Genomic DNA, 115,788 nt, shown 5'->3' on the forward strand with positions numbered 1-115,788 from the left:
CAGTTCTCAGTCTCAAGGTTGTTTATTGTTTCTTATCTATAAAAATTTTTCTCCTGTCCAGCCGAGGTCCATCCAGCAGGACAGTTCCAGGCACTCTGCCTGCCCCCAGGGCAGTGTTATGTCTTTATACTAAAAACTACATGTACAATGTTTACAATCACTTCCCAATACCTATCACCTGTATTAGACAGTGAGCTTCTACTCTAAACCAATCTAAGAGTGCCAACATCACAGCAGAAGATGGAGGCCAAGAAGAAGAAGGAGAAAGACTGGACATGCTCAGTTCCCTCCATCTTGCCCCCTGAACCCCCATACCAGAAACCCCAAAATCTATTTTTCCACTCCATGATAACTTCACTATTATTCTACCTAAACTGTAGTGGCTTGCTGATCTTCATATAAGGTTGGTAATTTGCTCCATGGGTCATAATCAAACCCACAGGTGTTTTGGGCTCTGTGCCAGGGTCTCTGAGCCCCCTGGCAGGGGTCCTGGCAATCCAGGAAAAAGGGAAATAAGGAAAAAAGGAAATAAACAGTGTGGGTGAGAGGGATGTTCTGGGTTCCCACACCAGGGCTGCCAGGTCAGGCTCCCACCTGGGCTGTCCTGCTCTCTCAGGGCACTGCTGATTCCGTGGTGGGAGAGGTTAAACAGGGAGAGGTGCAGAGGAGCCCCCAGTGCCCCCAGGGGCAGCTGCCCCTCCTGTGCCACCTCCCCTGCCCCCAGCCAGCTGCAGATTTACCTCCTGGAAGGGGATGGCAGCTCTTCTGCTCCAAGACAGAAGCCTGGAATAAACCTCCTTCCCAAAGACTGGGAGAATGTAATTGTCCCAAATGTAATTTTGGAAAACATGCTGCTGCACATCCCTCTGCAAAAACTCCAGCCAGAGCTCACAGGGACAGACCAAGGGACATGATGCAGCCATTCCATCAGATCTGCTGGAGCTGTATTCACTGAGGTGTTTCTCCAGGCTAGAAGAGACACAGAGTGGTGCATCCCACCTCCAAGGGTGGGTTAGAGACACTTTAGGATGCACAAGAGGGTTGAAGACTGACCAGAAGCCCTGTCAGACCTTGCTGTCAATGATGCAAGAAGTCCCCACCTCTTTCTCTCTCTCAGGGGGTGCTTTTGCCCATAAGCCTGGGCACACATGAGCCCCATCTCTCCAGTCCACAGCCCAACACAGATGGCTTGAAATGGATTTTGCACTAATATGGCCAAACAATCAACTGGAATAACAGCTCCAGGTTTGTCTCATGTCAGAAACTGCTCCTGTCTTCACCTGCTGTGAGCTGCTGGCCCTGGAAGGGTGAACTGCATCTCCAGAGCTCTTCCAAAGCTACTCCTGCCCCAAATCAGATTCACCCTGGTGCCCTTGGCTTGCCAGGGCCACTCCTTTCTCCAGAACGGGGCCCGTCCTGCCCCTGCCTCCACAGAGTCTGCAGCTCCCAGGGCTCAGAGCACAGCAATGCTGTGACCAGAGGAGCCCCTGACTGCCAGGAGGTGACCAGGGGAGGATGCAGCCACTCCCTGTGGCTGGAGAGGTGTGTGACAGCACTGCTGGGCACTGCAGCACAGCCACACTCCTGCCCTGAATGCCCAGGAACCTCCTCCTGCCCCCAGATATTCCCATCTGCTGCTGGGAACCATTCACCAGCACCCTGATGTCTGCCAGGGGCTGCCCACAGAGCTCCAGAACAGGATCACAGGATCATTTAGGTTGGAAAAGGATCATTTAGGCTGGAAAAGACCCAAAAATCAAGTCCAGCTGTCAACCCAGCTGTTACAGACATCTTTTATGGAAAATCCTTTCCTTAGGATTTTTCCTCCTGAGAAGCTGAGAGGCCTCAGGAACAAAATGTAACCAATGGTTATCTGCTGCTGTGGAATGCAACAGGTGCATCTGGGATTGGTCTCATGTGGTTGTTTCTAATTGATGGCAAATCACAGCCCAGCTGGCTCGGACAGAGAGCCAGAGCCACAAGCCTTTGTTATCATTCTTTGCTATTCTATTCTTGGCCAGCCTTCTGATGAAACCTTTTCTTCTATTCTTTTAGTATAGTTTTAATGTAATATATATCATAAAATAATAAATCAGCCTTGTGAAACATGGAGTCAGATCCTCATCTCTTCCCTCACCCAAGAACCCCTGTGAACTCCATCACACCCAGCACTGCCAAGGCCACCACTAAGCCCTGTCCCCAAGTGCCACATCTCTATCTTTTAAATCCCTTCAAGGATGGTGACTCCACCACTTCCCTGCTCAGCCTGATAACCCTTGTGGGGAAGAATTTTTTTCCCAAATATCCAACTGAACCTCCTTTGGCACAACTTGGAGCCACTTCCTCTTTGCTTTTGTTACCTGGGAGAAGAGACCAAGCCCCAGCTCCTGTCAGGGAGCTGCAGGGAGCCATAAGGTCTCATCTGAGAGATGATCTGGCAGTCAGCACACAAGCATCTGCATTGCCTTCTCAACTTTTCCCCCACAGCCAGGGGCACAGGAGGTGAGGGAGCTGGGGGTTATAACCCAATCCTCCTCTATCAGATCAGCTCTTACACCTGCAAGAGGCACTATGCAGATTTTCGTGTGGACATTATGATTTTTTAGGGCAGAGAAGAGTCTGAGTGAGGCTACATGAGGGACTTGCAGGGAAATGTCACTTGGTTGGGTTGTGGGTCAAGGAAAGCTCTCCTGAAAGCTTCTCAGAAATTCATGCAGTGCTTTTGCTCTTACAGGTCAGGGTGTTTAACCTCTACTGATGGCTGAAGCACTGGTGTTTTGAGCAGCTTGTGGGGGTTTTTTAACTCCTTCCTTTGCTTTCCCCAGGCAGGAGGCCCCTGCTGTGTTATCTCATCTGCAGGGCTTGGCCCTTCCCTCTTCCTCCCAGAGCTCCAACCCAGCAGCAGGCTGGAAATACCTTTGGAAGGTGTCACTTTGCAAACACATCCTTGGCAGGGCCTGTTCCCCCATGCACAATGTCACCCTTGTCCACAGGCAGGTGGGGTGGCCCAGGCTGAGGCAGATGTTGGGCCATTCTGGTGCCAGACCCTGAGCTTGCAGTTCTGCTCTCTTCCTCCCAGCAGCCTCTGATTAACCCAGAGTGGACCTGTGACAATGCTCTCAGTGTCCTGGGCTTGCCCTGGGACACTGCCAACAGCCTCATCTGCCACCTGCAAGCACGAAAAAACCCCAAACCACAAGGTCTGTGAGCTCTGGGAATACCAGGGCCAGGATTAGGGCCAGGACACGAGAGCAGCAAGTTGAGCACAGCTGGACAGGGACATCTCAGCTCATGTTTCAGTTCTGAATCAGGCCAGGCTGTTTTCCACCACTGCTGAGTTAAACTGCTTGGAAATAATGTTTTCTGCTCTATAACCCCATGGCATGACCAGAATTAGCAGGAAGCAAAAGTGCCTACAGCTCAGCCCTAAATGAGCCCACGTTTTATGACGAAGATCTTTTATTTCCCTTTGGCATTGACTGTTCTAAACTGCTTTGCACATATTTCTGCAGAGTTGGGCTCCTTAAAAGCTCACCAGGATAATTTAGTGCTTTTTCACTGTGGCACTAATGGAGAGGAGGAGAGGGCAGGCAGCTCAGGCATCACCTGTGTGGGAGCCTGAAGTGCATTAGCAAAGCTCTGGGTATAGCAATGAAAACTCCATCCCAGAGCTCAAATCTGTGTAGCCACAGCCATGGAAGGGACTTGATTTACATCAGCACAAAGAATTCACCCAGATACACAACTATTAATGAAATCCTTGGTTCTGGGGATAACAAGTCCATGTGGCAAAAAGGGAATGGGAAAAGACCATGATTTGGTGCTGATCCTCCAAGATTCCAGGTGTTTTCACCCCACCTTCCAATGGCTCCCAGCAGATCTGCTGGAGTGTGACCCTCACTGCTGGGACAGCATTGGGTGGACTCCAAGGATAAAAGCAGACCTTGATGCAGGTCCCCATCCTCTGTTCTCCCAAATGTAATTTTGGAAAACATGCTGCTGTACATCCCTCTGCAAAACTCCAGCCAGAGCTCACAGGGACAGACCAAGGGACAGGATACAGCCATTCCACCAGATCTGCTGGAGTGTGACCCTCACTGCTGGGACAGCATTGGGTGGACTCCAAAGATAAAAGCAGACCCTGCTTCAGGTCCCCATCCTCTGTGGACTGGAGGAAACACAAAGCATTGTTCCTCTGTCCCCTGCAACAGATGAACGCTCTCAGCATGGTGGAATGAAAAGAATGACATGAAAACAATGAAAAATGAAAGGTGAAGGCTGTTACAGGTTTATGAGCTATAGCCTGCAGACATAAAGGGAGAAATCACTTGCTAGGAGGTGGTTTTGCATCTTAAACCGTGAAACTGAGACCTCTGCAGTGATCCTCTCAGAAATGGGCACACCCAGGCTGAATAAGCAGGTCCAGCCACACCCTGGTTTGCAGCTCTCTGTGGTCAGTGGCACACCAGGCTGCAGGCAGTGTCATTGGTATTTTGGGCACTCCTCCCAATACAGCTCCCTGAGGTCTAACAATGGCCAGTGGATGGGACCTGTGGGAACTGTGGTTTAAACCTCTTCAGCCACCTGGTTTAGCTGGTGAGCTGATTCATATTTATTTTCAGATTGTGGGGGCTAATCTAGAAAATTCAGGAAGTGACAAGGGAAAAATGTATCTGAAGGGAAGGCCTTGGACAGCTGCCAGTCCTGAGAGGTTGTGTGTAGTTTCCATGCTCAGAGATGTGCAGAGCACAGCTGGACACAGCCCTGGGTCCCCCAAAATCTCCATCCTCAGAGATGTGCAGAGCACAGCTGGACACAGCCCTGGGTCCCCCAAAGGTCTCCATCCTCAGAGATGTGCAGAGCACAGCTGGACACAGCCCTGGATCCCCCAAAATCTCCATCCTCAGAGATGTGCAGAGCACAGCTGGACACAGCCCTGGGTCCCCCCAAGGTCTCCATCCTCAGAGATGTGCAGAGCACAGCTGGACACAGCCCTGGATACCCAAAATCAGTGCTGGTGGCTGCTGACAAGGTACCACATGGTTCCTTCTCCAGACAGGGATGTTCCTCTATCAGTAGCACCAAGCACATGGCAGGCAGGAGCAGCTGGGAATGCCAGGAGATGATTTTTCCTCAGGTCATCCCCAGCCAGTGAATCAGCCAGCCTTCAGTGGCTGTGATTTTACATCCACCCTTCACAGGTAATTTTTTTTTCAGCAATGAGCTGTAAGTGTCCTCACACAGAGCTTTGTGCTGCTGAAGGTGGCTCAGCAAACCCTGCTGGGGCTGCCTGGTTTATCATTACTGCTCTCCCGGGAGGGCAGCCCAGTTAAACACTCCAGTGCTCTGTTACATCCCTAAACCTGGGGGCAATCCTCACCCGGGGCTCCTTGGGGGCACAGGGACTCCCAGCTCGGCCCTGCAGGGAGAAGAAGAGCAAGGATCTTCCCCGAGCACTTTTGGAACAGCTTTGCTAAAATTCGGGACGGAATTCTGGGGGCAGTCAGAGCCAGCGAGTGGAGCTGGAATTCCTTGTCCCCAAGGGTTAACGCTGAGCAGCACCGCACCTTGCTTTGTCCCGCAGAGACCGAGAAAAGGGGGGGAAAAATCCCTCCTGTGCCCTCCTAACCTGGACAGAACAGGTTTTTAATGAAAGCAGCACTTAATCACCATTCAGGGAATTCAGAGCGGGGGACACTGGATGCAAACAGAGTTGGCTGAAACTCTCCCGGACCGGCTCCCTCTTTGTCCCTCTCAGAGCCTGGGAATGGGTGTGATCTCCGGGTAGGAGTGTCTCTGCGGTTAAGTAGAGGATTGAATTTCCGAACAGGGCTGTTCCCCGGCTGACAAGGTAGCAGAACAGGGAACAAAAGTGCCTTGAAGCTCGGCGGGGAGGAGAAGGAGGCGCTGGGCTCGGTGCAGAAGGAAGGGGACACCTGCGAGGACAGCGCGCACTGTGCAGCAAGGTAAGCGAGGTCCTGCACCCCGCCGGCTTTAATAAGGCCAGAACTGTTTGATTACTTTTTAATGTGAGATGGTAACAACGACAACAACAAAAAAAGTTAATATGCTTCATACTTAAAAAAAAAAAAAAATGAAAGATCCTGCCCTGTTACAAAGCAGGATGTGTCTGCTGGAAGGAGCCCACCCTGATTTACATCGTTTGGGGCTGGAACGAGCAGCTCCGAGCTTGCCAAGAACCCGTCCGGGCTCCCTGTCAGCTCCGAGGACACAACTTTTCCTTCAGCTCTCTGCACAGCCTGGCTTTGATTTCGTGCGTAACCTTTGTCTGGGCCTGGATTGTTTTGCGTTTTGCTGCCGTGGGGATTTCCAAAAGCTCTCCCGCCTTTGGGGCGCAGTTATGGGTCCAGGCAGCCACGGAAAGTCTTTGGAAGTTCCCATCCATGGGTTTTATTGTCATCCGATCGACAGATTGCTAATGGCCAGGCTGCTGTGCTCTGCAAATAGAATGTTTTCTCATCCTGCTCGTTCCAGATGCGAGCTGCGCTGAGATAAAATTGAGTTGTAATGGAGTTAAGCTGCAGGCTCGCCTGCCAGTATTTTTCTTAGGCGTGCCTATTAGGAACATAAATATTTAACACAAAGGAGAGCTGATATGAATTAGCATCTGTGGGAGGTTCACGCTTATTCAAGGCTGCCCTAACGCAGATGTAAACAAGTGTTAGAGCAGCTGAAGCAAACTGGCCCCGCCAGAGCAGCGCTTGGTGCTGAATCATCCAGGTGCGTTTTACTCACCGCAGCGAAAGGGGCTGATAAGAGCCTGCAAAGTGCAGATTAGACAATCAGAGGGGTTTCACCGCTCTCCCGGGATGCCAGGTGGAAGGCAATGCAAGGACAGGCAGATCAGAAAAAAGCCATAACCATCCTGCCTCACCTTCCTCCTGGCACAGCCAGGTGAGCCTCCCCTCCTCCTCCTCCTCCCTGCACAAACAGGATGCCTTTATCCTCCTCCAGCTCCCTTCTCACCAGCAGACACAGAGGTCTCATGATGGTTTTTTCCCAGGCACGACTTTGAGGCAGCGCTTGCCGAAGGCTCCCAGCTGGGAGCAAAGGTTTTGTGCCGTGGCTGTGAGCAGTGCCACCCTGATCTCCTGCCTCCTCTTGATCTTCTGCTTAGGCTGGCTCAATAAATCCCTGCTCTTGCATGGCCAGGGATGCTGAAGATGTTCACAGTGTCTTCCTGGCCTTTTCCACAGAGCTGTGCAAGTTTTTCCGCACTTTCAGCATGGAAATTGTTCTCTTTTCTGTTATGGAGCCCCCATCCTAATTATTGCTGGTGATCCATCCCCAGCTGAGAGGAGGCTGGCTTGGACACCTGCCCCATGCTTGGGGCTCAGCTGTGTGCTGGGCACATCCTGCTGGACCAAAAGCCTTCCCTCACTTTCCACAGAGTTGAATATGTGGTGACCTTCACTGAGCTCAGGGCACAGCCAAAACTTTGGTGTTACCTGCCCCAGCTGTGCTTTTGTCACCCCTGGGGAACACATGTGCCACCACTGACCCTGCTCAAGGTTCCTCCTTCAGGACATTTTTGTGTCAGCCTTGTGAGATTGTCACTGGGCTGACACAAGGCACAGGTTGGGCTTTCCATGGGTGAAATGTCCATCTGCCCAAGGAAGGACCCCAGGGTAGCCACACTACACCCAAAATATCTCTTTGTTTCTTCACATATATTCTTCATCCTCTGCTGTCCCCTCAGAGGAGCAGATCCTTCAGTCACAAAGGGAGACACTCTCCCACAACTCAGTAAAACCTCTCCTCTCTCTCTTGAGCTCTCTCTCCATACAAGACAGCCCTGGAAAGGGGCCTAATTATGGTTTATCCTGAATGACTAAACATTTCTACTGTATTTCCACCCATTCTGGGTGCGAAAGGGATGCAGAAAAGGGAGAATATTATCATTTAAGGGGAGAATATTATCATTTAAAGTCTTTGGCATCTTTCACCCTGAAAAGTCCAGGCATCAGGGGATGTGCATCCAATTCAGTTGCCTTGATTTCCAAGGATCTCTGCTTGTAACAGAAACCCTCTCATTTGTTATCTGCCTTTATCTGAGCCTCCTCAGGCTTATCTGAGGCAGAGCTGGGTACAGTGACAGTGGAACTTGTTATTACCTTATATCCACGTCAGGGATGTGACACTGACCTTAAATTGCATGGTTGGGCTCCATCCTGGGCAGCTCCTGTGGAAGGAGCTATTCACAGCACTTGACCTCTTCTACCTAAAAATGCCCTGTTGCCATGCCCTGGGATGAAAGGAGAGGTTTGTGCCTGCCCTTTATTTAAAACTGCTCTTACAGAAACAGCTGCACAGGGTAGGAAACAGGCAGGGCTGGAATCTGTGTTCTTTTTTGGGGTTGGAGAGAGTGTCTGGGTACCCATCTTTCCTTTGGGAGTGTGCAGAGCCTGAATTACTGTCCTTTGTTGCCATCCCACCCATCCCAGTCTGTCAGATGCCTGCTTCCCTTGCTGGTGCTCACACCAAACTGCCCTTGGCAGCTCCAGGTGAGAAAGATTGTCCAGGCTGAGTGACTCTGCCTGAAGCTGTTTCTGCAGCATTTTCAGGGCTGTTTTACTCACCTGCTGCTCTCTCTGCTTTCATCTCTGCCCAGAGGAGCTGAGTGGCCCCTCCAGGGTCCCAGGAGAGCCAGGAGCAGCCTCAGAGCCCCGCTGGGGCTGGAAGGGCTGGGTGACACAATGACAAACACACCTCAGGGGCAGGGTGAGCACCAGCCTGGAGGTGACACTGCTGCCACAAAGGTGTGTGGAGCTGGTGTTGCACTGAGGGCAGATCCTGGGAGGGCTGGCTCTGCTTCTGAGGCCTTAAAGCTCAGCAAGGGCAGCTCACAGCCAGGCTCAGCAGCCGTCCCAGTGCAATTTTGGGCTGGGTCAGTTGGTCCTCTTTTGTTCTGACACAGATCAGCTGTCTCTAGTTAGAGTTGTGTCTGCCAACACTCACAAGGGATGAGCTTCCCTTTGCTGCTTGAGAAACAAAACTTCCCCCTGAATAAACCTTTTATACCTCACTGGGCCAGAGATGGAAGTGCAGAGTCACCCACAGAGCACCTGCTGAGGTCCAGGGCTTTTCACTTGCAATCCAAAATGGAAACCTGCTTGGGGTTTTTTCAGGGTTGTTTTTTTTGTTTGTTTGTGGGTTTTTTTTTGTTTTTTTGGGGTTTTTTTGTGGTTTGGTTTGGGTTTTTTGGGGGTTTTTTTGGTTTTTTGGGGCGGGGGGCTTTTCTGTTTTTGTTTTTTTTTTTTCTTTTGTTTTGCTTTGTTTTGTTTTTTGGGGTTTTCTGTTTGTTTGGTTTTTTTAATGGAAGTCCTGGGTTTCTCTTCCCAAGCTTGATGTCATGCTTGCAGGTCTAAACTGGGACAACACTGAAACAGTCCCTGCTTTTTGGCAGTTAATATTAATGTTGCCTCTTCCCATTGGGAAGCCAATGCTCTGGAACCAGTTCTCCAGCTGGTCTGAGTGGAGGCAGAGCATCTCCCCTGCTGCATCACCACCAAAAGCAGGTCCTGTGGGCCAGGGCTTATCCCACTGCACTCATTAAACTGTGCACCAGGGAAAAGCTGCTCTTTGTCTTGCTCCCATAGACGTGTGAATTCTTACAGTAATTACAAAACTGTTATGTGCAGCAACAAAAATCCTGACTCTCAGCCTTGTTTTTTGAGAAGGAGGGGCCTGTTGGGCACTGGCAGCTGGGTTTAAAGGAGGTTTTATTTATGGCATTTGTCTCAGTTCATGCTGGCAGAATGTTGGGGCACAGTGGATGGGACAGAGTCCCAAACTCTGGAGGAGCAGGAGGGCAGTGTGGCAATCTGGGCTCTCCACCCAGGGGTTTTCCTCTTAGGCCAAGGGAACAGCAAGTCCCTCCTGTCCAGGATTCACTGGATCTGCCCCAGAACAAACACCAGGATGAGGGGAAGCACCCAGGGGAAGCCCTGCTCAGGCTTGTGCAGCTGACACCCAGGAGAAGGTGGATAAATCCCAGTCTCCAACCCCCTCTCCTCCCCTTCCCCCAGGCTCTGCATGGAAGCTGTGGCCTTTTCCTCAGTTTCAGCTGGGAAAATGTAAATTTTTTTGAGGTTTTCTTCTTCCTGTGAGCTTTTGAAGAGCAGGTGCTCCTCTGTGAGCAAACGCACTTTCTCTCCTCCCTGATGTCTCAGCTCTGGTTTTGTTTAACCTGCAGCCGTGGGGTTAAATAATGCTCTGTTAAAATGCTGATGTGGGAGAGGGTGGTAACTGTTTTTGTGGAGGTGGTGAGTAATTAGGAGTTAGTTGGAACCTGAACCCCTTCCCTGGAAACCAGGAAGAGGAGTTAAAATGGCTTTGCTTTCCATCTGTGTGCATCTCCTGCATGAAGCCCTGCCTTTGGATGCAGGGCTGGTCCTGAGCCAGCAATCTCTCCCTTTCAGGAGGAGAAAGAGCTAAAAGAAAGGGGAGATTTGTTCTGATGAATTGGCAAGCTGCCTGCTCACCTTTCCCTTGGGATGGCTCCGTGCTGCTGCTGACTCACAAACCCCAGGGAGAGGGGAATGCTGGAGGTGCAATGGATACCTCTGAAGGAGGTGTGCACCAAGCTGAAATTTATTATTTGGCAAAAATGCACCTGGCACCACACCAGCACAATGCAGGAAGTTTTTAACAGCTTCTTGTGCCTGTTGTGGATTTTTTTGGTTGTTTTTTTTTTTTTTTTCTCATGGATCTTCAGAGAGGTGGGTTTGCACAGCAGTGACTTTGTTATCAGTCACAGGGGTGGTCTCAGGGAGAGCTTCCTGCAGCTCAGCCTCTGCTGCTGCTGCCTGGGGAAGCTTTGAGTCTTTTAGGGCTGCCCTCAGCCTGCAGAGATCCTGCCTGCCTGCCTGGAGGAGCCTCCTGCTTTCCAGGGCATCCTGGGGAAGAAGGATTGGCTGGGAAAGAACTGAGCCAGGAGCTGCGTGGGTGCTCTGACCTTCTGTAGGACACCAAGGGGACCCTGCCAGCCCCACCTTGGCCAGAGCTGAGCTCTGGGCTCCACATCCAGCCTGATGAATGTGGAAACTCAGACCACATGACTTGGGAGCTGGGGCTGAAGGCAAAGGTCTGGTTTAATTGTCAGTGCATTGTTCCCTCATTGTGAGAAGTTTGCTGGGACAATGCAGCTCCCTCGTTCCCAGGACAAGCACTCAGCTGGTAAAATTTTAGAGGGAAGACTCAGAAATAGCAGCAAAAAAACAATCTGCTCTTACCAATCAGTTTCTCCAGACCATCTGCTTAAAGATCAGGCTGCTGGAACTGCACCAGCAACGAGATAAACAGAGGGGGACAAGGGGGATCATGAAGAGAAGTGTGGAGAGATGAGCAACATTCCCTGGATGGAGTAAGGTGTTGAGCTAGAATTTATGGCAGGTGCAAATACAGCTGCAGTCAAAGTCAGAGGAGATAAATCATGAGATGCCTTCCCTTCTAAATCAGCAGGAGTTTGAAGAGGGAGATGAGATACAAATTGAGGGCTAGTGCAGCTGGGAAGGTGCCTATTTCCCAGCAGCCTGGGATTTCCTTGTGCTCTTTGCTTTTATGTTAGGAACAATGGAGGGACTGGAGGATTAGTGCAAAGTCCATCCTCAGAGGAGCTGAAAGGTGAAGCTCACAGCCTCAGTGGTTTTCTGGGAATGACCAAGGGTCAGCTGCTAAGTCTGAGATGCCAGAAGTGGCCAGGAGGTGAAGGCACAGGTTGTAAGAAGTCACATTAAACCAGAGGTTTGTTTCTTGTAGGGCCTGGGTTGGAGATGGGGTAAATTCCCAGGGTTCAAGGGCCAGAGCAGCTGGGTCCCAGAAACGCTGGTCAGCTTTATTTCAGACAGGCCAAAATGGTTATTGCTCCTTCAGAGCCTGAGGGATTCCTGGGCTAGATGAATCCAGGTTTCTGCATCCTTTGAATTCACTGAATAGGGAATTGAAACCTCTCCTGGGCTGTAGAGCACTTACAGCTTGAGAGGCCATCATTAACATGAAACCATCTCTTCATCCCATGCTCTTATATCCTCACTCACATTCACCTCAGCATCCCAGCCCACGAGCAGGGAACAGAAAACACCACTCTGCTGTGCTGTGGGGATCCCTGGCAGCCATTCATGGAAAAAGGGGAAATCCTGCCCCACATCTCCAGCCCTGAGGAGAGGAGCCCAATCTCAGCTCACCCCATCCAATGCCCCATCTCAGGTTTTGATCCAGCACTACTGAAGTCTAAAATAAACCCTTCAAACCATTTCAGGATCCATCCTGACGATCCTGTAGCATGGACAGGGGATCTCTTCTGACCAGTGGAGGTGGCTGAAGCACAAGGGCCAGTCCAAGTGTTTGTTTTATTGCCAAAGCCATGGGAAGGAGCAGCTTTCTGGAAATGCAGCACCTGAGCAGCAGCTCCTGGCCACAGCCACTCACCCATCTCATTTCAAAGACATTAAGTAGAGCCCAGCCTGCCAGCTTCCCTAATAAGCTGTTCCAATGTTTAATTGCCCACCATGATCAGAAATAGCATCTTATTTCAAGGCCTGCTTTACGTAATTTTAGCTGCCAGGCAACAGCTCTTTCCAAGAAGGCTGAAGTGCTTTCTGTGGTCACCCAGGCGTGTCTGGGCAGAGCCCTGGCCTTGGCTTGGGGGCCACACTGAGCTCCTGAGCCTGGACCTCACAGCACTTGGAGCAGGAGGAGGAGCTGAGCTGTGCTTTTTCCTCTTTTCCCATCCCCACCATGCATATCCCGTTCCTTGCCCTCCCCACCAGGCTCCAGCACTTCCAGTATGGCTTGGAGGAAGGTCTTAGAGCTCTAAGTGTGACAACATGAGAGAGCAGACAAGCCCCATAGCTGGCCCTCCCTAGCCATGATTTTCCTGGGGTACAAAAGCTGCCTTTTCTCCTTTTGGAACAGAGAAGTAAAAGACAGCTTACCCAGGCTGAGTGTGAGCCTCTGGACAGTCAGTGTTCCTCAGCTGCAGCTGATGAGCCTCAGGAGGGAACTCCAGTGTTGAGTTTCACTCCTCTGGGCAAAACAGGAGTTCAGCACTGTCCTCTCTGCAAACAAAAAATGGCACCTACTGGGCCCAGATGCCCAACTCTAGTGGAGACAATGAGGGCAATTCAACAGCCCCTGCTTTACCTCATCTAATGCCAGTCCAAGTATTCCCAGTAATTAGGCCTTTCAGCCTGGAAAGGCTGGAGCCACAGCTGCTTCCTATTTTCCCAAAGCTGTACAGAGCATTAGTCATTTCACTGGGGCTGTTTTATTGCTGTGACTACAGCCAGAGCCCAGGCCAGCCAAAGCAGCCTGAATTCACAATGTGCTTCAGGAGCTGGAAATGCTCCCCTGTCCCCTTGCTGAGTCCTGCTCTTTCCTCCCCACCCAAACAGCCCAAGGCTGCCTGGAGCAATGTCCTGCAGGGTCTGGGTTCTATCATGGACTGAGCTGACCCAGGGCTGGCTGGCACTGCCACCCCAGCCATTAATCATTAACCAGCCCTGGCAGTGACCTTGACACTCAATTAGTCATGTAGTCCTTCCTGAAGGTGAAGCTTTTCCTCGTGCTGTGCTGGTTGGAGAGGGGATGAGGGGTGGATTTAGCAAGCAGGAGTGCTGCTGTGGCTTTGTGTCTCCCTGATTTCTTAAGATTTTCTGAGCCTTCTGATGTTTCCATTCTTGTAGCAAACTTTCTCACACACTTTATATAAATAACTTACTGTTTTACATTCTTTTATAGAGGAAGAAAAGTTTGAGGGACTGTTGGTTTGTCCAGTGTCATTGGAGAGGTGGCACTGTCACCCTCCAATCCTCTGTCACTTTTGGAAAACTATAAATGTTGGAGTAAAACAATAAACTTCCCATTTTCTTCACCTTGAGAGCAGCGGTGTGTGCACTTGTGTAGTAACAATTTTGGCAGTGCACAAAGGGCAGTGGGTGTGAGGGGGACCCATCTGCCTTCACCCACCAGCTTTGCTGCCTGGGTTGTGCCAGGAAAAGCTTTGATTTTAGCTCTGGAGGCTCCAGGTGCCCCTGGCTGTAACATCCAGTCAAGGGCCAGGCACTGATGTTCAGTTTCCAGGTTCTCTGCCCTCATTCAAGAGCGGCATTTGATCTTTGCAATTTCATTTATAGCACCTTAACAAGTGGGGATGACCCAGAGAGCAGCTCCAAGCCAGAAGCTGCCTTGGCTGTTCAGTGGCCACCTCCCAGCCCACATTCAAGGGATGAACTTTTCTCCTCTTCCCTTGCAGAGAGGAAGATCTCCCTGGAAATGGTGGCAATGGGAGAGGCTGGCCCTGGAGGTGGAAATTGAGTGGTTCTATGTTATTAATGTGGGGGCAGAGAAATGAGCTACAGCTGCTTCTCCTCTCCTCCCCTCACAGGTAAAGCTGGGTCTGCCCAAGGAGGCAAATCCACCCCCTAACCAGTGACTTTCCCTGGTGAATTCCTGCCCCTGAGGTGGTTGACTCACACTTCTTGCCAATTTGCATTTCACCTAATGCTGAGCAAAACTGGTTTGACTGAGATAAGGGCTGCCCCAGACACTGCTGTTGAAACCCCACAGTGAATGCCCCAAGACTCTTAACATTCCTTTTTTTCCTTTTTAAATTCTAAAAGTTTCTGCCCTTCATAGTTTCAGCACAGATGGGAAGATTTCACTCCATAAATACCAGATTTCATGTCTGGACAGGAGTTGAATTATGGGATCATCTGATTAAAACCTCACATTTAATCATTAATGAAATGAGCTGCTTCATTATGTAAGTCATATTCCTATTATTTCTAACTTGGCCACTGGCTGAAAGAAGCTGGAAAGTCCAAAGAAACAGCCAGCCTTGTCTGTGATTCACACTCCCCCAGCTAAAGCACTGAGGAGGAAGGGAGGGGCACCATTTCTCAGAGCAGTGGGGAGCCAGCACTGATTGTGAGCTTTAGATGGAGAAAGGATCCCCAGGAGTGAAGGAGATCCAAGCTCCTCATTTCCAGTCAGACAGGTTTGGTTGGGGATCTGTGGGGCACTGCTGGCTCTCAGAGGAACCTCAGCATCCTTTGGGTTAATTTTTCCAGGAGAGGTTGGGATGCTAAGAGGAGCAGGGATCCAGCTGTGTCTCACAGCTGGCCAGCTGCTGGTTTCCTGAGCTGTGAGCAGGAGAGCAAGGTGCCTGCTGCCTTCCACAGGGAGAAGGGTCAGCAGTGCTAAAAAACTCCACTGCCCTCAAATATAAGTGTCTTTACTGGCTTTCTTTTCAGGTTCTTCCTGTTTTGATGCTGGAAGGAAAAACCCCTAAATAAATTAAAAAGATAGCTGAGGGAAGGAGGCTTCACTTGGGTTTTTCTTTGATAGGGAACTTTTAAATGTGATATTAAAAGAAAGGAGAGGTCTTTGGCTAAAGATCTGAGCTAAGACCATGTTTTTTATTTAGTTCCTGATAGCCCTCCCCTCCAGGGCTGTAGGTGAGTCAGGACACCATTTAGAACAGTGTCTGCCTCCTCTGTGGACACTGAAATATCCTCCTGGATCTGGCTTTTAACCTGCGTGGGTGTCAATCACCTTTCTGGGAATTGAAGTGAAAAATGTCTTGTTTTGTGCTTGCTGTTTGTTTTCCTGCCTGGAAGCTCTCTGGAGGACCAGAGAGGGAGCTGAAAGTTGCTGAATGTGTTCCTGAGGCCTCATGGGCTCAGTCTCCAGCAGTCCTTCTGTGTTCAGGAAGGAGTGAGCCCTTCTGACTCCTCCTGCTGAGCCCTGCCCGGCTGTGCCTGCTCAGGGAGCAGAGAGGTGCTGGGGCTGTGCTCAAAACACCCCAGGAAACACCTGAGCAAGGAGCCAGGATCTGGGAGGTCTGGATGGACCAATGTTGGCAGCATTTTTTGTGCTCTTACTTGGTGTTCACCTCTTCAGGGTGACCGGCACTTGCTGCTCGTAACGCGAGCAATAAAAACCTTCAGGCAGGGATCACAGCTCTGCTCTCCCCCTCCCTCAGAAGAACACTGAGCTGTGTTTTCTCTGAGCCTGGATTTGTGAGCAGGACTGGCTCACAGGAAGGCTGGTGTGGGTTGTGCCCCTGCACAAGCACAGCCTGTCCCGTGGCTGCTGCAGTGGAGCCAGCTCCAATAGGATCCAACTCCACGTTTTTATGGACATTGCTTTGGGATTCCATTTGTTTCTGGGAGTTGCCCTGTAAACAAGCTGGGTTCTGAAGTTGTTTCTTGGGCAAAAACCTCAGCAGTAGGAGCAGGGAGCATAGGTAAGAATTTTTCCCCCACAACTGGTGGGTATGGTAGAGGATGGATGGGAGACCTCCACCCATCAGAGGGGCAGCTGAAGACACAAAAACCACCTCAGATATTCTCAGACACCTTTGTGTGGGCAACCTGAAACCTGCTTCTTCCCCAAGGAGGCTGCAGAGCTTGGAGAGATGCTGGGATTTGTGTAAAATCGACATTCTGGGTATTGATTGGCTCCCTCTGTGTGCTGCTGTGCCTGCATGGAGCTGGGAGCCTGCTGCCCTGCCCTGAGATACCCGGTTGAATTTACACCTGAATGTTGGCCTGAAGTAGAAGAGCTTCATTCCTTGGGCTCCCCCAAGGCCAGGAGACCTGACCTGACCTGCAGTGACTGGCCCAGGGGGGCACAGGACTCCTGGAGGCCCTCTTGTGTCTCCTCCACCCCTCGTGCCATGGTGGGAACAAACCAGTACTGGTGTCAGGTCCAACAGCCCAGTGAGGATCCTTCCCACCTCTTCAAATCCAGGGCAAATAATCCCCAATGGATCCTTTCCACCTCTTCAAATCCAGGGCAAATAATCCCCAATGGATCCTTCCCACCTCTTCAAATCCAGGGCAAATAATCCCCAATGGATCCTTCCCACCTCTTCAAATCCAGGGAAAATGATCCCCAATGGATCCTTTCCATGTGTTCAAATCCAGGGAAAATGATCCCCAATGGATCCTTTCCACCTCTTCAAATCCAGGGAAACTGATCCCCCACCCAAACAGCAGTGTCCTATCCAGTGTTTGCTGGGCTGGGATCCTGCACTTTGCTTGGCCCTTCTTGAGCATGGATGGCCTGGGAATGGGGGTTCATCCCACCTAACTGTTAACAGCAGAGACAGAGACTCTTCAAAATGTGGATTTTCTGTGTTAAACCTGCTCTGATGGCAAGAGGAACCCAGCTGACCAGCACACTCACTGTTACATCTAATTATATCATTATTTTGAGTTTTGCTCTTCCTTTGCCTTCTAGCTCAGCCTGCAGGATGACAGAAGGTGACACAAACCTCCCAAGCATCGAGAGGAAGCTGGGACTGCAGATATGGGGCATAGAGGTAGGACAAGAGGGATGGCACATGTCCTCTGTCACAGTCATGGCACGTATCCCCTGCACATCTGTGTGTTTGTGTTTCAGGGAAGATTAATTCTTGCAGCAGTCTGTGTGGGAAAAGAGGGTCCTAAAGATAAGATAGAGTGGGAAACAGACTGAGTATTTCCCCATGAAATGTTCAACATGTTATTGTTTTGGTTTCCTGCTCTGTAAAATGGAGATGATAATGTTTACAAAGGAAACAGGAACGTGGTGGGACTGAAGTAATTCCTCCAGCACTGGAGGCTTTTCTCACTCCTTTTTGGAATCAATGCAAGGCTGCTTTAACACACCAGAAATCCCCTGTTTCACCAAGATGGGTTATTCATAGGTAGTCTTAGTCTACACCAGCAGCTGGCATGGGGAAAACACCAATTTTTGCAGCAAAGGCATTCCATGGAGTCTATTTGTACTTCTTCCTTGCCTTTCCTACTCTGTGTCACTGCAAGGAGAGATCCTGCAGCTTGTGTGGTTGCCTTTTTGCTGCTGGTGGTATCTGGTTTTGGATTGCACCCGAGCTGTGCTCAACTCTGCTTTTTCTGCCCCAATTCACCAAGAACATTCCCCTGCAATGAGAGTGGGTTTAGACTGAGGTGCAGAATCCCCTCAGGGCAGCAGAGGGAAGAGGCTCCAACATCTCCAGGTGATATTCAGCAGGTCACAACCATGTTCCAGATATCCCAGGGCCTTCCCCTTTCTATTTCTCTGCAAAGCACTGAGCGGAGCTGCTTCCAGAGGATCTGTAATTAGAGCTGTGTGGGTTCACAGGGGTCAGGCTGGTATGCTGGGAGACAAGTCAGGCCAGCAGAAGAATGCAAGGCTCTAATTTCAGGGAACCTCAGAGCCAGCTCCAGCCCAGGAGCTGCATGGGGACTGGTGGGTGGCACAGCCAGGCACCTGTGCTGGGCAGGCATGGCTAATTATGCATGGTTAATTATGCACTTGTGCCAGAGGAAATCTGCAATTAGGGTCTGGAGGGGTGAGGGACCATCAGTGTCCTCAGCTCTGTTTTTTCTCAGCTGCTTGCCCTGAGCCCCTAGCAGAGGGGTTATCCTCACAAAGTGCTGAAAATTATCCTCGAACTCATGGGTACAAAGAACTGTGCCCAAAACTAAACCTAGGATGAGATGTCCTCACTCTCCTGAGATAATTTATTTTAATTTCCCTACAAATAAAAAATTTGTAGGGAAATTAAAATAAATAAAATTTGTAAATTAAAAAAAAAAAATTTGTAGGGAAATTCCCTACAAATGCAACTCTGGAGCACTTCAGCCTGGGCCCCAGGTGTAGATCTACAGGATTGCACAAGGGCAAGGACACTAAAACATACTTGTCAGTCTGGCCAAGCAAAATCTTCATTTTCCATGCTCTCTTCTTAGTACTTTGAATATTTCCTCCAGAAGTGGCTTTTCCCAGCTCACAAACTCAGCCCTGATTCTTCCTTCTCCAACCCCTGATTGTCACCTCAGTGCTTTGTGCAGCCCAGCCTGTCCTGTTTCATACACACCAACTCCTGGCTCTTCACTTTTAGCAATGACCCCGACTCTGATTTCCTTTCAGAACATGAAGATGGTTCCTGTACCTGAAAAAGCTTATGGGACTTTTTTTGAAGGAGACTGTTACATCATTTTGCACGTAAGTAAGACAGCAAACACTGCTCTCTGTTGGGCAACTGGTTCAACCCTTTCTATTTAGATTTGCCTTGGCTCCTAGCTACCTGTCCTGTGGAAAAAGCACTGCTGCAGTGGTTTTGCATGTGTGCTCACCATCTAATCATGGATCTGAATTTCACGTGGCTGTTGTGACAACACTGCCTGTTTAGTAAATCAGAAGTTCAGAGGAGCCATTAACTTAGTAATTCATTAAAAGTGTTTATCTTCCAATCAGCAAAGATTCTATCTTTCTTTCCTCCTGCAAACATCTCTGAGTCATGCCCAGGCATGGCAAAATGACCAGTACATTTCTGGAAAACTCAATCAAGGACCACATTTAAATGAATAATGGGAGTCCGTGGGGGATGTGGGATGTGACCAGCTGGAGGGTCTCATTTTTGGCAGGTGATGTGTGCCATGAAGATGCTCCATGTCGTGTGTCACGTAAGCAGCAGAGGCCCTGCAGCCCATCCCATGTCCCTATAAGGACACTTCAGCCCCACCCAAATTTGGTCCAGACCTACCTGAGCTGGCTGTGAAGGGCTGCTGAGAGCCAGCTCTGCTCTGTGCAAACTGCCTCGTGGTCTCAGACTTTGGCAGGAGGATGATGTGTTACACTCACCTCCTAAAATCCCTTCCAGATCTCTTCATCTGCATAGAGCAGCCCAGGTCCCATTGAACCCAAACCCATCACAGGGTGGAGACCAGAAGCATTTCCCACTTCCTGGGTCTGAGTGTGCCTCCTGCACACATCTCTGTCAGTGGAGAGGCAGCAACACCTCCAGTGCCCCACAATACCCAACTGCACATCATCCCCCCGGTGCCAGGATGGGAAGGCAGGCTGGGACAGCAGCACAGGATGTGTCTCCTGCTCAAATGCCCCACACAGATGCCTCTAGGGTACTTTCTGAGTGCTGGAAGCCTGAGTTACAGGCCCACAAACACATGCTTAGAGCAGAATGCTGGAGTCCTTGCAGGGAGCTGGCAGTGTAAATATGGATTTTGATGCTCACAGGCTCAGCTTCTGTTGCAACAACTTCCCCAGGCAGAAGAGCCCTTCATCAGCCCACTATTCTCCTTTTCCCTGGAAGACAGGAGGGTAAAAACACTCATCTCTGCATTCTGCTTCTTTACTGGAGCCTTTCCAAATAATGATTGTCCGTGGGACAATGGGACTTTGATCATCTTCAATAGCAATGTATTAAATTGAGTGATTTTTCCACAAATTAATTATCTGTGCCTCAGGAGCAGAGCTGGATTTTATTCAACTCCTTCTGCTGTGTTTCGCTGTGGTATCACTGCACAAAGCAAATAAACAGAATTTAGTGTCAAATCCAGCTTATAAAATGAGCTTTTATTACCTTTCCCAGGTGTCCACAATGGGATTTAACACAGTGGGTGCAGAAAAATAACTGGCACAACTCAAATAACAGTGAGCACACCTTCTTCTCAGCCTGCTTGCCTCCTTTTTCTAGGCTGCTGGGGTTTTCTGTAATAAGATGAATCCCAGCATGCACACACTGGCTCAGCTTCATTTGGAGTTATGTCTGTTTTGCAAGTCAGCAGGAATTCCAAGGCAGTTTGTGCTGCTCTGTCATGTGCTGTGAGAATGACAACAAGAAAGAAGGGGTAGCATCTCCAGGCAAATAAATAGCAATGTGCATTGCATTTCAAAAGGTATCCTATGAGAAGAACCTGCTTTAAGTCATAATATCAAAATGTACAATAGTAGAACAAGCTGAACACATTAATTGCACGGGCGCTCAGTTTTCCTTGGTAATGGGAGTTATAAAAGAATATAAAACAGAAACATCCTTCAGTTCAGTCTATAAAACCCAGAAACTGCTCTGCTGAATGAGGAGAGCTCCAGGCTGAACTCCCAGGGAGCACCTGAAGCTCTGTCCTCTCTCCCCTTGCCCAGGAGAAAGGCAGAACTGGGAAAGGGCTCTGTGGTCACTTGGTTTGCCGAAACAAAAATGTTTTCAGACACAAAAATGTTTTCTGACACAAAAATGTTTTCCGACACAAAAATGTTTTCAGACATGGGTGCTAAGTTTTCCTTGATAATGGGAGTTAGAATATTAAACAGAAACATCCTTCGGTTCAGTGTACAAACCCATAAATTGCTCTGCTGAATGAGGAGAGCTCCAGGCTGAGCTCCCAGGGAGTACCTGAGGCTCTGCCCTCTCTCCCCTTGCCCAGGAGAAAGGCAGAACTGGGGAACTCCGTGGTCACTCTGTTTTCTGACACAATAAGGGCTGTGCCTTCACCTGGACTTGTCCTTCCCGCCTCTTCCAGACCAAAAGGAGCTCCCGTGGCTCAGCTGTGGATCTGCACTACTGGATTGGCAAGGACTCCTCGCAGGACGAGCAGGGCGCCGCGGCCGTGTACGTGACACAGCTGGACACAGCGCTCGGGGGCAGCCCCGTGCAGCACCGCGAGGTGCAGGGACACGAGTCCGAGACCTTCCAGAGCTACTTCCGACACGGCATCATGTGAGTGGCACCAAATGACCCTCACCGAGGGGGGCTGTGGCCCCTGAGGTTCCCTCTGCTTCTCTCTAAGTCTCAAAAATGTGAAAAATACAGAAATCACAGAATGACTGGGTTGGAAGAGACCTTCAAGATCATCGAGTCCAACCCAGCCCCAACAGCTCAACCAAACCCTGGCCCCCAGTGCCACATCCAGGCTTTGTTAAACACACCCAGGGATGGGGACGCCACCACCTCCCTGGGCAGCCATTCCAGAACTTTCTCACTCTTTCTGTAAAAAACTTTCTCCTGCTATCCAACCTGTATTTCCCCTGGTGCAGCTTGAGGCTGTGTGCTCTGGTTGTGTCAGTGCTGCTGCAGAAAGAGCCCAGGGCCAGCTGAGCACAGGCCCCTTTCAGGAGCTGCAGAGAGTGATGGGGGCAGCCCTGAGTCTCCTTTGCTCCAGGCTGAGCACCCCCAGCTCCCTCAGGGCTTCCTCACAGGGTTTGTGTTGCCAGCCCCTCTCCAGCCTCCTTGTCCCCTCTGGACACTCCCCAGGTCCTCAAGGTCCTTCCCAAGCTGAGGGGCCAGAGCTGGGCACAGCACTCCAGGTGTGACCTCACCAGTGCCAAGTAGAGGGACAGAATGACCTCCCTGGGTCAGCACTGATGCTGGTTAAAATTCAGAGCAAAGAATTCCCATTTTGAAGGAATTATTTATTCAGTCTGGAGCCGTGGCATTCTGTTCCACTGGTCATTTTCCCAGATTTTTGCAGTAAATGAATCTTAACCTCCCTTTTGTTCACCTCAGGGTCTTTGTTCCTCTCCTCCACAGACTTTCAAGTGTCCATTCCGAGCACTTCAGACTAATATCCACCTTGCAGTGAAGTGCTGATTTGGCTCATACTGGGTGTAATACTCCTGAAGTGGAAGGAAAAAGTGACTGAACCTTTGTCATCTAAAAGATACTGTTGAATATATGATATGTTGTTATATTGAATCCAATCCCAGGGATATTTTTTTTTTTTTGCTCACTCTTGGGTTTTTGGAAGGACTCCAGTTACTGTCCTCCAAGGAAGATCTTCATTGGCAATAAAAAGCATGAGTGCTTTGGTTTCAAACATCTGAAGGAAACTCAGATAATCCTGGGTCAATATCCTCCATCCCAGTCTGTCTGGATATCTCTGTCTTGTGCATCTCAACAACCTCTCATGAATCTCCTCAGAACTTTTCTGAGAGAGAAAAGCGCTTTCAGCCTCATCTTGAAGATGAGTAGGGGACAACGAAGGACTGAAAATCAGACCCTCAAAACCAGTCTGTCTGGAAAGCTGCCTCTGAAATCAACATTAGAATTCATCCGGGTCTAACCCACATCCCTGTGGTCAGTGAAGAAGTCTGAGGCAGAATGAGAAATTAAAGGAAGCTCTTTCCACATCTTGGCAGGTGGACTAATCACCACAGCATCCTCCTGTGGATATCTTAAGCTGGGCCAAACAAGTCTAGGGTGCTGTGAGTCACATTTCTGACCACATTAGCCAGTACTTTTCCACCTACAATAAAATACATCTAGTACCCACATGGCAAAAATTAAAATCAACAATTGTCCCTTTTTTTCACCTAAATGGCAATTGCATTGTGTCAGTTATTACTGTAGTGTGAACAATGGATCTGTTTCTAAAATGCTCTAGGATATGTAAGAGTGGATTAGAATCACCCCAAAAAACCCACTAGAAGGGCTGTGGGACTTCTGTGGGGGGGTTGTGCCCTCTCATGATTGTGAAAAGTTGCCACAAGAGAGGGGATGGCATTGTGGCATGAGGTGATAACAGTGCTGAGAGTGGCTGCTGCAAAGTGTGTGTTCAAGGATGGAAGAAAAAAAATTGGGAGGTAAAATCTGAGAGAAACACAGTGTCCTGTAAGTGTTTACAGTTTTGTTCTGCTTCTGGCCACAGTTTCCTGTCTAGGCTGCTTTTAATAAAATAGCTATTTTGAAAAAAACAAAATTTTAGCAGGAAGTTTGTTTTCTGCCAAGTCTGTTTCATATTTTAATTGAATGCTTATGGAATATTTCAATTTTGGGATGCCACTGCCGTGGTCAATGGGATTTTCAGTTTGGTTGGGATACAATTCCATTTCCATCCCTGACCTGCCTGTTCATCTTCTCCCAGGATGTTTAATGCTTGGAATCAATGATCTTGAAAGTCTTGTCCAACCTAAATGATTTTATGATTCTATAATTGTGTGCACAGCAGAAACACAACACCCATAAGAGGCAGACAGACACCTTGAACAAGACCATGAACAGCAGTGAGGAACACAGCATTTGCCACTGCAATTTTAGGACTTTGAGATTATTTTTCCTCTAGGTTTTTTTAGTTGCCACCAAAATCTTGGGATGTTCTCAGAGGGTAGAGGGGTAGGTATTTTCTAACCAGCTCTCACTCTTTATTCTCTGCTGCACAACAGCTACAAGAAGGGAGGAGTGGCCTCAGGATTTAAGCACGTGGAGACCAACATGTACAACATCAAGCGTCTCCTTCACGTCAAGGGCAAGAAGCACGTGTCAGCCACGGAGGTAAGAAGAAGACCTTGCTCTTCTTATAGATCATTTCTCCTTCCCTCTCCTCCTACACTCATTTTTGAGCAGATTTACGGGTGGGTATCTCATTCCTGCTCAATAACTTCTATGACTGTGGTCACAAGGGTTTTCAGGATGAAGAAGAGACGAGAATGTTGACTCTATGATCAGAAGGCTTGATTTATTATTTTATGATATTTGTTACATTAAGACTATACTAAAAAGAAATAGAAAGGAAAAGGCTTCTTCAGAAGCTAGCTAAGCTAAGAATAGACAAGAATGAATAACAAAGATCTGTGTCTCAGACAGAGAGCAAGAGCCAGCTCTGCCATGAGTGGTCAGTAAATCCCAACATCCACAGGAGACCAATCCCAGGTCTACCTGTTGCATTCCACAGCAGCAGATAACCATTGTTTACTTTTAGTTTCTGAAACTGCAGCTTCTCACAAGGAAAAATCCTAAGAAAGGATTTTTCATGAAAGATGTCTGTGACAAACTTCTATTTCAGTTTTCAAGTCCTCACTCGAGGGTTTGGTGTTAGCACTGTGCTCAGTGAGGAGCTGAGTGCCAGCAGAATGAGCAGTCACTGCAAACCTGCTCTTGCATCCCCAGGGACAGGTTTGCCATGGCTGGGACTTGTCACCTGCAGCTCTCCTCGTCCTCCCCACTTGGCCAAACTCTCTAATTTCCCTGTGACAGGTAGCGCTCTCCTGGGACAGTTTCAACAAGGGAGATGTCTTCTTGCTGGACCTTGGTAAAGTGCTGATCCAGTGGAATGGACCCAGCTGCAGCATTGCTGAGAAATCCAGGGTGAGTACAGGCAAAAGACACTTGGCTTAAGGTGGCATTTTTTGATGCCTAGGGAAAAAAAATAAAGGAAAAAACTCACAGTGTTTTCACAGTGAAAATCTTATGACCAACAACATAGATATGACCAAATAATCATAAATCTTCTACTTGCCCGTCTGCTGGTTTTAGAGGCCCATGGAATTGCTTTGCTCCAGTTCAGACATGGCCTCAGGTTGCATTCCACAGGCAGCCAAGGGCACATCACTAGTTCCAGCCCTAGAAAGTCATCCAGCTCCCTCTGGAGCTCATCTCCATCCCTCTGTGCCCTGTTGTTTGCATGGCATAGGATTAGAAAGTCAGCAGCTCCAGTAGGTTTAGCTGCAGTAACCACCCCGGGGTAGATTAATTTTAATTTTTTGTTTACAGCATCAACAGGGAATTCTGGCTTGGTCAGTATGAGACAAGCAGGAATACATAACCCAGGTGCTGATAGGTCAGATCTATAGCTCCTAAAGCACTTTGCAAAGGGATCATTACCCTTATTTTACTGATACAGGAGCCAAGATACAGAGATCTAATAAAGCAAGATACAGCCACAGGTCATCAGCAAAGCTGGTGGCCAAGCTTGTGGTCATTATAATATTAAAAGGCAGATGGGTCTGCTCTGTGTGTGGTGTCCCCTGATGAACTGGGAGAGGGGGAATCTTCCCAGGGAATCTGCCCATTTTTGGGGCACAGTGGAGATCCTGTGGGTGCTGAAGAAGACACAAAGCAATCCTCAACACAGGAAGGGGAGCAGGTTTGTGGCTGCTGGGTTCCCCTCAAGCAGGTCATCCCCTATGTCTGATAAAGAGACAAATAGGAGATAAAGAAAGGAGTCTTTCAAAGCTATTGCAGTAAGAGTCATGGGAACAAAAAAAATAAATCAATTGAAGATGGAGATTTCAGCCTAATTAGCTGCTTGACATTTCATGCTGCTTTTTTCACAAAGACATCCACGTTTTTTGAACACTTGAAACATTTAAATGTAAAATGTCACCGTGGGGCGGCCGGGGTCCTGCAGCTCTGCAGCATCCTGCTTCGTTGGCCTCAGCATGTGTTCCTCTGTCCCCCAGACCATCCCAGGGGACCACTGGAGCTGCTGGTGCACAGTCACACACAGGCAGTGCCTATTGTGGCTCCCACATGCCTGTGGCTCCCACATGCCTTCTCCCGTGTGCCCTGCGGGAGCAGCATCAACAGCGAGACAATTAGCAGTATTTCCCTTTGAGTTAGTTAATAATCAGGCATTACAGACATATCTGCTTCTTTAATAGCTAAATTTGGAAGGCACTAGGAGCTTCAGGGAGCTGTGGTAACCTGGCTGGGGCTGTTGGTTCTCAGTCACTGCTTGGGGCTGGCTGGCTTTGGGGTGTGTGTCAGGACTTACCCCTGTGGCTCCTTGTGCAGGGTCTTGCTCTGGCTCGGAGCATCAGGGACAGCGAGAGGGGCGGCCGTGCTCAGATTGGCATCATTGACAACGAGAGGGACTCCCCAGACCTGATGCAGATCATGAGGATGGTGCTGGGCGAGAGGCGCGGGGAGCTCCGCGACGCCGTCCCCGACACCAAAGCAGACGAGCTGCAGAAAGCCAACGTCAGGCTCTACCAGTGAGTCCTGTGCTCCAAACCCTGTCCCTTGTCCCAGGGGGCTCTGTGGGGTCTAACTCAGCTGGGTGGCTCTGTCTTGCAGTGTCTATGAGAAGGACAATGACCTGGTGGTGCAGGAGATCGCCACCCGGCCCCTGACGCAGGATCTGCTCCAGCACGAGGTGAGACAAAGCCAGAGTGGCCTTTGCAGCCACAAAAGGAGGCTGTGGCTCACTTTGTTTTCAGCTGAGCACCTGTTTCCTGAAAATTATCAGGCCTTCCATCACTAGGAGAGCTTAGCCCTGCTGTTAGGTTAGGACAGCTTAGCCCTGCTACAATCTCAGCAGCCGGAGGTAGGTGGTGTGCTGAAGCTGTTCCAAGAAGAGATGGCAAATTGATGCTCTCAGCCAAGGATTATATTAGCTTGGCAATCACAGTGAGGGAGAGCTGCATACCAGGAATAAATTCCAGATGGAATGAAGGCTTCTTAATACCTGATGTTCAAGGATAGCCTTCCCTCTGCTGACTCCAGAGCAAATAAATACTCTGCTCACGAAACCGGGGAGATTTGTTTTCCTGTCATAGCAAGTGGCTGGTCTCAGTGATCCACCCTGGAAGGAGATTTCCTGACAGACCCTCTGTGCAGAGTTTTTCAGAAAACAGAGGCTTTTCCTCTGACTGAAATTTGGCAGAGAATTGCTCATCCTTAATTCTCTGCAGTGCAGACCAGCCTATTCCAACGCAGCACTGTGCCGCAAGGCTCCCACTCCCCTTTTCATCCTGATGTCAGCCTTGTTAAAATCTCAGCCTCCCTTTGCAGACACATTAAGCCCTTTTTCTTCTTTCATAGTTCAGTTTGAAAAAGGAGCAGCCTTTGGTCCCACAGTGTGTTTGGAGCACGAGCTGTCTGCAGTGGGGATGGGCTCAGCACACCCCTCATCCCTTTTGGGTTCGGGATCCTGCTGTGTTCACAGCAATGCAACACTGAGCTCCAGATCAGGGATCTCAGTGAGGACAAAATATTCATGCAGAAGATGTCTAACTTGGACCTTTCCTGCTCCTTTAGAAGCAGATTTGGGCATAAATACAGGCAGCAGTAGGGTAGAGTAGATATTTCAGCATACACTTCTCCTGGCCCCTTTTAGAGCTGGTGATGTTTTTGCTTTGAGAACACCTCCTGTGAGGGGGTAATAGACAGTTTTGGGCAATGCCTAAGGAAAATACATACTTTAGCTAGTTAAAATTATAAATTATAATCAGCTGCCTGGGTCAGGTGTGCCCACACCTGTGAACCCCTGCCCAGTGGGGTTGGTGGTAGTTGTACTCCATTTATAAACCATAGGAAATTCATTCTCTGTCACCTCTGATAATAGCTGCACCAGGGTTAGAGCTCTGCAAGGCTCAGAAATGAGCTGGATATGCATCTAACTTAAATCTACAACAAGGATCCACCTGATTGGGCTACAAATAATGAGCTTTTCCTGCACAGAGTTTTTCACATTTGTTTTTTTCTGTTTCCTATTTTTTTGGTTTAACCTCAGGACTGCTACATTTTAGACCAAGGTGGCTTCAAAATTTATGTCTGGAGAGGAAAAGCCTCCAGCCCAGAAGAGAAAAAAGCAGCATTCACTCGAGCTGTGGTGAGTTGGAATAGAGTGCTAACGATGTCGTGGGCGGTTGATACGTGCTGATCTACATCTGACCACTAATTACAATTAAGTGTAGCTCTTGGGGAGCTGGCCTGTGTAATAACAGAGAGAGAAGTTGAGTGTCTAGGGGAAGCATGATGACATAAATACACAATTGTTAGTCATCAAATTGTGCTAGGACCAAGACCTGCCACTAAAACTAAGAAAAAAATGGTAAAAGAAAATCAAGTATAAAAAGAAAATACCTTTCTACATGGTAAATAGTGACCTTCTGGGAACTGTTGGTTCAAGGCATGGTGGAGTCAGAAAGGATCAGCAGAGTCAAGAATTTGACCAGAAAAGGTGCATAAACAGATAATAAAGGGGTTCTGACATCCATGTCTCATTTTCTGTCAGAGCATTCATCAGCTCTTCCTCTCAGAAAAAATTAGCCTCGAGGGAGCCTGAGCATGTAAGGAATTTGGTATTTTTTTACAAGTTAGCATGTTGAAGTGAAGACTTTGAGGGAACATGGCTTTTAATTAGACATTTACTTCTGGGAAGACCATAAATGGCTTCATCTTCCATGAGATCTAACTAGGAGATACTGAATTTCAGTGAGTCCACCTTCAGCAAGGTCCTACCTGGAGACCCCCAGCTTCAATAGGATTGCACCTATTGTCTCATAGAAGAAAAGCTTAAAAATGCCTTAAAACTTATCTCACTGTCCTCTGTGCTCCTTTCAAGAGCTTGACTCAGACTCATTTCAGTAGGCAATCATCTCAGCAAATTCTGGCCCTGAGCTACACATGTAGAACAAAAGATGTGTCTGTCTTTCAGTGTGGCAGGTGGGAGGGACGGGAGAACCATCTGCTCTGCTTTTCCCTGAGGGCACTGTGTGGCTGCAGTTTTTACAGCAGAAGTTGGATGCTCAGAAAGCCACATTTAGGCTCCTTCCCACAGCTGCCAGCACTGCACCTCGGGTCATCCTGGAGCCTTCTGAGATAAACACAGGAGCAGTTCCCAAAACCGAACGAGGATTTTGGCATTGTGGCACAACACAGAACATTTTCTTCCCACTCATATTGTATCAAGCACCTCTGTTGAAATAGTCTTTTAGCTCAATGATAGCACTATTGCAAAGAAATAATATGGGTTTAGGGAAAAACTAGAAAAAAGAAGAAAAAAATATTTGTGAGAGTTTAGTCCCTTCAGAACAGACCTCATGCTCTGGGTGTGCTGAGCTGCCTCCGCCCCTTCACTCCCATGCTCTCTACCAGGCTGCAGGCAGAACAGTTTTCCTGACTTAGAGAGGGACAAAAAGTTTGGAGAAAAGGGGTAAGGGTAGGATTAAGTCCCCTAAAGACAGAAGTAAACGTGGATACTACAGCAAGAGTCTTCAGTTACTTCTGGTTAGTTTGAATGCAAATCTTGGATTGAATCCCACCCTGTGTTCAGTGAGGGACACTCTTCAAGCTGGTCCAGGTCCACACCCCTCTTCTCATGTCTGTAAAAAGCCAAAAGCTCACTAGTGACCTTTCTGAACCCCACCAGGGTTTTATCCAAGCCAAAGGCTATCCTTCATCCACCAATGTTGAGGTGATCAATGATGGAGCAGAGTCAGCCATGTTCAAACAGCTGTTCCAGAGGTGGACAGAAAAGAACGAAACACAAGGGCTGGGCAAGGTCTACACTACTGGCAAAATTGGTGAGCATGTTGGTCCTGGGTTTGTCTTTCCTACCTGTGCTAAGCAATAGCTGAGGGAGCATCATTCACATCAACTGTCTCCTGCCTTCAGGATCTCAAAAATCTAATTTATGCTCTCCTGGTGCCTTCTATTTTCCATCTTCTTCAGTAGATGGAAAGGATTCATGAACTGAATGACATTCAGCTCTGCTGAATTTTCTTATATGAACCAAATTGCCACTTCCTCTGAATATAAATGGTGGCAGAGAGTCACTTCTCTCTGAAGAATTGTATGCAAAATTTCCCACTTGCAGATCTCCCAAATTTCCTTTATGAAGGGCTAATGCTGAGCCTGATAAGGAGCTGTGCTTTCATTTACACTGGCATCCATCCAGTCCCCTCCTGACGTCAGTGGAATGATGCTGTATTTACACAGGGTGTAAATGGTGTATTTATCACACTGCTGAAGGGAATATTACAATGCATTAACCCCAAGACTGAGCAATTCCAAAGAGAGAGAACTTGTTGATGAATGATGGGAAGGTGACAGAGATGCTGAACATCTCCATCAATAACAGCCTGAGAGCCACAAATCTCTTTCCCTTGCAAGTTCTCTCTTTTCTCTCCATCTCTGTTTCTCTCTGTGCTGTCTGTAAATGCTCTCTTTCTTTGCCATGAGCTGGAGAAATGTAGGCATTTTATTTCTGAAATCAGCATTTTGAAAGGAGGCAAATATTTATAGATTTGGAAAAAAATAAAGAATTTTCAGTCAGGAGATGAGTAATATTTTTACCAGCTAGCCATCACTGGAACATGCTGTGTGGCCAATTCCAGCCTGTCACAGGTCAACACTGAAGTGGGTTTGCTCTTGCATTTTCCAAAATCAGCATTGGTTTACTGGGGGCAGGAGTGGCTTTTTGCAAACCTGGACTGGGTTTTACTTGCTCTACAGTGGTTGTGGGAACGGTTTGTGTCATGCATTCACTGGGTTCTTGTTTTTATTCTGTTTTTGTTCTTGTTTTTGTTTTGTTTGACGCAGCCAAGGTGGAGCAGGTGAAGTTTGACACCACCCAGCTCCACGCCAGGCCTGAGCTGGCAGCTGAGCAGAGGATGGTCGATGATGCCTCTGGGGAGGTTGAGGTGAGACAGCTCCTTTGGCTGGCAGAGGGTGCTGCAATCAGCCTCTTTCCAAGCATTACTTGGTTTGTTCAGCTTGGGGGAGGCTGAGGATGGACCTCATGGCACTTCACAGCTTCCTCACAAAGGGTAGGCACTGATCTCTTCCCTCCAGTCATGGGACCTGGGGGAACACCTGAAGCTTCAGTGGTGTGGTAGCCAAAGGGTTGTGCTCTGTCCTCACCTTGACTCCACAGCTGCTCACCAAGATGTTTTTTGTTCCCTAGGTGTGGAGGATTGAGGACTTGGAAATGCAGCCGGTGAATCCCAAGACGTATGGGCAGTTCTATGGAGGTGATTGCTACCTGGTTCTGTACACCTACCTGAGGTCAGGCAGACCCCACTACGTCCTCTACATGTGGCAGGTAGGTCAAAGCAGAGCAGAGGGCACTGTGCTGTGCCTGCTGCACAAGCCTAAAGCTGAAGGAAGCAATTGCACACAAAAATCCCAACCCAGGCACCCAGAAGAACTCAGATACACTTTGCTCATCAATTTCAAATTTCCCAAGCTGTACTTTGTAGGTACAAAGTGGCATCAGGCTGAGCACCAGCAAAATCAGACAGAAAGACTGAAGAATGGTGGGGCTTACAGTGCTGAGGTCAAAGTTTGGAGTCAGTTCCTAGAATTATATGGGTATATGGATATCTCTGCTTTCCTTTTTAAAGTATATTTTCACGCAGAGAGAAGCTTCAAAATGGCACCCTAAAGTCTGCAAAACCAGAATGCCAGTGAAATTTAAATATCTGGAAGTTTTAACTCTGATCTCATGGTATTACACACTTTGGGACTGGCAGGTGTTGAATTGTGAAGAGGTTTGTAGGTTTGTACCCTTGCTCTCATCACGCTGTGTGGGTCACCCCCCTGTCCCCCAGGGCTGCCATGCCCCTGTGGATGAAATACCAGTTTCAAATATCCCAAGCTCTCCTTTGTAGGTAGCATGAACACTGATCCCAAACTGGCATTAGACTGAGCACCAGCAAAATCAGACAGAAAGACTGAAGAATGGTGGGGCTTACGGTGCTGAGGTCAAAGTTTGGAGTCGGATTGTCCCTTAAAGCCTCAGTTCCTAGAGTTCTGTGGGTATATGGACATCCCTGCTTTATTTTTTGAAGTATATTTTCATGCAGAGAGAAGCTTCAAAATGGCACCCTAAAGTCTGCAAAACCAGAATGCCAGTGAAATTTAAATATCTGGAAATTTTAACTCTGATCTCATGGTATTACACACTTTGGGACTGGCAGGTGTTGAATTGTGAAGAGGTTTGTACCCCTACTCTCATCATGCTGTGTGTGTCACCCCCTGTCCCCCAGGGCCGCCACGCCTCTGTGGATGAAATCACTGCCTGTGCCCTCAATGCCATCGAGCTGGACAGGAAATACGGGGACGAGGCCGTGCAGGTGCGGGTGACCATGGGCAAGGAGCCCAGGCACTTCCTGGCCATCTTCAAGGGCAAGCTGGTCATCTACGAGGTAACCTGCTCTCGGGTTTGGTGTCGCTGAAATGGCTCCCCAGGTATTAAAGAGTCTTTTTTCCCAGCCCCACGACCGAAGAAGAAGTTGGGATTCCTCAGCTCTGGTTTTCAAGGTTGTTTATTTTCTCTTATCTATTACATTCTTTCTCCAACCTGCTGAGATCTGTCTGGCAGATTGGGTTGAGGCCCTCTGACCACCCTTGGGGTGGTGTCAGCTTTTTGTACTAAGAACTACATGTACTTTATTTACAATAATTTTCCAATACCTATCACCTATGTTAGACAGTTTGTCTCTACTCTAAACCAATCCAGAAGTGTCACCATCACAGCAGAAGATGGAGGACAAGAAGAAGGAGAAGGAGGACAGGACATGCCCAGATTCCTCCATCTTGCCTCTTGAACCCCCATTCTAAAACCCCCAAAATTCTACTTTTTCACCCTGTGACAAATTAACCATCATTCTACTCAAACCCTTGTGGCTTGTAAATCCTCGCACAAAGTTGGTAATTGTTTCCATGGGCTAAAATCAAAGGCACAGGTGTTTTTGACTCTGTGCCAAGGTCTCTGAGGCCCCTGCCAGGGTCTGGAGTCCTCCAGGGCAGCCAGAGGAATGTCCTGGATTCCAACAACCTGGCTTTGGGAGGTGAGAGCACCAACAGTGGCAGCTGCAGTGGAAATAGTCCAACCAAAATGGGCTGATATTCAGGAAAGGCTGATATTCAGGAAATGTCCCCCCCCAGGCTGGCAGAGGGGACATTTCTGGTACTCCTCAAGCAGTCTGAGCACTGCTGGAGTAAACGCAGTCCTGGACTGGCCCAACTCACCTGAGCTCCACCCCTGAGCTGCAGCAGTGTGAGGTTCATTCCGACTCTGTCCCAAAATATTTTGCAGAGTTAGAATAAGGCAGTCATCCTGTGAATTACCAGTGCTGCTATCCAGAGAGGGTCCTTCAAAATATCCTACAAACATGATTTGCATTGTCCTTGCCTGAGTTACATCACATAGCCACCAGCCCACTTCACTTGCTGCCTTGGCTGCTGGCATACATGGTGGAGAAATTCCACCTGTGGCTGTGGGAGAGGGGGATTGCCCTCAGCTCTCAGTGTTGGCCCCACTGTATGGTTTCCATGGCAGATGTTCAGTTAAGATGAGCACAGCTGGAAATCTGGGTACAGATGCCCTGCCCAGTTTTCATGGCAAATCCTCTACAGACACCAAGATCTGGTCACATGGACCTTGAGGGTCTTGATGGGAGCTGGTCAGGACTCTGCAATCAGGGAGAAATGTGGGAGTTGTGCCATGTAGGTTTCATTCTGACCTGGAATCAGAAGATACTTGGATTTTCTCGCCTGCTCAGTGCAGAACCATGGTTCATTATTGTTGAATTTGTAAGCAACCCCAACGAGGGGAGGAATGATGAATCTGATTCCATGTTCTTAGAAGGCTAATTTATTATGATATTATATTTATGATATGATATGATATGATATGATATGATATGATATGATGCTGTACTAAAACTATACTAAAGAATAGGGAAAAGATAGAGACAGAAGGCTTAACAAAGAATGAATAATGAAAACTCTCTCCTCCAAAGTCCCAACACAGCTGGCTGTGATTGGTCATTAAGTTAGAGCAATTCACATGAAACCAATTAAAGAACCACCTTTTCAATAAACAATCTCCAGACCACATTCCAAAGCAGCAAAACACAGGAGAAACAAATCTCCTAGTTATTGTTTTCATTTTTCTCTGAGCCTTCTCAGCTTCCCAGGAGAGGAAATCTGGTGGAGGGATTTTTCGGAAAATATGACCGTAACACATTATTGCAAGAGTGGGCAGGGCTGCAAGCCCAGAGCCTTCCTCAGATCAGTCACACCCTGGATCTGTGTGTCCTCCTCACCTCTCAGTGCTACCTATTAGAATAATACCAATATAACTGGATGGGACAGGCCTGAGCTTGCCTGGCCCTTGGTGCTGAGCCAAACAGTGGCACTGTGGTGTTTCACCCCAGAGACACCTTTGGCTAGCTGGATATTGCAGCTGGGTGCTTGGAGACAAGTCCAGCCTTGCAGGAGCTCAGATTTACCTCTGGCAGAGAAGCTTCAAGGTGATGGTGAAGGAAAGGAGTTGATTCTGTTGGAGGGTTTTGATCCAGAGCTTTATTCTGGCCCACAGGCCTCTGAATCCAGCAACAGCTCCAACAAAACTCACAAACCACGTGGTTGCTGCTCCTTTTAACCCCAGGGACAGGGGGAGGGAAAGGGTAGGAAGCCACCAACCAGGTATGGGAGAGGGGATCTTAAGGGGCAAAGGACACCTGGATGGCCTCATGTCCCCCCAGGGGTAGAGGGCATCCTTTGAATCTGCCAATCTCTCCACTCCCTTCTGGAATTCCAGGACTGACAGACGATACTCGGCAGGGGACAAGAGAGACGGAAGGAGAGGTGACTGACACACCTGGCAGGGAATTATCAGGCAGGGATCCAAGGTTCTGGGGTGAACCCTGAAATCACAACGCAACAGCTGCCCTTGCCTCTCTCCTTGCAGGGCGGCACCAGCCGGGCTCAGCAGAGCAGCCCCGAGCCGGCGATCCGCCTCTTCCAGGTGAGGGGCACGGATGAGGTGAACACCAAGGCCACAGAGGTGCCAGCCCGAGCCTCCTCCCTCAACTCCAACGATGTCTTCCTGCTGAGCACCAGCCAGGTCTGCTACCTGTGGTGTGGGAAGGTGAGTCCGCAGTGAGACATGGGGACCAGCCAGGTCTGCTTGAGTCTGCTGCCTCTGCTAGGTCATGGAGATAAATCCTTGGGCAGGTGGCCCATTAATTCAGTGGAGAAATGGCTTCAAGTTGTGCCAGGGGAGGTTAATACTGCATACTAAAAAAATTTTCCTCACAGAAAGCACTGGAACGGGCTGCCCAGGGCAATGGTGGAGTCAAAAGTATTCAAAAAATGCGTGGATGTGACACTTGATGACATGATTTAGTGGTGCTGGGCTCATGGTTGGACTTCATGATCTAAAGGTCTTTTTCAACCTTAATGATTCAATGTTTCTGTGAAGAAAGGGCTCTGTCTGTGGAGGCTCAGCAGTAAAAGCCTTCTCTACAAAAGTAACCCATGTTGGGGTTCACCTCACCTCATTGTAGGTGTTCATACAACTTTCATTCAGATCAATAAATCATCCCAGATTTTCCACCTGTAAGAAATGAGCCAGGATGAGAGCAAATTAATTTATCTTGTTTCAGTCATGTGTCAGGATGAGATAGTAGATCAAACCAAAGCAGAGAAGTTGTCGATGTCCCATCCCTGGAAGTGTTCAGAGCCATGTTGAATATGGCTTGGAGCATCCTGTTTGAATGGAAGGTGTTCCTGATAATCTTTAAAGTCCCTCCTAACCCAAATCATTCTGTCATTCTGTGAGGTTTGCTGCAGGTGCCATTGGCTGCACTAAATGTCCCTTCAAGGACTAGAAATTATTCTGATTCTGGGTGATCAGCTCAAGAGCACTCAGGCAGGCCTGAAGCTCTCCAGAGGACCAAGCCAGCTTTTCCCCACGGATAATTTTTGCCAGTCTGTCCCTAACTGCACCTCCATCTTTTATCCTGAACACAGGGATGCAGTGGAGATGAGCGGGAGATGGCAAAAATGGTGGCTGACATCGTTTCCAGAAGGGACAAACACACCATTCTGGAAGGACAGGAGCCTGCAGAGTTCTGGGAAGCTCTGGGAGGCAAAGCACCTTATGCCAGTGAAAAGAGGTAATAGTGACCTGCTTGTTCCTCTGGCCAGGGGACATTAGGCAAGGGATCAAAACTTTGCAGGAAAGTGAATACTTTGATGCTGTGTCCCCAATAAAGGAAGCACAAGGCCAGAATATCACCAAGGCTTTGGTCAGAAACCACACCAAGGTGTTTCTTCCCTGCCTTTTGGGCCAGGGGTTCTCCTGAAGTGGGTGCTACAGGTCCAAAGCCTGCAGACAAGGGTGTGCTACATCCTCCTTTCTCCCCAGTAAATGCATCCCATATCTTGTCCTGAGGGCTGCAGGAACCACAGGCTCCATTTCCAGCCATTGTCAGCAGCAGCCCCAGGAGAATCCTGAGACTAGATCTGCCTTTGGACAGCATGGATTTCCCCAGCCCTCTGGGCTGGTGATGGTTTCTTATGTAAAATGTGATCTGGTGTGGCTTTCACCTGATATCAAGCTCATTGCCACAATGAGGGAAGGGTTCTGCTTTTGCCTTTTTGGGTGAAGGAAAAAAATTACCTTTGAAAGTTATCAAAATGGTCTGAGAATCCCCTGATACCTGACATTGCTTCCAGCCCTTTAGATGAGTGCTGCCATGTTCCACCTCTCCCCTCAAGGCCACAAAAAGCACCTTCAGGGCCCTGCAGTAAGCCAGGAGGGAAAGATTTCCCCATTTTTTGCTTTTCCCTCCCCTGCCATGCACGAGGCAGGTTCCAGGAGCAGGTCACACACTACCAGCCTCGCCTCTTCGAGTGCTCCAACCAGACAGGTCGCTTCATCATGACGGAGGTGGTCGGGTTCTGCCAGGAGGACCTGGATGAAGATGATGTCATGCTGCTGGACACGTGGGAAGAGGTCAGAAAAAGCCTCCTCCCCTTCTCCTCAGACATGTTTTCAAGCAGGTTTATGGCTTTAGTTGGTGGTTATTGAGCTGGATCTTGGCCCATGACTGGGCTCAGCTACCTTGAAACGTACAAGAGCTGTCACCTGAAATATTTATGCTCCATGCCTGTCTCAAAAGCAAAATCTTCCTTGTTTGGGGGTACATTTGGGCTCAGAATCACAGGGGACTATTGGGACAACACATTTCCAGTCTAGTCTCTGCTCCCACTGGCAGGGGAGAGCAAACAGCTCTGTCTGCACAGGTTCTAATGCCTCACTGACCTTCAACTCCTTCTCCCCTTGCAGATTTTCCTTTGGGTTGGCAAAGCCTCCAACGCACAGGAGAGGAACGAGGCCGTTGCCTCGGCCAAGGAGTATCTCAAGACCCACCCAGCTGGGAGGGACCTGGCAACTCCCATCATCCTGGTGAAACAGGGCTATGAACCCCTCAACTTCACAGGGTGGTTCAACGCCTGGGACCCCTACAAATGGAGTGTAAGTTGCTGGAAAAGCCCTGTGGCTACTCAGGGGTGCCTGGAGGGTGTTGTTGCCAATGAATATAGGATGCATGGAGTGGAACCTCACTAGGAAATGTCCTGAGCTTCACAGAATCATGGAATGGCTTGGGTTGGAAGGGGCCTTAAAGATCATCCAGTTCCAGCCCCCTGCCATGTGCAGGGACATGAGTTCCTGGTGCTGTCTGAGCAGCTTCTGCTCCTTCACCAATAAAAAAGTACCTGTGTGGTGAAACAGAGGCTTTGGAAAATGTGCTTGAATTGACAATATTCATATTTTCATAAATATTAGGTTCCAAATAAAGTTTTTTATTTCAGCCAGAAAGAGGTGGGGACTATGAGTAGTAAAATCAAGTTCAGAGGGAAAACAGACACACCCACATCATAAAGGAAAAAAAAAACCAAACCAAAGCAACAGAAGTTCTTTGTTGAAAGTGCAGCCACAGAGGCAAACTTATGAGCCAGCTTTAAGGGCAAACTGTGGTGAAATGAAAGATGTGAGCAGACAGGTCTCATGTTCAGGTTTGTGGAAAGTCCATCAGAGCTCAGGAGCTCCTGAGCAAGGTCACCCTTGGTCCCTGCGCACCAGCCTTCAAATCAGAGTTACAAATACCAGCTCCTCCCTATGCAGAAATGGAAACCTGTTCCAAGAGATGAGTGGGAAGGAAAAATTCCTTTCTCCCCTCTTTCCCCAGGACTCCACACTGCAGGAAAACTCTTACAGAGATATTTTATTTCCTGTATCTGAGTTTGCATTGTCTTTCTTCCCAATTCATGTGGTGGTGGATCCAGTCTTGACAGCTGGATCTGGAGAGATAAGACAGCAACTCACAGTGACCCTTAAAATATGTTGATGCTTAGAACAAAGGTCAAAACTTGTGGGTTTGTTTTATTTTTTTTTCCCGAGGAACTGCTGAAAAACAAGGATACAGCTCATAAAATATGTGCCTCTAAAAATATCCCCTGTAGGCAGCTTCAGCAACTACAGAAAAGCCATCCAAACTGTTGACATCCCAGAAACATCTGGTGTGTGTTCTTTGCTCAGTTTTGGGTCTAAATCTGTTTTCTCTGCAGTCCATGTGTTTATGTTGCTTGTTCTTGTTGGGAAACTTTGTTGGATGTTTCTGTTGAGAACTGACATCTCCTGGCTGCTTAGGAAAACACAGCCATGAGCTTTGCCAATTTATCTAGATTCTTCCTTTTTTTTTAAATAGAAAATAAGAGGTATCTGGTAATACATGGCATCTAATTACAAGAAGTAAGGACTTGAGGCTTTGAAAAAAATGTGTTGTTTTAGCTAGATGAAGTAGGAAAGTTGGAAAAAAGGAATACTTTCAGGCATTGCAAGATTCATCAAAAACGTAAAAGATTTAAATCCAGCAATGAATATTATTTCTCATTTGCCTTCTGCTCCAAAGTCTTTAAATTTCCTGGTTTCACCTGTTACTGTACAACTGCAAAGGCTGAAGTCCATTTTTTTTTTCTTTGTTTTCAAGTGAAAGCTCAGATTCTTCTGACTGCAGGGGCTGAGGTTTGCAGGAGCTGCCACATCAGTGGCCATCTCTGGGCTTTAAAATTCAGGATCTCCTGACCCAGGAGTGTGGGCTAAAGGCAGCCCATGGCTCTCACAGCTCTCTCTTTCCCTTTAGGATGGCAAATCCTACGAGGAAATGAAGAACAGCTTGGGAGACGTGTCGGCCATATCTGAGATCAAAGTGGTGAGTTGTGTCTTGGCCATACAAGTAGGAAACACCTGGGTTCACTCACCTCCACATCCCCCAGCCTGTTTGCACCAAGGAGGGGACACCAGGATGAGGGCAGGGATGGGAACCTCAGGCTGCCAGCACTGGAGCTGTGCTCCTCTGTGGGAAGCAGAGGGAGATGTGATAAATTACCCATAAATACACCCAGACCTCCTGGGCCTTTTCCAGTCCTGCCCAGAAGCATCTGTAAGCAGGACATTGTCCAGCTGCTCTAATGCAGAACAAATTAAGGTGTGTGCAGCTCTAAGAGGGTGTAGTGAAGTGTTTTGTGAATAGTTTACAGTGGTGGAGCCCCTGAGACCCCAAACAAGGGTCCCCTGGTCAAGAAGGGCATGGCCCAGTGGGGGATCCTCCAAAGCAAATGATGTCCCAACATTCCCAAATGCCATTGTCACAGGGTCAGTTCTGCCCTGGGCAGGGTCAGGATGAAGGCTGGAAGGAAGTGGCAGGTTTGGATGAGGAGAGATGGCTGATCAGGGAGGGGTGTGCAGGCAATTTAGAAGTTTTAGACATGGTAGACATCTAACCTCACCTTCTGTCATCCCACATGTGCCTTCCCCTGATGTTATCTTGAGAAGAATGAGACTGCTGTAAGTATCCTCAGTTCTTTATAAGAGCTCTCGCTAGTGTGTGCTTTTAGCAGTCCTAACACCAAGGTGTAGCATTTATGGAGGCACTGCACTAACACTTCAGGTGGGACTTTCCCCTTGCTGCTTTGGAGCTACAGATAGTCTGTGCCAGAAATAGTCCCCCACAACCCCAGCAGAAAGATCCTGGCATCTTCCCCACCTTGCTCTGCCAGAGCATCTCATCATGAGGTGTTTTCCTCCGTTTGGCAGGACCTGAACAACCTCAGCCTGAACAAGAGAACCCTCAGCACCACCAGCCTGGCTGGTTCAGCTGCAGCCAATGCCTCCTCGGAGTACAAATCTCACTTCAGCCACAGTGACAGCAACAGCAACAGCTACAGCAACAACAGCAACAGCAACAACTACAGCAGCAGCAACAGCCACAGCAGTCCTGCCATGGTGCCCAACGGGGAGGGGATTTACTCCCGAGAGGTGCTGATGCACAGGACTGTGGATGAGCTTCCCGAAGGCGTGGATCCCACTAAAAAAGAGGTGATGGCATTGCTGCTTTGATCCCTTTCTAACTTAACCTGCAGCTGGCTGAGTGTGCTTTAGACCACCAAGTCCTGCTCAGACTCAAGGGGACACTGGCAGGACACACAGGGGTCACCAAAAGCAGGAGCTTTGTGTGAGGAAGTTCATAGGACCATAGAATGGTTGGGTTGTAAGGGAGCTAAAAGGTGGTCTAGTTCCAACCCCCTGCTGTGGAAAGGGACACCTTGTGGTGGTTTTAGCCTAGTAGAAGTAATTATGGGGTTTCTATGGCAGAAAAAAAAAAAACAATTTTAAGTAGTAATTTTTAAAAAATGTTTTCTTCTGGTAGAATTGTTTTGCTCTGCCACCCAACTTCTGTCCTCAGAGGGACAGGGGGACAAGGTGACACAGCTGAGAGCTAAGACAGAATTTGCATTTTACTTGAGCTGTAGGTGAATATTTTAATTTGCAACTTCTCCCAGAAGGGATGGTTTGTTTGGGTTTTTATTAATTGCAGAAAGCTTGCATTCAGCAGTTTTCAGTTTCAGAAGAAATTACACATCCCAGATTTCCAGTCAGCCCAAGGATTTCGGCAGTGTCTGCAGCTGAATCCAAGCAAGCTGATGGGGGGCACAGAAGATTGATTCCATCTATTCCCTGTAATCCTTGTTTGACCAATGTCTTACCCAACAGATCTGGCAAAGGCCAGCCCCCACAGCCAGAGCCATGATCCACAGCTGGGCTCTACATGGGTTCTTCTACCCAAAATACCAGGAAAAAGCTCAACCTCCCATTCCCACAGGGCCTTTGTCAGCATCCCTGATGAGCCTGATTTCTGCAAACCCTCAGTTTCCAGCAATGGGAGTGAACATTTCCAGTGAATATTTTAGGAGAGGGGACTGAGCAGGGGGAGATGCTTTCACTGTGAATCACTGCCTAAAACTCTGGCCAGCAGAGCTTCCCTGGTGGGCCATAAATTGTCCTGGCCACAGTATGATCAGCAGGGGCTAAATTCCAGCCAGAGCATGCTAACTCCTCAAAACTGGAACATCTCTTTGGGCTGGTGGGCTTTTATTCCCCCGGGGCTTTGGGGAGTGGGATGAGGAACAGTCGGCTGGGATGTTGCATTTCCCAGCTCGAGGACAGGGAGCTGAGCAGGAGCTGTTGGTCTGGAGCCAGAGGTCAGCACTGGCACATGGGGAGGGGATGCAGCCATGGGGGTGTCCAGGCTCTGCAGAAGCCAAAGCTGACCTGTCCTCTCTCCTCACTGCAGTGCTATCTGTCCGATGCCGATTTCCACGATATCTTTGGGAAGTCCAAGGACGAGTTCTACCAGATGCCCAAATGGAAGCAGCAGAATGAGAAGAAGCAATTTGGACTCTTCTGAGACTGCAGGGGGCATCTGATGACTCTGGGACCAGCCCCTGCTCCCTTAGGAGCTGCAGAAAAGAAGTGCAGGCATTTCCTCAGTGATCCCAACCCAGCAGCCCAATCCAACGCAGTTATTCCAGCAGCCACTGTTCAGGGGATGGCTCCTTTCTCCCTGCAAACCCAGAACCCCAGGAGGAAAAACCTTTTTCAGGAACAGCTTCTTGACAAGATGTTTTTGCCTCTTCCTGACACTTTATTGCTGATAGCCGTGAAGACAAGTGTGTGCCACACAACTGCATTGTAGCCTCATCTTTCCTCTCCCTTTTGCAAATTGCCACATGCACCAGGCCATGATCTTCCTTCATTTGTAGAAGTTTAAAGTTAGTCGAGACAAAGGCCATTTGCAGCTGCTGTGTGAATTCTGGGTGGGGAGAGGAGGGGGAAGCCCTCAGAGGATGGAGGGGGAGCCTTGAGGTCAGGGAAAAGCCAGATGCCTGATGAGGTACTCTGTGGAGTGACACCAGACACTTCTGCCCCTTCTCACCAAAAAACAGCAAGAATCAGGTCCAGATAAACATGCATAGCCCAGGGCAGGTAAAACACATGAGAACCTGGTTTGGGGTGAAAAAAACACTTATTATGAGCATATTTATTAGCTGATGTTTCCAGAGGATGATGACACTGAAGGCTAGACACAAATATTGATTTTTGACTGCCAGACAAGACTCTGTCTATTTTTTTTCTCATTCAGACAGCATCTGCAATCTCACCTGGCCTCCCTGACCATGGCCAGGTGAATGTCAGAGTCCACCAGGCCACAGACCAGAGGCTTGAGGAAGCCAGGAAGGTGTTGGGTATGACCTGAGGCAGAGGGTGTCCTACTGAAGTTTTTATCAGGGCTCCATCCCTGTGATGTCCACGAGAGTGCTGGTTCCACACTGTGGGATCAGTCTGACTGGGGAGGGCAGTGGGAAATGCGGGCAGTCAGTGATTACAGGATAAAAATGTAAACTAAAGGAAAAAACACCACCTTTAAAAACTCAGACCATGTGGGTTTGCAGCTTTACTCCATTTCCAACCTGATCAGTGATTCCAAATAAACATCCAGCAGCAGCACTCTAAGTGTCCTTGATCAGCATGGAGGGTAGGATGGCAGCAGATAAAAGCTCTGCAGGGCCACAGATCCTTCAAACACCTGGTCATCAATGGAATTTTGGATTTTTTTTGAAAAGAAAAGAACAAACTGAGGAGGTGGGGCCCCTTCAGTTCCCAAACTCCACGTAGCTGGGGCCATTTGTCCCCCACACCCGTGTACCCTGCTCCTGGAGCCCCCACTGGCAGTGGGCAGCAGTACCTGGCAGTTCAGCAGCTGGTCTGACTGCAGGGAGGTGGGCAGGGAGCTGGGGAGCTCCAGGCTGTGGATTGAGGGGCACAGAGCTCTCACTCAACATCCAGGACCACATCATGGTGCAGAAGTGTCACAATCTGGCTGGGCTGGAGAACTTTAAGAATTGGTAGTTAACTCAAATAAACCCCAAGCCCATTGTTTTGTCCCTGTTCCTACCACCACTTCATCCCATTTCTGCTTCAGGGTCCAGCCCAAAACCCACTGGAATACCCTGTGCAGAGTAAAGCATCAAGCAGAGACACAAATCAGCTGAATTACCTGTGTGATTGCTCCTGTTGTGTTCACAAGAGATGCAATCAGTGCACATTACCCACTTTTCAACCTCTGTTGGCCCTGCTGGAATCAGCAATATTTGCCTTGCCTTGCTGAGGAGTGCTGCTGCCAGCTCCCAGATTAAAGAATTGCATGTGCTCCTCAGTAAGATGCAGGAATGCCACCTACCTGTGGGCCTAACCAGCTCCACACAATCAGATGAAGATCAGCCAAAATACAGTCAGATTATAGAGATTAGGCCAGTTTGCTGCCTATTGCTTTAATTCCTGTGGCCAGCACACTCACCAACACGAGTGCAGTGCTCCTGGCAGCACTCAGGGACCAGCCTGGGATTTCACAGCTCACAGAGCCTTCTGATACCTGGGCCTGATGGAAACTGCTGCTGCACTCCTCTCCTCATGGGGGAGTTGCTTTTACTCCCCACCTCTGATTTCTAAAAGAAAAACCCTCTCCCACTTGCTCCCTTTGGTGCCTTTTGCTGTGATGTCAGTGGCCATGTCCTGTTTCTGCTGCTCTTTTCCCCAGAGCTCTTCCCTCCAGTGGAGCTGCAGCACTTCTGATCTGTTCAGAGATGAGCTCAGGTGAGAACAATGTGGACATGTCCCTTCCTTTGGGACCCTGCAGCATTGTCATCATGCTCTGCCCACCCCATCTCCATCTCAGCTCCTTTCCTACCTGGCTATAGTAGCTTTCCCCAGCTGTTTCTATTTGATAAAGGATGTTTTTTCATCCCATAGATCTTGCCTACCTTTAAGTGCAAAACAAGCAGAGGAAACCCCAGCTTCTCTGTGCAATCCATCCAAGCCCACCCTGACCCTGGCCACCTGGTCCCCCACTTCTCTGGTGCTGGCCACAGCAGGCAGGTGAGGGCTTTAGCTCAATATCCCACCTGAAATATAACCCTGCCATCCAAAAAATCCAAGTACTAAGTCCACAGCCAACCCAGCAGGCTTATCTGGCCTCACAGAGGAGCAGAATCACAGAATGGTTTGCATTGGGAGGGGCCTTAAAGATCATCCAGTTCCAATTTCCTGCCATGGACAGGGACACCCTCCACTGTCCCAGGTTTCTCGGAGCCCCAAAAGTGGCCTTGAACATTCCCAGTGATGGGGCATCCCCAGCTTCTCTGGGAAACCTCTTCCAGTGCCTCACTGCTCTCACAGGGGAAGAATTTCTTTCTAACTTGCCCCACAAGAGCTGGTGTTGGAACAAGTGAGGGGGCAGGAGCATTTCTTACCACCTTCACCTCTGCTTTTCATCCCATGGCTCCCTAAAACAAAGTGCTGAGAGCAGGGACCAAACTCAGGCTGTCCCTGGGTGGGAGTCAAGGGTGTTCCATCCTTGGCCTTCCAATGTGTCCCCAGCAATGTGCCCCATCCCAGAGGTGACCTGGGAGAGCCTGTGTCACTGCAGGGCCCCCTGTTCTGCCTCACTGGCCACTCCTGAGCTCTTCCAGCTGGCTGGTGGTTAATGCAATATCAGCCCTTGAGGTGTGGGTTTAATTCACATTTAATCTGGCAATGGTTTACAACATCACACAGTATTGTAGTCAAGAGGAAAAATCAATGTGCCCAATGTTTACTGCAGCATAACAAACTCCAGGGAGGACTAAAAGAATCCCAGCTTTGCAGAGGGCCTAAAAATCACTAAGTCCAGGCTATTTTGGACTAAAAAATAAAATGACCAGAGTATGTTTAAAAGGACATTAACATCTTTGGTATCAGCCCCTCATCTTCACCACCAGGGATCAGAATCCCCAGGAATCCTGATAATTTAAGAAATCAAGCAGGTCTAGCTCCAAATTCATGCATGTTGCATTCAAGTAGGACAAAGAGGCAAATAGTGACAAGTAATTGAACGCTTCCAGAATTTGTTTTAAACTTTTAATAGTCTAACATACTGTTAGCAACACAGTTGGCACTTCAAAATATATATTATTTTATTTCAACAATATTCCCTTAACTCTGTAGCTCTGCTTGAGGACAAATCACTCGTTGCCATAAATACTGTGTTGTTCTCAAAACATTCTTGTGCTGGGTTACCTCTACAGTGCAGCTGGGACCTGCTAGAACTTAAAACATCTACTTCCTGTCTGTTAAAAAATGACATTTTTCTGTAAAAACACCAAGTTTTACTGTATTTAAAAAAAAAAAAAACAACCCAAAAAAAAGCCCTGCTGGCAGTTGAGCCTGCTCCCTCTGTCTTTGGCACAAGACCTTCTCTGAGGTCCCTTTGAGTGGGTTTCACTTTGGGTCAGAGGGAAATCTGCTGTTCGGCAGCTTCTTTCTCCTTCACAGGATGAGAGCTGAGCTTTGAATGCAAAGTGGCCTGGCTGAGAGCCAGGCACACAGGCAGAGTAGTGCTCGTGTATTTTTTATTACAACACAAAAGGAAACTCGGGTTACATAACACGGGGCTTTGTAGTGCAGCTTTCTTTTTCAATCTGTAACAGAAAGGAGGGGAATGGTGTCCCCGTTTAGGGCTTCATATGGTGAAAGATGGATGACACCTGCAGTTGCAAGGAGCCACCTGGCACCTGGCCACTGATTGCAGTGCTGAGGGAGACTTTTCCTTGCACAGATGTTGGGTGCTTTGCCCAGATGCCTGACTGAGCCCAACCCAGGAGCTGTACTTCACTAAAAAAAGGAGTCCCCGTCCTCTCGCTAAAAGCAACATTAAAAAAAATGGAAATAAAGTGAACTAAAACCACAGCTGGATTGGTTGAACAGGTACAAAAGGATTAATCTCATCAGCAGCATTAGGATGTTTCCAGCAGCAGGGAGAAGGTCGATGGCTGTCTCACACCGGGGTCCTACAGAGCACCGAGTGCTGCTCCAGGGAAGGTGCTGGGGACTGACCCTGGCACTGGCAGGGCTCACACACACTGAATTCCTTCCAGGTCTGTAGGGAGGCTCTCTGTGGCCTGGAGGAGCCAGGCTGCTACTCACAGTCCTGGATGTTGACGTAGACAAAGAGGGTGGAGGAGGAGTAGGGGTCTCCGTTCTTGGTCAGGAGATGGATGTGGCGATAACCTGGAAGCAGAGACAGATGGAAAATGGCCTTTAGTCCATCTGGAAAAGTGTTTGCTCACGTTTGCCAAGACCCTGCACAGACATCTCCCTGTCTCAGAGCATTTTGTCCCCATTTCCCACAGGGTGATGAACAGGCAGGTCCCAGAAGCACAGCTCTGAGCATGGGTAACACAACGTGCCCAAGGTCTCTGGTGACAACAGGTGCCAAAAAATCCACTCTGACCCCAGCTGTGATGGATCTGGACCACTCATCCAGGACACTGGAGCTTCCCAGAGGGCTCAGAGGCTGTGAGGAGCAGGCAGCAGGGCCTTACCTTGCTTCAGACTCGTGAAGGGAAGGGTGTATTGCCCGATGAAATCATTCTTGGTCGACATGTCAAAGTCCTCCACCACAAACCGGACCAGGGCAAGTGCAGGGATCTCTATGTCAAATGTAAACTCTTCATTCCAGTTTGGGTTAAAGCCTGGGCAACACAGACAAGGATGGAGGTCAGAGATGTCAGCAGTAATGGTGGTCTGAGGTGTTTGCACATGGATGGAGACTCTTCCTGCCTGTCAATCTAATCTGACCTAGACCAAGGCTCTGAGGAAGTGCCAAGAGCCTTGTTCCCAGCTTTGATACTGTGATTTGCTGCCTGGAATTAATAAATCCTTCAGCCTGGGCTGTTCACTGCAGACCTTGGTCCTACTAAGGAGTGAGGAGCAGGAACTGAAATGTTCCCTACACAACTCAGCTCTGCTCCACAGGCTCTTGCTGGGTGGTACATGGATGTCTTTGGTTGCCATTGGACCAGATGCAAACTTTTATAGCCCTAAACCAGGGGAGGGAAGAGAGGAAAGCTGTGCTTTTGTGTTGAGACAGCCTTCTGGGGCCTTAAGCCTCTCCAACTGCTTGAGATAATCCATCTAAGCACCACTCTGTGCCCCAATTTCCCTGTCTGCAAGAAAAGTTAATGAGGAGTGTCTGATTACAAAAAGCATAATCAAGTCTGGGTAAGGGTCACATGGTCCAGAATCACAAAGCAAACAAAGCTGAGACCAACACACATGAAATGCAGAGCAAGCTCAGGGCCCTCTCTCCAGGCCATGGCAGTGCAGTGTCAATAAACCACTCCCCAGGAGCAAACAGGAGAGGACATCCTGTTAAAAACCCCACTGCCTGTGCAGAGCAGAGACCAAGGGCAGCAAAATGTCACCTGGAGCCTGCTGGTCCTGCAGGGTTTGTGAGTGATTCAGCAGGAGACAGGGATCTTTCATCTGGCCCTGAAGGTGCTGAGATGGGCCTGGGGTGTCTTTATTGATTGATCTGCTTTCCACAAGGCAGCACTTAGCATTCCAGCATCATTCCAGTATTGTTCCAGCTGGAGAAGGGCTGGCCATGGGGCTGGGAGTGCTCAGCAGCTCTGAGGAACAGGCCTGGCAGGGCTGAAATGTTCCCTACACAACTTTCACTTGACAGGCTGTAAAAATTATTGTAGGTGACGGAAATGGCCACGAGCTTTAGGAGCCAGGCCAGATTTATTCAAACAGGAAAGAGGAAAAGGAAAACATTGTTAGCAGGCAGGAAAATATGCACCAGCTTTCCAGTGCTTGGCTCTTACTCCACACAGAAAAGCAGAGTATGTGTGTTTGTGCAGAAGGCCATAATATCAAACCCTCAGTGCACAGAGGGAGGTCACAGTCATGTCTGACTGGTAAGAAATGGTCCTTCAACTTCTGAGATACTCAAAATTCATCTGGGCAATACCCTGAGCAGCTTGAGTAAACTTTGTCTGGCCCTACCTTAGGCAGAGGCTGGAACAGACACCTCTGAACTTCCTTCCATCAATCTTTTGTGAGTTTGTGACACTTCTGGGGTACACTCAGCCCCACAAGAAGCTTCCTCTGGGAAGATCCTGGTGAGAACCCCTGCACACCAGGTCAAACCCAACTGCATGGAGGCAAAGAGCACTTCCAAAGCTCTAGCTCTGCAAATCTGGCAGCCAGCCCCAAACAACCCACATGGCTGATGTTGTTTTACAGGGAATTTCTGTCTCCAAACAGAAGAAGAACAACACCTCAAATATCTGCTTAGAGTGGGCAGGATTGGGTGCCCTGGGTGGGTCTGCCCACAGGGCAGCAGCCTTGCCAAGGAACAGAAAAGGTTTTTGCTCCTGGGAGCAGAGCTGGGAGGAAACCCCCTCACCGTTGTTCTCGATGACTTTGGTCTGCTTCTTGTTGTTGTCCTGCTGGACACCGTGGATCTCTATCGTCACCTTGGGATCCACAATGGAGTTTTTGCTTTTGTTCACCTTTGGCAGCTGCTGGCCAGAGATTATCTGTGGGGGAAACAGGGGAAGATGTCAGGACATCATTAGGAGAGGGGGCTCCCTGGAGGATTCCCTTTCCTTTGCCAGGATGCAGGATCTGCTGTGAGAGGCTGGTGCTGCCCTTTCAGAGCTGCTGCTGTGACATCTTTCAGAAGAAGCTGTCATGAGCTAAAGCCCCTAAGGAACCTTGCTCCAGCCCAGCCAGCTGGCTTTGGGACAGACAACTTTTCTGAGAGTCCCCACAGTGCTCAGCTGGTGCTTGGGAACACCAGAGGTGGCTGCATGTCTGCCTGCAGTTATGGAACGACAGCAAATATTGTCATTAACCTGTTGCCCAACTGTCACAGACATGTTTTATGAAAAATCCTTTCCTTAGGATTTTTCCTCTTGAGAAGCTGAGAGGCCTCAGGAACAAAATGTAAGCAATGGTTATCTGCTGCTGTGGAATGCAACAGGTGCATCTGGGATTGGTCTCATAGAGTTGTTTGTAATTAATGGCCAATCACAGTCAGCTGGTTCAGACAGAGTCTGAGCAACAAGCCTTTGTTATTCATTCTTTATTTTCTATTCTTAGCCAGCCTTCTGATGAAATCCTTTTTTCTATTCTTTTAGTATAGTTTTAATGTAATATATATCATAAAATAATAAATCAGCCTTCTGAAACATGGAGTCAGATCCTCGTCTCTTCCCTCATCCTGGGACCCCTGTGAACACGGTCACACCCAACATTAAACATGAGAGTAGATCCCTGGAGGGTCCAAGTCCATGAGAGCCTCCAGATGTGGGAAATCAGTAGGGTTAGACAACATTCAAGGTAGGACCAGAAGAAGGAGAAGGTTCAACCTACACCCCCCCCCAAAAGCAGATGTTACTGAGATGTTTTCCAACTTCTATTCTTACTTTAAGCAGCAGCTTCTTCTTTGTCCCCCATGTTCCTTCTGTGATGGATTTTGGATTGAATTTGGTTTGTTCGTCCCGGAGGAATTCTGGCTTTAGGACATACCCAGAAAACCCATTGTCCTGGAAGCGGCCCTGGTACACATCCATTTCTGTGCCTGCTGTCTGGAAATTCAGGGCAACTGCAACATAAATAAATAACTTCAGTCACTCAGAGAAATCAATTAGGAATCTTTTCATGCTAATTCTGTTCACATGAAACTGCACTTCATGGACATAAACATTGGCTTTTCCACGCTTCAAAGAGCAGTGGTAAACTCTGACCCTCACAGCCTGCTAGCCCTGAGGATTTCTTGCATTCAGAGATGGCAGAGACAGGAGGAGCCATTACAGCCATCCTGCTTTCCCCAGGATCAAAAACTGTCCTGCAAGGAATTTATGCTACCTAGAACAAATGCATCTTTTAGATAAACCTCTTCATTTCTATGCTGAAGGAGTTCTCTCCTGCAGTGAAGCCAGCAAATCCATCTCAGATAATTTCTGTGGCTACTTAGCCTCATTATAAAATCTCCTTTCCAGCCCAGAGCTGCCTGTTTTCATTTGCCATCCTGAGGGGCATTGATGCCTCTGCTGCTTGGACTGGAGAGCTCCTCATTGTCTGAACTCCTCAGGTGGCAGCACAGAAGCTGTGATCAAATCACCTCTTTACTGTCTACTGCCCAAAACAGATTAAGCCTCACTGCTGTCCTAACACCAGGCACATTCCTTGTATTCTTCCCAATTTGTCGATACCTTTTTTAAAGGCATTGATGTAAAACCTGGAACAGCCTCACTGATACCACACAGGGAGTGCACATGGACCCCAGCAGCTCCTCAGTGCTCCCTTCATTTCCTCAAGGATGATTTTAAACTCTTTAGCAGCACCTAAGACATCTCTTAAGACACAGAAATTTATCCTGGTTGCATGTCTTTCATACTTGGTCATACTTGAAGGCTGAGAGCATTTTAAGGCCCTCCCTTATTTTTCCACCTGCAGCAAGACTGATCACTGCAGCACACTGGTTGTCCTGGGAGCTGAAAGTACTCAGGGCTTGTAAAAAATCTTATTTTGCATGCCCAAATACTGGATTCAGGTCTGGCCTTCCTGTACCCCAAGGGAACTGATGGTGCCTCCCAAGGACTGTCCTGAGGCCAGACAGGGCAAGGGGTGCTACCTGTGCCCCCTTGGGGCTGCAGGACCCAATGAGCTCATGCTCCTTTGTTACATGGCAATAACTCTGCTGGCAGTGAAACTGCAGGGATTTGCACATTAATGTGCAGAAAAGCCTCTCCTGATGGATTTGTGAGACAGAAGATGGTCCATGGGAAGTCACTGTGTCACCGTGATATTTTATGAATCATCCCTTCACCAGGATTTCCTCTCCTGGGAAGCTGGGAAGCTTCAGCTTCTCCCCATTTTGCTGCTTTGGAATGTGAGCTGGAGAATTGTTTACCCAGCATGTGAATTGTTTTAATTTAATGACCAATCACAGCCAGCTGTGTCAGACTCTCTGATCTGTCACAGGTTTTCATTATCATTCTTTTCTAGCCTTCTGTCTGTATCCTTTCTCTACAGTTTAGTATAGTTTTACTATACAATTTTCTTTTAATATAATATCATAAAATAATAAATCAGCCCTCTGAGAAACATGGAGTCAAATTCTCATCTCTCACCTCATCCTGGGGACCTCACAACACCACATCACTGGGCATTATTTGGAAAACTGGTCTCTCCCAGTGGCTGCTGAGCCTCTGGCTGCAAAGGGCTTGAGATTCTGCCTCAGCTGCAGCCCCTCCCCAGCCAGGTGACCCCCTCCAGCCTCCCAGAGACACCCACCAATCTGGCAGCCAACATTCCACAGGTCCACGGGGCTGTAGTTGGAAGAATCCGTCCTCCAGCCTGCGGGGTAGATACGGCTCAGGTGCCTGATGTTGTGATGGATAAAACTGGTTCCTACAGAGACAGGAAAAAAAACAGATTTTTTTTTTCCCCCCATCCCTTTCAGTGGTGGGGCTACTTTTATCTCTTCTTGCTGTGCCTGTGTGTTGTCCTCTGCCTGGCAAGTCTGGCTGAATGGGAACCACCTGCAAAAATCCCCTTCTTGGTAACATCCTCAAGCCTATTTCTTCCCACTTTTCTCAGTGACATGCTTGATCAAAGAGATCATAACCCATGTCTTTGGGCTGCCTTTCCCACCAGCAGCTGTCCCTTCTGGGGGGCAGGGACAGAGGAGGGCAGAACAGACTTACCAGACTCCTGGGCCAGTTTCAGAGCCTTGCTCTCCGAGAACGACGACATCTCGTAGAAAGCCCGAGGATGGCTGGGGTCATCAAAGCCCTCAAAGTGGACACTCTTGCAGTAGACAACAGTGTCTGACAGCTCCTTGGCCAGCTTCAAGGTGTCACTCTAAAAACAGGACAGCAAGAGGTTTGTGGGGAGGTTTTACTCTCGTGCTCGAAATGGCAATTGTGTTTTCTCTATAGGATCCGTGGGGCTTCTCTTTTCCACCACTTCCACCAGGAAAAGATGCACACTCTCAGCAGCTGCTGGTGTGCCCTCTGTGTCACCTGTGCAGGAAAGGCTGGAAAAGGACTCTCCCTTTGTTGGTGGGATACCCTTCCTTGCTGCTCCCTGCAGAATCATTTCTATTTCAGCACCCACGTCTGTCTCCAGCTGCTAAACTTTACAGCAGAGCCTTAGCAATGACTTTTCCATACTGTCCTGGTCCCAGGCATGCAAACCTGGAAATAAAGGGAGTAAAAGGGTGTTTTGGCCTCCACAGAGCTTGGGCTTTTTTTCCCCCTTGAATTAGGAAGTTGTCACAATGCTTTGATGACTCCAACTCCAGAGCCACATTCACTGGTGCAAGTGGGAGTCCCCAGCTCCCATCAGGGGCAAGAAAAAAAAGTCAGAAGATGTCAGAATGTCAAAATAATGTACACATTACTGACTAGAGATCAGAGAAGTAAATAAGACCTGCAAAGAGTGAGCAGCTCATCAAAGGGAAATGTAGATCAGTCCTGATACAGAGGTAACACCAAACATCTTTGCCTTCAGTGGGGCTGAATGTGTCTGTGTCACCTATGAAGCCACCCCGTGACAGATATGGTCTTCACAAGGACCTGCATGCTGGAAACATCCATTTCCTCACAAGATGGGGCAGAACACTTGTGTAAAGGCCAGCCTTTTCCTTCCAGCAATCATCATACAAATTGCTTTAGTAGCTGGCCACCCCTTCCCCATAGATCTTCCCTCCCTCCTCCAGGTCAGAAACAAACAGCCAGTGAGGGTGCAGGCATATCCTAAAATGTGACTGGAAAAGCCAAAGTCATGACTGTCCCATGACAAACAGATTTCTGGAAATAAGACAGAGATTGAACATGTGCCCTTCCACTGCTTCCACAGTCTGTCCTTGCTGCAAGCTCCTCCAGTCTCATTTTAGAGAAAGAAGCCAACCTTTGTGCTTGGCTGGCTCTGCAAGATCTCTGTTTGTGCTTGGGACAGAGATCATTAAGCTGGGCAAGCACCAGGATCCTCAGCCCCAGCAATTTCAACAATTCACCCTTTCAACCCAGCTGAGTAGCTGAAACCACACTGAGACCTGTCTTGGCTGGGAACACATGAAAAATTGTATTTCAATTGCTTTCCTTTCTTTATTTCTTTAGGTGTGGTACAAAACCCACCTAAAAAAGTGATTTCTCAGTGATTTCTTCTTTCACTCACCTTTCCCTTCTGCTCTACCTTGGTCTTCACAGATTCATCTTCAATTTCAGCTGCTTCATCTTCATCAGAGACATCCTCAGCCTCCAGGTTGTTGTTCCCATTGATGGGGTCCTCCTGCCTGCTCAGCTTCTTGCCTTTCACCAGGATCTTCCCTTTCAGTTGCTGCATAAGGAAAAGTGGACAAAATACCTGGTGGTTAGAGGAGGCTCTGGCCCACCCTGAAAAAGCCCCTCAGTAACCAGTGCTTTGACAGTTCCATCAGTGACTGGTTATTACCCAGAGACACAGGTAAAAATAACTGTGTTTTTACACTGGGGCCCTGCCCAGCCTCTGAGACCACAAGCCATGAGTCTGAAAACCCCAGAGAGCCCAGTGATTCCCCTCTGCTATAGAGCTGACCATCTCCTCAACCAGACAACTTAAACAGTTGTGCTGCTAAAGACAATTAAAATACACTTTTTTTTCCCCCCAAGACTGAAATGTTCAGCAAACAAGGCCGAGCCTGGAGATCTGGGCTGCTGGAAGAAATTTGTGGCACCATTTCTGCCCCTCTGTGTGGCCTATTATTTATTAAATTTATTAATTATAATTTATTTAATAAATTTATTATTAATTATTAATTAATACTATTATTAATAATACATTATTAATAACTTATAATAAAAATTATAATAATAGAATAATAGAATAAAATAATATAAGAATAATAAAAGAATAGAATAGTAAATTTATTAAATAATAAATGATAAATTTATTAATAATAAAATTTAGAAATAATAAATTTAATAATATTTAAATATATTATTAAATATAATATATTTAATAATAAATATATATTTTTATATATTATAAAATATATATAATATATAATATTATATATAATATTATATATTTTATAATAATATATATTTATTATTATAAAATTTATAAATAATGAATTTGTTAATAATAATATTATATTTATTAATAGTATTATTATTAATAAATTATTATTAATTAATAAATGTATTAACCACCCCTCACTCTGCAGTGTGTGGTTATAAACCTGTGCACAACTCTGGAAACTGTTTGAGATCCAAGCAGGGACTGAGGCAGTGCAGCCTCTGCTCCACAGACATTTCAATGGGGAGGGAGCTCCAGTGAGTTCTGGACAGGTGCCCCATACAGTGCAGACATGGAATTTTATTGCATTTGGCATTTTGCAGGTGAAGCCTTAGGGTGCTGACAGCCTCAGGAGGATTTCCAGACCCTTTCCAAAGCTACCTCCTCTTCAGGAACAGCTTCTCCTGCCACTGCTCTGCTGGTACAACACTGAGCACAACCAGCATGTGCCAGTGCACCACAGCTGGGTGCAGAGGGAGTCCAGGGATCACACTCCCTGTGCTGAATTAATTCTCTCCAGCCTCTTTCAAGGTTCACATGAAAGCCCTTGTTGGAACCCTGGCTGCTGAGACTTTCAGACTTTCTGTGCTGAATTGCACAGACCCCCAAGAGAACACTGCACTGACCTGAGGCCCTGGAGAAGCTTCCAAAATGGAATGACAGAACTGGGATTGTGGGTGTGGGGCTTGAATAGGAGTGTGTGGTATCACAGGATGGGAAACTTAGGGTTTAAGAATACAGTAATGGATATAAAGAATATACTTTAGAATACAGTAATGGATATAAAGCAAGATGGAGGTTTTAGGGCAGAGGCTTGTCCTTCTTCTCCACCTTCTTCTTCACCTTCCTCTCCATGGGTTTGGGTGGTTTTGTGTAATTGGATAAAAAAGTCCCCATTGCAGCCACGGGTGGTTGGTTATTCGGTGAAAAGTAAAAATAATTGATGTGTCATTTCCTAATTGGACATTTCCTAAGTTGATCCTTCAAAGGCCTTGTAGAGAGAGATGGGGCTCCATTTTTAGTTTGTTGGAGTGAAGTGCTGCAGAACTCAGGGTTTGTGAGAGTGTGACATAGATAAGATCTGATAAACATCTGAGTCCCAACAAGAAATAGAGTCTCATGAATTTAATCCTGACCCTGGAATAAAAGAAGCAAAGAATCCACAACCCCTCACCACTGATGCATCCTTTGCACAAGCCCTGGCTGCTGGAGCCTGGGCAGGGATGACTTAGAGCCCAAACAAGGCAGCAAGCAATGTTTGGAGCAGGGAGAATTGTTGGGAAAGGTGACTGGGGGTGATCTCCAGGTGTATGGGTTATGCCTTAAAATCAAGAGCACCACTAGGCCTGGCAGCTTCCAGGAACAGGAGATTTGCTGCCACCTGGATGTGTTTGGTACTCCTGGCTTTGGAGGGTACAAGTTATATTCCAGAAAAATGCTGTCTTGGAATTAGGCACTACAGCCCCTCAGTCTGTGTAGCACGTTCCCCTTTCCTCAGCAACACCCTATATTTACCTTTTCTGCAACAGTAAAAGCAACAAAACCCCACCACATTCAAATGACAGGACTGTGAAAAACCAAGGATCTTTTATGAAACAACACAGGCATTTTTAAAGGACACCATTCCCTCTTTGCACCCTTTGTGGGTTCAAGCAAATTGCATCCCATCTTTACAGAGACCAGCCCCACTCCTCATCACCTGGCAAAGCTGTGGATGAAGCTGGGCTTGAGCAGAAATCCAACACTGGCCCCTGAGGCAGCAGCTGAGAGCATTTTTATTCAGCTATAAATGAGCTGTTTGCAGTGGGGCACTTTCCCTGTCACTCAAAAGCTGCACTCAGAGCACAGCAATATCCTCCTCCCATCCCCACCCCATCCTCCCAGGCAGGGCTGTGCTCTGCTTCTCCACATCCATGGCTGGGAGATGAGCTGGCTCAGCTTCAGAGCCTGACTTCAGCCTGCTGCTCTCATGTCCCTTCCCACCCTCCTGCCTCCACACCCAGCTCTACTCTGTTCTTCCACCACAAAATCCAGTTCTGGGTGAGCTTTTAGGCTCTGCTCAGCACTTGGGGTGGATAAGCCTGGAAGGATTGCACTGGGGACAGTAAGGAGTGATGCCTCAGGTTTTAGCTTTTATATTTTTCAGATTCTGTGCTGCTTCAGTGTGTGGGTCTGGGCTTCACATCAGGGGATGCTGAGCTCTGTGCACAGAGCAGGGAGACAAAACAATTCCTGCTCCAGCTGGGCACCAAGGACAAATGATCCAAATCTCAGCCCCAGAGCACAAACCCCGTGGGCTGGAGAGAGAAGAACAAGCAGGGTGGGACTGCAGGGGCTAAAGCTGGAATGGGACAATGAACTGCAAGATGCAAATGGAGCAGAACTGATCCCAGGGAGAGAGCCCGGGAGCGCTGGTGCATTTTGGGGCCATTTTGGTTCATCTTGGGTGCAGCCCTGGCTGGGCTCTTGTGCTGCCCAAGGTGCATCCATGGAGGCCTTTGAATAAATCCCTGCTTCATTCTTTAGCTCTGTCCAGCTTCTGTTCTAGGTCAGCCTGCACAAGGCATCAGGAGAGGCTGAGAGCAGCCCCTCTTGTCCCCTGCAGGCTGCAGATACCATCCTGGCATTTAATGTTTTATCTGTCTCTGCTTTCTAATGTCCCACAAGAAATGTTACTGCCTCCCCTCACAGCTCAGCAGTGGAGAACTAAGGATAAGGTATTTGGGTCAGCCCACTTGATTCTTAATTACCAGCAGGTAATTAAGCTTTTTAAATCTTGCCTAAGCCTCTGAAGGGGGGAAATGATGCCTCAAGTTTTAGCTTTCATATTTTTCAGATTCTGTGTTGCTTTAGTGTGTAGTTCTGAGCTTCATATTAGGGGATGGTGAGCTCTCTGCACAGAGTAGGGAGACAAAACAATTCCTTCTCTAGCTGGAGACCAAGGACAACCAATACAAGTTTCAGGCCCAAGAGCAGAAAAATGTGAATTGAAGAGGGAAAACAAGAAAGATGGGGCTTATAATCTGAAGCTGTAATTGGACAATTAACTCCAATATGCAAATGGACCAGAACCTATAAAAGTGTGAGACCTTGTGACCAGTCATCCATTTTGTGACCATTTTGGTTCACTTTGGGCTGGGCTCTTGTGCTGCCCAAGGTGGATCCATTGAGGCCTTTTCATAAATACCTAATTTACTCTTTAGCTCTGTGTAGCCTCTGTTCTAGGTCAGCCTTCTCATTCAGCCTGCACAGCAAGTGGGAGGTGCAATTGCTGGCACAGACCAACCCTACATGGCTGAAGAGCATCACGAGGGAAGGGACAGCAACACAGCCTCCACTGTGTCTCCTCACCACAAGCCATTCCAGGGCTGCCAGCAGCAGGTCCTCAGTGCTGCTGTTTATCCTATCTAGCCTCTGGTTCCTCTGGGAAACCTTGGATAGGGTGCAGATGCTCCCCATGGGCACAGGACACTGCTCCTAAGCTTACAAGGGAGAGCAGGCCATGTGCCACCTAACTCAGAGGAGATCTATTTACTTATTTGTCAGAAGAAAGGGTGAGACTCACCCCAAAGAGAGGCATTTTCACCCCCATTTCCTGCAAAAGGTGCTATCCTGTAGTAGCATTGCAGTGACTCCCCTTGCAAGTCCTAAATGTGAGAGTTTATCTTCTTTCCTGAGGTTTTAAATAAGCTGATATAGACAGTCACAAACACACACCTGCCCTTGCTCCATCTCTCCTGGTTCCCCTTCATGTGATATTAAGTATTTCTAGCCCGAGGCAAAACACACTCAGCTCATCAGTTCAGCTCTGCTGAGCAGATCCCTTGCCTTAGGAGGAAGCAATAGCTGAAATACTCAATAAATGTTCTCCAAGTAGACCATAAAGCCATTCCAGCTGTCTGTGGGAAGCCCAAGGTGGAGTACAACCTCAGGAAGGGCTACAAGGACATTGGACTCCACTGAGAACACACAGTGGAGTGGCTGCTGGAACAGATGCAGCTCTTGCCCTATAAATGGCATTCCTCAGTCCTCCTGAAGTGGAGCTCATCTGCTCTCCCACTTCTTCCACTGCACACTGAACAAGCTCAGCTCTGCAGGTGAAATGGTTCTGACAACACTGGCATATGGAAGCCATCTTAAAGGAAAGCACTGATTTTACCAGAAGCAGCAGAGCTGTAATGAGCAGAGGATTTTAAAAGATCTGCATGCACAGGTTTATCCCACCTGAAATCTTCCTGCCCCTAGGAGCACCCTGAGAGCCACAGCAAGGTCTGAGCTCCAGTTTTCATCTCAGTGGGGATGGAGGATTTGTAAAGTGATCCATCTCAACCAACTTTCTGTGGCTTCAACACCTCCTTTAGAGTCAACAGAGAAAACCAAACACTCCCAGGGTGTGATTCCTCCTCTGTTTGGACAAACACTGAGGAGGAGGAGGTGGACCACACCTCCAGCTCCTGGGACTGTTTGTCCAAAGGAGCCCAGAGTGAAGTGCTCAGGTACATGGATACACAGGGTCAGCACTGTCCCCTGACATCCCACCCTGAGGATGAGGATGAGAGGAATAGTGGATTTGTCTTTACAAAAAGCTGTGGGTCTGCTGGTAGATAAAACCAGCACTGGGAGTTTAAAAAAACAATGGGAAGGATTCCACTGATTGATGAATGGAAAAAGATATTTGCTTTTACAAATAAACTTTAGGTTTGCTGAAAAATGAAATTAGACATTGAAAGATGAAAGAAACAATGGAGAAGAAAAAACCCTAAATTCCATAAGAATTAAAAATTAAAAGGGAGGGTTATATATTAGAGGGGAATCTCTGGTATCAGGTGTTTTGGATGGACCTCTCAAGTACCTCAGCCAATGGGGAAAGAGAAGGGAAATGTGGCTGAGAAATTGGGATAAAAAGGAGGCTGCATCCTCCAAAAATTTGAGAGATCCCAGAGGAATGCCCCATGGGCTCTCCCTTTATTAAATAAAGTAAAAGGACTCCTCTGTCTCCTTTTTGGACATAAACCTCTGGTGTTTGTGGATTAATTTTCCTAACAAGGATATCCACCTCTGCAGACTTCTGGAAGCTGTGAGGAATAACATATTCCCATTCCTGAGGAGAATCAGATGCACTAACTGGTGTGACATCTCCATCTGTGCATGTCCTTCAGCTCAAACTGAAGTGAGTGGCACCAGAGGATGAAGAGAGTCTCCAGGAAAAGGGGAAGAAACACATTACTGAAGGAGGGTTTGGAATATTGAAGGGAACTCAGCTGAAGAACTTCAGGCAAGAAGATGCACTGCAGACAAGACTGACACAAGCTGGGCTTCAGGTCCATCTGTATATCTCTGGAGAAACAGAGATGTGCAGATGGACCTGAAGCCACACTGGCACAAAATGTGTGGGTAATGCCCAAAGCCACTGTCCTCATGAACAAGGAATTCCAGGAACAAAGAACTGTAGGGGTTTCAGACCCCTGGATACACTGAATAGTTCCAGCAGTGGGAGAAGTATTCAGCCTCATTTTAAGACTGTGACTGCAGCATTTCTAGCTGGGATGTAGGGACGGGGCCAAGGGGCCCTGGCACACTCCTGGCAGGGTTGGGACAGAAGGGCAAGAGCCCACCAGCATCTCCTCCCTCCAGCCCTGGTGCTGCCTGGAGCCTTTATATGTGTTTTTACACATAATTCACTATTGGGGCCTGAAGACAGCAGCTTGGGGGAGGTATTCAGCCAATCTGTGTAGCCCAACACTGCTCCTGGATGGAGCCGAATAAATCAGATTCCTGCCCCGGGCTGTGGTGTGAATCGTTAGCACCAATCCAAACCGTGTCAATCTTCCTTTAATTACTAACCTTGCCCTGCTGACACAATCGGCAGCAATCCTTCGACTGTTTGTGTTTACAGCCTCCAGCCCTTAGCCCAGTGGAAGATCCCACCCTTTTCCTGATAAAAAAAAATACCTTGTTGTGCCTGGTTTCCTCCTGTCAACAAGGGAGGGAAAAGCCAAGAGCTTCCTGGTTTGTTGGTTTGTTTGCTTTTCCCTCATGTTTCAGTTTCAATGTATTTTACACCAAAAAAAAATCAGCATTTCAGCCCTTTGCACTGTCCTACTTCACACAGCAGGAAGGCAGAGGAAAAGTACCAGAAGGAAAAGGATAGGTGTTGCAACATTGGCAATTTTTCTGTGTTTAAACTAAATGCATCAATCCCTGCAATGGAGCAGATCAGCCCAAATCCATCCCCTAGGGTAGATCTGGGCATTGTGTCCAGCTGGGGCCAAGTGTCTTTTTGGCAATCAAAATCAGGTTAGATGAGCACAGGCATGGAAAAAGCATCTTTGGGAAGTTGGGGTCATCCCCTTCCACTCACAAATCACACATTGCTTTGCTTGGTGTTTCTCCTTTCTCTCCTCCTACCATTACCATCAGCTGAAAAGCCATCAGCACTTTTCCTGATCCTGCACCAGGATAAATAACAAGTCAGGAGGGGACACTGAGGATGTATTTTTCCAACTGCAAAGATTGATCTCTGTGCTGGGAGTGTCCTCACCCTGGGAGAGTCACTTCTCCCAGTGGAGGCACCTTGTCTGTGCCAGAGCCAAGGTCCTGCTGAAGCAGCAGCAGTAAAAATTACAATTCATCCTAATTTATTGCCCTGGTGCTTAGGGACCAGCCCAGAGCAGCTTCCCTCTGTGCCAGGAATTGTATCAAACAAGGCATGACACTCCTAAACAAAAGGGGAAAGTCAGAAAGAGAAAGGAGATAAAGGAAGAGGGAGAACTAATATAGAAGATATTCTGAGTGGATTGTTTTCCTCTCCTTTCTCCCCTGCTGACTGCCAGCTTTATCTCACCCACAAACTCCTTCCAGCTCTGACTAGGCATGTTCATCCAAGTTTTGGAGAATGAGCAAAGAAATGCAATTTAAAGGGAGCTGCAGCTAACCCTGCAGGAGTCTGTTTCTGCAAAGTGCTAAGAAAAACAGAAAGAAAGGCAGGAAGGAAGGCAGGAAGGAAGAGAAAGACAAGAAAGAAAGACAGAAAGAAAGAAAAAGAAAGAAAGACAAGAAAGACAAGAAAGAAAGAAAGAAAGAAAGCACAAACCACATGGGTGGAAATAGATTAATGTTTCCTTTTGGCTCCTGTTTTGGAGACATATTTTCCATATCAAGATTCCATTTCCATTTTTTTTCTGTCAGCCAATGATTTATAGTGGTGAACCACTGCTGAGTGCTGTGTATCTCTTTCCTCTTGCAAGGCCAGGGCTCAGCTCCCAGCCTGTCAGCTGCAGGGAATATTTTATTCCTGGGAATAAAAGGGGAATCTCTAGGCAGACTCCTGCTTCCCTTTTTCCTCCCTGGACATCTCCATCCCCACCAACCCAGGCCATTCCCAGGGGCTCCCCCAGGACACTCTCAATGGCAGGACACTTTGTTTTTAATACACTTCAGGTTCCTTGCAGTGGTTTTCCCTTTGAGTTTTGAGCTTTGCACTCAGCAAGAAGAAAAACTTCCCGTCTTGTCCAACCCTGAGAAGGCAGAAAGTGCTGGAGTGGCCTTGCTTACCTCAGGGGAGGGGAACTGGGATTTGTTTCCATCGACTGGGGCGACCAGGAGCATGTCCTGCAGGATGGTGGTCATGTGCTGGGCCATGACCTTCTGCTGCTCCACGCTGCAGTGGTTCTCCAGGGAGATGATGACAGGGTATGGTGAGGTCTGGAACAGCAAGACAGCAACACTCACCATCAATGAACTCTGTGCTGTCACCAGTCTGCAGGAATTGGTATGAACCCCAGTGCTGCTGTCTCTGGGAGGGAGTGTGTCAACAGGAGGGCCTGATATTCTCCCAAAGCAAGGATTCGTTTAAAATGGAATTTGTTAAAGTAGTTACTCAGATCTGTGCTGATGCCTTCCAGAGATGATGGTCCAATGGAGAAGGCACCAGGATGGCTCAGGATTACCTCTCACAGACTTTCTGGGGCACTCCCTGTGCCTCCATTCTCCACTTGCACTGTGGGCCAGAGCACCTTCCCACCCACCTTCAGAGGAGGGTAGGGGAAGGGGGTTTGAAATCACAGGGTTTGCTCAAACCCTTAAGTGATAACAATCCTTGCTTCATTCCTGCATAGGCCTGACCTGGTTCCCTGTGCCCCCCAGGTCATTTTGTGTGCTGAAGGCATTGTCATTATTGTCACTGTCACTCCTTTATGGCCCCAAACAAAATTTGGCACCAGCTCCCCAGTGCACTGAAGGAAAACAACAGAGTCCAGTGAGTCTGGACAGACCTAAGATTTTCTGAAGCCTGCTGCCATACAAGAATCCAGCCCTGTTCACCCATTTTAATGCAGAATAAAACCAGTCCTTCACATCCAAAACATGCACATAGGTTCCTCTAAACAAGAAACAGACCCTGAGACATCAAAGCCACACAAATCATGGGCTTGCTGGCGTTTCCCACCAGGTATGCTCAAGATTATAAACATCATTTTCATTGTAGAGGGGTCCAGGATGCAGCTGTGCTGGCACAGGTTCAAACTCATCCTCAGATGGTGCTCTCCCTGTCCAGCAACCCCCAGGGATGGATCTCTGCAGGAAGCAGAGCATGGATGCTCAGACAGAAGGAGCAGGAATTTCTCTCGTCCCCATGAGGTGAAGCTGTCATTGCTTCTGCTCTTTGCTGGGGGGGAAGAGCTCTACTGCCAGTCCTAGGTTGTACAACAGGAGAAAAAGTCCCTCATCCTTACTTGGAATGCATAGTTCTTGATGGCCTTAATGACATCACTGAAGAGGATCTTGGAGGTGAGGGTGTAGCCGTGATAAATGACGGGCTCTGAGTTGGGGCCGTCCCAGCAATCCAGCTCCACACAGCGACAGCCTTTGGTCAGGGCTCTGGAAACAAAGAAGGGACTGGTTGGGTTCTACACCTTCTGCTCCATCTCCAAGTGAGGCTACATCAGGCACAGCCACTGCCTGGGAAGACTGGAAGGAAGTTCAGGAGCAAGGGAGAAGAAAGGAGCTTGGAAAAGCAGGAAAGCAGATAAAGGATGGGATCAGGTGGAGTCGGTGTCAGCAAGGAGAGCACAGAAGGATCTGAGAAATAAGGTAGTGAAAGCCCAAGGTAGAATTATCCAAAGAATAAGACATAGTGAGTGTCAGATAAGGACGGACACTGATTACTGTGCCCCAAGCCTTTCCCCAAAGATGGTGAAGAGAAGAGAAAATCAAGAGAGGCTGCAGTGGAAGAATGACAGTCAGCCTTAGAAGCCAGGTCACAAAGTTTAGATGATGTGATTTCTTCATCTAGATTGGATATGACATGAGGGATGAATCCTCAGAGCTGAGAGAAAGCAGGGAGGGAGCTATGGGACCTCCACCACAGCAGAGGAGACTGCTGAGGGACAGTGTCCTAAACCAAGTCTACAGACTGAATTTCCATGTGAAATTCCTACCTCTACATATCCATACTTTCATTTCAATTTATTTTCAAATGTAGATTCCTCCCCCATCTATCTAGGAGGTGATCTCGTCTCTTTTACAGTAATTCCCTAAACATTTCAGATCACACAATTCCTCTAACTCATTGCAATAGAATCACAGAATGGTTTGGGTTGGAAGGGACCTTAAAGATCATCCAGTTCCAATCCCCTGCCATGGGAAGGGACAGAGCCCTGTCCAACCTGGCCTTGAACACTTCCAGGGATGGAGCATCCACAGCATCTCTGGGAAACCTGTTCCAGAATAATGGGATTTTTTTTTTTTTTTTTTGGTACAACCCAAACATACATCTATAATTTTAAGGCTGTGTAAGATGAATTCAAAGAGCTACTGAGAAGCAACCTGTGCCAGATTTCACTCTCAACACTTTTGACCTTGTGACTTTGGTCAGGTTGCTCCTGAGAATGAGATAAGCCATAAACAAAGGCAGAACTGCAGCCATTGACTGGCTCATAAGGAAACACTGTCTCACCTGATAAAAACAAGCAGTGATGTCTTGTGGGTGTGCAAATTACTAAAGGTCACTGCACCCATCTGGCCATGAGACATCAGATGCTGTTAAAGGCAGACATAGGCAACACCTAAAGCTCAGTGCAGGGGTGCTGTGGGAATATCTGAGATGATAAAAAGGCACCAGGTGTAAGTTCTGCTGATCACTTCCCCTGCTCATATCCCACCTCTTTTTTTTTTTTTTTTTTTTTGATTGCTCCAACGAGGACTCTCCAAAATACCAAAATACACCCCAGCATGGTTGTGGGGACAGTTCCTGCCATGGATCTCTCCCAAAAGGCAGCACAGAACATAAGCACCATGACACTATGCATCATTTTGGCTTCTCCCAGACCTGCAGCCCTATCCCAGGAGGAATCTTTCCATCTTGTAAGCTCCTTGCACTCTCTTGTGCCATATTTTGGGGAATGCAACACCCCCTCATCATCATGCTTAGAGAACACCAGGCCAGAGGGCTGTAATCCAGCCTCCAGTGACTGCAGATATTTTATACTGCTTCCAAATGTAGTAATTATACATCTACACCCAGGTGGACACCAGATGAGACTCAGGTCAAAGAGCTGTGACAAGGAGCTGGTTGGGAAACAGCTCACCCTGGAAACATGGGCCAGCCCCTATTACCTGGTCTGGTGGGAGACTGCTTCTTGATCCCTTGCATCCATCAGCATCATGTCTTCTGAAAGAGAGAGGGAAACCTCCCCAACACACACAAACACACACTCTCTTTACCTGATATAGGCCTCTGTGCTGCTTGGCCCTGTGATCTGGTCTTCCATGAGATAGGTGTTGTGTGAGGATGACACCAAGTAGTGGCTGAGAGGTTGGGTCATGTCCTGGTAAACTTTCCTGTGGGAGGGGTTGAATATGTTCCCCTCATCTGACAGCAGGTACATCAGGAAACCATCCTTGGTCATGGCATTGCCCCTCTTGGCTGTCAGACAAACAGACAGAAGACCCCACAGTGAAAATGAGACACCACCAGGTAACACTGCCACCTTCACCACGGTGCCTCTGCCCTCCACGAGACCCCAGAGGCAACATGTGCTCCCCAGGCATCCAGTGAAAGCAAAGACATGGATGTTCTCCAGGCAAGGATGGCACCTTCAGCTGCCTGAAAATGCCTTTAAAGCCCTTCCCAAGCAAAGCTTTTTATGACACTTTACTTGTCCTTGATAACATCATAAAAGTGTCAAAGACAGACCTTACCTCATCTGTCTCCAGAGATTTACAGCACGAAAATCTCTGTTTGAGCATTTCAAGGTTTCTTTGCACCAACCCAGAGAAGCTGTCAGATGTCTAAACACAGCCAGATAAATCCTGTCTAGATTATCCAATGAAATACATGATTTGCAAAGAGGAAATACAAAATTACTCCCCATTTTGAGGGACTGCACTAGATCTCAGCCTAATCCTAAGCCTTGTCCCTCTCCTGAAGGAAGATCAGGATAGTGGAAAACCAGCCCATGATTGTGAGTTGGCTCTTGGAACCCATCCTCCAAGGTGCTCCAGAGTGATGATTCACCCACAATCTGAGCAGACAGACAGTTCAGTGTCTGCCTCCTAGACAGCTGTCACCTCCTTGGCCTCTACTCAGAGATCCCATCTGCAGATGGCTTTACAGGTGCCCACCATCAAGGACATCTGCCTCCACTCCAGCTTCTGGAGAACACAAATATTGCTCCATTCTCAGCCTTGAAAAGGCACATGAAGTCTTGGCACCTGAATAACCCATCTGAGTCTTTCCCTCAGGATTTTCATCATCCTCTAGTCAAACCTGCATCAATCCCTCTCCTGCTGTTCAGTGCACCCAAAATAAAATTGAAGAGAGAGATTTCCCAGCCTCTCCTCTGCCCTCCCCTCCTAGAGATGCTAGGAGAGAAGAGCAGAGGAGAGGCTGGGAAATCTCTCTCTTCAATTTTATTTTAATAAATAAATATGTTGATGCTCCCCTAGGAGAGAGTGGTTTTTTAGAAGCAGCTGTGGGGAGAAAATAATGCAACGACTGCAGGAAAAAAAGCAACAGCAATGCAATTCATAATTCATCAAAAAAGCAAGATTTTGAAGCAAACCAGACAGGGTTTTCAACCTACCTCTTTCGTTGGGCTCATATCTCTGAATTAAGGCAGGGGCAGCAATAACAGCATCTTCTTCCTGCTGCACCTCATAGAGAAACCTCACCAGGTTCTGGCAGGACATGAACCCCTCAGGGTCCGAGTACATTTGGAAGATGCTGTCTATTTCCTTCCTCTCTGTCAGTATCTTGTAAAATTCCTCTATCTCATCATCCTCCAGAGCCTCTGTTTTGGACTTGTCACAGTGCTGTAAACGTAGAGGGGAGAAGGAGTGAAAACCTTCTTTCCTTCTGGCATAGGCCAGCCGTAATCTGCACCAGGGCTACACAACGCAGAACACAAAATAATTGCAAAGAGTTACTGGCCAGCCAGTGGGGAGCACGTGGTCAATGACAATGGCTCTCATTGACAAGGCCAAGAGTCATGAAAATTACAGTTATTAGTATTTATACATTGTCAGTGAGCTCAAAGGCACCAGCCTCGAGTTCCAGCACTTGGTGGGCTTCAGTCAGGACAGCTCAAAATAATCCAAGCACAAATCAAGGGTCAAAAGAATCTTAATCTAAGGGGGAACAAAGGGAAACAATTAACTCTGTTCATTAATGATAGAGAGTATAGCCAAAAGTCCAGGAAGTGAAAAGAACCTTTCCTTTGACCTTAGTGGCTCAGACCTCAAGAGGCTGTCAAGACTCACAGCAGGGCTGTTTGCAAAGATGGCATCAAAAACAACTAAAAACCCTCACAACTGCTAAACGTGTGCATGTTTAGGTATGAAAAAAATCCACCTCTCCATGGAAATTTTCCATTCTCATCCAAAACCTGCCACGTAACAAAATCCCCACAGATTTCAAATCAGATATAATCTCCTCACAAGGAACTGTAATTCAGATTTTCCATCTTCCTCTGGGGTTTGAACTTTTCCAGTAGATACCATCTGTGACAGAGCACCACAGCCAAGGACTTGATTGACCATGAAAGGTGGGGAGCTTGAGATATACATGTCAATGTCTCCATCAAGGACACAGCTTTCCCAATAACAAGTTGTTCTAGTTTATTTTAAATACTCCCAAGTTCAATTTTTCATCAGAAACAACTTTTTTTTTTTTTTCCTGTGGCAAATCCTGATATTAATTTTGTTGTTTGTTCCTAGCAGAATTCTTCAGCTTGTCAAACCAGAGGAATTAAATTGCTTTCCATCTTTGATCCCCTGTGACAGAGCTATTTTCCTGGTTTTTATGATGAAAATGCCTGTCTTAGTTTAACCAGTAATCACACTAATCTCAGCCTAGCCCTGCCAGTGATCTCAGCAATGGCCACAGTGGCTTTGGCAGTGTCCCAAGATGATAAGGAGGGACTTTCATCCCCTGCAAATCTTTCACTATCTGTTTAAGGAGCGCATATAAAACCAAAGAACATTCTCATGATGCCTAGCATTTCCCAAACTGAAGTGACAGAAAAAAAGAGTTCAACTTGTCCTGACTTCAGAACCTGCTGGGTAGAAGCTACGGGCTCATCGCAGGGATGGGACAACCTGTGACACGTGCAGTACTACAAACACCTCCAAAATAGGTTTGAGAGTCCAAGAACTGCCTTTTCCTCACTGCTTTCCACGTCTATGATCCTGCTCTGTGGCTCTGGCAGATCCCTCAAGCTAAGCTGAGCATGATGCTTAGCAACTGCAAAAGGAATATAAAGAGGGAAAGCAGCTGGTGGAGACAGCAGGGATGTTGTGAATTACAAATGTTCTTTTCTTTAAGACATGACAGGGAAAATGACAAGATATTCCTCCTAGAAAACTGGCATTTTAAGTGGTGTGCCTGGGGAAGTTTATTCATTAGTTGCCATTAAAGGCGACTAATGAAATGATGAAACCAGGACAATAGCACTGGCACCAGAGTCAAACTCCAGGACAGATCAGATGCTCAGTATGAAAGTGGGTTCCTTCTGCTTTGGCTACAAGAGGTCCAAATTAGAGAATCTCAACCCAAAATACTGTGTTTTACCTCCCATGTATGAATGACAAGCCATGAGTCCTGAATGACCCTTGGCCTGCCAGCAAAAACACCTTTCTGATGCATCAGAATGAATATTCAGGTTGAAATGAAGTGAGCAATGACAGCACCTTGGCATCATTTCTGGTTCATTGCAATATGTTCTACTCCAGTGTCTCAAACCTGGATGTGTACACAGAGTCATGTGAGGAAAGGCAAAACTAATGTGAGAACATGCCCTGCAGCCCTCACCTGAGCCCCTGATCACCCTTCCTTCCTGTGACTAAATGAAGAAAAACTCTCTGAGACAGAAAAGATCACCCTTTAATAGGCTGTAATGCCCTAGCCCATCCAGGATGAGGCAGGATGCAAACTGAAAATGTAATTGCTTTAAGAGCAAGACAGACCCTTCCTGGAGGCAAATCAGCCCTCAGGAGATCTGAATTAACCTCCAAAGTGCCCCTCTTCCCAGGGGCTATACAGGAAACTTTAAAATTACTTGCTTAATGATGGTACTTCAACTAACTCCCTGCATTTCCATGGGTTGAATCAAGGTTTAGCAATTACTTGGAATCCTTAAGCAAAAAGGACTAATTTCATCAAGATTCTTCTCCTAGAGCTCCCTTGTAACTATTGGGACAGCAGAAGAGGTTCATTAAATAAGAGGAGACTGTGCCTCTAAAATAAAAAAAAAAAAAAAAAAAAGGAAAATTAAAAAAAAAAAAGGTGATTTTTTCAGATTGTTGATGTGTGAAGATGTGGAAATGATTCTTCTCCCATATGTGAGATGAATCCTTTGGGATGAGGAGATTCACACCCTGCTCCCTACTGGCTTCACCTGCACAGACTTCAAAGGAAGTGTTGGCAGCTCCTTCCAGTGGAGACATGCAGCTCAACCAGTGGATTCCCAGCCTTATTTCCACTCTTCCAGGACCTTCCTGGGAATGGGAATGGGAATGGGATCCACCAGCCAGAGCAGGCAACAACTGGAATATTTTGTGAGCTGAAATTTTTTAAGATGTGCTGATGACCTTCCCCCTGATTCCTGAGGAGTTACCAGAGAGATGTGTAAAAAGCAAAGACAAGGAAACTTTGACCTCCTTTGGGGGAAGGCTGCCTGCTCACATGGAGGAGCAGGAGAACTCCTGCCTGGTGCCCAAAACCACCCACATGTTTACCACTGATCAGAAAAAACCATTTCTGAAACTGCACACACATTAATTCAAATCCTGCTTCAGACAGGATGGAAGTTTGGAAATTATCCAGATGTTTTATCTCACCTCAGCAGAATGGATTCTCTAGAGAGAAACCCAAAGCTTAGCAACTGAGAAATTCTCATCCCTCTCTTATCTTCTGATGGGCTCAGCCAGCAAGCTGAATCTTGAGAATTTACAAGTGTACATCCCTGACCAGATTAAATATGCCTTGGGAGTATTAAATCAATCAGACTAGTCCAGGCTTGGGTGCAATGTTGTGTATCTATCATGAATCTGGAAAGGTCTTTTTCTTAATTTGCACTTCATTCTGTTTGTTTGTTTGTTTGTTTGTTTGTTTATACCTGTCACTTTGCATCCCCTCCTCTGAGAATGTGAGGATCTGGGTTCACAATTGTAACCAAACAAAATTCAGCCAGACTTAGGCACTGACATGCAGCTGTGGCACACAAAACTCCTGAGACCCCTGGGACCTCAACTTTGTTTCCCTTTTTCTTGCATTATCCATGTTTGCATCTCATTTTCTGCTTCGTGGCAAAATTAGGCATTGATTATGAATAAAGATCTTAACACACCCTCATCAAAAGCATTGTGCTGGCCTAACTCAGTGGGAATCAATTAATCTGGGCAACAAATTACTGAGCATCAAAACCTGAGAGTCCTTCCTTGGTACAAGAAAAGAAACCAGGAGTTCACTTTAGGTGAGGTCTCCAACCCGTTAAGCTGAAAGCTGTGGGACACCCTGACCTCAGCCAAGAGCAAACCCTTTTTCTGCTTGCTCCCATTACCTGGAAAATCTTCTTGGCATGGTAGTCATCCACTTCAATGTTCACTTCTTTCAGGAAGTCTTTGAGCTCTTTCAGGCTCATCTTGTTGTCTTTGTTTTTGTCAGCTTTGCGCAGGCAGGTGTGAATCCAGCTGCAGGGGGATGTAAGGAAACCCTTCCAGGTCAGTGCCTAGCCTGAGCACCTAAATACCTTCTGCTGCACATGGCAGGGGGGAAGTCCTCTTCTAAAGGCTCTGAGCCACCTCTCCAGCTGCTGTAAAATCAGTGTGGGCCCCTGAGCAGCTGCCACCACCTCACCTCCTGCTCCCACAGAGCACAAAGGGGCCTTGGCAGGAGGAAAACGTGCTGTGATACAACTGATGGGGACCTGGGAGAAGCTTTTCACCATCTGGCCAAGGCTGGAGCAGCTCTCTTTACCCTGTAGGAGTTCCTGGCCACAGCCAGAAACAGTTTGATTTCTCTTTTATGACAGAAAGTACATTCTGCTCCAGACGGTTAAAAGGGGATAAAGGAAAGAATGAAAAGAGCTCCCAAGAGAAGCTTGGTAAACTCATTGCCATGGATCTGCTCAATATTCAGTGCGTCATGGTGAACACTGAACTCCAAAAGAATGATCAATAATAGTTTTTGAACTCACCTTCAGCATATTTTAGGGATTTCTACCAATATCTCCTAAGAATTTGTTGTGAGTGGAATCAAAGCAAACTTCATGGGTCTTGCCTTCTTCCCCTGATGAAATGCACAGGGTCTGTTACTGTGCTGTACTATGATAATATTTCATAACAGCTTGGGTTTTAATCACTTTAGTGTATCTGTGCATCAGGAGTAACTGCTATAAGAATGATCTTCTTAATGTGATGTCAGATATTTTGAACTGAGACTTCCATTTTCTTTCAGTCTCTAAAATCATGTTAGACAGTTGAGACACACTGCAGTTTTAAACACCAAAAAACCCCCTGCTTTTTGCATCATGGAACTGTCTGTCTAATTTGTTTTACTGTCAAATAAGAAAGGTCATCCAGAAAAAGATCTACTTTTCAACAGGAAAAAAAATGATCAAAGTAAGAATTTGATCTCCAATAATAATCTTCCATGTCTCACATAGGAAACAATGCTTCCAAATTCCAGAAAAACTTCCAAAAAATGCCCAATCTGAATGTTAATCAGAGTAAAGCTCAGGATCAGCAAAACCAGCTGAGGCATATAGTGCTGTAACATTTAAACTGGGCCTTTCAAAATGACCCCAGAAAAGGGCATTAACAGCCTTAGGGGCTGTAAACATAACCCTGAAACAGTGTTTACCAGAGCTACCCCTGCACTGAAGTATTTCCTAGTGATGGAGATATGTGTAAACTGTTAGTGAGTATTGTTTGTCTCATGGAAAGCTGAACTTTCTGACTTTAAAAATCTTGGCAGGTGCTAAGCAATGACCTCACCCCACATCCGTCTCAGCCTGGTAATATTAATATTCCTCTTCTTTAGACATGGAAACCAAAATAAAGAGAGGCTGCATTTCCCAAGGACACTCCAGAGCCCTGAACCAGGCTCTGATTCTTCCCAGAAAGCCCAGTTTGAGTCATGAAGCTCCCATGAGCAGAGGATGCTGTGCTGGGAGCACCTCACAGCCACCCCAGGGTGCAGAACACCCCCTCCACCAGCTCTGCTCCAGACAGGGTCTGTCAGACTGCCACCAGACTGTCACACTGCCACCCCAGTGCCACCCACTCACACCTGACCCTGCTCCTCAGGTCCCCTTCCCAGCCTTCCCTAAAAACAACAGGCAGGAGGAAAACCCAGCTGTGGTGAGCCAAGAGGAAATCCAGCCTGCCACAGCCAGAGGTGAGCAGTAGGGGTGGATAGAAACTACTCTTTTGTGCATAGAAACTACTGGTTTTGTGCTGACCACTGCAAAAAACCCCACATTTCTTTAAGAGTCTGCATCATTTCCTCTGATAATGGGCACCCAGAGGTCATGCACATACCCAAAGTCCTCTCTGGAAGGCAAAATGTGGGCAGTAAATGCATCTGCAAAAGAGTATGCCCAGGTCCTACCTGTTAATGGAGGATGTTTTTCTCTTAGATGCCTTCCCAGGAGGCTGAGAAATGCAGGAGGGAAATCAGAGAGCCCAGGAAAAGCCCAGGCACACACAGTGGGTCCTCTTGCTGCAAGGGCAAGCAGCAAAGAGAGAAAAAGGAGAGTACAGACAACTGAGATCTCAGTGAATAGCAGCATTCTGAGCCCAAAATACCCAAACTCCCCATCCATCTGCATCCCCTCAGCTTTGGGAGAGCTTGGAGGAGCTGGATGAACAAAACACTCCAACTGGAAGTCCTCTCATCTGGTGCAAACACCATTTTTCAGCCCTGGCTGTGGGTCTTCCTTTCACCTTGTGCCCCTCTGTGGGCCTGAGTGCACTGGGCAGCAGCTGCTCCATTTCTGTGGGAAAGCTTCTCCCATTTTTGTGTGCATCCAGGGAGAGCCTCTGATTTTTAAAGGCTGTGCCAGCTCCAGGGCTACCAGCTTTCTCTCAGTTTCAGTCATCTCTCTTTGGTTTCTATCTGGCAGATATCCCATGAGTGTGCTCAGAACAGAAATGCTGCAGAACTTCTGGTGATTGCTTTCAAACCAGAAGAAAAGCTCACACATAAACCCCAGAACCAAACCAGACAGTGCCACCCTGCTCAAATGAAAAGTCCTCTGTATTTGCTGGTCTAAAGTCTTCCCTGCACACATACCTGCAATATTTGCTAAACTACCCATGCCAGCCTGCTGCAAGGTTGAATCTGAGGTTTATTAAAACAGAACTCTGTATATAAGAACATCAGACATGCTCATCAAGCGTGTGGGAGTTCTATCTGTGTAGGAATACAGGACTGGAAAAATACATAAGGCACTGATTCCAGTCCCTTCTAGCACAGGCAACTCCACTGAATTCCAAACTGAACGAGCCCCATCTCAAACTAGCAGAGTTTTTGCTTTCAATCCTTGTTTTTGAAAACTTGCACATTCCTTACTTGTTTTGCAAGGGGTTTGAGAGGCTGACAACGATACCCTGCAAGGCAATTCTCCAGTCATGGGGGACAGGCAGGGGACACAACACTTCTCATGCCCTGACTCTTCCCCTTCTGTGCTCACAGATGCTGAGAACACTCCTGAGGTTTAAGGAAGATCTGAGCAAGCCCACGCTGCCAAGCAAACCCAGTGAAGGCAGACTAAATTTAAAATCCCAGGCTTTAATTAAACATCATCAAATTTCAAATGAGAAATCATGCTGTTCTGTAATTCCAGGTTACGTTAAATGGCCTGAGACAAGCCCAGATTGGAAGCCAGCACTGCACAGTAATTACTCTTCCAGAAATATGGTTTGCCTACCCACCCTATTTAGCTTCAATTCTGCTTTCCAAAGAGAGAAAGGCACTTTTCCATGCTGGAAATTTACAGCTTTCTTCCTTTGCAAATGTCATTGTTATTTTTCCCCCCTTAAAAAAATCTTTTCTCTTCTTACAGGCAAATTTTTCAGCAATATATTTAACTTGATATGCTCCAGGGACAACTTTCTGTAGCCCAGATTTTCCCCTGAACACTGTGGGGTGGCTGAGGAGTGACCTTACAGCCCAGAGCTTGCAAAACCATCCAAAAAAAAGACACTCACAATGCAGGAGATAAACAGGACATCCCAGGCACAACAGAATTAATGGAGTCTGATTCCTTTAAGTGAACAGCACTGTGAAACAGGGCTGTGAAAATGCTCCTCAGACTTCAGAGAATCCACAGAAGAGTAATGCCTGATGAAAGCTCAGCATTTATGCACCATCTCCTTCTCCATCAGTGCATTATTACCCAGCAGAGAACTCACATGGAGTGAAGACTTAACTGAGGGCAGCATTCCTGGTGCCTTCTCAGATTTGAGCTCCAGCTTTGTGATTTTTCCCAGCTGAGGATTTTCCCCTCCTCTCTGATGTTTGCTGTCAAACAGGCCATGAAGCCCACCCAGCCTTCTCTGCCCAAGAGTGGTATCTCTTTTCCTCTCTGATTGCTGAGTATCTACCTTGGGAAGCTTAAAGGAACCTAATATTTTACCATTACTGTGGCTCTGTCAAATCAGGGTGAAATCAGCCAACAGCTTCAGATGTCAGGGTCAGAGTCTCAGACACACAGGGACTGAAGAAAATCCATCCAAAAAACTGCACCCACAGACATCCTCTCCTTATACACGAGACCTCTGTTTGCAAAGCAGCTTATTGAGTGAAATGCAGCCTCAGGGAGAATTCCCTGTGAATTCAGCAGAGCCAGGATTTCACCCAATAACCAACCCTCTCTCCATTTCATAATGAATTCACTCTCCTTTCCTGCTCTGTGCCTTTTCCTTTCTGCTCTCTGCATTGTCACCAGAGCAACTGCAGATTTTCCAGGGCAAAACTTCCTCCCGTGCTGAGGCTAATAAGGAGTAATTTCACTCAAGTCAGTGGAGCTACCCTGGAGTAAATTTGGCAGTGAGAAGAAGAGAATCAGTTCCCTCTCCTTGTATTACTGAGAAACACGGTAAACAGTGAGGGCTTTTCATGCCTTGCCAAGAAGTGCCTGTCCTGGAGTTTACTGCATTGCAAGTGAAACAGACCCCTGAAGAACACAAAAAAAATAATGATTGTTTTATCTGGAGCTCCATGAAAGAGGGAATTCTTTGCTTAAGGAGCCACATTAAGCCTGACTCCACTCTTGCTGGTATCATTGTAAAACAGGGGGGAAAAGCACTGGAAACCAGGGAGCTTGCCTGGGTGCAAAATCAATGCAAGAGAAAACCCAGAATAGGGAAAAAAGGAGGTTAGTCTACTATCCCCACCCACATGGAAAGACAAGTGCATCTTTGTCCATGATTAATCACTTTATAAGGCAAAGGATACTGTTGGAGTTTCTGTTTCTGGTTCATGGAGTTGCTGTGGGCTATGATTTTCCCAAGGCCAGCAATCCAGTGGTTGGCATCATCCTCTGAGCTCGCAATGAGGTCCAGGTTTTTCCTCTGGTCTTTGAAGATGATGGAAAAGCAGCGATACTCTGGGACATCCTTGGCGTATTTTTCCATCCCTTCTGTTTTATGGCCTGACCTCACATCCCGGATATCTTCAATGGAGACTGTGGAAAGAAAGCAGAGCCTGCTGTCAGCAGGGGTTCAAACAGCCTTATCTCTACTTGGTGAGGGATATTAAAAAATTACTCTTTCTCCTTTTCCTGAAGTCTCTGGAGGTTCCTTTCCTCTCCCCCACTTCCCCAAGCTTTGGTACTAAAGAAAACTCAACTCAAAAGGGCTAGAAAGAGCAAGAAATATCAAAAAGAAAACCTCTTTCTTCATGTTCTTTATTTAATAAAGAAACAGAATATGCCACAGGTGCCATGCTGTGATGTCCTCTTTACGAGACACAAATCATGGCCAAGAGTTTGGTTCCAAGTCCTTGGAGCATCCCTTGACTCATTGCCCCTGAGAATGGGGAGAGTGGAGCTGTGCCTCCCTGTGAACACCACCCCACAGGAAAATCCTAAAAGCACTGAATGGTTGGGGTTGGAAGGGACCTTAAAGACCATCCAGTTCCAAACCCCTGAAATGGACAGAAATGCCTTCCATGAGATCAGGTTGCTCCAAGCCCCATCCAGCTGGCCCTGAACAATTCCAGGGATGAGAAGTCCACAGTCTCTCTGGGCAAAATAAGAAATGACTTCAATAAGAGGAGGGTAAGGAACAAAACTGTCCTTCTTTAGGTGGCAAAAATAGTGAGAAGGTAAAAGTGAAGATCCCATCTGTTCCTCTCAGTCACAGTAGTGCAAATTAAGGAGGCAAAGACCAAAGCTTCAGAGCAGTCTGGTGTCACCCATACTCCATCCTAACCCCTGTCAAGGGTAGAATTTATCCTCCTTGCTGTAAGAAATCAAAACACTGTTTTCAAGATCATCCTTCCCCACTTCCATCTCTGCTCTTCAGCTGGTGGAAATGAGCCCTGAAGTTGCTCCAAGTTTGCAAAATGCACACACAAGGCAATCCAGAAGGAGCAGTGCATGAAGAGACTTTTATTAAACAAATACAAGTAACAGAGACAGCCCTAAAATGCTGTTGAGAGCAATCAGAGCCCTCAAACTGGGCTGAAACTGAGCTCCCAGCAGCACCCACAGCCTCTTTTTGTCTTTCATGGGTCACTTCATACATCCACACAACACTGGCACAGGTTTCCCCGAGCTGTGGATGCCCCATCCCTGGAAGTGTTCAAGGCCTTGTTAGATGGGGCTTGGAGCAACCTGGTCTGGAGCTTTGCTAAAAAGCAGTGCATGAGTATGAAATACCCCCAGAGTTTGGCTGAATAGGAGAAACTTGTCTTTAAGCATCCATTTCACCATTAAAATGCCCAGTTTATTCAAAGTCAACACTGTAGAAAGACCCAACTCAGTATCCACCTGCACATTTTTGGGATTATTCAAAATTCATCAGATGCTCATTAGAGGTTTGAAAACTTTCCTTGTTTTCCCAGAGCAGTCATGATAACGCTCAGCTGCTGGGGGAAAAAAAAACTGCAAAAAAACATCCAAAATTCCAGTCTTCAAAAATCAGTGACTTTCCAAAAGCAACACTTAACATTAGCTTCAAGTTCTCACCAGGTGTTGGGGTGGTCAAACACCCTCCACAGCACTTTGCTGGTTTGGTTCCTATACAAGAACACACCAGGAGCTCCCTGGAGCTGGCAAAGCTCTTCCCTGACAATTATGAGCTGTTATCTCTGTGTGGTCTTTGATTATCACTTTGTAAAGGCCAACAGTTGATCAGCTGAGGGGAGGAAAAGGTTGGGTTGGGATGGGCTGCTGTGGATTTATGTTATCTGGCCAATTTACCTCTGAGTGAAAGTTTATGGGTTTGAGTACTAAAACCAGCTTAAATAGAAAAAAAGGCTGCAATTCCCCCACAGCTGAGCCTTCCTAGTGATCTTGCCCTTTAACCAGGACATTTATCAAATTATAGTGGTTGTGCCTAAGGTGGAACTTCATCTTTAATGTAAAGCATCTTATTATGTTTGGCCAGATTCAGTTCCATCAAAAAGTCTAAAGTTTAGTAAGGTTTCTTTTGTAGCCAGTGGGAAATAAAGCAGCTTTTGGAACACAGCTGTTCTGTCCTATTCAAGCAAAAATTTCAGGGTAAGATAAGTTATACCCTTAACCCATGGCTACAGTGGACCCTTGACCAGAAAGGAAGTGCAAGCTGGGCATCTCATATGCAAACTGTCCTTAAATGTGGGATTCTCCTCCTCTCCAGATCTCCTCTGCTTGTGGCAGTGAAGTGGAAGGATCATCCTGTTATTCCTCCCCACCTGCCAGCTGCTCACCACTGCTTGGCTCACAAGAGTTGCTGTCCTGCAGAATGGCTCCTCAGCCTGCTTGTGCAATCAGTCCCTAAACTTCGGGTTGGCAACAGCCTCCTGTTTCCAAGACCAGAAAATCTGATGTTAAATATTGGAAATTTAGAATGGATTCTTTGGAAACCATTACGTGGCTGCATGAATCCACTGGAAAAGAGAGCTGTGTGGGAGGAAAAAAAAGATTGAAAACCTGTGTCTGGAAGGGCTGCCTTGATCTTTTCAGAGGATGATGGAGATAAAAGACCTCCTCAGTACAGAAAGGGTACAAGGAAGGCTGAAGAGCACGACTGGTGTCTATTGTAGTCACACAAGAGAGAAGGAGAGAAACTATCACCACAGGAACTGTTAAAAAGCAGGGTAAGGAAGGACACTTTTTATAGCTTTCCATAGCTTGGTTGTGTGTACTGTTTTCATCTATCAATAAAAAAGCTGAAGCCAAAGGACTCAGCCCAAGCCATCTGCTAAAGTTATCTCTTTTCTGGAAAATCTTAACCCAGCATGAGTACTTTATCAGCTGCTCCCAGGCAGTGACTGTACTCTATTAGGAGTCCCAAACTGTGTGTTCAGCTGAGCTATCTGCAAGGAGAAATCAAAAATAACTGGGGCACAGAGATGTTTCACAGCAGAGGAACACTCCCAGCAAACAGCCATCAATCACAGCTCCCTGCAGCCTCCCTGCTCCTTCCCCATCACGCCACAGTGGGGAGATAACCACAAGCAGAAGAGAATTTGGAAAGTTTGCATCTACTTCGGAGTGTTTGCGTCTGCTGAAGAGGTGGTTTGTAGAGAGCCCAAAGCACGAGGCACAGCACAAGGAAGCCTGTGTTCCTCCTGACCTCCAGACACCAACTCACACAGGTTACATCCTGGTCAGCCCTCCTGGCTGCTCTGGATGCTGCTCAGACAGACAGAGGCTCCCCACTGACACAGACGTACAGCAGCCTTCCCTGGAGCCAGTGGAATTCCTCCTGTCTGATCTACTCTCAGGGAGATGTTGAGAAATTTCTTTCTAGCCCTCTTTTCAGTTTTCATCACTGGCTCCTGCTCTTGTGCTTCTCCCTTGCTGATTTTCAGCCCAGCACCCTTCTCCTCTTTCACCCCTGGCATCAGCAGGCAGGGATGACTCAGGCCCTCAGGATTCTTTTGACAGCCCATGGTATTTTCAAGCAACCAATCTGTAAATTTTGGGTATCTCTCTTGATTTGGATTTCTCTCTTCATGGCTTTCAAGGAGCTGGGTGTTACATTTGCAAACTCATCTCTTCCTGCAGAAGGAACACCTCTTAAAGGAAATCAGCTGGATGATCTTTAAGGTCCCTTTCAACCCAAGAAACTCTGTGATTCTGGTGTAGAAGAGCCAGAAGGATGAGCCTGACAACATTCCTAATGATGAAAGCACTTGTCAGAGAGGAGCCCTGGCCTCTCCATCTCTTCTCTCATCACTGCTCCACAATTGAAATGTCCAGACCATGCTGGGAGCATGAACAGTAAACTCTTTGCTAATCCTGAGGAATAGAGGGAAAGGAGGCACAAAGGCAGACAACAATCCCTTTGTTTTCCTCCTGCTTGATAGGCCTTTGAGATGAGACATTTTGTCAATAGTATTTGTCAAGAGAGAAAGTAAGAAACTGAACCTGCACCCCCTGCAAACTACTGAGCATGTGAAGGACAAGGACTGGCAGGTGCTTCTCCTTTCTTGTGCCTTTCTTGATGAAGTGGGAGAGGAGGGTCACTGTATGGGCACTGCCAAAACAGCCTCCCTTGAGTTAGTCCAAGAAGAGCTCCTCAGATCCCTTCCTTACCCCACCCCTGTCAGTAGCAGGCTATTTGTGCCATGTGGCACTCTGTCACACTGAATTACTCCATCCCACTCTAACTGGCTCAGTAAGTCACTTCTGTTTACTGTCAAGAAATGCAGATGAGCAACGTGCTCAGCCCTCCAGAGCCTGCACACCATCCTGCACGTCTGCAGAGAGGCCAGGCCCTCACCAGCTGCACCTCAGCTCAGCACCTTGTGAGGAGCAGATGAAAGCTGACCCCAGGACCATCCTGCAGAGACACCCCATGGATTCCACACCACCTGAGTGTGTCCCGTGTGCTGCTCCTTGCTCTGGTTTCACCCCAGGAGGAGCCTCTCAGAATCTCTGCTGCTCAGGGTGACTCTGAGACACGTACAAGCTTCTTTTTCCCCGCCAGCCAGTCGAAGAAGGAGTCAGGACTTTTCTGTTCTCATTCTCAAGGTTGTTTATTTGCTGTTATCTATACCATTCTTTCTCCAACCCACCACAGGTCTGTCCAGCAGGCTGGGTTGAGGCACACTGCCCATCCTTGGGGCGGTGTTATCTTTTTATTCTAAAAACTACCTGTACATTATTTACCATAACTTCCCAATACCTATCACCTATGTTAGACAGTCTGTCTCTACTCTAAACCAATCTAAAAGTGCCAACATCACCCAGAAGATGGAGGCTAGGAAGAAGAAGGAGAAGGACTGGACACGCCCAAATTCCTCCATCTTGGGACCCTGAGCCCCCATTCTAAAAACCCCAAAAACCTATTTATCACCCCGTGATAAATTCACTATCATTCTACTTAAACTGTCATGGCTTGTAATTCTTCATATAAAGGTTGGGAATGGTTTTTTCCAAGGGCTAAAATCGAAGACACAGGGGTCTTGGGCTCTGTGCCAAGGTCCCTGAGCCCCCTGGGCAGGGGCTGGAGCCCTCCAGGGCAGCCAGAGGAATTTCCTGGGTTCTGACAAGAGCTGTTCAGCTGATTTTGCTGTCACCAGAGGTGGCTGATGCTAATGGCCACACACAGCTGGGATCAGGACCTGCAGCTGGGATCAGGACCTTTGTAACCAGCAGGAGCTGGAGCACTGTCAGCCCCCTGGGCTGGGAATACCAAAGGCTATCCATCACCCCCATCCCTGAGGGACACTTTAACACCATGGCTCAGGGTGGGTTCAGCATGAGACCTGCTGTGCTGTGCCCTGTGGCAATGTTCCTCACTCAGGGCTCACCAAACGTGGGGGTGTTCACAGGGGTCCCAGGACGAGGGAAGAGATGAGAATCTTGACTCCATGTTTCAGAAGGATGATTTATTATTTTATGATATATATTATATTAAAATAAAATGATATATTAAAATTATACTGAAAGAATAGAAGAAAGGAATTCATCAGAAGGCTAGTAAGGAATAGAAAGAATGGAATGATAATAAATTCCTGTGACTGCTCACAGCCTCGACACAGGTGGCTGTCATTGGTCATCAAGTAAAAACAATTCCACATGCTGGGTAAACAATTCTCCAGATCACATTCCAAAGCAGCAAAACATGGAGAAGCTGAAGCTTCTCAGCTTCTCAGAAGAAAAGATCCTAATGAAAGGATTTTTCATAAAATATGTCTGTGACAGTGCCCTCCCAGCCGTGCCTGCATTGCTCTTTCATCTCCCTGTGTGTGAATTATGGCAGGTCCCAGCTGCTGATTCCTCATCCATTCCCTTCTCCCCTCCACAGACATGCTCAGCAGGTTGTTCTGACTCGAGATCTGCTGCACAGCAGTCTGCCCTCACTGCTGGTGTGTGTTTACCAGCTGGCAACCAGTGATGCAATGCACATGCAATTTTACAGGTTGTTTGGAAGTACCCTTTCATATAAGGTCTTCACCCAGCCTTTCAGTCTGCCCATCATGACTTGGAGCACTGAAGCAAAGAGAGTGATCTCTATTTACATTCCTTCCACACAACCAGGGCCCTGCAAACTGTTTTGGTGACTGGTTCCTACTTGCCCTGCCATCGCAGCACTGCTAAATTTGGATCTGAGGCTCTCAACACTTCTGCCTTTGCATTTAACATATGCTAGGGAGAATAAGGTCAATATTTGCCAGCCTGTGATGAAAACTGTCCCAGAGATGCCCGCGGTGGCCTGATTGAAAACTCAACCAAAGAAACAGCAGCTCAGCATCTGAAATGATGTGGCTGATGGCTTGAGTGAGTCTGATAAAAACTGATGAGACCCACAGACAGTTTTGTTTTCACAGCTGACAGCTGCCTTGCATAACGCGTTGGCATCAGCAAATATTTTTCCAGGGATAAATACCTGTCTGACCACGAAAGCAATGATTCCTCAAGATACTGCAGAAAGAAGCTGCTGGTGCAGCCAGCTACCTGCTGAGTGCACACAGGTTGCTGAGAGTTTCTGTTGACTTTAGACACTTACCAGGAACAATTTCAAGCTTTTGCTTCGTGACTCCAGCAAACACAAAGCAATATTACATCCTTCCTGTTCTTCTGCAAGCGAGTTCAGGACATTAATTCAATGGAGACAATAATTTATTCTTCTACAAAAGTGGCATGATATGTTCACTGCATGGTATTTTAAGGATATTCATAAATTTCCCAGCAAGCCAAAGCAAAGGAAGTTTTCTGCTGAACACTGGTACTAGGCTATAAACATAAAACTTTTGTACTATGTTTAAACCAAGCAAAAAATATCCTATAACTGTGCCAGAAACCAGAGGAACAGAAGCAAATGCTGTGCATTTTTACTAGGGAGACTAACTAATCATCAGACCAAAAGATCTATTTAATGAGTTTAAGTAATAATACAGTCATCACTTGCAACACTCAGCAGTCCAACCGAGTTTAGCTCACCTCCCAAAACCGATTATTTTAATCAAAAAAACAGAAAAAGAAATAATCCAACAACAGAAGTTCTTACGTAAAGCTTTTGGCCAGAAAGGGAAACATTTCATCTCCGACTCCTGACGTTCTCTCCTGACTTCACTGCTCGTGACTCAACAACACAGCCCCAGTGAATCATCCCTGCTCCAGTGTGTGAAGCTTTTCAGGGCTGTCATGGAAAACATCACCTCCCTGAGCCTCCAGGAGAGACTCAGTGCAGGAGGTACCAAAGCACCACCTCTGGGGCCCCACTGCAGCACCCCCAAACTCAACAGACTCATTCAGCCTTTTGCTTCTGCCTTTGAACACTCTGTTTCTCCACCAGCTGCTCAAAAGGATGATTCACTGGAAAGTTTTCAACCATTCCCACAAATCCCCAAGTTGAGAGAGTTTTTAAAGGGATTGAGTCTGGCTTAAGTGAGCTCACACTAGGGATTACAGCTGGTTTAAGAAAATACTTTCAAAAATCAATTTCACTGAAAGCAGCAAATGCCTTTTTGCTCCTTTTTTTTTTTTTTTTTTCACCTACATGAGATCTGATATTTGACCACAGCTAAATTAGACAGTGCTGTGACAGGTTGCTGCTCTGCCTCCTTTGGCTCTCCTCCCTCACACCACAGTGGTACTCAGCACTGAACTGCTCAGAATGAACTGTTTTCCAGCTCCCTCACATAAATCTTTTCTTTGCCCCCAAACTGTTAATCCAGCCACTTTAACTCTGTTTCTGGAGGCCAGGGAGAAAGCCCTGTGAAAGCCTCTTGGGCCAAAGAAGCATCCACCCTCCCATGGCCCTACACATCAGCTGGGATAAGGAGAGCAGCAGGGTGTTTGTGGGTCTGGTTGTAGCTCAGGCATAGGAAGGAGCAACCTTCCTGGTGAAAAATGGATTTTTAAAGGTGCTTCTGAGCAGCCCTTGGTGCCCAGCACTCCTGTGTTTCTGCTGGAGGCAACCAGAGAGTACACACAGGGCAGGACATGCTTGCTGGAAAACTGGCTTAAGATTCTTCAAGGGCTTTCAGGGGGGAAAAAATAATTACCCTGGGGCCTAAATGGAACATACTGAAAAATAAGGAATTATTGACAATAAGGAAAAAATTGATTATTCTACCAGATCAGAAACCATTTTGGAAGGACAGCTTATCCCCAAAGCCCTGTTTGGGGGGGTGCAGCTATGAAGACAGCATCTAATTTAAATTCCCGGTGGTTTAAAATAAGGACAAAAGAGGAAGGTACTGCTTATACCTCATGTATCTGATCCAGGCAACATCTGTTCCTGTCACAACCCTGATAAGTGGGGTTTTTTGAACTTCAAACATCTGAGATTCTCCTGTCTAACCCTGGCAGTCCCCAGTTTTATCTACTGGACTTCATCACACAATGGTTTACAAACAGCTTTTCCACATGGTCATAAGAATAACAACAGGAACAACAAGAAATTATCCAAACAAAAAAACCCATAACCCTTAGATTACCCAGACTTCCCTTCTCTGAGGAGCATCTGTTGCTGTCAGCAATGCTGCAGATAAGATTAAACCTGCTGTGAAACCTCCCAGTTTCCACTCTGATCATCCTTTTTTCCATCCTGAAAAGGGAATTTATCTGCAGCTTTGGAAAGGCTTCGTCCTGGAGAGCAAAGTCAGTGTTTGTGAGCAAGGACGGGTGAACCTCTGCAGAGGCTCACCCTGATTTTGGGTCTCAAATCATGACCCTGCACTCCTCCTCTGCTGTGACAGCCTTCACTGGACCAAGGGAGAAGGCAGAGGGGGTGACAGAGCCTGTCAGAGGCCACAACATGAGCCAGGGGTAACCCACTCTGCACCTGGACCCAGAGCAGCCTGCTGAAGTTAAAAGCTCTAGAATGAAACTCAAACACAGCAATCACTCTGAAAACTCATAATGGAAGGTCTCAGAGGATCAGCAAAAGAGAAAGGCAAGGAGAAACATGAGCAGAAGTTTGAGGGAAGTGATTTTGTCCCTCTCCTCTGCTCTCATGATACACCACCTGCAGTACTGCAGCTCCAGGGCCTCCAAGGATGTGAATCTGCTGGAGCAAGACCAGAGGAAGCCACAAAGCTGCTCCAAGGGCTGGAGCCCTCTGCTCTGGGGACAGGCTGGGAGAGCTGGGGAAGCTCCAGGGAGACATCAGAGCTCCTCCCAGTACCTACAGGGGCTTCAAGAGATCTGGGGAAGGACTTCTGTCAAAGGCCTGGAGTGATGGGACACAGGGGAATGGCTCCACACTGCCAGAAGGCAGGTTTAGATTAGCTACAAAGCACTGATTCCTCACAGTCAGGGTGCTGAGGCCCTGGCACAGGCTGCCCACAGAAACCATGGCTGCCCCGTCCCTGGAAATGGTCAGGTCCCTTCCAACCCAAACCATTCTATGATTTTATGGAAATGGACCTCTGATGTTATGGGCTGGGACTTGGCAGGAGTCAGCACTCATCTCTCTCATTCACTTCTAGGCTCAGGTGTGTGCAGAGCACTTGCAGGTGTCCCTCCAGCCCTGCCAAGAGCCTGGCACCACAAGTGCAGGCACAGGCTCACATCCTCCCAGGAGTGTGCAGGGGCTCACACCCTCCCAGGAGTGTGCAGGGGCTCACACCCTCCCAGGAGTGTGCAGGGGCTCACACCCTCCCAGGAGTGTGCAGGGGCTCACACCCTCCCAGGAACATGTGGGACACTGCCTGGCCACCTCCCACAGCCACATGAGTGCAAACCCAAAGCAGTCTGGCCAGAGCCTGGCCTAGCTTGCCTTCCCAGAGCTGCAAGGACAAGCTCTGCCTCTACTGACTTGACTCCATTGCTGTTATCCTGATGACAAAAAAATTAAAAAAAAAAAAAAAACAAGAAGAAACCTTTCTCTGGGAAAGGTGTGCCTGCTGCACGGGGTGTCAAGGAGCAGGCAGGTGCTGTGAGCCATCAGGTGACATTTCTCCATCTCCAGGTGTCACTGAGGACACCCCCAGGCACAGCAGGTTCTCTTGCCCACTGTGGCACTGCCTGTCTCCAGCAGTGGGGCAGTGCTGGCTGTGCTCAGCTACCAAAGTGTACCAGGAGTGCTGTAAATCCACACCCACACAGACACAGCCCCAGCCTGTGTCCAGAGCCTGTGGGAACCCAGGAAATTCCTCTGGCTGCCCTGGAGGACACGAGACCCTGGCAGGGGGCTCAGGGACCTTGGCACAGAGCCCAAGACCCCTGTGCCATTGATTTAGCCCTTGGAAAAAACAATTACCAACCTTGTATGAAGGATTACAAGCCATGACAGTTTAAGTAGAATGATAGTGAATTTATCATGGGGTGAAAAAACAGATTTTTGGGGTTTTTACAATGGGGGTTCAGGGGGCAAGATGGAGGAATTGGGGCATGTCCAGCCTTTCTCCTTCTTCTTCTTGGGCTCCATCTTCTGGGTGATGTTGGCACTTTTAGATTGGTTTAGAGTAGAAGCTCACTGTCTAACACAGGTGATAGGTATTGGGAAGTGATTGTAAATATTGTACAGGTAGTTTTTAGTATAAAAAGATAACACTGCCTGGGGCAGGCAGAGTGGCTCTGTCTGTCTTGCTGAGCAGACCTCAGCAGGTCAGGAGAAAGAGTTTTATAGATAAGAAACAATAAACAGCCTTGAGACTGAGAACTGAAGAGCTCTGACTCCTTCTTCGAGCACTGGGCTGGAAAAAGAGACTTTCTAACACATCTTAAATCACTGCGACCAGAGAGAGATCCCAAGAAGAGCCCAGCTCAAAGGATTTATCTCACACTTCTTTATAAAACAGTCCCAGCTACAGCCCTTCTCCATGCCAGCTCCACAGCCATGGATCCACCAGGGCTCCTGCAGGCAAACATCAGGGTACCTGGAGCCACAGCCCAAGGATCCTTCCCATTCACTTCCAAGGACTGGGTGGGGTCAGGACTGTTGCTGTAGGGGCTCTCAGACCCCATAATTTGGAAACTGCTGGCTCAGAGCACAGGAAAGGGAGCTCTGAAAGTCATTCTTCTCAACTCACACCTTTATTTGATTTAGAGAGAGATATATTAGCAAGATAAATTACATAGAGAAATATAGATATTATGTGGGAAAGGACTTTGGCTCTATATAGGACAGAGCTCAGCAGAGCAGGGAGCAAACATTCACTGAGGACTTTGTGTTTGCTGTTGTTATGATGGGTGATTGCCCTGGCAGACCTGAAGAGCCCAGCTGAGCTCAGGACCCCACCAGGCTGAGACCCAAACACGCAGGAGGGGACAGCCCAAAGCCTCAGGAGAGATCTCACTGCAGCCTTCCCCTTTTATAAAAAAGGAGCCACGGGCACTTTTTACAAGGGCAGATAGTGATGGACAAGGGGGAGCTGTCTTAAACTAAAAAGGAGAGATTTAGATGAGATGTTAGAATGAAATGCTTTACTCAGAGTGTGACAAGACACTGGAACTGGTTGCTCAGGGAAGCTGTGGATGCCCCATTCCTGGAAGTGTCCATGGCCAGGCTGGATGGGGCTTGGAGCAACGTGGTCCAGGTTTTCCTGCCCATGGCAGGGAGTTGGAACTCCCTGATCCACAATCTTTAATGTCTCTTTATGATTCTATGATTCAAAGCCTTTTACAGTTAGAGGGAAGAGAAAGAAAATGTGTGGAGAAGGATGGACAAAGAGATTAAACGAGGTGCCCAAGGTCATGTGAGAAAACTCTGGTTACAAACCAAACATATTTTACCCTGCTACTTTACTCCTCCTACTGCAAATCTTATCATTGCTTGTGGGAGGAAGGGAGGTACTTTGAAAGACCCACCCTTCATTTAGTTAATTGTGATCATTACCAAAAAAACCTGTGTAATTAACACATTTCAACATGCCATAGAACATCTTCCATGTTACTAATTTATCTCCTGGATTTACAACACCACAATGATTAGTGAAATAAGAGAGGAAAAAAAAAGTCAGAAAATATGGAGAAATGTGTCAGAAAAATATGGAATGAGAAGAAAAAAAAAGATATAAACAGACACACCCTGTCTGATTCCATTTTGACTGCACAATTGGGTTCAACTAGGGTCCCAATTATGGTGCCAAGCTGGGTGCTGCTGGAACAGAATGGTTCTTCCTGTGACATATAATGGTGATTGTAGTATCTGGACTTTTTATAATAGGGCAGATCCTGGGTTTCCAAGATAAGGATGAGAATAGGCTGTCCTTCCCAGAGACATCTCCTGTCAGCCCTTGGATTTCCACATCTCTGCAGTTCCCTTGTGAGGGAAACTGAAAAAAAAATTGAAATACCAGTTTTTCCCTGGGGCTGCAGGCAGGAAAGGAGCAGCAGCCACACACCACACCACAAGTGCTCACACTGAGCATTAGGGCTCAGACACCTGAGTGACCTGAACAATGTGGGGAGGAAACAAGGCAGGCAGGGCTGCTGAGACCAGCAGAGCCCACCCCACAACCATCTGAGGCAGCAGCTCCTGAGCTTGGGCAATGTGGCCATTCCTGACATGGCAGATTCCTCCTGGCTGTCCCAGAGGTGACAGCATCACTCAGTGTGTGTGTGTGTCACAGGAGGAATGAAGGACCTGCTCTCATTGCTCCTGTGGCTGTTCCAGTTGTGGGTTTCTCTGGGTCTTGATTGAAGGCACTTGAGACAGTAGTTCATGTTTGGAGATGTTTATTATTTCTTATCAGTAAAACAGTCTCACTGCTGTGAGTTTGGCAGCTTTTCATTAGAAGGCACAAAATGGCCAACAATCTCTTGTTCCAAGGTCCTTTAAGACCAAACTATCCAATTAAGAACTGACACCTGGATTATTTTCCCTTTGAGCCCAATCACTGATCCCACAGAGCTGCAATGGGGACTTTTCTGCCCAATTACAAAATGCCACCCAAACCCATGGAGAAGGAGGAAGAAGAAGCATGGAGCAGAAACCCAGGGTGACACCCTGTGCCCTCCATCTGCTTCCATCCACAACACACTAAAAATCCCAAAAACCTCAATTTCTCACCCAGTGACACACCTACACTGCTCTCTATAATCTATTTCACACTTTTGTGGGTTCCAGTCTATCTTGAAGTCTGGGGAACTTTCTCCATGAATGAGGGTCAAAGTCAGTGCTGCCCTGGGGGTCAGGGCACCCCAGAGCAGACACAGAAACATTCCCAGTGCCCTGGGTTTCTACATGCTCCAAACCCTCCCTCCACACCACATAATGGTCCTGGGTTGACCCCAGGCACCTCTGAGAAAGCAAACTTTACTCACAGATCTGTGACTCTGGGGATCTCAGCATCTTCTTTGACTCCTGCCATATGGTTTTGCAGTCCTCCTGGAGCTTATAGAACCGCTCCTTTCTCCAGGAGCTTGACTTCACTTTTAGCAGCTGGCTGCCTTTCAGGAGGAACTTCAGGTCCTTGTCATCTTTGAGGCCTGTGGAGAAACAGAAGTGGGAATGTTTTAAGAGACAGCTCAAGAAATGATGCTCAAAAGAGTTTTCCCTTCCACAGGGGCAGCCAGGTCTGGGGAGGAGAGCAGAGCAGAGAGACTCAGAAATCCTCCATGGGTTCATGGTCACTTCATGATCACAAAAGAGGCTGAAGCCTTGTGTGCTTCTCAGATTGAGTCTGAATACTTTGTAATTCTCAGGTGTTTTACAAAGGTAAAACACTTCCAGCAAATACTGTTAGGATGCAAAAAACTACAACAAAACCAACAACAGAGAAGTAAAAGCAGAAAAAGGAAAATTGCATAACTTGTAACTGGAATGCTGTCAGGAACTTTCAAGTGATTTCAAATCTCTTCTGCAACAAAATTTCCTTTGTGGAAACAGGAATACACAAAGATATCTCTCATCCTCTGGCAAGCAGTGCCTTCCTATCCATGTGGGAATTCTGCAGATCAGATGAAGCTTAGGAGAAGGAAGTTTGGTGACAAGCAGCAACAGATCAGTAAGACAGCAGGAAGGAGCAGCCAGGATCTCCTCATTGCTCAACCATCCAAAGGGTCTTTGTCTTTCTTACACTACAAGGCCAATGTAATGTCAAGTAATAACAACCAAACCTTCTGGTTGTGGGAACTTCAGATTTCACAACTTAGCCTAGATTTAGGAAGGCACTTAAGACATCTAGAGAGGAAACAGGCACCTACTGAGAACAGATTTGGCATTCTACATGGTTTTGAGTGTCCCAGCAGTGCATGACTTCCACATAGCTAAATACCTTGGAGAATCTGTCCCTCAAACCAACCATTAATTACAAATCTGAAGCACGCAGACTGAAAAGGGAGAGAGCATGAAACACCAGAAACACATCCTGGGCTTTCAGTAATAGGCACCTTGCAGCTCTGTGGCACTGCATGAAAGGCTGGCTCAGAGCTGCTGAAGCAGCATTTCACTCTGCAGAGCTGACCATGCACATCCCAACTCAGAGGAAACTTCTCTTACCTTACCCTGACAGTGCAGGGAGCCACTTGGCCACCTGCAGCCACCTGCCACTCAATTCCAGGGACATTCCTCAGTGTTACACAAACACAATGTGGAGTCTCACAAATAACATTTTTTCAGTGCAGTGTTCCCTGTGACATTGGGCTGGTTCTTTGGGAGACACAGCTGCTTTGATCACTGGCTTTTAAACAAGGCAAGACAAGGAACTACCAGGCATCACTTCAGGCCTGCTTGGAAAACCAAACCCTGAGATTCAAGTGGCCAAATTCCCAGTCTCTTGACATTCCATACAGGAAGCTGAAGTGCCAGGTGCTGCAAAGCACCAGTGTGGGTCATGGAGGCAGCAGCAAAACACAGCACTGTGAGTTTGTAACTGGGATACACTGGCCTAAAGAGAGCATTTTAGGCTGCCAAAGCCTGAGATTTACATCAGAGATAAATATATGGGGTATCCAGTGTCCACTGTTTGAGCAGCTCACAGCATTTATTGGTTTTGCAGAGCTCAAGGAATATGCCCAGAGCTAAGCCAGGCTGAAACATCCAGACTTGAAAGCATCAGAGTAGAAGCTTGAGAACCTGCAAAGGTGGCTTTGGCCTCTCTCTTTCCTCAAAGTTAAAACAGACATCTCATTAATTGTCTTTCCTGCTACAGCACTGCTTGGCTCCCCAGCTCATGAGTGGTCTGGAGGTTCCTGAGAGGGGAACTTGAATGCTTCCCCCTCCAAAAACCTCAGAAAAAAAAAAAATTAATGGAAAAAAAGTAATGTCTCCTGCAAAGCACAGAAGGGTGACAAGGTGAGGCCAGCTAAGGGACCTGGGACAGCATTCCAGGGGCTGATGAGAGGCCAGATCATCTGGAGGAAGGACACACACAGCAGCTTCACAGGTTCTTGGTCTCCTGAGCTGGCTTCTGCTCTAAGGCAAAGGTGCACAGACTGCAGCCTCACTTACATCCCTGGGCTCCCCTCAAGGTTCCTGGAGAGGAAACCAACTTCTCCCTTCTCCCTATTCACCCACCTTTCTATTCTGGCTCCCAGCTCAATTTTTTCTTTTTCTTCAGATACCAACCACTCTCAGTCATTACAGGACTAGGAGGAGGACAAGTCATCCTGGGGTGGCATGACAAGGAGGGCAGGAAACCCATCAAATCCTTTGGATGCTGATGTTTGTAAGTGTGGAATGAGGAATCCATTTAACTAGGGCATGTTTTGCTCCTGTGTGCAGCATCTGTAACGTGTCCTGCTACCAGGACATCCCAAACAGCTGCACCAATGTAATAAAGACAAATCTGGATGGGCACAGGTGGTGGCCAAGGGCAGATTCCTCTCCTCCAGGCTTGAACCACAGAGTTCAGACACAAGCTGGAGCTCAGAGCCCTTCATCCTGTTCAGCAGGACAGCCCAGGCAGTGCAACAGTGTCAAAACAGTGTCAAAAGTTCTTCCCCAGTGCTTCAGGCTCTGCCTCCTATGCCCAAGCAAGCACTGGCACTGACTCTTTCCTTGGGTGAGTCACTTAACTTCTGTGTTCCTACCTGCTTTTTGTTAGTCCATAGTGCAGCATAAGACACTCTGATCTGCTGATACCACAAACACACCCTGATGTGTCAGTGGGACATTACTCTCAGCTGGTTATTTGAACTGCTTTCCAGCAAAAAAAAAAAAAGAAAAAAACCCACCTTTTCCCACCAGAAACCTGAAGATTTCTTCCTAGCAACCCCGTGGGGAATCGTGGAATGGTTTGGGTTGGAATGAAGCTTACAGGTCATCCCATTCCACCCCCCTGCCATGGGCAGGGACACTTCCCCTAGACCAGACTGCTCAAAGCCTGAAGCTGAGGAGGTTTGTGGTCCAAAGCTCCATCTCACAGCAATGAAAATCAGACTCATACACATTGTACACATACATCATGTAAAAGTTAAAAACCACTGTGCAGCAGGACAAGGATATTGACTCCCAACTATATAACAACATTAATTAGCATGAGAAGCACAATCACTGTACTGAAATAGACATGCAAATCCTGCCTGAAGCATGTGGCAAGACTGTGTCTTGCTTAGCATCCTCTGTAAAATACCAAATACACACTTAGCATGCAAAATTAGAGAGTGCCTTTCAAGGGTCAGGACCCCCCTACTTGCAAAACATCAATCACACACTTTCTGAACAGAATATTTTCAGCACACAGTGATGTTCAGAGCGAAAATCATGTTTGGCCAAGGTAGGAGTGCCTTGAGCACACACAGCACCACAATAACCATCGTGTTGATACACTGCACTAGGAAGCTCCAGCCACTGAGATATCAGAAATGTTAACCTTTGGCTTATCTATCTCAGGTTTACAGCAAGCAGGAAGCCCAATAAAACAATAGCTGTCATGGTAGGAGCCAGGCTTTGAGCTCACTGAGGAGCTCCTTAGGATGGCAGTGACAATCTGTATTGTTGCACTGTTCTCACAAATCTGCTGATCTGATAGAAATTAATTACAGTCGCTATAAAACAAGTCTCCTCCTGCCTGCTCCCCCCCTGCCACCTGCTTACAGACCAGGTTTAACTCAGGTTTGCTGGTTTAAAAGGCCAGAAAGCCCTTCTTACAAAATCTACGGAACTCGGGTGAGTAAATGGCTATTTCCCACTTCCAACCACCCTGTGTATCCCACTTGCATCCACCCGGGCTGTGCCTCCAGAGAGCAGGAACCAGCAATGAGTTCACAGCCAGGCACACAAGTTATGAAACTCCCCGGGTTTCCTCTTTCATCGGCAGCCTCTGCGTGCTTCCCTGGGCTCTTACAGCAACAGGCAGCACCACCGGGCAGGGCTAAAGCCGGGCAGGAGAATGGCACTGCCCTCCCCAAACACCCTCAACCAGAGGCAGTGCAGAAACCCGGCAAGAGATTTGGGAACGGAGCCTCTGCCCGCGTTCTTTGATGCCTCCAACGAAGCTGTTCGCACATCTGGCGTGTGATTACAAGCGAACGAAAGGAAACCTCGGGAATTGAAAAAGAACGCTGGAGTTTAGGGCGGAGCACTGAACTGCGCAGGGAAAAGAGAAGGGAAGCGGCTGCCGGGTGTGCCCACGCTGTCCCTGTCCCTTACCCAGCCTGATGCCGTTCAGCGCGGCCACTCTGCGGCTCTGCTCCAGCAGGATGTTCTCCTGGGACGCGGTGCGCTTGGGCTGCCTCCGGATGCACTGCATGATCCAGCCTGGGGCTCGGCGGCCGTCGGGAGGGCTGGGGGGCCGTGCCACCCCTGCGGGGGTCGCTGCTCATCCAGGAGCTGCGGCGGTGTCACACGGGGCTCCAAGGAGCGGCCAGCGGGACAGCGGCAGCTCAGGCAGGCAGGGGAGGGCAGAGTCCGGCTGGGGGTGGGACCGTGCTGAGTCTCTCCTCCTGCTTCGCACGCTGGATGCAAACTCAAGCCGAGGAGCCTGCCGGCAGCTGCCCAGGTAGAAGGAACGAGTTTTCCACCAGTGGGATTTTACGCATCTTTTCCAGAGGCTGGCGGAGTCGCGGGTATTGTTTGTGGCTCCTAATCAGTGCCTTGGGCTTGTCAGCGTGTGCTGCCCGCAGCGAGCCTGGCTCCACCTTTCTCTTCTGAGCAGAGCTGCTCCCGCTGACCGGCACTGAACACAGCGCCCAAAACACCTCCTAGCCAAGGCAGATGGGACCCAAACGATGCTCGGAAACTGAGTTTGAATCCTCTTCCTTTTCCACTAACTGAAGAGTGTTTTCCTAAGAGTGCGGAGAGCGCTTCTCTGCCACCGATTTCCTGTGTGTGACTTGGGTGAGTCACTGACCCCACATTTCTGCATAGCTTTGGGTTTATTCTTGCAATTCAGATTTACCCTGCACTCTGGTACACGAATAAGACTCCTCGGGGATTTAACAAGTCACTGATTACACAGAATCACGGAACAATTCAGGTTGGAATGAACCTCTGGGCTCTCTTGTTCAACCACCCATTCAAAGTGAAGAGTCACCTTCAAAGGTAGATCTGGTTGCTTGCAGCCTTGTCCGGGTGAGTTTGGATATCTCGAGGGACAGGGACTCCAAAACCAATTCAGATATCTATACAAGAGCTCAGACGTTCTCAGAAGAATTTGTATGCTATGATCAGTGTAAATTTCCTTTGCTGAAACTTACAGCCATTCCCCATTGTCCTGGCAGTGGCTGGGACTAAAATCCATCTTTTCCCTAGCCATGACCTTTTCTGAAGGGAAAAACAGCAGCTATACACACACACCTTGTCACAGACTATTTTTTTTTTCTTTTTGGTCTTTTTTTTTCTTTTTGGTCTTTTTTTTTCCTTTTTTTTTTTTGTCATTGCCTTTGCAAGTTGCTGCTGTAAGGGTGAAGGTACTGCAGGGACATGGGTCAAACAGGGCTGAATGTCTCTTACTGCAGAATCAGCACATACCAAATAAACTTGATATCAAACCACAGATCACTATTTTAGCCACTGTTTTCAACCTAAATGAAGGCTTTCCATCACCAGCCCCTCATCATAGTCAATACAAGTTTTATCCACATTATCTCTGTTTCTGGTGTCTGTCAATCTGGACAATCTTCCCCTTCTTTCTCAGCAGTTTGAAGGAAGCCCTACCAGCCCTCACAGGGAAGCACAGAGCCCTGGGTTGTTTGACCAGCACAAGGACAGGGTCAGAGCCATTCATCACTGCCATACACCACAGGTGAGAGACTCTCTGGGGACAAGACACAGCCACTGCAGGGCCTTGAGCAGCAGTGCATCTAATAACTCTTTATTTACACCCAGCCATTGCAGATCACAGACAGCAAAGGAGAATAAAGGCAATTTCTGGATGGGACATTGCTGAACATGTTAGCCAGATTGTCAGTGGGTGTTTGGGAAACACTTCCAGCCTTTCTGGGCCCCTGCACAGACAGGGGCTGGATGTCAGAGCTGTAATCTTCATAGCAGTCCCCTGAGAGCTGGAAGCTTTGTTTTTGCCCTAGCAAGGAGGTGAGCACCATGATGTAATGGCTAGATGATATTTATTAGCTATCAGTCTCTGAGCACTTCCCATATTTCACATTGTGCACTTTGGAGAGGACTGATCTAATTAAAGGAGCAGGGAAGTCTCCTGTAATTGCCTTAGCAAAACAATTTGCTTCTATGCACCAGCTCTCCTGTCCAGCAGCAACCAGCATCCCATAGGGATTGATCTGGGAACACACAGAGCCCCTGTGCTTCACTTTCTCATTAATTCCTAATTGCAGTGCCAGTGACAGCTCTGCTCAGAGCTTTCCATGCCCTAGGAGAGCATTTTGCTGTACTTAGCCCTGAAGTTTGCTGACACACTAAGCACAGGATCAGCATGCAATGAGTTCAGGTACCTCTCCAGAACAGCAATGTGCAAGTTTTGCTGTTGTGAGGGCTTCAGAGATGTAAAGCAGTTCAAATCAGTTTGTTTTTAAAATGAAGATGAGATTATCCGGACAGAAATTCCCTGCTTTGGGAAATGGCTAAGCTGGATTTATTGTGGTCTTGAGGTCATTTAAAGACAATGTCACAACTCACAGAAGAAGCCTGATGGGTAAGGATGACATGGGTATTGGTGTGACACAATGCTGCTGTCACACTCTGGCATGGGAGGAAGTGATTCCTGCAAATGGCTTGTGGAAAAATCCTTCAAGCCTTATTCACTGCAGGTAACTGCACCTCAGTGGGTCGTGCAATTTTACCCATGTGACCAATCCCAATTAAATAAATGGCCCTGGTCACATGAGTGGAGTTATCCACATCCCTGTGCCCAGGATTTGCTGTGCTCATCACCCTATAGATTCCAGCTGGATTACTCACAGAGCAAATGGAAACCAAAGGGAACAAGGATGGCAGAACATGGTCCCAAAGTTAGCAAAGTGCTTGAGTGATGTGAATATCCAGGAAAGTGAATATCCAGGAAACAGGCACTTGCAGATGGAGTGGCTGCAGTGTCTGGTAGGAAATGGGTTATGTGAGAACACAACAATCCCCAGGCTGCTCTTCAGATGATTTTCCAAAATTAATTAATCTCCATCACATCCTTTCACATGGGAGCTAAGGAAGCACTATTACCACTTCACACTGGGAGAAACAGGTTGGCTTTTGTCTTCTTTATTAGGGCTGCACTTGTTCTCTCACCACCATCATATTTAGGCAACACCAAAAGTGATGCAACCCTAATTCTGACCACAGTCTCTTTAGAGCACATTTACAAAAATGGCATGACAAAACTCAGCTGCTGATTTGCCCAGACTTGTGATAATTTAGGAGCAGAATAAAAATACCTGTGCTGGCGATGACTTCACCACTTCCCCATCACATCATGCACATGATGCAAATTAGAACTAGTAATGCCTCTGGGAACTACATATCAAATAATGTCATGTTCAGGGGAGATTTTCCCCCTAAAGAGGCCAAAGGTTGGGTCTTGCCCTGTATTTGTTACCAAGAAGAAAAAAAAAACAGGTCTATTTTACATGATGCCATTCTTCTTACTAAAGAGTGTGACAGAAAAAGTGCCTTCCACAACTGCAGGGTCCCTCCTGCCCTGTCCTTCCCCCTGGAGTCCATTCCTCACTTCATCCATGCCCACCATATTCCACCTGCAGAAACCCTCTTTCCTCCTTCTCTGCTACCTCCAGGACACCACTCACTGCTCTCAGCTTATTCTCCTCAGTGACCCCTCACATCCTCTGAGAACCAAGCCTTGCTGTTGGCACAGCTTCCCACCTCCAGCAAAAAAATGCCTGCGGATCCTCTACACCAGCACTTTCCCTCTTTCCTCCTGTGGGGAAGAGGGGATCAGGGAGTGGGTGCTGAGTCCAGATGCATCCAGGCCAAGGATGCTGCTCTCGTTCCCACTGGGTGCCTCTGCAGAGCATGTGGTATGTACCAAGTTCCACCTTGTGGTCACACTGAGAACGGGATTCTCCAGCAGCAAACCTTACACTGGCTTTTCTGGCCCTCTCCCTTTGAGTGCTGAGAGGTCCTGCTGGGCTGGGGCAGAAACCATATACATTAAACCTTACATTTCATACAGGAGGAGCTCTCCCAAGTCTCTTTGTCCTCCAGATCATGCCTAAAGCCTCCCCCTGCCTGCACTCTGGCCAGGAGCTGTGGGATGGGATCAGCACTGCCCAGCATTTCTCAGCCCACTTTGTACCCTTTGGCTGTTTCACCTTGTCTGAACGGTCTCTGGGAGGAGAATGGTCCCTCCTCCAGCTCTGGCAAGTCCATGCAGCCCATCCTTCCCCAAAACAGGGTTCCCAGTCCAGAAACAAACCAACTTCCCAAGGCAAGAGAAAGGGTATTACTGTGGTTATACCCACAGTGCCCACTGGCAAGGGCTGCAATCCCATCACCCAGGCCATGCCATCTGCCAGCTTGCTGTGGATCAAAACCAGGCTGGGGAATGTGCTGGAAATTAAACAGTGCAGAGCCCTGGCCCTGCTTGGTGTAAACAAAGCCAGGCTGCCTGCTCCGACATTTCACAGACAGACAAATCAGGACCTTTATTTGTGAAAACCTTCATACATCTTCCTGCCAGTCCAGGTCCCTCCCAGGGAGCTTGGATCAGTGCAGGGAACAGCCTGTGACCCATCAAAAGCTGCTGCCCTGAGCTCTTGATGAAATCCAGGTAAAACAAAACACCCAGCTAAAACTGGAAACCCAAAATCAGACTGAGGGTTTGGTTTGCTGCTTCCACTGGTCCCTTCATCACAGTGCACAGAGAGATTTGGCTGCAAAGAAAGTGTAACAGAAAATACTGGCTTGCAATAAATTACAGCTTTTCCAGTAGCTGGTGTGGAAATAAAGTAATTGAAAAGAAGGATATCAACTTGATGGATAGGAGCAGGATCAGCAGCCAGCAGCACTTGAGCAGCTCAGCTGCCCAACTCCCAGGTCATGTTTCTGGGAACATGCAGAGGAAGATGTTCTCTTCATAAACCCAAAGTCAGTTGTAGGTGGGTCCCAGCCTCATTTTTTAAAGGCCACTTAACAGCTTTTCCTCCACATTTTCTTCAGGAGCTGAAATTTCTTCCATAGACAAAACACAGGTCATTCTCAACATTCTGCAGCAGGGCAAAATTTGTGCAGTAATTAAATTGCACAACTGAATTATGCAAAACTAGGGATTTTTTTTTCCCTAAGAGATTTATCTGGAATGTCTGTAACTCTAGCCAAAACCAGCCATTGAGACTTGTTGTGTGGGCTTTAAAAGGTACCATGGTACAGGGCTTTAAAAGGTTCCATGTGAGGGAAAGCCCGAGGTGTGAGAATTTCCCCACACACAGTGTTTAGGCTGGCTCATTTAAGGTGTGGAAGTATTTCAGTTTAGAAGAAACTGTGTCAAAATCTTCTCTGCCTGCACAAAGGAAAAAAGAAACCTCTGTGTGTGACCAAGGTCTGCAGCCTTCTGGCCTGGGGGCTTGGCTGGTGAGGACTGAGCCCTTCCACCCATGGGAAGGACCTCAGAGAGACATGGCTGAGGTCAGCCTGCAGGATTTCATTATATACAGGAGATACAGGATACAATCCTCCTGCCTAGATCCCTATAAACCTAAAATTTCTTAGGGATCCTGGTGCTGACCCAGCTGAATCCCACCCTGCATGATCAAACCACCAAGTGTGTTGATCTGCAGCTTTCCTTCCAAAATACCTTTTTTTAATTGATGCCCCTGTACAGGAATCTCTACTTTGCTCCCAAATTATTGATAACTTTGGCTCCCAGTGCCTATCCAGGCAGCTGAGTTTCCATTCCTACACAAACAATCTCTTCCCCACACACCTCTCCCTCTTGCTTTTCCCTGTAGTTGGCTGAATCCTTTCATCTCTGCTACCTGCAGCACTTCTCCAAGTGACTGCATTTCCCTCTTCTTTCTTTCTCATTTCCTCATTAAAATCTATTTTTCCTCAAGCATCCTCTGGCCCTGTCTTAGCTACTTTCGAGCCTGATGGGGCTTTACACACTGGCAACAATCTCAGAACCAACTGTGGGCTTTAGTTTTACTAAAAGACTTTGCTCAGATGGAAAATTTAGCAGTTTTTATGTCAAAATAAAAATGATCCAGAGTGAATTTTACTTGTCCTGTCTGAGAAAGGGACATGTTGCCTGTTCAATGTAATGGGATGTGTCAGTATCCCAAACTCCCCTGGAATATGGGGAACTGTGGCTCACAAAACTCCCACATGGTGGATCAAGCACAACCTGCATCAAAGGTGTGTGCTGGGAGCATTTTGGTGCCAGGAAAGGAGATGAAAGTCACCAACTGCTCCAGAGCAGATCCCAGCTGATCCCAAGCTGCAATACCTCCTAGCTCGAAGTGCAGAAGGAGCCTCCTCAGTGCTCACAAGGGCAGGTGGAGATGATTCATTTGGAAATTTCAATATAGATGTTAATCCTGAGGACTTTCTGGCAGAGCAAACAAGGAAATGGTCTGTCCTGCAGGGTTTTACAAGCTGATTCTCCCCTTGGACCGTGGCAGAGAGCATTCCTCTCACAATGCACACAGTGTCTTGGGTGAAAAGTCAGTGTATAAGAATAAGGCATAGTACAAATCAGCTATTCCACAATCTATGAGCACAAGGGCTCCCAGTTCAGAAACAAACCAACTTCATGAGGCAAGAGAAAGAGTATTAATAGCCCACATTAATTCTGACATGGAAAATACAGCTGTTGTTTTATGTGGGTTTTTTTTTTGGGGGGGGGGAAAGAGAACCTGAAAGAAAGGTTTCAACCTCAAGAAAGCTGAGTTTCAACACAGAGCCAGGGCAAAGCAGATCCACAACTCACAGTATCAGAAATTTCTGACAAACTACATAGCAAAGTCTGATTCTGCTAAGAAGTCCACATGTGAACAATCCCTCTTATCTAAGTAGTCTGGCATTTGCAGTGACCCTGGCATTTGTGTGTGTGTGTTATATGTCAAGGAATTTCAGTAAATACTTTTTATAATTCTTGGCTCATTCAACATTTGTGTCTTTTTCTGCTTCAGACAAAATAATAGATTACCAGCCACTGAATTCTTCTCTTGGTTCCTAAACCCAGAGGACTAAATAATATTCACTGAAAAATAACCCACAGGCCAAAATGGGAAATGTTTTAACAGTTCCAGATGTGTTTCTTAGCTTTCTTTTCCCAGTGGCTGTATAATGAATGAGATACCTACAAAAAGTATAACATTAACCTCTAGTTCACCCTCCTGTCAGATTTCTACCATCTGGGAAAATCAGAGTGAAGATTTCATCAGCCTGGGGAAATCTTTGCACATTTCTGCTGGTAACACTAAAATGATTATGTTCATGGGTAATCACTTATTGCTCTATCAGTTTATTTTTGTTTACAGCTTATCTGTAGTAAGAAAGCACCCCATCTCATGAAATAAAAGAAATACTGGAGGCTTTTCCCATTTCTTGGGGATCAAAATATTCCATTTCAACCTGTAGCTGTCACAGCCCTGAGTTGTTTCTGCTCCTCAGAGTAAGTAAATTACAGTGAAGTGGTAAAAAAGTAATACATAAAGTCAGGTGAGGGAATAAGGGAATATCAGACAAGCCTCCTAGGCCTGGCACCAACAGAACCTTCCTAAATCTCACTTGCTGCAAGGGCAGAGAGAACTTATTTTTTTAGAAACATTACTTATTTTGTACTTAATAATAATTTTGTAATAATGTTTTTAGAAAACATACTTATTTTGTACTTATTTTGTACTTATTTTGTACTTATTTTGTACTCGGGGACAGCCCCTGAGCCCAGGTGTTTATCCAGGCTCTGCTGGCTCCACCAGAACCCACAGAGTTTCTCCAGCAGAGCACCCATCCCACTCTCAGTTTCCCATAAAGGGGAGGAGATCTGGATCCACTTTTCTGAACTTGCAGATGCTTCCCCAGCCAAGACACCGCAGATTACCAGAGAAAAATCCCTCACCTCTCTCTGCAACAGCGCTGAAATGCCCCATTACATCCAAACGAGAGAATGGGGAAGTGGAGAAGGGACGAGAAGAGAGGAGGAAAAATAAAGCTCTAGGACAAGATAAGAGCGCTGAAACACAAGAAGACTTGCCCAGACTTACTGTTGCAGGCGAGGAATGTGCCATTGGATGCCATGGCTGCAGCAGCAGCCGGCAGCAGCAGCAGCAGCAGCAGCAGCAGCGGGGCTGGGGCAGCAGCAGCCGTGCCCTGAACTCAGCGCGGCTGCGGGGCCGGGGCCGCCAGGCTCCCCCCGCTCCTCGCTGCAGCCAGGGGAGGCGGCTCCGTGCCCTCCTTGGCTGGAACCGCGTCCCGCCTGTGCCTCCTCATTTATCGCAGCCGCAGCCGCTGCCAGCCCCGCGCCCCGAGCGCGGCCAGCGCCGCTCCGGCTCTGGCTCCTCCCTGCTCGGATTTGGCGTCTTCGCCGCTGGCCCGGCCTCCTCCTGCCCCTGGAGCTTCCCGGCGATGCTTCTTTTCCTGTGGCTGCCGCATTTTTCTGCTCTGAGTCCATCCTCGGTGGTCCGCAGATCAAGGAAAGGGTCTTAAGGAGATGCCACAGGTCGGAGTTTAGGGTTAATGAGCTTTTAGGTAATAATTCTTTTCATAATTCTTCTCACAAGTTAAAAAAAAAATAAAACAAACTAAAAAAAACTCAGTCAGAACTTGCCAGTGTAGAAATAGAAACTGTAACCACAAACGCTCACAAAGGCATGAGTTTAGGGCAGGAAAAAAAAGTTGAGCTTTGCATTTGAGACAGAGAGACAGAAAAGAACTGCACTGTCCTGAGGCTTTTAGTGAGTGGAATTGATTTCTTCCACTCTGTTCCCTCCTCCTGAATTAGGTCTCTTTGAAGGATAGAAAGGTGGTGATGGCAAACGGGGAGAGGAAAAGGAAAGGAAGGAAGTGTGGGGAAATAGTTTCCCTCTACTTGAATGTTTTTAGTCATTGGTTTGTTATTGTTTATGTATGTTTCTGGTTATTTAGGTTATCTTGATGTAACACTTTGATGGAGTTATTGGCAGATTCAAAGCCTTCTCTCCTCAGCAGCTCCACTGACAGAGAAGTCTCTTCCTGATGGTGTCAGATCTAGAAAACATGTGTTGAAAAATACTTTGGGACAGTTTGTCCCTCCCTGCCAGGAACTGGGCTGCTCCTCTGAGAGACCAGACCTTGCTCTCAGAGAGTTTTACAGTCCATAAATACAAGGCTGCTGCCACCACCCAAGGAAAACAGCCCTAATATAGCAAAACTCTTCATGCCAGGACAAAACTAACAAAGCCAAACAAGTGGAGCAATAAAAGAGCAGAGATTTCACCCCATGACTCCTCCCAAGTCTGCTCTTCTACCTCACAGTCACCAGCTTGGCATGGGGAGGGCTCATCTCCTGCTAGACACTTTCCAGAGGACCCAGGAAGGAACATTCCTGTTTCAAACCCACAGACATTGATTCAGATGGGGCAAACTGGCAGCTGCTGGCAGGCAGGACCAGAAAATTCCTGGTACAGCCCTAAAAGCTTCAAGGTAGAAGGATTTTGGGAGGACACTTCACAGCCTGTCACCCTTTCAGCTGATGGGGACGAGTTCTGGAGGGAGTGTACATGAAGGCTGCTGGAGGAGCCAGCCAGACTGGAAACTCCAGTAAGGCTGAGGTGGTGAGGACATGATGGTTTTCACAAGAGAGGAAAAGGAGAGAAGGGCAGTTTGAAAGTGGTGACACAAAATGGCACTGTAGTAACTCCTCCCTGTTCTGTGTGTCACAGCCCATTGTGCCCTCACACTGCCTGGCACAAGTCCTCACTTAGAGATGAACTGGTCAGTGTCCCTGTGCCCCCTGTGGCCAAGGGGGCAGGGTCAGAGAGCTCCATCACTCCCAGAAATGACATGGACCATCTTGTGGTCAGAGCCTCTTCACAGCAGCATGGGGTACAATGGCACCATCACTCTGCTGTGAACACAGCCATCCTTACCTCAGCCTGGACAGGGATTCACCAAGAAAACACAACTGAGCTTCCCTGCCATCATCCCTTGAGACTTGGAGATCATCCCCTGCATTTACCCTTCATGAGAGCCCACATGTATCTCTACCTTCTTGCCATGCTGCCCTTTCCATGACCACAGCTGAAGTAGAAGCTGGAACCATAGAATCACTAAGGGTGGAAAAGACCTCCCAAGATCATCAAGTTAACCATTAACCCAGTACCTCCATGTTCACCACTAAACCATATCCCCAGGTGCCACATCCAAATGGTGCCTATCAGGAGGTCTCACAAGAACTTGCTGTACTTTCACTTTTTGCAATTCCATTTACTCTCCCTGCTTCTGTGCACATGTAGAAGCATCACCACTTATGCTGCTGGGAGCACCTGGGGACCTTTCTGCCACCCTAAGCTAAGTCATCACCATTTCTAAATCCTTGATGGGCTTGACATGAGTGTGTGCTCAGAGCAAGCCAGGCAGTAACAGACAGTCCTGCACTTCTTGCATTCATCAGAAAGTCCAGCAGTCACCATGAGAGTGCTGATATGCTGCAGCAAACACCCAGATCCCACAGCACAGGGCTCATCCCAGCTTTGTTTCAGAAGGCTGCAGTCCTTTGAGTTGTATTTCTGCATGTGCATTACTGAAAACAATATACATCCACAATAACAACGAAACCAAAGGGATGTGAGCTTCTGTGAGCTGCAGAAATCCTACTAATAAAAAATATTCTAAGAATAATATAGCAATTTAAGAATGTCATGTGAATATGTGAATAGCAATTTAAGAATGTCATGTGAATATGCATTTTTTCTTGTCCACACCATCCCTACTGTGCTCATAGAGAAGCAAAGTCAAGGCATTTCTAGGCCTGGAGATGGGCTGGGGGTTGGCACTGCCTTCCCAAAGCAAAGCTGCCACCTTTACAGCTTTGCTTTAAAGGTCAGAGCTGTGATGTTTCACTGAGGGACAAGGCCTAAAGCCAGGACACATCTTGACTATCCCCTTTGCCCTCCAGAGGTGAGGCTGGAAGGAGTTAAATGTCAGGCAGGCTGGGTGAGGAGCCTCTGTAACACACCCTCCAACACAGATGTCCATATGCAAAGGTGCCAAGATCATCAGCTGAACTGGAGCCCTGAAAGTCAAGGAGCTCTCCCATTTCTCTCACTCCAACACCCCTTTGCATTCTCTGTTTTGCACACACAGCCCAGCCCAGGCAGCAAAGAGCAGTCACAGAGCTCAGAGGCAAGAATGTTTGCAGGGTTCTATTCCTCAGTGAACCACAAATCACAGCAAAACTACAGCAAAGCAGTTTACCTGTCTCCACTCTGAAAGCATGACTCAAGTGTTGACTTAATTGCACACAGTGGAAGGAGCAGCTTTTCATGTCAGAGGAATGCTACACCGCCCCAACACCGAGTGTTTCCAATGGAGAGGATTCCTCCTGGCTCCCTCTGCCCTTCAGAATCTCACACACACCCTCCTCACCCCACTGAAATGTTCCCAACCACCTCTCCAAAGGATAACAGCAGAGGTCTTTGTTTGCTTTGCAGAAAGGATTCAGGATTCCTGCCATGGTTACACAGTGTAAGAAGCAATTTTGGGGGGTTATATGGCCAGCAGGGAGCTTTGGCAGCCACGTGGGGCTGTTTTTGTCAGCAGGAGAATTACAAAAACCAACACAAAAGAAAATGTCATATTAAATAGAGTTCATGTCAATGCAGAAGTGGGACAGGAATTCTCAAACACTTTACTTATGGTCTGGCTGTTCACTGAAATGAGGTTTTTTATGTCTTTTCCCAGTCAGTTTACTGGTTTAGATGGAGTGTGCTACTATCCTCAGATTGTGAGGTCTCTCTAAATCCTACTCTCATATAAATAGATTAACAGAATCACAGAGTAGTTTGGGTTGGAAGAGACCTTAAAGTTCATTTTGTTCCAGCCTCTGGTCATGGGCAGGGACACCTTCCACTAGGCTGAATAAATAAGTCTATAGATGATAGACAGCAAAATATCAAATTGTCAATTGCCTTTTACATTTTGGGAACTGCCAGAACTCTCACCAAGGAGTCTGAACACTCCTGTGGGAGGCAGCTCCAGCACCCTGGTGACTCACCTGCCACAAAGGCAATCATTACTCTTTGGTTATCAGTGCTGCCTTTCATTAGGTGGACACAGCTCTTGTTGCTAACACTTCCCTGCCCATGCAAGACCTGGGATTCCTAGGACTGATCCTGCCCCTGAGTCTGCTCCACCCAATATTAACCTATCTGTAAATTTTCCCAGCACTCCCAGTTTGCAGCAGCTGCAGGTCTCTCACTTGCAGGGAACACATAGAACTGTGGGGAAGAGCAGAGATCTGCAGGAGCTGGTGGAGATCAGCACCTCTGGAAATCAGGTTCCCTTAGGAGATAAATTGAAAAAAAGCTCATGAATGGGAGTTATGACTGTAAGAACAGTGAGATTATTGGGTTTATGGACAAGTCACTGGACAGATTAATTCACTGTAGTTTATAAACTAAGCTGGAATGGAATTAACAGCAGTATCATGCAGCTGAGGGAATGGGAAGGGCAGGCAGATGCCTTGTTTATCACCATGGACTGCTGTGCCAAAGTACCTTCAGAGTAAATGATATTGATGTATACATCTGCATTTAAACCATTTATTGCAGCAGTTACTCCCATTTAGGAGAGCTGTACATGGCCACAGGAAAAGGAAGCAACAGATGCTGGCATGTGCAAAGCTAAACCTGCTGCTGGCAGAATCCTGTACGAGCCCCATTAAAATTAATGAGGTATTTCTGCTTGAGCAGAAGATAAATTTGACTTGCTAAGCCAGAAATACACCTACCTGACTTACTGTATCTCAAGTATCTAGAAGGGCTTTCCCTCCACTTAGACTAAGTAATCAAGAGCAGTTCTAACCACCAAATAAAGCAATAAAACAATCAAAGGAGTCATTTATTACTGTATGGTCACAATTAAAGACTTAGACAGTTTGCAGTTCAACAAGTCTCACATTGATTTCAGGTTAAAAAATTATAGGAAAACAGAATTAAAAGCAAGATTATGCATAAGATTTACAAATTAAAGCCCTAGGTTCCTCTGCTTGTTCCAAGGAGTTCATTATAACTCTTGGAATTTCAGTAGAAAGGAGATAGTTAAATAATTTTACATCAGTTTGCCAGTGCTTGGTATTTGGATATCTCCCCAATTTTGTCTTCAGACTAATTTTGTGCTGAAAGTTTTATTTCACATTTGTTTACCTCATTTCTCCCACTACAGAACAGATTTTATGAGTCTCTGAGAGTAATTGTTATGCATTTCCATGCTTTAACAAATGTAGGTTTAAGTAGACTCTCTTATGTTAAATTCCCTGGCTTTAAATATTTTGATTCTGTGAGAATGAAAATGTCTTTACCAGAGAGTTGTACAGAAAAGTACATTTAGTCTAAAACACTTATAGGAAGACTTTTTTGGGGGAAGGGGACCCTAGAGACTTCTTTTAAAGCTCTGAAAAGCTCATCTATGAACAGTGAATGAGAAGCTCAAAGCAAACATGGTGCATTCACTTCATCAGCCTCTCAGTTCAGTGCATCAGTAAACACCAGGGATCAGCCCCACAATGCTATCATTTATAACTGTGAGAATGAGCTTGTGAATCTGACCATTAACATGAAGTTATTGTTGCATGAACGAGAAACAATAGCCTAATTGGGGAAACTAATGATGTACTAGACTTGCTGCAATGAAAACATGACATGGAGTGATTATCTCTTGTTTGGAAAGAACAGCAGGAGATTGGTCCCAGGGTCCTGCCACTTTTATCCATTAATACCTGATTCTGATATTTGACAGGATGGGAGGAAATGGCCTCAAGTTCCATCAGGGGAGGTTCAGATTAGATATAAGGAAAAAATCCTTCACTTAAAGGGTGGTCAGGCCCTGGAGCAGACTCCCCAGGGAAGCTGTGGAATCAGCATTCCTGGAAGTGTTTAAAAGCCACGTGGATGTGGCAGCAGGGGGCAGGGACAGGGTTTAGTGGTGGACACAGTGTTGGGCTCAAGGATCTTGGAGGCTTTTCCACCCTTAGTGATTCTTTGATTCTCTGATCCCAGATCACAGCTGAGCACAGACCCCAAGCTTCACAGACACTGATATCCAGGTCAGCAAACTGATTTCTAACTTTAAAAGATCACAGTCCTCAGGCCAAACATCTGCTGTCAGGAATGCTTGACATGTGTCTCTTCTTTCTTGTACCATGGCCTCTTTCCAGCCCACAGCACTGGGGTATACAGGTTAAGTATAGGGAAGGGTTGATGATTAATGTCATAATGTCTCCTTTTAATATCCTTCATCTGTCAGCTTAATTCCCTGCAACTGGGATAATCACAATAATTAGATGCAATTGTTCAGATCATTACCTAATTGCAGCTTTTTCCCCTGTAACCGGTTCATGTGACTTTTAAATGTGCAGAAAAGATGGAAAGTCTGAATTACAGCTATATTATAGAAAATTCTGTGAGATATAAGAATGCCCCTCAAGTTTAAACTGCACACGAGGATCTTGTGATTGCAGAGCATGCAATATGGGTAATCAGGGATGTTAAAAGTAATGCACTTTTATTTCTGATTCTAAAGAGTTAAAACTATGCATGACATAAAAACACAGTGACATCAGACTTCCCTCCACCTCCATCTGAATAAGTCATACAGAATCAGAAAATGTTCTTGAACTCCTAACATATCCAGAGCAGATGCTTATGCAGAAGGTATGCAAGGAATTCCTGTCTCCCTCGTCCTAATTGTCAGCCAGCATTTTTGGGGTTAATTTATAATCAGCCATGCTCTTTGAACAGCCAAACATGAGATGAAGAGAACGACACAAACTGAAACTTCAGCAAAAAAAACCCAACCAGACTAGATGGCAATTTATTACTGGATTAATTTTTAGATTAATGTATTTCCTAAATTAATAAAAGGATGGACTTGTAAAATCTCATCAAGTATATTCAAAAAGAGTATTCATCACCTCTGATTTAGCTTCTTATTGGATCTAGTTTCATTTCATAAGATGAAGGTTAGGAGCACAGTTCAATAAACTGTCACTGAAGAGAGAGGAGCCTTTGAAAAGGATGAAGCAGACCAAATTAAGATGCTGAAGTATCTCAAAATAGAGTGAATACCCTTCAGAGAGGCGGTGATTTAAGTCTGAGATCACACTCTATATCTTTCTTACAAAGGGAATAATGAACCTTTGCTTTAAGAGCAAAGTAGAACTCAAGTTTATATAAAAGTACAACTGCCATTTCCAAAATCACACATTTATACACCTGCTAGAGTGAAATGCAGCCTCATTCCTCTGGCCAGTGGTGTTATTTGGGTTTTGGAAAAGAAAACACCAAGGGGATATCAGGATATAGAAAGAACCACACAAGTTGCCCACTGAGGAAGTATTTTATTGGCTTTTGGTGCCTCCTCATCAGTTTTGCAAGCCCGGTGCAGCCAAAGCAGAAAGGTTGGATGACTCATTTCCTTCCTGCTCCTGTTGTCAGGCACCTCAACCATCGAAGCCTTCCCACAGACACGTCCCTGCTCTGGCTGGAGGAGCCCTGGTTTGTGCAACTGCACGCGGACGTGCCTTGGGAACAATTCCCGGAAAGTCACACTCAGAGCTGCCCCACTGCTGGAAGCATTGCTGGTGGGACCCCAGCTCTGAGCCCCTGGGCTGCACAAGAACCAGAGGATACAACTCTGGAACTGCTGTCTGGGCTTTGCCTTTGACTTTGTGGCACCTCAGGCACCTCCCTAAGCTCCTCAGGGCTTCCCTCACCCACCTAGTATGAATTGTGCTCTTACCTACCCTTGTGCCCACCATGTGATGCTTGAATTAGAAAACTTTACACCCCTTGCTGTCTCTGGCCACTTGCTTGGTGGAGCAGAAGGGGAGAATCCCCATCAGACATCTATTTTTCTACAGAAATAGCAGACTGTGGTATTTTCTGAGTCCCCCATCGTTGGGAGGAATGATGAATCTGACTCCATGTTCCTAGAAGGCTAATTTATTATTTTATTATATTGTATTATATTAAGGAATACTACACTAAACTATACTAAAGAATAGAGAAAGGATACAGACAGAAGGCTAAAAGATAATAATGAAAAACTCCTGACTCCTTCCAGAGTCCCAACACAGCCTGACTGTGATTGGTCATTAAGTCAAAACAATTCACATGAAACCAATCAAACAACCACCTGTGGGATAAACGCTCTCCAAACCACATTCCAAAGCAGCAAAACACAGGAGGAGCAAATGAGATTATATTGTTTTCCTTTTTCTCAGAGGCTTCTCAGCTTCCCAGGAGAAGAATCCTGGGCAAGGGGATTTTTCAGAAAATATGACAGTGACAGCTGACAGACTCCTGCTTTTTATCAGTGATGGATCTCCTTTGGATAAAAGGTAAAAAGGGCTGCCAAAACATAAGACAACCCAACAAACCAGCTTTGGCTGCTTAATGAACAGTTTCACTTTAAAGTGTTGAAAGCCTGTGGAGTTTCAGCACACCACTATGCCAGGAGGACGTGATGGGACATGCTCTCACTGCTTTGTGCCTTGTATTCTTCAACCCCAATCAGGATGAAGACCTGATGCATTTCATTTCAAAGTGCCAGCTGCAGTTCAGGTTAAAATGAGCTTTTGGAGGGTTTTTCACACTTTCTAATGCATCAGGGATAATTCTGTGCTGCTGGGGGGATGCAGGAGTGTGTATTTTTAAGGCCAAGTGCTATCAAAAAAGATTTTGCCCATTCTACTAAATAACAAAAAAAAAAAAAAATAAATGGAGGAGCCCCCAAATGCAAAAATTTCTTCTTGTATTAGGTAACTGGCTCTTTCCAGGTGAAAATCAACACTGTAGTGAATTTCGTGTGAAAGTGTAGAATTTTAGGTCATACTTTGATTTTAATCAGTTGCTGACAGTTTCTGAGTGCTCCTGGAGGGGGGAAAAGTGCTGCTTCTTGAACTTAACAACTGTAAAAACAATATTTGGCTGTGTAAACACTGAAGTCTCTGTGTCATTTCAAGTGCTGCAGGTTGTCCCAGCTGGCCATTGGTTTTTATTCCTACAGAGGCTGGATCAATGTATGGATCCTGCCAGACCCTGGTACATGTATCATGTATCCTTGGGCATCTTACATGACATGGGGGCAACTGTAGACAGCACTGTCCTAAGAGCAAAACCTTCCCTTGGGAGACCTTTCCTTACTCAGACCCCTAAGGGAACTCATGTGTTAGAAATAAGCCCTAAAATGTTAAATTATGATGTAAGTAGCTCCTAGAGTAGCCTGCCCAGAGATATGTTATGATACAAACACAATCAGCTTAATAGATGGGTGGTTAGGTTTGGGCAGGGCATAATGGGGAGAAAACCAGTTATTTTGGGACCTCCACACTGGGGCTGTTCCTTGTCCCAGTGCCTGCAAGTTAGGCCAGTTAGATGGCAATAAATGAAGGAAAATGACATATACATATACCTTGTTTCATGATTTCCTGGGCATGGTAAAAGGATTCCACTGATTGTGTCCTGCTATCCTGGGCAGGAAAGAAGATGCTGATTTTCTAGGCAGGTCCCAGTTCCTCTGGCTGGTGAACTCACTGTCTTTGATCTGCTGCAGGGCTCACATGGAAAAGCACATCCAAGCCTGATGGTTTGGCTGAGCCAGCCTTATCTTCCCCTACCAGCAAAAATGAAATAATACACTGGGAAAGCGAGGTGATAACACAGCTGAGCATTTTGCTGATGACAGACTCTGCCTGCCCTCAGGACATCACCACCTCTCACTCTCTCACATCCCAGTGGGATGGATTTTCTTTCTCTCATACAGAGTTATCTTCACTGCTACAAACACCTTCCAGTGAGATTCCTCCCAATCCACAGGAGCTAAGGCACAGTTTGGAGAAATTAAAAATGAGACCAGGCCTCTTTAGTAAATCCAAATCCCTTCCTTTTCATTCCTGTCACCAATTCCAGGTTGCTACAGCTTCATGCCCTCTCCTTGCACTCCAACCCTTTGCAGCAGATGACATTGTGTTTCCTGGGATGAGTTTACTTATGTCTCAACCTACCTTTGCAGGGGCTTTTAGAAGTAGCTCTAGCAAGACACACTCATGTTGTCCCAAAGTGAATAAAAAGCCTCCTTGAGATGATGTTTTGAAATAGCACAAGATGTTCTTGATCAGTTGTGCAGCCCTAACTCAGCTGGCCCTCTGGGTCATTCATCTGTGCCCAAGTTCCTGGAGATAAAGGGATAAAAATCTATTTAAACCTACCCTATTCATCACCTTGAAACAACATCACCAGGAAAGATATTGTTTGGAGCTTGGCCTAAATTAGCAGTTTTCTGGGAGCTGAAAATAACTCAAGGTAAAATGTAAAAAGCTTTTTTCCAGATGTTCTTAGAGGGGTTGGGATTCCTTTTCCTTCTGAGTTAGGTGGCAGTTTCTCATTGCTCTGCACTTTACAGGAGGCAGATTTTGAGTCTTCTCCATCTTCTACTCCAAATATTCAGACCTAAGCCCATCCTTTACCAACTGAGGGCCTTGTTCAGCACATCCTCACACTACAGACAACTGGAGCACAGACAGGCATGCAAGAATGATTTGCATTTTCCCCTCTAACTAATTCACCTGATTCACTCACCCAAACCAGGAGAGCAGGGGAATATCTGCAAATCAATTGTGTCTGGCAGTTTGCTGAGAGAACACTTGCCAGATAAAAGTAAGAAAAAAGAAGTTTAATTCCTTGTGCACAAGATTACAAGACAAGAGGGGTAACCTGGCAAATACTGAGGCACTGGCACAGCACAAGACAGGCCCAAGCCATGGTTTTCTGACAGCCATAGCCTGGATGAATGAGCCCAGACAGAAAATTCACAAGAGGATGAAAAGTAGCAGGGTGATTTCAGACAGGAGCTCCCAAGGATGATGAGAAAAGCAGAAGGAACAGACTGCAAGTTTCTCCTCTTCCAAGGTTTATTTTTGAATTTATAGAAATCCTGGCTGCTGTGTAGAAAGAACTTCCAAAAGAACTGAAACCCAGAAGGGAAGAAAGGACCATATTTCCTACTAAAAAGTGTCAATCATTGGGTTATTCCCAGCAGCATAAATTACTGTTGTGGAGTTCTGCCATGGCATGTCAGATTGCTTGAGGACAGAAGAGGTTCATACAAATCTAATCCATGTATATGTATGTGTGTGTAGATATGTGTATATATATATATATGTGCAAACCTGGAATCTGGGAACATACAGGGATGCCCCTGAAGGGTGGATGAACACTATTAAGTATCAGTTAAACATTTTTCTACAGCAAAATCCTTAAGATCTGGAGAGATGAAGGCTGTGATCCACCACCAGGTGCCAAGGAATGGATTTCTACCAAAGCTAGCACTGAGTAAAGCCTTTATGATCACAGGGGAAAATATTCTGGAGTGTAAAAATGCTAACTTTATTCTTTAATTTGAGGACAAAAGGTGTATCTATAAGAAGAAGCTAAATACTGGCTTGTAAATCAATTTCCTTGTGAGTTTTCATAGACTTCTTATAAATAATTGATGGAACTCAATATAGTCATGGGAGCACAAAATGAAAATCTCCAATTTTAACAAAAGATGTCACTGGGTTAAATTGCTTTGGGTTAGAGGTAATAACTTTTGAGAAATCAGGTTAGACTCTGTAATCAAATAACCCTCTCTGACCCAGAGATCTGGGAATGTGTCAGTGGAGTGGGAGCCCCTTGTTCTGCTATGCCTGAGAGCAGCAGTGTCACACCTGCACTGCATCCTCCAGCTGGACCCCTGTGTAGAGGGAAGCATGAAGAATCCCAGGATCTCTGCATGGAGAGGTTTCATGGAGGATCCAGGATCTCTGCATGGAGAGGTTTCATGGAGGATCCCAAGATCTCTGCATGGAGAGGTTTCATGGAGGATCTGAGGATCTCTGTGTGGACAGGTTTCATGGAGCATCCCAGGATCTCTGCATGGAGAGGTTTCATGAGGGATCCCAGGATCTCTGCATGGAGAGGTCTCATGGATCCCAGGATCTCTGCATGGAGAGGTTTCATGAGGGATCCCAGGATCTCTGCATGGAGAGGTTTCATGGAGGATCCCAGGATTTCAGTTTGGAGAGGTTTCATGGAGGATCCCAGGATCTCTGTGTGGAGAGGTTTCATGGAGGATCCAGGATCTCTGCATGGAGAGGTTTCATGGAGGATCCCAGGATCTCTGCATGGAGAGGTCTCATGGATCCCAGGATCTCTGCATGGAGAGGTTTCATGAGGGATCCCAGGATCTCTGCATGGAGAGGTTTCATGGAGGATCCCAGGATTTCAGTTTGGAGAGGTTTCATGGAGGATCCCAGGATCTCTGTGTGCAGTGGTTTCATGGAGGATCCAGGATCTCTGCATGAAATGGTCTCATGGATCCCAGGATCTCTGCATGTTGAGGTTTCATGGAGGATCCCAGGATCTCTGTGGGCAGTGGTTTCATGAAGGATCCCATAATCTCTCCGTGGAGGCGTAGCCCATTTCCAGTTTAATTAGAGTGATATATCTGCCCAGACACTGCCAAAAAGGGATGACTGGCCCCTTTGTGTATGCATTTTCCACATGCTTCTCCTACTTGTTGGGTGTGTCTGGTTTGTAAATCCCATGTGGCCTGAGTGAAATTACAGCATAAGTATTTCAGCAGAAGCACAGCAATATCCACTGACATGTTTTAGAGAGGGGCAGACTTCTAGGTACAGGAAAGAAGTGCAGGAAACACAGAAATGCTTAAAATCAGGAAATGTAAACTGGAAGCAAGTGACATGGTTGGCTCATGTCAGGAAAGACTGACAAAATAATGAAAAATATTCAGGGGGAACTTCCAGTTGCAGGTTATTTCAGACTGCCTCCAGGAGAACTGGAAATGACCACAGCACATCCAGCAAGGTCATATCTGTAAGATAAGACTGTCTCCAAACCAGGATATTTGAAAAAAAACCCCAACTTTGGCAGGACAGGAAAGCAGTGCATTGGGAGAAGCCAGCTTTTAGAAACTGAGCTCTTTGGCACTTTTCACCTAAAACTGAAAGGTTATTTCTCCATTTTCCTTATCTGCAAATTTTACTCGGGTTTTCAAGTCATTCTGTGGATGTTGGCTTTAGCTCTTCTTCAAGAGGAAGGAAGAAGGAGCAACTTCCAGGGTAGCATGCAAAGGAGAACTGCATTCCAGTGATACCTGTTTGGCTGCATCTGCAGTAATTACAAGTTAATACATAGTTTTGCCAGTGAAAAGCCTTTTACCCAATCCACTGGTAAGAGAATATGCCAGATTGCATAGATGGAAATATTAATGCCTGTTCAGTTGCCTGATCAAAACAAAGATTTAATGCAATGTTTGTTTTTAAAGGCTTTCCTGAAAACATGGAAACCTTAAGAGGACCACTGGAGGGCAGCAATGTCAAAGTGAATCATTCATCATTGCACTTTTAGGAATTACTTCGTGAAACCCCCTCCCCCCCCCAAAAAAACCTTAGCAAAAAATGATAAATAATTAGAAATAATTTTCTGCTGCCCAGATGCAAGCATGCAAATCAGGGCAATGCCTCCAGAGCAAAAGGCAGCACTGCAGTGTCAGTTCCTTTGATTTTCCACTTCTAAAGAATGCCACCTGAAGCCTGCAGGATGTGTCTTGTTGCCAGAGAAGGCTAAAAATATAAAAAAATATGTGAAGTCTTGATGCATTCTGAACCCCAAGAATTTGTGTTTTTTTTAAAAAAATCAATATACAAGCAAAGGCTAATTTGTATATCTATCTATCCATATATATATATATATATATATATATATATATATATATATTTGAATTACATTTACATTTGAGATAGGTACATATTTCTAAATTAATCCATACTGTTGTATTAACACAAAGGGGTCAAACCTTTTGATTTTTATTTTTAAGAGTTTCGTAAATTTGATAATTTCTAAGAAACCTTTCAAAACCAAGTGAGTGGAATCAGTATAAAGAGTGCTCCCTCTCTAAAGAAGTCCACTGATATTAGTGAAGATTTTGGGATCACTAGGAAGATAAATGTATGAACTTTTCCCCAAGCATTGAAAGAATGCTATTATTAGTCCAGTGTTTGCACATTTAAGGAATATATGTTCACAATAATTTAAGATTCTAGTTAGTCATAGTAGTCCATTGGTTATAAATATAGAAATAATAAGAAATGTACTGGCTGACTTACAGACCCAGGACATAACATCTATCTATATTTTTGATAAAAAAGGAGTGAGGTAAATAAAACTGGTATGGAAGTTGATATTTTTGCATAAATGTAAGATACAGTTCCACTCTGCAATTCTGTTATGTACACATAACCTCTTGCTCAGTAACTGAGCTCCCTGTTTGTATTTAAATCACGTTCAGCTATTTTACATGCAAAAATGTTCTGTTATTTTCAGTCTTAGAACAAGGAGAAAGAAGGAGCTGGGCTTGTCCTATCCTGGTGTCATTTGCTATCTGGATGCCTGAATGAACAAATCACCTCCAGGACTCTGATTTTGTTAGATTACAACACAAAGGACTTTTTCTGATCATGTGGCTACCAGAAGAAAGAAGGGGTTTGGACAACAGCAGAACTTTGAACAGTCCCCATGGGATAACAAAGAATGTGTAGGGACCACCTGGGGAGTGTGAAAATAAATACAGAAAAGCAACATGATCCTGACAAGACATGGAGACTGCTTTAAATAATCTGTATTTTAGCAGAATTTATGATTCCTCTAAGGTCTGTGACAGGCATTTGGGCAAATTTTATTTCAAATTAGCTTGT

General features: G+C 46.9%; 2 protein-coding genes across 3 annotated transcripts; one reads left to right on the plus strand and one right to left on the minus strand.

The window, feature by feature from the left end:
- The first annotated feature begins 5,794 nt into the window (after window positions 1-5,794).
- VILL (villin like) lies at window positions 5,795-42,962 on the plus strand. The gene is made up of 20 exons (XM_077187322.1): window positions 5,795-5,966; window positions 17,269-17,350; window positions 18,946-19,020; window positions 21,336-21,532; window positions 23,974-24,082; window positions 24,785-24,895; window positions 26,324-26,523; window positions 26,606-26,684; window positions 28,044-28,142; window positions 29,685-29,838; window positions 30,857-30,957; window positions 31,221-31,358; window positions 32,305-32,463; window positions 35,016-35,195; window positions 36,080-36,225; window positions 36,923-37,067; window positions 37,401-37,589; window positions 39,259-39,327; window positions 40,212-40,493; window positions 41,749-42,962. Exons 2-20 carry the CDS (start codon window positions 17,282-17,284, stop codon window positions 41,860-41,862), a joined length of 2,616 nt encoding a protein of 871 aa, XP_077043437.1. The 5' UTR covers window positions 5,795-5,966; window positions 17,269-17,281; the 3' UTR covers window positions 41,863-42,962.
- Window positions 42,963-45,396: 2,434 nt separating this feature from the next.
- PLCD1 (phospholipase C delta 1) lies at window positions 45,397-101,319 on the minus strand. Of its 2 annotated transcripts, none has more exons than XM_077187419.1 (15): window positions 101,039-101,319; window positions 88,790-88,954; window positions 75,370-75,598; window positions 70,469-70,598; window positions 66,494-66,722; window positions 65,133-65,334; window positions 63,143-63,287; window positions 61,965-62,114; window positions 53,529-53,690; window positions 52,055-52,211; window positions 51,642-51,758; window positions 49,769-49,947; window positions 48,745-48,877; window positions 46,874-47,023; window positions 45,397-46,559 (listed from the first exon to the last, which is right to left on the minus strand). In XM_077187419.1, exons 1-15 carry the CDS (start codon window positions 101,070-101,072, stop codon window positions 46,468-46,470), a joined length of 2,274 nt encoding a protein of 757 aa, XP_077043534.1. In that variant the 5' UTR covers window positions 101,073-101,319; the 3' UTR covers window positions 45,397-46,467. The 2 variants fall into 2 exon arrangements, with proteins under 2 accessions (XP_077043534.1, XP_054488729.1); XM_054632754.2 differs by lacking the exon at window positions 101,039-101,319 and adding an exon at window positions 93,060-93,566.
- Window positions 101,320-115,788: the final 14,469 nt, after the last annotated feature.

Source organism: Agelaius phoeniceus, chromosome 1 (genome assembly GCF_051311805.1).
Source record: "Agelaius phoeniceus isolate bAgePho1 chromosome 1, bAgePho1.hap1, whole genome shotgun sequence".
NCBI lineage: Eukaryota > Metazoa > Chordata > Aves > Passeriformes > Icteridae > Agelaius > Agelaius phoeniceus.

Coding starts and splice junctions, on each gene's coding strand:
- PLCD1 (XM_054632754.2), bottom strand. CDS start 93,159: ATGCAGTGCATCCGGAGGCAGCCCAAGCGCACCGCGTCCCAGGAGAAC. Junction 88,955..93,059: donor GCTGAACGGCATCAGGCTGG/GTAAGGGACAGG, acceptor GTTTCTCCACAG/GCCTCAAAGATGACAAGGAC. Junction 63,288..65,132: donor AGCACAGAGGCCTATATCAG/GTAAAGAGAGTG, acceptor CTTTGTTTCCAG/AGCCCTGACCAAAGGCTGTC.
- VILL (XM_077187322.1), top strand. CDS start 17,282: ATGACAGAAGGTGACACAAACCTCCCAAGCATCGAGAGGAAGCTGGGA. Junction 26,524..26,605: donor GCCAACGTCAGGCTCTACCA/GTGAGTCCTGTG, acceptor TCTGTCTTGCAG/TGTCTATGAGAAGGACAATG. Junction 30,958..31,220: donor ATGCCTCTGGGGAGGTTGAG/GTGAGACAGCTC, acceptor TTTGTTCCCTAG/GTGTGGAGGATTGAGGACTT.